This window comes from Pelobates fuscus, chromosome 12, assembly GCF_036172605.1.
Source record: "Pelobates fuscus isolate aPelFus1 chromosome 12, aPelFus1.pri, whole genome shotgun sequence".
Taxonomy (NCBI): Eukaryota; Metazoa; Chordata; class Amphibia; order Anura; family Pelobatidae; genus Pelobates; species Pelobates fuscus.
This window is the reverse complement of record NC_086328.1, coordinates 83,018,472-83,162,650: the sequence shown is the minus strand read 5'-3', so window position 1 is coordinate 83,162,650 and position 144,179 is coordinate 83,018,472. Positions and strand designations below refer to the sequence as shown.

At 41.8% G+C, this 144,179-nt stretch overlaps 1 protein-coding gene across 1 annotated transcript; it reads left to right on the top strand.

Moving 5' to 3' along the window:
• The first annotated feature begins 77,407 nt into the window (after positions 1 to 77,407).
• AHNAK (AHNAK nucleoprotein) lies at positions 77,408 to 131,092 on the top strand. Its single transcript, XM_063438620.1, has 9 exons — positions 77,408 to 77,503; positions 103,027 to 103,105; positions 107,282 to 107,432; positions 110,419 to 110,606; positions 111,318 to 120,198; positions 120,358 to 120,581; positions 120,720 to 121,617; positions 121,786 to 123,317; positions 123,477 to 131,092. Exons 3-9 carry the CDS (start codon positions 107,282 to 107,284, stop codon positions 130,521 to 130,523), a joined length of 18,921 nt encoding a protein of 6,306 aa, XP_063294690.1. The 5' UTR covers positions 77,408 to 77,503; positions 103,027 to 103,105; the 3' UTR covers positions 130,524 to 131,092.
• Positions 131,093 to 144,179: the final 13,087 nt, after the last annotated feature.

Sequence of the window (144,179 nt, the reverse complement as noted above, 5' to 3'; positions counted from 1 at the left end):
TGGCTGGAGTAACTGTGGAAAGGTTGGACTGGGCAGAGTAACTTTATGGAGTTGGCAGAGTAAATGTGTGGAGTGTTTGGAGTGAGGAAAGATAGTAAACATTACATTAACCAATTGATTGATCAAATTTAAAAAGTGCACATGGCAAGCTTGATAGAGTGCATTTCAACTTTTATTTATTTATATAGCACATTTAATTGCAACGTTGTTGCCCAAAGTGCTTCACAGTTACATTAAAACATACATTTATAAAAACATTAGCAGGTGTACAAAAGGCCCTGTCTCTGACATCACTTGTTGCTCCAGCCTGGCACAGGTCAGAGTATTTTGGCGGTTGCCATCTTCAAACGGTCGTATTTTAAAAACTATAAATCCTACAGCGAATAGCTTTATATTGTGAGAATCACAAGACCCAGACCTACATATTGATGCATAGTATGTCTCTGAAATATTAACAATGAAGGCACAGTCGCAGTTTAGAAATTGCCCTTCAAATTTGAGCTGGCTAGAGTGGAGTTTCAATGCATGTCAATGGACGGCGTGAGTTGCAAACAAATGGTCATATTGTGAAAACAATCAGGACTATGGCTTAGCCGTGGACAATTCTAGTGGCAGCAGGGATAGCTGAACATTTTGATATAAGATTTGTGTAGGTGGGCTTGAAAATGAGGGAGTGGTGGCAGTTTAGAAATCATGTCCTTATTTTTCAGCTTTTGCCAGCTCCCACTCTAGCTTTGAACATTTTGCCATTTATTCCTATGGGACCAATTTTGCCTCGAGAACGACGATATTCCGTGAACCATTCGGCAAAACGTTCCACAAAGTAATAGCACACCAATCGGGAACAATCCACACGTTTTGGTATATTTTTGTTAGTGTAAAAACTGTGGGAGGAGTTAGGGTGGTAAATTGGGCTATAATAATAATAATAATATATATGTGAGATAACATTAAGTGGTCTTGCTATGCAAGAACACTTAATAATAATAACTAGAAAAGCTACAATTTCTGGGGAAATTGTGTGAAGTGTTCTTGCCTCCACCAGTAGTGACGGTGAGCTGTCTTCGTGTCGCTCATCTACCATGTCCAAAGTACGTGGTGGGTAATAGCCTTCTTTGTCGGAAGATTGTGGCGGACGGGGTTTGGATTCCAGGTGTTCCGCCTATTTGGTCTGTTCGATGGGCGTCTTGCCCTTGACCTTAGTGGCAGGGGGGCTGGAGCCCTTCCCTTGCTGTTTTGACTTGAAGGCTTGTGGGCCTGAGGTCTCCATCAAGCGGTGTGGGGCAGAGCTCATAACAGAACCTTCTCCACTGAGGCCGCTACTGCGGTGTTTATCATTGCCTAGAAATCTTGGGAAGGTTGAGAGTGTCCATCATGACTCGTTCCCGTCCTGATGGGAGACATTGGTAGTCAGTGGGAGTAGTGTGTGAAGGTCAGCACGTAGGGGTGCAAGACTCCTGGTAGAACTGGGGATCACCCAGGTAATACGGTTTGAATTGCCTGCTTTCGTTTGTCTGAGAGTATGGATACTCGTGCCAAGTGTAGAGGGGTCACCTCTATTAGTTTAATCTGGCTACTGAGAGCCGCGGTGCAGGCACAATTGACTGGTAGTGGTGTAGGTCTGGCTAGCCGGGTTCACCACAAATGTACGCCAGAGCTGTATGCACGGTATTTAACTACACAGGCTTATTATATAGGCGCGTGGGGCCTGTCTCCATAAGGTCTGCAGCCGCAGGACCCATGTCTATTCGGCTGGGTTCATCCCAGGTGGTGTGCCATGGTAACCCAGAGGACACCCATATTATAATTATTAGCACCTTACAAGCATTGCATGCATATCTGGGGGTCACCCCAGGTGGTGTGCCATGAAAAATTACCCAGAGGACACCCACGTTCAATATGTACACAAGGCACAGTAAATATACATATATGTATCCCTGTGAAGGGTACACCGTAATAACCTCAGTTTCCTTAGTGATCCTGCCGTCAAATCGTATCCGGCATCGTACTGTTGCTTTAATGTAAAACTGACAGGCAGTGTTTAAACATCCATATATGTCTGTAGTAATCAATGGTAAAGTTGAGGCGTAGGCCTCCGTGCATATGATCGGGGTTCACCCCGGGTGGTGTGCCGTGGTAACCCAGAGGACACCCACATCAAAGGTAATGGTCTGTCAGTGACCTTGCATGCATATCTGGGGGGTCACCCCAGGTGGTGTGCCATGAAAAAATACCCAGAGGACACCCACATAAATTTGCACCGTCAGGTACCGTAATATAATATGACCCTCTGTAGGGTACAATAATGTAATATAATATGCCCTGTGTAGGGTACAGTAATGCAATATGCCCTTGGAAGGGTACAGTGATATAGTTGATTCTGTATATGTCACAGTAATTGTTTGTATAGTAATAGTGGTATTGTATGGACTGAACCATAATACATTTAAATTGTTTGCATGCTCAACATAATCATCCAGTGTTAGGCACTAAGGGAAAGTGAAATCCATGTGGCAGTCACAGCAGAGAAGAAAATGTTTTATTTCAACCAAGAACGAAATTGCCTTGAGAGGGGGACCCCTGAAGGGGTTAATGCAGATGCAGGGAGCGGTGTTTGGGTGATTCCCGAACCGCCGTGTGAGCAGGGAAGGCGGCCGTCGTGGGTCTCGCGAGCCGCGAGATCCAAGATGGCCGCCGGCCGCGTGTAGCAGTGCTTACTCGCTCACGGCCGCGAGTAAGCAGAAAAATGCGGCGGAAGAACGCAAAACCGCCCCTGGCCACCCTCCACCCGTCCCCACACAGTCCCCTGAGTGTCAGCAGGGCAGGTCCGCGCAGCGAGCGCGGCACGGACAGCCGTGACGCCCGCGGACCGCCCGACCAAAATTAGATAAAGTGGTAGTAACACACTGAATATGGGGAGACAGGGGGACAGGGAAAGGGAGCAAGGAGCAGTAGATGGATAAATATTTAGTTACAAAGTGAAGGTAGAGTAAAAATATATAAATACATCAGAGAGGTAATAATACTCTGACCTGTTGTAGGCTGGAACAGCAAAGAAAGAGGAAGTGATGTCATAGACAGGGCCTTTTATGGGCACCATAACTTTTTTTCTGATTGGTTGTTGTTTCTATGCTGCTGGAGTTTTCAGTAAAGAAAGATATGCAAATATGAAGCCTCCTGTCATGTGGTAAAATTAAATATATTATATTATTTCATATATATATTATGTCTGTAAAATGTATAAAATTGTAGATAGAGTAAAAATAACATTTTTATAGACATCTGGCTCCAGGCTGGCCTCAAGACATTGAAACCAGAAGGACCTGCTTGACCTAGCATCCTGTCTGATCTATCCTGGAATTCCTGGCAGATCAGAAAGATTTCAGAGAAGGCATGTGGATCTACCTGTTCCCCTAGAGCTGGAAATGGATGTCAGGTTAAGATTTATTTAAGTATTCCTATAGAGTGTTCCTTATGTGAATGTTTAACAATTTCTCACAGTTTGTACATTTGCTATCTATTTGACCTGCACAATATACAGATGAAAATACTTAGAATGGGATGGATAGAGTCCCTTTAAAGGGGATTAAAACAACCTGTAAGTTACCTAAAACATAATGTGGAAACTCAAAAACATGCAAGGGAAGGGATGGGGAGTAATCTAAAGATATTTTAAGAAAAACTAATAATAATAATAAAAAGTTGCAGTGGCTCTAGGGAAGGGATTCCTACACAAAGTATTATTTTTTTGCCTTTGTCCAATGCTTTAGGGCTGAGTGCATGGGATGTGATGGGACCCAACTTCACCAAAGCTCAGGTCAAACCTTATGTATGATATCTAATGAGTTGATTGCTATGTAGGACTACCGTAGATTCCTTCACTAATTTGCTTGTTGATTTACCCCAATTCTGTGTAGAAGAAAGAGACAAAATTGTATAACTCTTTCCCACCAAATATCAGAAGGGAGCATAGCTATATCGATTGCACCTTGGAGAGAGGAGCGATTGGAGCCAAAAGGCTGGGTGTGTACTTTTAGTGTTTGGATGTTTGCTCAATAGGGAGCCACAGGAAGATCAAGCCAGACATCCCGGCACAACTTGTATGGGTCAGCCAGGTTACTCTGTTAGAGAAATTTGAGTAGCAAGACATCATTTTTTTGTCTTATCTCCCTCTCAAATGTTACCACTACACATCTTTCAGGTCATTGCTTCTGAATTTAACCCCTTAAGGACCAAACTTCTGGAATAAAAGGGAACCATGACATGTCACACATGTCATGTGTCCTTAAGGGGTTAAATATCCTCTGGCTCCTTGTTATATGTGTGTTTATATGCATATGTCTATTTTCAAGGCTTAAAATTTCAAGTCCAATAGTACTAGCCAGGTCTTAAGTTGCTTTATTTGCCACTGCATGCCTGGGGTGTGCATGACATATTCACCGGGATACGGGGGGGAATTTCTGCTTGCCAGGATTAAATTTTCACTCGCCAGTGGCTCTGCACTTTACTGCATTAAACGGGACCCTAAGCACCAAGACAACTTTTTTTGGTGTATATATGATGTCCCTCTTTTTCTGACAATATAATATATTGCCATTTCTGAATAACTGTAATGTTTTCATTTGTCTGAATTCGCACCTGTAGTGGGTGACAAAATAAAAGCCACTAGAGGCTCTTCCTCCTTAAAACCATAATTCTCAAAGGTCTTCTGGACACCAATCATGTCCAATGCTTAGAAAAGTAGTGGATTCAGTGCTTCTCTGTGAGAAGCATTTGATTGGCATAATGAGGTTATTGCTGTGGATGTCCTGTTTGTTACCAAAGCATTAGACTAGTCAAACGTTATCATAACTGATGATTTCATCATCGTTGGAAGCTATGTAAAGCTATATGTTCACCACATACTCTCAATTCCAAAATAACTTGTTTGGCTCTCTCATTGAGTTCTATGAGATAATTTGCTCTCAGCCTGCTCAGAGCACAACATATGGTAGGGTGACTAAGTGTAGTGAACACTTTTTCAGTGTTAGATATTTGTGTCTATTTAGAATATCTTATTTTCAGAATATCTATATAAAACCAGAGGAATGGTACAAAAAGACAAGTAGTGGGAGGGGAAGGGGGTAAGGTACAGTGTAAAAACATAGTAGGAGTATTTTCACACCATGCAGTTCAGAAATAATCGGATACAAATTGTGCATATCACAGACAAATTGTTTGGTAAACCCAGAGTGTAGGCCCTGCTTTTCATACTGTTTATTTTATGTTCCAGCTTGGAGATTCAGGGACATTGTTTAGGAAATTCCCGATCCACCACTATTTAGAAGTGGATACACAATTACGGGAAAACATACATACAAAACACATCACAGGATTAAAACCACCTGCCTAATATGGTGGATGGATGTCCCTTTTGTGCTGCCCAAAACAGCTCTTTTGTGTTAGCTCTGAACATGTCCTGTGGTATCTGGCACCAACACTTTAGCAGCAGACCCTTTAAGTCCTGCAAGTTGAGAGGTGGGGCCTCCATGGATCAGATTAGTTGTTCCAGCACATCCCAAAGATGCTCAAACAAATTGAGACCTGGGGAATTTTGAGGCCAAGGCAACACCTTGAACTCTTTGTCATGTTCCTCAAACCATTCCTGGGTAATTTCTGCAGTGTGGCAGGGTGATTATCCCGCTGAAACAGGCTACTGCCATCACGGAACACCATTGCCATGAAGTGATTTACGTCTGGGATTTTATGTCTGCAACAATCTCAAGGTAGGTGGCAAATGCCAAAGTAACATCCACATGAATGACAGTACCCAAGTGAGGTGAGAAGTTTTCCATTTAAAAGGTGAGATTTTTTTTCCTTTGCTTCAATCATTTTAACTTGAATTGTGTAAAGGTTTTGAAATATAGTGAGCCTTTAAAAACGCAGTAAACCTTTGAAAAGCCTCTTTACATAGGCACGCATTTGCAAATAGAAAATGGCAGAAATAGAAAAAATAGGAAAAGGTGGGCAGGCCTCTTCTCTCTTTACGGCAGTTTTTAAATGAGAAGATATCTCTCTTTAAACAAGCACTAAAGATCTTTGAGCCCTCTAGAATAAAACATATAAGACTTTAATTTGGGGGATGTGGGCTTGGTTTTTCCAACAACTTTTGAGAGCTTTGTAGTATTTTCTACACAAAGTGTGGCACTTTTGTGAAGTCGATACAAAGAAGTCCTGCACACCCAGAAAAGGAGATGCATTCAGTGATATAGAAAGCTTTGTTTATCAGAACTCTGAATAATTGGGCACAACAGTAGTCAGTGAAGGGACGTTTGCTGTAAACAAGGTTTTTTTGGTACAGAAACCAGTGTGACAGTGCAATTCATATAAATAACAAGTCTTTATTAAATTATCATCTTGTGATTGACCTTGGCAAGCAGAGTGGCAGGGAGGAGAACCGTCTATAAGAATGCCTGGCTAGTTGCATGCTGCGCTCACAGTTTAATCATAGTTATGACTGCTAGCATAGTTTCCTAAGACCATTAAATGGCAGATGATCATATCTCAATGAAGTGGTCTAGTTGCAATGGCCCCTTTAGTTTTAACTCTGCAGTGTAAAACATTGCAGTTTTGTACAAATGACATATTGACAGCCACTGAAGGTGAGTCCCAGTGAGAATGTGGTTGCTTACATCTTGGTATCACTCAAATGTCCACAAATAGTAAAAAACAAACATGCCATTAATCCTGTGCAGCTAATGTCCACTCAGAGTAGAGTCACCCCTTACCTTAATGGAGAATAAAAAACAGTAACAAAAAGGTGATAGCACTCACACAAATGTCGCTGGCCTACAAGAATGACGCATCCTCGTTTTAAACCCTGTCCACCTTAGGAAGCTTGCCGTGTTGTGGTCTATCGTACCCAAGAGTATGTTCTAATTAATCATACTTTTCTGGTGTTTTGACTTTGACTATTCCCTTGATGTCACTATCTTCTGTATTCCTGTCCTTGGCTTATCCCACTGTGTTGTCACCTTATTGTTGACTCTTGACCTAGGCATGCCTCAGAGTATTCTTGCCCTCAATAGGCTTATCACGTTACTTTATAAGTGTTAACCCCAGCCATCCTAATGACCGGTAATAAACTTTTTCAACTATACTTGCTACTAGTCTAGGTTCGAATGGAACATAGCCCAATTTTGACACTCATTCACCCATCAATCCGCCATTCCCTACATACATTATCCACAAGCTCACATGTCGCACAAAAAAGATGTGTGAAACAACATTTAACTTAGTGGACGTAAGTCTTTTTTCACCCTAGATTATTATGTAACTATGTAAAATTCACAAATTACACACAGGCAAACATACACAAATTACTGCCTTAGGATGTTGGGAAATGTGGTCCATAAATATCTGCAGTGTTATGGATAAACATTATTATGATTGACTATATGTTCATAGATATTTGATAACTCTTTCCTATCATTCAGTGTTCATTTTGGCGGCATATTTCAATCTAGTTTTAGTCATGGTCTTTTCATTAAAACGCCATTTTAGTTTTAGTGATATTTTAATCATCTGATTTGTTTTAGTTTTAGTCAACTAAATCTCCAGTAGATTTGAGTTGACTAAAACTTCAGTAGATTTGAGTTGACATGACTAAAATCTAATGGGTTTAGTTAAAGCCCCAGTCTCTCTCTTTTGTCCCTTCCACTGCCCCTTTGTGTCTCTTTGTGTCCTCCCAGACCATCTGGGTGTCTCAACCCCAAGCTCCTGTCTGTCTCTTTTGCGCCTTCCCCAGCCCCTCCATGCATCTCATGTCCCCACGTGTCTCATTCTCCCAGCTGCCCATGTATCTTAATTCCCCCACATGACCAGATCATGTAAGCAAAGGCTTTGTGAAAAAGAGTGTAAGTTTGAATCTGAGGATCTCACCCCCTGGGGACAAATACATTTCTATTCAAGGACCATTTGTCATGTTAATAACCGTTTTATTGCTGAGAAAACAATGTAGAATGTAAAAATATACATTTTCTCATATAATTCTTTAAAGGGACACTGTGAGCAAGATAACCAGTATTTTGGTTGCATTTCCCTCGCTTTATGTCATAAAGTTTAGACGTGGTTGGACAATAATTGAACTTCTATGATATAGAACACTATTACTTTTCTATGGCATCAGTTATCCTATTCCATACTATCATCATAGACATTTTATTCTCCATTTCTTTCACTCTTTACATCTATTACTTTCACTACCATGTTAAAAAAAAATGGCTCATATTTGCCTCTTTAGCAAACACCAAATGCAAAGCATTGTTTTCCTGCTGATTAATTATCATTCTGACACTACAACTCACAATCAATCAGTCTCATCTGGAAATCCTCATGTACAGTTATTAATAAATACAGTGTCCAGCTTATCTCCTCACACCACAATTTTTTTTCACACCTGGCAACATTGCCCCTCCTTACATGAGCTTTCTATATTAGTTTATGATTTGCAAATGCATGTAACAAAATCCTTACTGCAAACAAGCGACTGGTTGACACAGGATAAAGTGCTAACACAATGAAATAAAGTCAATGTAAATAAAGGGTCAGAAGGTTTATACCCAAACATACTTAAAGGGAGCCTGCCAGGGCCGCCACCAGAAATTTTGGGGCCCCTGACAAAGCACAAGGTCTGGGCACCCCGCCCCATCACCCCGGCCCGCCCCACCCCCCCCGGCCCACCCACGAGTCCGCCCACAGGACTCTTACCTAGTCCGCAGACAATGATGCAGGACTGAATGTGGTGTGTATAGTGGAATTAGAATGTGTGTAATGGATGTAGTGTTTGTGTGTATTAGATACTGTTTGTGCAGTGAATGCAGAGTGTGTGTTTGTGTAGCGGATGCAGTGTGTGTAGTGGATGTAGTGTGTTTGTCTAGTGGATGTAGTTTTTGTGTGTACTAGATGCAATGTGTTTAGTGGATGTAGTGTGTGTTTTAGACGCAGTGTCTCTGAATAGTGAATGCAGAATGTTTAAATGTGTGGTGGATGTAGTGTGTGTACTGTGAATACAGGATGTTTGTGTAGTGGATGCTGTGTGTATAGTTAATGCAGAGTGTGTGTCAGTGTAGTGAATGCAGAGTGTGTTTCAGTGTAGTGAATGCAGAGTGTGTGTTAGTGTAATAAATGCAGAGTGTGTGTGTCAGTGTAGTGAATGCAGAGTGTGTGTGTTAGTGTAGTGAATGCAGAGTGTGTGTGTTAGTGTAGTGGATGCAGAGTGTGTGTGTTAGTGTAGTGGATGCAGAGTGTGTGTGTAAGTGTAGTGGATGCAGTGTGTGTGTGTTAGTGTAGTGGATGCAGAGTGTGTGTCGGTGTAGTGAATGCAGAGTGTGTGTCGGTGTAGTGAATGCAGAGTGTGTGTCAGTGTAGTGAATGCAGAGTGTGTCGGTGTAGTGAATGCAGAGTGTGTGTCGGTGTAGTGAATGCAGAGTGTGTCAGTGTAGTGAATGCAGTGTGTCAGTGTAGTGAATACAGTATGTGTGTGTTAGTGTAGTGGATGCAGAGTGTGTGTTAGTGAAGTGAATGCAGTGTGTGTGTGTTAGTGTAGTGGATGCAGTGTGTGTGAGTGTAGTGAATACAGTGTGTTAGTGTAGTGGATGCCGTGTGTGTTAGTGAAGTGAATGGAATGTGTGTGTTAATGTAGTGGATGCAGTGTGTGTGTTAGTGTAGTGAATACAGTGTGTGTGTTAGTGTAGTGGATGCATAGTGTGTGTCAGTGTAGTGGATGCAGAGTGTGTGTCAGTGTAGTGGATGCAGAGTGTGTGTTAGTGTAATGAATGCAGTGTGTGTGTTAGTGTAATGAATGCAGTGTGTGTGTTAGTGTAGTGAATGCAGTGTGTGTTAGTGTAGTGAATGCAGTGTGTGTGTGTGTGTCAGTGCAATGAATGCAGAGTGTGTGTTAGTGTTGTGAATACAGTGTGTGTTAGTGTAATGAATGCAGTGTGTGTGTTAGTGTAATAAATGCAGTGTGTGTGTTAGTGTAATGAATGCAGTGTGTGTGTTAGTGTAATGAATGCAGTGTGTGTTAGTGTTGTGGATGCAGTGTGTGTGTGTTAGTGTAATGAATGCAGTGTGTGTGTTAGTGTTGTGGATGCAGTGTGTGTGTGTTAGTGTTGTGGATGCAGTGTGTGTGTTAGTGTAATTAATGCAGTGGGTGTGTTAGTGTAATGAATGCAGTGTGTGTGTTAGTGTAATGAATGCAGTGTGTGTGTTGTGTAGTGAATGCAGTGTGTGTGTTAGTGTAGTGGATGCATAGTGTGTGTCAGTGTAGTGGATGCAGAGTGTGTGTGTTAGTGTTGTGGATGCAGTGTGTGTGTTAGTGTAATTAATGCAGTGGGTGTGTTAGTGTAATTAATGCAGTGTGTGTGTTAGTGTAATGAATGCAGTGTGTGTGTTAGTGTAGTGAATGCAGTGTGTGTGTTAGTGTAATGAATGCAGTGTGTGTGTTAGTGTAGTGAATGCAGTGTGTGTGTTAGTGTAGTGAATGCAGTGTGTGTTAGTGTAGTGAATGCAGTGTGTGTTAGTGTAGTGAATGCAGTGTGTGTGTGTCAGTGCAATGAATGCAGAGTGTGTGTTAGTGTTGTGAATACAGTGTGTGTTAGTGTAATTAATGCAGTGTGTGTGTTAGTGTAATTAATGCAGTGTGTGTGTTAGTGTAATAAATGCAGTGTGTGTTAGTGTAATTAATGCAGTGTGTGTGTTAGTGTAATGAATACAGTGTGTGTGTTAGTGTAATGAATACAGTGTGTGTGTTAGTGTAGTGAATACAGTGTGTGTGTTAGTGTAATGAATGCAGTGTGTGTGTTAGTGTAATGAATGCAGTGTGTGTGTTAGTGTAATTAATGAAGTGTGTGTGTTAGTGTAATTAATGCAGTGTGTGTTAGTGTAATTAATGCAGTGTGTGTGTTAGTGTAATTAATGCAGTGTGTGTGTTAGTGTAATTAATGTAGTGTGTGTGTTAGTGTAATTAATGCAGTGTGTGTGTGTTAGTGTAATGAATGCAGTGTGTGTGTTAGTGTAATGAATGCAGTGTGTGTGTGTTAGTGTAATGAATGCAGTGTGTGTGTGTTAGTGTAATGAATGCAGTGTGTGTGTTAGTGTAATTAATGCAGTGTGTGTGTGTTAGTGTAATGAATGCAGTGTGTGTGTGTTAGTGTAATTAATGCAGTGTGTGTGTTAGTGTAATTAATGCAGTGTGTGTTAGTGTAATGAATACAGTGTGTGTGTTAGTGTAATTAATGCAGTGTGTGTGTTTGTGTAATAAATGCAGTGTGTGTGTTAGTGTAATAAATGCAGTGTGTGTGTTAGTGTAATTAATGCAGTGTGTGTGTTAGTGTAATGAATACAGTGTGTGTTAGTGTAATGAATACAGTGTGTGTGTTAGTGTAATTAATGCAGTGTGTGTGTTAGTGTAATTAATGCAGTGTGTGTGTTAGTGTAATTAATACAGTGTGTGTGTTAGTGTAATTAATGCAGTGTGTGTGTTAGTGTAATGAATACAGTGTGTGTGTTAGTGTAATTAATGCAGTGTGTGTGTTTGTGTAATAAATGCAGTGTGTGTGTTAGTGTAATAAATGCAGTGTGTGTGTTAGTGTAATAAATGCAGTGTGTGTTAGTGTAATTAATGCAGTGTGTGTGTGTTAGTGTGTTTATTAGTGTATGTATGTAATGTAATGAAAGGTATTCCCCCCTCCCTGTTTCTTACCTTGTTCAGGGAGGGGGGAAGATCCTTTGATCCCTGGTGGTCCGGTCCGGTGGCATTCTGGGCCCCCCGGCTCCCTGTATTTGCAGAGGGGGCCCAGCGGACTGCAGGAGCACTTTCCAGGATTTCCCTGCGTCTAACTCCCGCGAGATGTGGTGTGCGCGCCGCGCGGAGCGTTGCCATGGTAACCCATGGCAACGCTCTACCGACAGCACATCTCGCGGGAGTTAGACGCAGGGAAATGCTGGAAAGTGCTCCTGCAGTCCGCTGGGCCCCCTCTGCAAATACAGGGAGCCGGGGGGGGCCTGCGGCTGCACATATATATAGCGATGATCGCTATATATATGTGCAGAGTGTAATTGTGGGGCCCTGGACTGCCAAAGCAGTCCGGGCCCCCCAGGACCGCCGGGCCCGTGACAACCGTCACGGTTGTCACCCCCTGATGGCGGCCCTGGAGCCTGCCACCATTTACCTGATCCTCCTCTCGCCCTGCTGAGATCTTATTACAAAGGTAGGTGTCCCACTTCTGTAACACCCACCTCCAGTCTGCCCTCGCTCCTCCCACGGTCTTCACTGATTTGACCTGGTTGGGCACACTTTGCCAAGCAGAGCAAACCTCCACCATTACACTGCCATGCTAGTTTTGTTGCCAGTGTATGAACAGAGTGACATCTTTACAATATATTGACTGTCATAAACTCTTTAGTGTAAAGAACACTGAGGATAAATGAAATATCTTAAAATAAGTATTAGAAAGGTACATTTCTCAGTATGTACCATTGGGTAATAAATATAAAAGAAACAAATTGAACCCAATGTGGCTTAGTGGGAAAGGGAATCAAGAAATTAAAAATAAGAAAAAGGCATTCAAAGCCTTTAAATCGGACAAATCAGATGCATCCTATAAAAGATATAAGGAAGCCAATAATGCGTGGAAAAAGGCGATTAGATTCGCTAAGCTACAAAATGAAAAAATGACAGCCAAAGTGAGCAAAACCAACCCCAAAGCATTTTTTAAATACATAAATTCTAAAGAAACAGAAAATGAAATTGTAGTTACACTAAAAACCGGGATGGGGGTGTTAGTTAATGCAGACCAGGAAAAAGCAGAAAATTTTAATAATTTCTCCACCGTATATATTAAGGAAGAACCTGTGGCAATAGATATGCAAATGATTGCTGCAAAAAACTTGCAGACAAATTGCAATTATATGACTCAAGACAAGGTGCTACAGCAACTAAAGAAAGTTAATATAAACGAACCTCCAAGGCCTGACAGTATTCATCCACGAGTACTTAAGGAACTAAGTGTGGAAATAAGAGAACCTCTGTTTTTAATCTTTTAAGATTATTTTCTTTCAGGAAGTGTACCAAAGGATTGGAGAAATGGAGATGTGGTTCCTATATTCAAAAAGGGTACAAAATCCCTGCCTGGAAATTATAGACCTGTATGCTTAACTTTTGTGGCTGGGAAAGTATTTGAAAGGTTATCAAGGGATAATATTCAAGAATTCCTTGAGAAGAACATGGTTATCAACAAAAATCAGCATGGTTTTATTAAGAACAGGCCATGTCAAACTAACTTGATTGCATTCTACGAAGAAGTAAGTGGAAGTATAGATCAGGGTGTTGCAGTGGATGTAAACTATTCAGATTTTGACAAGGCATTTGATACAGTTCCACACAATAGATTAGTGTTCAAACTCAAAGAAATTGATTAAATAGATGGAAATTCTTGTTCTTGGGTAGAACCTTGGCTTAAAAATAGAGTACAGAGAGTTGTCATTAATGGTACATTTTCAAGCTGGACAGAGGTGACAAGTGGTGTCTAAATGGAAGCGAATTAAGGATAACAACACACAAGAAAGATTTGGGAATTGTTATAGACAACAAACTGCAACAATGTGCAATGTCAATCTGCAGTGGCTAAGGCCAGTAAGGTAATGTCATGCATGAAAAAGGGCATTAATCCTCGAGATGAGAATATCATTTTTAATTACTGGTAAGACCACATCTTGAATATGCTGTGCAATTTTGGGGAACCTGTTCTAAAGAAGGATATATTATGTCACTAGAAAAAGTGCAGAGGCGGGCTACAAAATTAATAAAAGGAATGGAACATATTCGCTATGAAGAAAGGTTAACAAATTTAAACCTCTTTAGTTTCTAAAAACATCACCTCAGAGGGGATATGAAAATATTATACAAATATAACCGGGGCCAGTACAAACCATTGTGTGGAAGCCTATTCACAAACAGGACTATACATAGGGCACGAGATCATGCATTTAGACTGGAAGAAAGAAGTTTTAGTCTAAGGCAAAGAAAAGGTTTTTTTTAACCATAAAAACAAAAAGGATGTGGAATTCTATGCCTGAAGAAGTGGTTTCATCAGAGTCCATTCAGATGTTTAAACAGCAACTAGATGCATACTTGCAAAAAACATAATATTCAGTTATATAAGTTTTCAACAGTAAGGTAATAGCTTCTCGATCCAAGGATAAATCTGACTGCCATTCTGGGGTCAAGAGGGATTTTTCCCCCCTAGTTTGTTGTTAATTGGAAGTGCTTCAAACTGGGATTTATTATTAATTAATACTGTTGGATAATCTTTTCCTAACGATTTAATATTTTTGGATAATCTTTTCCTGAATATTTAATATTTTGGATAAACTTTGAAAGTTATATAAATAATATAAAAACATATCAATATATTGATGATAATTAAAAAAAAAATCACTATATACTTAATCATATTAAGAGTTAATTTGAAAATATTAAATCGTTTTAAAAGCTTATCCAACAATATTAAATTGAGGTCTATTAGTGTGAAAATTTCCAGACCACTGTTTTCAATATTCGAGGAATCATTGCTTTCAGTTATTCTACCAGAGGACTGGAGAACAGCATGCGTGTTGCCTGAACTTACATATGAAACCAAGAGGGCTGCATTTACCTGAACATGCATACATTATATGGTGCTGCTGGAGTCAATTAATACAACATACAAAATTCAGTTCACTAACTCACTTACTAAATACCAACTTCACCAGGCCAACACTCGAGGCTTTGCAAAACTCCCTGTCACAAGTGCCTCATTGCAGGGCCCTATTTAACCTTGCACTGCGGGAGCCACAGGAGGAAGGATTCCCTAAGTTAGTGGGTTAATCACATAAAAGCAGGCATTAGATTGCCAAAATGGGGTACATTTGTATTGTGGTAGGCTTAGGCAATGTATGATTACATACTGTAAGTAAACCCCCATTATTTTTGCCTAAGTCGGATGTTTTTAAACAAAACTGCTACATTTTGCGAGCTTTGAAGTTGGTTTTTAGTGAGTGAGCGAGTGCATGCGCTGGATCTTGTATGTTGCCTATACTTAAAAATGGTTCCGGGGGGCGGGGCCTGACCGCCAAGCTGTAGAGACGCGACTTGCATGAGCTCCTCACTACATTGGCAGAAAAGCGATTTTTCGCTGAATTAAAACAGAGCCAAAACCTGCTACAGCCTTATCTACCTCGGAACCGAGCAGCGAGGTACTACTGACGGCAGAAGCTCGACTGGAGCCAACAAGAGGCACACTCGGAGCCATGCGGCCTGCTGACCACCGGGCAGGAGGGGCGGCCAACCTCCCAGCACTGAGAGGCACAGGGGCTTACAAGGTAGAGCAAACACCCCGCTACCCCCCCCCCTCTGGACCGGCGGGGGTAATCCCGGTCCAACCCTGGGGGAACACTCTCACCCACAGCACAGGAGGGACAGAATGACTACGGTTATGGGCACAGCTTCCGACCCAGCCAACATGGCGGATGCTACGAGGCACCCTGATACTGCAGCAGTGTGGGCAGACATCGAGGTCAGGCTGGACAGAGCCTTCGCAACCTTCTGGCACAACCTGGAGGAGAGGATGCAGCTCAATGCCCAACAGCAGCCAAACGAACACTCGCCTCCACCACCGCCAATACACAAGCGATGGATGCCTGTAGTCCAAGCACGGATGAAGGGCCCAAAATGGCCGCGAGGCTGGAAGTCCCCAACGCAACGGCTGAGAGCAGCACACAAAACACAGTCACTCAAAACCAAGCCTGGGACCCACGGAACATCCACAGTTCTTACTGTAGCACCAGCAGCCACTGGGGTGACCCACTGCCCTGGTACAGAGGTGAAACGAATACTCACCCCTCCGGCCCGTAAAAAGCAACATGGCGCCCAAAACAAGACCTGGGGTTGGAGAGCGACCATGCAATGCCCCTGCCCAGCATTACCTCAGGACTACACTCACCTGTTTCCAAGCCTCGGCGTGGGCTGAGCGAGACCTCCTGGGTCTGGGACTGACAACACGTTGCCTACCACAGAGACACCCTACCGACAAGATCCTGTCTTACTACTGAAATGCCCGTCTGTTGCACGGTCCACCAATGTTTCCGATTATTAGAGCTCGCCTAACACAGGTTCCTACAGTCGGTCCATGGGGGGACACAGTGGTTATTCTATCACGTTAACCTAGGGCAAAGCATAGCACACACTCTATCTACACAGCTATAAAAACACTACTACCACAACGCTTAGCCAGACAAGCAAGACATAGTGTCACACAATGCCTGATTTGCCTGGGGTTTCCATACATTTGTCACTTACTCACGTGTATTGCCTTTCACTGACCAGGAAGATTAGCCCACACATTACCACAATACTACACGCCTGAACTCACTAGTTTCTTCACTGTAATGTCTCTTGAATGCCTCATATGTTTAAACCTTACTAACCCTTTAAAAATGTGCACGAATTGTCAAGTCACACAATTGTTTCTAAACGTATGTTGAATCCTTGTCACCAGCTGTTGTGGCAAGGCCGGCTTAAATGTACCATGTATAATCTATGCACAAACAAAAATAAAGAATTAAAAAAAAAAAAAAAATGGTTCCAAATCTCAACTTGGAAATTACAGACCTGTGAGCTTAACATCTGTGGTTTGAAAACTATTTGACGGGGTGTTAAGTTATAATATTTCGGAAATGATTTTGAACAACAATGTCATTAGTACTTTAATCTGAAAGCAACTGGTTTCAATTAAAATTCTTGTTCTTGGATAGAACAGTGACTTAAAGATAGAGTACAGAGTATAGTTGCAAATGGAAAATTTTCGAATTGGACATGAGTAGTAAATGGAATGCCTTGGGATTTTGTCCTGGTTCCACAATTCTTGAATCTGTTTATAAATGATCTTAAAATTGACATTGGAATTTGTGTGTCATTGCTTGTGGATGACTGAAAACTAGATAAGGTAATATTTAGGGCTACCAGATCACCATGTTTTTTTTTTTTGTTTTGTTTTGTTTTTAATTCTTTATTTTCAAAGTGCAGGGTAAAAGTAAGGCAAAGTTGGTGAATAACATAACAGTTGGTGTATGCGTAAATTACAAGATATTCTGCACTTTTTTTTTTTAAGTAGTAGTAGTAAAGATAACAAGAGTGTAAACATTATAATAGTGAAAAGCATAACAGGACATTTGTGTTGAGCTGATATGATTTAGACATGCATTTCTCAGGTAGTTAATAGATATATATCCTTGTTGATGTAATCAGGGTTAATAAAATAGATTCAATGTTGTTTACATAGCTAGAATAACTACGTTAATTTACCACTGGATTGTATGAATTAGGCTACAGCATAGCATATATGATTACTGCAGGAACTAAATAGTAGAAACATGTTTAACTGTGTGAAGGAACAAAAAATATAAAAAAAAAAAGAGATACTCATGAGCTTTGCTTTATAATAGTCCGCAGCCTAATCAGCCGATGCCTGCAGAGAGAGAGACACTGTCCTTGGCAAGCTATAATCTAGTTAAGAGTAGCAGGCCGTCCCAGCGGTTCTGTGCCTCCTCATACTCAGGTGCTGTGTTCCCTGGAGTCCGGCCATGTCTGCTTGCTGGGTAGATCGATGGGGTACTTCCCGTTTTAGGCAGCCGGTGGTGTGAAGTGGGAGCTTGACGGCTGTGCAGGTTTTGCCTGGGGAGAGGTCCCTTGGTGGTTTGTGGTTTAGGCGGATTGCAGCCGGCTGGAATGCCCGCTTGCCGGGCTCCTGGGCTGGTCGTGGGTTCCTCCTACGCCTCCATTTGCGTGATGGTTTGCGGACAAGATTCGGGTAAGTCCCCTCAGCTTTGCGGCGGCGGAGAGCGTGCTTGGTTGAGTTTGTTGTGTGGATGGTGTGTGGCTCGTGCTCACAGAATTTCGCCCAGAACTGAGCACACAGACGGTCAAAAGCCTCCAACAGCGGGTGGACTGGGTGAGTAGGCTGTGTAGGGCTCTGTGAAGCCGCGGGTTCTGGCTTGGTGGCCATTGTAATAGGTAGGCCTCAACCCTCCAGACCTCTGTATAAGAGTAATGCCACATTGACGAGGCCGCTAGATTCCACCAGTGGGGGCCGGGATATCCCCCGCCGTCCCAAAGGGGGGGGGGAACAGGACCTTGGTACAAGCGTGAGTGAAGCCTGGGTAGAGGATCGGCCGTCTCCCCCACCTCAGGTGCGTTAGCCGGCCGCCAAGACGTGGAGCTTGTCAGATGATTTTACAGGCTTGTAGGCCCCAATATGGGTTCAGGCCACAGAAGGTAAAGTGGTGCTTCAAACTTGCCCAGAGAGTCTTCACTCTGTACAGGAGTAGGTAAGTAGGCGTTTGAGTAGTGTCTGTAGGTAGTATCCCATCATTAAAGCACGATTTTTCAGAGTTAATTGATGAGCTCATACTCTGCACGTCTGGCAGCCATGCTGGTCAGGCCCCGCCCCCAGATCACCATGTTTTCAGGGACACGTATCACATATTGTATCGCAGCACATGTAAAGGGTTGCCCTTATTAAAGTTATTTAAGATTATTTAATTAGGCAATGAAGAATCCTGCAGAATATGTATTATACATACTGCAGGGAACAAAGATTATGTTCACTGCTGGTTCCTTCAAAACACGTTTATTAAGGGATAATCTTCCAATGGAAATTACATTGGTCATAAAGTGAAACGCTCCCTCCCGAAGGACAGATCTTGGTAATCTATGCTTTTCGTGTTTTACAACACTTCATCAACACTGCAAACACAGAGTTAAAGAATTTTGCTGCAAGAGGTGGAACTCCACTTCTGGCAACATCATTAGCCAGCCAGGAACTTTGGTATCAGGCTGGCTAAATGATAATTCTGTGCATTTTGGGCGAACTAAGAACAGTCGACCAATGGCAGCACAGCCCCTCCTCTATGCCATACAAGTCTTCCCCTCTGTACGCCTATTGAGGAGGATTGGGAAGCATCGAGAACATGGCTTCAGCTTGAGATTGCAGGTAAGATCATCCTTTATGTGACAGTACCTGCCTTGTACTCCTAACTGTTTCCATAAATACTATTTCACTCTCCCTGACTTTCCCTACCTTTCCTTCTGGACTTACATCGAACGCGCTCTTTCCCCATCCTACCCTCCAGCGGTTCCAGGGAGCCGGAGGAAGCCAATAAAACTTCAGCCAGACATAGCTGCAAATTGTCTGGAACTCCCGCTTGGCCATTATAAGCCTCACCTCCCGGTCAAGTCTCATCCTTGCTTTTTTTTTTTATTCTTTATTTTTGTTTTGCTTAGATAATACATATATGCTTGTAATGCCACAATACCTATTACCAACATTTCAAAAAACATAAAGAGATAATTGTTTGACATACAATAACACTGCACAGTTTTGTTATATAACGAATAGTGAACATGAGGAAAGTGAGAGTCAGGACGAATACTGAAAAAGTTAGATTAAGCTTGGTAACTGACTGCTCTTGCAGGAATATACAAGGATAAAATAAAAAGGTAACGACAGGAGCCATGTAGCTTAGCTAAATCATTTCCCTAGGAAGTCCCTTTTTAAGAAAAGAAAACAAGGCATCTGAGAAGGCACTAACAGGCATGGCTAGACAAGAGCTAATTGGGTAAGAGGAAAGTTGACATCAGCAGACTATATCCCAAATTAGCAAAATAAAACTAATGGTTTATCCCCTGCAACTGTACTAAGATCTCCAGTAACCCTATGCCAGCAGATGGCAGAACACAGTCCATGTTCATGAAGGAGCACTTCAAGCCTTTAAGTCCAGGTGCAAGTCAGCAATACAAATTCGGAAACCGAGAACCGGGCTCTCTGCAGCATCTCAGGCTTGTCACAAGGCTTAGGCTTGCTCTGCTTTGATTGCAGCATCCGTGCCGCTTTTAGCTGAGGTGAGTTCCACCGTTTGCATCACTGCCATAGTGGGGCCTTTACCGTCAGCAATGTGGATGATTCCTGATGGGGTTTTGGAGACTATGTGGGTGGTCCTTTGGGTGCAGTGGAGCATGATAGAGTTTTCTGTCTTCGAACTATTGCCAGAATTTTTCAAAGAGCCTATTCAGCCTGGACAACGACTGTACATCACTGGTGTACATCACTGGTGACATATTGCGTGGGTCGCAGTAGTGTTTGCCAGCTTGGATGGCTCTGACTAGTGTGTTTGTCAGTACTGAAGTGCCTGCCAGGGATGGAACGGGATGACCCCCACTGGTCCAAAGGGGTGGGGGGGGGGATGAAACAGGGTTCTTGCTGGCAAGTAGCTTACCCTGGGCACCTCTGGGCTTGGAGATCAGCAGGCCTCTCTCGCATGGCAAACACTAGGCCGCATCTGCAGCATAGCTGAAGGAAAGCCCTCAGCAGCTCTTTGATCATCAGTAGGCTGGTCAGAATTTTAACATGGTTCCTTATGGATCTAAGCGCTCTTTTGCCAGAATGGGCACGCCGATCAGACATTTCCAACGATATATTGCTTGTGGGGGTTCAAAGTTGTTTTATTAAGTTTTTTTTTTCATTTTTATGTAAGGTGCACTGTATTCCAGGAGATAATTAATTTAGCGAGATGTGATTCAATTATCTCCCAGACACACAGACACGCCAGGGAGGGACTACCTATGTGAACAATGGAGACCACCTTGTCCTATTAAACTTTGTCATTGTCCCAACATCAAGTGTCTTCTGATGTACAGGGGGAATAAGGACTATATCACTAAACATCGCTTTCTTCCAGCTCGAGGAATATTCCAGCGGAGATATCCAGCCAGAGTATAGGAGCTCCGCTACACTTTATTTCTTTATTTGTTTTATTTTATTTCAGTGGGTTTTTAATAGCATTATAGAAAAAATATTACAAGTCAGAACATACAGCTATCTGGTAACCTGGTCATTCACAGGAATATACAGACTACAGGTCAACCATTGAGTCTTAAATAAAGGCAGTCTCACCAAAGACAGAGGAAAGGGAACTTTACAGTAAGAATAGAAATGTGTAATTTTCTGCCCAAAGGGGATATTTTATCAGATTCTGTTGACATATTTTATTTTAAACATTCTGGATTTGTATATTAGGAAGTTGACTTGTCTGGCAGCAACACAGCAATCTTACCTTGTAAGTATACACATACCAGGCCATCACAACATAGCAGCCAAAAATCACAATTTTAGATACTCTTCTAAGCACACCCCATGGGTGCCAAACTACTTACCACAACCCCAATATTTCAAGACCTCATACTGCATTAGCTCATCTCATCAAAATAGACAACTTGGAAACGTTATCTAAGTTCATTATGATTTTAGTTCAATTACTCTGGCCTTAAATTTGAACTTCACTTTAAATTATCACTTTAGTAATTAAAGGACCATTATAGGCACCCAGTCCACTTCAGCTCAATGAAGTGGTCTGGGTGCCACGTCCCTCTAGTTTTAACCCTGCAGCTAAAAACATTCACCCTCTAGTGGCTGTCTCACTGAAAATCACAGTGAGAAGACGCTGGTCATCCATAGGAAAGCATTGAGTAATGCTTTCAAATGGGCTTGAATGCGCGTGCGGCTCTTGCTGTGCATGCGCATTCGGATCTGACGTCGGCAGGGGGTGGAGAGTTCCCCAGCACAGAGGGAGCCCGGTGCTGGAGAAAGGTAAGTGACTGAAGGGGTTTTATCCCCTTCAGCCCAGCAGGAGGGGGCCCTGAGGGTGGGGGGGAAATAATGACCCAATAGTGCCAGGAAATCGAGTTTGTTTTCCTGGCACTATAGTGCTCCTTTAGCACTATTTGAAACAAAACTTATGAGATTAGTCACCTTTCTCTCTTGTGTCTCACAAAAAAGCTTGACATGGATTCTTTAATACTATTAGGCTTATTCAATAAATAATGGGTTGTAGTGATTTGAAATTCGAATTGCTAACTATAGGCCACAATAGCCAAATTTGAAAAGTTTCCAAGCTCATTAAGTCACAGCTTGGCAAATTTCAGCCTGAATTTTGAAATTTGTTTTTAAGTTCAAAACTATTGGCACACCAAGCTGACTCGATACCTCCAAAAATGCTCAAGAACTGCAGAATGCTGTTAGAGAAAGTCTCACTCTGCATCTGACTTTCTCCACTATAAATTTATGCTGAGCTCATACAGCTTGGCTCTTTCCTCTGCAAAAGTAAATTACTTCAATATCCTCATAACCACACTCTCCCACGAACCAAAATGACTATTTCACAAATTTAACTCTCTTCTTCGTCCTATTGTTCCTCCTCCACCTACTAACTTGACCACCTCAGACTTTGCAACTCACTTCACTGACAAGATCTCTACAATCAGGGAAGATATCTCTCATCTTTCTTCTTCCCCTTACTATACTTCCCCTAACTTCACTCCCTCTGCTGTTCTATGTTCATTCACACCCGCTACATTGGAAGAAGTTTCTGCTCTGCTCCAGTCCTCCCGCCCCACCACCATCTCCCTAGATCCAATTCCCTCGCATTTCATCCGTAGTCTGTCTTCTTCTCTTTCTCCACCTCTCACTAAAATTCTCAATCTCTCTCTCTCCTCTGGTATATTTCCATCGCCCTTCAAACATGCAACTGTAACCACAATTCTAAAGAAGCCCAACCTTGACCCCAACACCCCATCCAACTACCGTCCTATCGCGCTACTGCCTTTTGCATCCAAGATCCTTGAAATAATTGTGTATGCAAAATTGACAGACTTCCTCGAGTCCAACTCTCTGCTAGACCCACTTCAGTCTGGTTTCTGCGCTAAGCACTCTGTGGAAACGGCACTGACCAAAGTATCCAATGACCTACTCGCTGCAAAATCTCGTGGTTACTACTCTATCCTAATTCTCCTTGACCTGTCTGCAGCTTTTGACACTGTTGATCATCAACAGCTTATTCTCCGCAATATCGGTCTACAAGATATTGCTCTCTCCTGGTGCTCCTCCTACCTCTCCCAGCGCTCTTTCAGTGTTTCTTTCTCTGGCTCTGCTTCTTCTCCCCAACTCCTCTTTGTTGGTGTCCCCCAAGGTTCAGTCCTTGGTCCCCTACTGTTCTCCATCTATACTGCCTCCCTTGGTAAACTCATTAGCTCCTTTGGCTTCCAATATAATTTCTATGCATACGACACGCAAATCTACCTGTCCTCTCCTGATCTCTCCCCGTCCCTCTTGACTAGTGTCTCTGACTGCCTCTCTGCTTTTTCTAACTGGATGGCTCCACACTTCCTTAAACTAAACTCGACCAAAACTGAAATTCCGGTCTTTCCTCCCCCAAGTGTTGTTACTCCTGTGTCTGTCTCCCTCCAAGTCAACGGTGCTACCATCAGCTCCACCACGCAGGCTCGCTGCCTAGTTGTTCTCTTTGACTTCGACCTCTCCTTCAAGCCTCATGTTCAGTCTATCGCCATAGACTATTTTAGTCATATCAAAAACATTGCACGCATCCGACCCTACTTAACGCCAGATGCGACTAAGGTGCTGGTCCATTCCACTGTCCTTTCTCGCCTTGACTACTGTAAACCGCTTCTCAGTGGTCTTACGTGCTCCCAACTTGCGCCGTTACAGTCCATAATGAATGCGGCAGCAAGGCTCATCTTCCTGTCCGCCTGCACCTCCCACGCCTCACCCTTCTGTCAATCCCATTGGCTTCCTGTAAGATATAAGGCTCAATTTAAAATTCTGGTTCTTGCTTTCAAATCTCTACATAATGCTGCTCCCACCTATCTATCCTCCCTAATACACAAGTATGTCCCGTCTAGGCCCTTATGATCTGCTGAAGACTTACGTCTATCTTCTGTCCGTAATACCACCTCTGATGCTTGCCCTCAAGACTTCTCAAGGGCTGCACTGTTCCTGTGGAACTCGCTTCCCTCCTCCATTAGATGCTCACCCAGTCTCCACTCCTTCAAAAATCATTAAAAACCCACTTCTTTATAAAAGCGTATCAATTAAACTGTTAATAGCTCCCGACTGATTCCTCTCTTGCAACTGCCACTAGTCTAATACTGTCCTTACCTTTTGTGTCACTTTACCCCACTCCCTCTAGCATGTAAGCTCATTGAGCAGGGCCCTCAACCCCTCTGTTCCTGTGTGTCCACCTTGTCTGGTTACAACTACATGTCTGATCGTCCACCCATTGTGAAGCGCTGCGGAATTTGATGACGCTTTATAAATAATAACATAATAATAACATAATAATAAAAGGAAAAATCTGAATCCCCTGCCTCTGGCTGGGGACTTAGATTTTTTAACTTACTTCCCACCTTGCAGCCTGCAGCCAGTGGTGTTGGCTGGCCTCCTCTGATGATGTCAGGAGGAGGGGGCGTGACTTTCACTGCTCTTCTCCCAGGACCGCTGGGGAGTCTGGGAGAAGAGCAGAGGAAGTCAGGCCCCTCCCTCCTGACATCATCAGGGGAGGCCGGCCGACTCCACTGACTGCTGGCTGCTGCTCCTGCAAACCTGCTGGCTCCTTGCTCCTGCTCCTGCCCACCCCTATCTGTCCTAAGATAAGACTCAGAGAGGGGGGAATACACTTTAGTTTTTGCGTTTTTTTTTTTTTTAGCCCCCTCTAAGCTCCTTTCCCCCTCTCAGCTCATGTCCCACCCTCTCAACTCCTGTCCTCTCGCTCAGCCCCTGTGCCTTTGCTCAGCCCTGTCCCCCTTCCTCTGTCCCTTTCCTCAGCCCCTGTCCCCCTTCCACAGCACCTATCCCCTTCCTGAGCCCCTGCTCCCCCTCTCAGCGCCTGTCCCCCGTCTCAGCTCCTGTCCCACCCCCTCAGCTCCTGACCCCATTCCTCAGCCCCATAACATCCCCACTACAGCTCATCTACCCCAATTGAAAACTACATCACCCACAGCACACCTTTCCCAAATTTTAGCCATCAACCTACTTCAGCTCCTATCCCCCCACTACATTTCAATCCAATTACAGCTAACCCCCCCCCCCCCCCTCCCCACTACAAACCCTAGCCCCATCTACAGCCCTGTTCCCTTACTCAGCCCCTGTCTACTGGCTTTAACAGTGTAAAGTTTGTGGGTGTGCCTCAGTATGTCTGTGTGTGCCAGTATGTCTGTCTGTGTGTCAGTATGTCTCTGTATGTGTGTGTCAGTATGTAAGTGTGTGTACCAGTATGTCTGTCTGTGTGTGTCAGTATCTCTGTCTATGTGTGTGCAAGTATGTCTCTGTGTGTGTGCCAGTTTGTCTCTGTGTGTGTCACTAGGCAGCACTGTCCAAAGGAAGCACCTCTAGCAGCCATCTGATGAGTGGCCAATTGAGTTATTCCTAGGCTGTAATGTAAACACTGCATTTTCTCTGAATAGACAGTGTTTACTGCAAAAAGTCTGAAGGGAATGATAATACTCACCAGAACAAATACAATAAGCTGTAGTTGTTCTGGTGACTATAGTGTGCCTTTAATAAAACCTTGTGTGATATGAGATAGGATACATAATAAAAAGCAAACTAAGAACCCAGCATGTATTACAGGATCATGATTCATCCTCACAGGAAGGAAATTATAAAGTAAAAAAAAAATTATCCTCTGGAAAATTAGCATGTTTGAAAGGTAAGTGAAACACTCAGCAGTTGGGCACATTGGCATACAAGAGACAACAAACAGGAAAAGGAAAACAGGAAATCAGGCCTGATTAAAACTTGGAGGAAAATCTGAGTGATATAACCCATGGTACTTATTGGCAAGCACAAAACAGCCTGCATCTAAAGCTGCCCTTATACCTAAATTACAACAACCAATACAACAGCAAACACTGCAAAACTGTTACAAATTCATTAAACGATAAGGACTATGGGGGGGCGGGGCCTGGCAGCCAAGATGGCCGGTTGTGCTCTCTGAGTGGCACATAAACGCGAATCTCATCAAAAATAATAATGCCAACAGCACACGATGCCCAGAGAGTGATGCAGGACCACAAGAGGAACAGACAGATACCCGTCAGGCACCGATGCGCACTGAAACCATCTGTACCGGGCATGAGGCCTACCCTGGAGCGGAGCCTGAAGCCTGGGGGAGGCGGCCGATCTCCTGGCACGGGAGCCGCTCACAAGCGAGAAAATAACACAGCCCTGCTACCCCGCCCCCCCCTCTGGACCGGCGGTGCTCGGTGGTGCAAGGTGGGCTAGCTGAGGGGTGACTCTTACATTTTTTGACTTAAGGCTGCTGAAAAAAAGCCCAACAACACTAGCTTTGACTGCTTACTTAACAACACATACCTGTACTACTCAAGCTGTTCTTAACTTCAAGCCTTTTAGCCTGTTTATAGTTTAAACATACGGCCACAACCAATGTTATGCGGTAGGGTCCGCTTATAACGTAAACACGTTTGACCGATACCTGTGTTACAATGACTCACAAGACCTGGCCTGTAAACCACTTACAATTTAAACGCGATAGTCTGTTTAAATAACTACTATTATATGTATGCAAACCCTGTGTTGTCCATTGATTAGTTTAAACAATGTTTACTGCTTGGCAATTTCTTGGTATTTACTACCTCTCCCTCACTGTAACTTTGCTATGGTGCCTTACTTTTATATAGTGCAGCACCATCTTCAGCCTGAGTTTAACTATTGCCACACGCATGGGTATGTTCATAATATGTCAAGCTGTACTCATCCGTGCCTATGGTTGCTCCGAATGACAACCTAGCCTGTGGAAAAGCATAATGTACAATAAGCGTACCGCTGATATACGAGTGACCTACCCTTAACCTGTAACTAGTTTTCTTTAACACATAAGCGGTACACTGCGTAGCTTGGTTATACTCATTGTTTAATGTTCACCATGTTCCATAATCGGATTCTCATAACAAAAATGTGCAAAGTTTCTTATTACCACACTGTTATACTTGTCTGCATATTAGCCTGCATTTGCTGTTGTGGCAGTGCAAGCATGATTGTTATCTCAATGCACAAATAAAATAAAGATTGACACAAAAAAAAAAAAAGATAAGGACTATGGAAAATACAAATATCTTAATCTAACAATATTCCTTTATTGTCTTTGATAAAATCTTAACAATAGATCTTAATATTAGATTAAGACAATTTGGCAAGTGAAACAGCATACAATGCTTTTAAGCTAGTCTATATATGGTGTGTGTGCGTGTGTGTTGTTTTATTTGCTCATAATACAAACCCATGCACTTTAGTTCCATAGTTTCAGTTAATTTTTTTTTTTAATTTTTTATTGTTTTAACTGTAGCCTATGATTAAGAACCCCGAGTTGAAAAAATACATGTTCTTTCCTTGAAACCCACTGTTCCACCAAAGGAATTTCCATGTTGAAATAATGCTATGGTGTTTGGCATTATTCTATGTGATTATTGTCATAATTGGAAGTCAACTAATTTAATCCTTTGTTGGAGGAGATGATGAACAGCCTTTCTCAACTGCCCAGCGCCATGAAGAAATGTAAAACAGAGAAGATTAGGAGGATTTTTCTTGTCTTTTATAGTCCTTTGACAGCCTGGATGGTAATTTATGTAATTTTGGAAGCCAACAAGTTCCACGTCACTTATTATGATGTTAAGAGTAGTAACACTAACAGCATGTATTTACACCAAAGCACATCTTAAGGCATGTGATGAGTTAGCTATTAACTACAATAGCAGGCCTGTACCACCTTACCTTCTCCTGGTTCTTCTGCTCAGTGTACAGGGGAGATATGAACAACCGACTGGTAGGACCTGCAGGTGCTGTTAGATGAAGGCTTTGAGCTATTGCTACAGATGAAGGAAGCCACTCTAATGAAATTATAGGGTCTCCATTGCTACACCCACTCACAAACGTTTTAAAACATTTTGGGACATTTTCTTTACAGAAAAGCAAACTTGTAGCCGAATAGGTATTTATCTTTAATACTAGCTCTGCAACTACCACTGGGAAATAAATAATCATCTGGACTACTGAAAGAAAGACAAACAAATCACAGGTTTAGCTCTATTGTATCTCTTAGTGGTTGTCAACAGTTGTCAATGTTCACCTTCATAAACATGATTGTAATAGACCCATTAATGTTACAGTGGGTTTACGAGGGACCATGGAACTTGGGAGAAAACTGCTATTTCAATGGGAGGATCCACTGATACAGAATGCTAGAAGTTACATACACAGTGGACAAGTGCCACAAGGCAATATGGAGTCAGTGGCAAGAAATGCGATTGTTGTGTGAACAAGGTGGACATAGTTCAAGGTATTCTTTTTTTTCCAATCCAATAAAAATATTTGCATCACAGCTCCCACCATTCAAAGAACTTGCTCAACATCTTGCAATAATACTTTAGAAAATAAATATTGGTGAGTCATCATTGAGTAAACTTTGACCCTGTACCTCACAGTCAGCAGACACATTCCAGCCAATCAGCAGCAGACCCTCCCACCTCCTGGACAGCATCGATTTTAGATTCATTCGGGACCTGCATTCTTAGTGAGAGGAGGGACAGTGTAGCTGCTGCTGATTTAATAGGGAGATCGATAGCTAGGCTAGTGTATTCAGTGTCCACTACAGTCCTGAAGGACTCATCTGATCTCTGCTCTAAGGACAGCACCCCAAAAAGCCCTTTTTAGGGCTAGAACATCAGTCTGTTTTTTTGTTTTTTTTTCTGTGTAATCTTATTGCAGTTGCCTGCTTGCCAGCGTGTGTGTCAGGCTCACAGCGTATACTGTGCCCACTTGCCCAGTGCCACCACTCATATCTGGTGTCACAATAGCTTGCATTTAAAAAAACAAAAAACTTTTTTGACTGTAATATAATAGCAGTCAGTTTCCTTCACACGTGTGCGTTTCAGGGCCTGCCAGGGCACAGTGTCACACCAGTGCAACTCATATCTGGTGTAACAGAAGTGTACATTTAAAAAAACAAAAAAAACTAGAAGGGGCGGAGCCTAACTGCCAAGCAGGACAGACGTGCTGTGAATCAGCTCCTGCACAAAGCGACAAAACTGGGGATAAATACCCCGAAAACAGACAAGATTCTGAGCCGGAGGGCATACAACGAGTCAAGGGACCCAAGGGGCATCGAATGAACCTGCAAACGAGATTTACACTGCCCGGGAACCCGACCAACAGCACATGGGGCCTACATGCGACTGAGCCAGGGAGAGGCGGCCGATCTCCTGGATGGTAAAGCCGAGTACAGCCCCCTATGCACACTTGCCTCCTTCCCCCCCACCCTCTGGACCGGTGGGGGTCATCCCGGTCCACACGCAACTCAAATAGCAAGCAGCACAAACCTGACCCTGAACTGCAAGGCTGCAGACCCTTACAGAGTGCACCTAAAATGGCGACCGGCGAAGCGACTCACATGGCGCACACACACTCGGCACAAATGCCAAGGAAAGCACCCCTACAGAAGCTAGAGGCGATACTGAACCGCTTCTGGGACACACTCATGAAGCGGCAACAAGCAGCCCGAACCATGACACCTGCACCACCGACGCTGGGTAAAGGACCCGCGGAAGGCGGGGAGTGGAGGGAATGCCCTCGGGCACAACGTCGCCTCAACTACTTGTCCACACGCAATCTAGCCCACCCGGGCTGCAGGCCGAAGGGCAGAAAGCCCCAAAGCACCAGCCACACTGGCGGAGGAACAAGATACGCAAGCGACAGGAAAAGACCAGCTCCCCCGTCACTCCCGCACGTGGAGGAAACCCGGACCCTAGCGGTAACCGAGTTAGTGGCAAGAAAGTGCAGGCCTCCAAGCCAGCCTGGGGCGGGAGGGACACCTCCACAGACACCCGTACAGCGGCGAGAAGCAGAACCCCAGCGCCGGACGTACACTACTTTTGCAAGGAAGGTATCGGGTGAAAGAGACTCTGACAGGGGGCCAGTGAACTCGCTACGAAGGGACACTGAAGAAACGCCATCCCCCCCAATATAGCACCGACCAGCATAAGCTATGCTCTTATAATATTTTTGGTTTATAATATTTTTGTTTTTTTCTCAGCATTAGACTTACCTACTGTTCTCTCTACATATTGTGGGGCTCAAGGTACATTAAGCATAGTGGCCCAATATATCAGTATAACCTTGCAAGTCTCCATATGCCACTTTATCACACTGCTATTGTGTCTTAAGCCTCAGTCCATAACATGTGTAAAAAGCTTGTCAATTTTATTATTTTTTATTAGTCGTAACACAAGACCTGCAAATCACATTAAAAGCATAAGTATACTTATTCATGTTACTCAAAGTAATATGCATACCTAACCTAGCATGTCATAGTATTCTAAATACAAAAATGTGCAAGATATCTCCAAGCCATGTTTCTGTTACATCAAATGAAAATAGAGCTTGTGCAAGCACTGTTGTAATTATTTTGCACAAAAAAAAAAAACTAGAAATTTGACTGTGAAATAATAGCAGTCAGTTTCCTTCACACATGTGCGTTTCAGACCCTGCCAGGGCACAGTGTCACACCAGTGCAACTCATATCTGGTGTAACAGTAGTGTACATTTAAAAAAAAACAACACTTTTTTGACTGTGAAATAATAGCAGACAGTTTCCTTCACGCGTGTGCGTTTCAGGGCCTGCCAGGGCACAGTGTCACACCAGTGCAACTCATATCTGGTGTAACAGTAGTGTACATTTAAAAATTTGTTGTTTTTTTTTTAAGTACTTTATTTTTGCATCCTGCCGGACAAAGTGACATGATAACATTGCGCGGGCTTACGCAGAAGCCACGAAACATATTCAGTGTAAGTACATCCTTGCTAGATGTACAGGAATGCTATAACAAGTCCTCACGAGCATTGATGCCATCTTTGTCACAGTCCGTCAAGGGTTTTTTCCTTTATTTCCTCTTTACATTGTGTAGGTGTAACCATTAGAAAACATTATCAAACATAACATTACGTAACGTAACATAATAGACAGGTTCGTCTTGTCCCTCAACATAGGGACTCAACCGTGTATGTGTTTCCGTGTACCCATCTTGCAACTCGATTTGAGTGTAGATCGTGTTTTGATTTATGTTGTGTGGTTATTCACTATTGCTCAGGATTTTATGAGTAGGACCCTCATGATCTCCCCGTCCCTATTGTACCGGGACGGGAGGACTTAGAGGGGAATAGAAAGAAAAGAAAAGAGAGAGAGGACAAGAGGAAAAATAGGGGGGGGGGGATCATATGCGACGTCTCAGCGCGGCGTGTTGTTGTTTATTATTCTCAATATTTCGTTAAGCAGTTGTTCTAGGGGGGAGTGGGAAGGACATAGTTGTGCCACGGCTCTAGCAATCTGTCAAATTTAGGTGTGGTCCCTCTCAATCTGGCCGTTAGACTATCCATTAGGTGGACCTCTTTTATGTTACCTATTACTCTCTGGGTGGTGGGTAAATCTCCCTGTAACCACGTTTGCGCCATCGATCTCCTAGCTGCTAGCGTTATTTTATGGATTCATTTTTGTTCCTCTCTCGTCCAGTTATCTATGGGTCTGTTCAGGAGGTATGTCCACGGGTTTAGGTCGGGTGCCTTGTGGAATATTCCATTCACTACTTGGTGTATCTTTGCCCAGAATGCTTTAGCTTTGGGACATTCCCACCACATGTGGAGGTATGTACCCCTATGTCCGCAGCCTCTCCAACAGTCATCAGTGGGTGTTTGTCTCATGCGGTGTAATGTGACTGGGGTGGTGTACCACCTAAACATTGTTTTGTAGGATTGCTCCTGTAGTGTTACACATATGGATACCTTATGGTTTGCCTCCCAGATGTCCCTCCATTCCTCTCCCTCCAGTACCTCTCCCAGGTCTCTTTCCCATGCCTCTGTGTATGTCAGTGGACCCCACTCCTTTGATTCTGAGCATATGTGTGTGTACATTGTTGTTATTAAGCCCTACCGCGTAGATTCATTTAGACACATTCTTTCAAAAAATGTCAGGGGGCCTGTCGCTGCCTGTCTCACGTCTGACTGCTGGACATAGTCTCTTAGCTGCATATAACGAAAGAAGTCGGTAGGGGTGAGGTGCGTTCTCTGTTGGAGTTGGTCGAAGGGGACTAATTTCTTATGTTCGTACATATGGCAGATCCTCTGGATCCCTGCTGTCTCTAAGTTAGTGAATTCCCTAGCCGCTAAGCCTGGTGGGAATGCCCTGTTCCTCAGTATAGGGGTCATGGGGGAGTGTTTTGATGTTAGGTTATACCTGTGGGCATAGGTGTCCCAGATGGTCAGGGAGTTCAGTATGGCTGGGCATGTCGTTCTCAGGATAGGCCTATCTTCTCTGCGTACCCACATGTGGTACTGTGGGAGGTCAGTCCATGTCATGAGCGACTCCAGGTCTACCCATCTTCTCACCTCTAGGGGAGCATGCCACATTGCGACCTGTGCCAGTTGCGCTGCTAGGTAGTATGAGTAGAGGTGTGGCAGGCCCAACCCCCCTCTTTGTTTCTGTCTATATAATATATTCCTGGAGATCCTGTGTCTGCGGTTTTGCCATATAAAATCGCCTATTGCTTTTTGAAGGTGTGCCAGGTCGGATTTGAGCAACTTGACAGGCAGCGCCTGAAAGAGAAACAGGATTCTTGGTAATATATTCATCTTTACTGTGTGGATGCGCCCTATCCAGGATATGGGTTTGTCGTGCCATTTTTCCATGTCGTGTATGAGTGTCCGGATCAGGGGGGTGTAATTCAAGAGGTGTAGTTTTTTCGGGTCTTCGGGTAAGCGTACCCCTAGGTATTTTAAATGGTCTCTTACTATCGGAATGTTGTGGGTTTCATGTAGAGTCGTTATGTCCTCTGCCGTCCTGCCGATTGGGAGGGCGCTTGATTTATCCAGATTCGCCTTGTATCCGGAAAAGGCACCGAACTGTGTTAGTAGGCCTCTGAGCGCTGCCATGGATTCTGTGGGTCTCATGAGGGTCAACAGAACGTCATCCGCGTAGGCGGAGGCAAGGAACTCATGTCCCGCCACTTTTATCCCCGTGATCAGAGGGTGTTGTCGCATGGCTTGCATGAGTGGCTCTAGCGATAGTACAAACAAGAGGGGGGAGAGGGGGAAGCCTTGTCTGGTTCCATTCCTCAGAAAAAAGGGTTGGGGCCCAGCTCCTGTAATCTTGACTTGTGCGGAAGCATGGTTGTACATGGCCTTGTTACGTATCTTTCTGGGAAGTTCAGGTGTTTCAGGAGGTTAAACAGGTATGGCCACTCGACTCTGTCGAAGGCCTTCTCAGCATCAAGTTATACTAGTAGTGTAGGTGAGTTGGAGGTCTTTTGGTGCCATATGAGGTCTATGTCCCTCCGGGTGTTCTCAAATAGCTGCCTGTCAGGCACAAATCCCACCTGGTCCGGGTGGATCAGAGTTTTTAGTGCGGGGTTCAGTCGGTCTGCAAGTATCTTCGCCAGTATCTTAACATCGTGATTAATCAGCGATATAGGTCTGTAATTATCAGGGAGTAGTGGGTTCCTGACAGGCTTCTGAAGGAGTATTATGTTGGCTAGGGACATACTGCTTTCTGTGCTACCGCCCTCCATGAGGTCGTTGAATAAACGTGCCAGGCGCGGGGAGAGTTCCTCCCTAAAGGCCTTGTAGTACGCCCCGGCAAATCCATCTGGTCCCGGCGCACTGTTACCTTTCAGGCCTGCTATAGCCCTGTCCACTTCCTCCCTCGTTATCGCTTTGTCAAGGAGCTGTGCTGATGCTGTCGGGAGTTTTGGTAAGTCCAGGTCCTGTAAAAAGTTCTGCATTTGCGTAGTAGCCTCTTCTTGAGACGTTTGAGTTCTCGGCGTGTGGTTGTACAGTTTCGTATAATAGTCGGTGAAGACTTGTGCGACCTCTGCTGGGGTGCTTTTTATTGTCCCATCTCTGTGTTTGATCGTGGTGATCGGGGCACGGTTTTGTCGCGGTCGTAGGGTTCTGGCCAATAGTGTGTCCATTTTGTTTGATTGTTCATAGTATGTTCTCTTCGTCCAATTGAGAGCCTTTATGGTGTCATCCATTAGCAAAGCGGTTATGGATCGTCTGATCCCCTGTACTTGCTCCGTGAGTTGAGGGGTTGGGGCAGTTTTATGTTTTTGCTCCGCTTTCCTCAGCTCTTCCAGAAGTCGTGTCACCTCTTTGGTCTTATGTGCCTTCTTCCTTGTTGCCAGTTTAATGCATGTGCCCCTAATCACCGCCTTGTGGGCCGCCCATATAGTGTTCGGGGCTATGTCATCCGTTTAGTTTTCGTCTAAGTAGTTTTGTATGTCGGCGCGTAGTTCTGCTTTGGTTCCCTCATCGCGCAACAGGTGGGCGCTCATCTTCCAGTTCCATGGCGCCGCCGTGCATAGGTGGTGACGTCAGCATGGTCTGACCACGTAATAGAGCCGATCGTTGTCTCCTTTACTTTTGCCATGCTCGTGTTATTAACGAGGAAGTAATCGATCCTCGAGTAGGTACCATGTGGTGCAGAGTAAAATGTATAGTCGAGTTCTCCGGGGTGTTGGGCCCGCCACACATCAATCAAGCCAGTACTCTGGACAAAGCTGTGAAGTATTCTATCCTGTCCCCCCCTGCCCTGTGACCTCGGCATACCTGCCTTGGCGCTTCTGTCAACTGCTGTGCACGGTGCGACGTTGAAGTCACCCCCCATGAGTATCATACCGTGAGGTAGGGCCTTAATTTTTTCCGTCATTGTCCCCCAGATTGCTGAATCTGGTGTGTTGGGGGCATATACGTTAACTAAATGCACAGGGTGGGAATACAATGTCCCTGTCAGGATGATGTACCTTCCGTCGGTGTCTAGGTCCTTGGACCGTATTTGAATCGGGCACCTGCTGTGCACGAGGATAGCCACCCCGTTATTTTTCCGGTGTGATCTGGCCTCATAGGATGTGGAGTACGTACGGTCCCTGATTTGGAGTGTCGTGTTCTTAGAGATGTGTGTCTCCTGTATGAGTGCTATGTCAGGGTTGAGTCTTTTGATCTCCCTGAGCATTAGGCGTCTCTTTCTAGGGGCGTTTAAGCCCTTGGCATTTATGGAGAGCAGTTTTAAGGCTATTCCCATCTTGGTGTTGGTCGCTCGTTACCGTCTAATGGCCTCCCTCTCCCACTGTCCCTGTTGCTGTAATAACTACTGAGTACTGATTTTGTAGAGTGCTCCTCCGCACCTGAGCCCGTCGTATAGGATAGGGGGGAATGGATAGGGGATAAGACAAGGAGAGAAAAGAGAGAAAAGATTAGATGAAGAGAAATGTAATGGCTGGACTTACTAATCACCAGTCCTGTGTGGGGTGTCGTCCCCGCGTCCATATCCCGTATCACGCCGGGTTCTATATGGAATACGGGTTACAGTGCCGTGGCGGGACGCACCGCGTTTGCCGCTATATGTCGTGTTGATATGTGTGTCGTATGTATGTGTGTGTGCGTCCCAGGGTAGGACAGAGTTGTGTGACTTTGCGGGTTCGTCAGTACGAGGTCTTCCCTCTAAGGGGAGGGGTTAGGATCGTAGCTTCGATGTGGGAGATGGGGGGGGGAGAGAATGTCTGGTGACCAGTATGGGGTGCACTTCTGTGAGGGGGGGAGGGGGAGGGGGCGATGCGTTCAACCACAGGCTCCACTGTGGCCCCGACTACAGTATGTGTACTTGTTCATGGTGAGAGGAAGCGCATGCGTGGGAAATTAAACATTACCATTACATATTCACAATTGAGGTGTGTTGCATACATTACTTCCCATGGACCAGTCCCATCGGTTTAGAGGGCTATTTTTCCTGTACTTTTGGGTTATGGGCCTTGCTGGGGCCGGTTTGCCCGCCTACCGCCTCTATTGTGGCATGGCTGCAATATGCGTACTTGTTTATGTCGAGGGGTAGGCGCATGTATGGGAAAAATAGCCATCACTAATATATATACATAATTGAGGTATATTATATACATTATTTCCATGGACCCGCTCCTTCTGGCTAGGGGGCTACTGTCCCCTGTACCTGTAGGCTATAGGCCTGTCTGAGGCCGGAGCGTTCAACTACAGCTTCTATTGTGGCGGGGCTACAGTACGCATACCTGTTTGTAGTGGGGGTAAGCGCATGTGTGGGAAGATATGCATCACTAATACATGTTATTAGTTAAGGTGTAAGACATACATTACTTTCCCTTGGACTTGCCCCATCTGGCTAGGGGGCTATCATCCCCCGTACATTTAGGTTGTACGCCTTTCTGTGGCGGGACTACAGTGTGTACACTTGTATGTGGTGGGGCTAAGCACATGTGTGGGAAAATATACATCACATATACATATACACGATAGAGGTATGGTACATCCCAAGAACCCACCCCCTCCGGCCACACGGCACTTTTCCCCTGTACCCTCAGGTTATAGGCCTGTCCAAGGCATCAAGTTGTTTCGGCCCTCTCCCCGCACCCCCCTGCGTATATGGCAGCGGTCCTGCTCAGTTATCCCCTGCCTACACTTTAGCCTGTCTACCTTTATGCACCCAGGGTGGCTCGGACGGGCCTGGGTTTGCTCCGTCTGTCATGCAGGTGGTTAGGTCTGGCTCTGTGCTAGTTCAGGCCGGGTGATTACTCATACTGTCGGGCGCAGGTGTGGTGAGGGTTGTGAGGAGCACGGTGGGAGAGCCCTTGAACCCTTAAGGGATGGCTATCGCCGTCTGTGACATCCTAATGTTAGCATGCTGGTGGGAAGGTTCCTGGGCCTGTCTGTTGTGAGCATCGCCTGCGCTTAGTCTGTGCTACGCCTCTTTTGACTGCATCTCGCGTTGTGATCCGGGGCCTGAGAATAGGGTTTGAAGAATGTAGCTATATATATATATATATATATATTTTTTTTTTTTTTTATTATTATTATTTTTTTTATTTGCTTTTTATTTGTTTTTTGTTTGTTTGGGGGATGGGGGGAGAGATGGAGCACTTTTTTGACTGTGAAATAATAGCAGTCAGTTTCCTTCACGCGTGTGCGTTTCAGGGCCTGCCAGGGCACAGTGTCACACCAGTGCAACTCATATCTAGTGTAACAGTAGTGTACATTAAAAAAAAAAAAAAACTAGAAATTTGACTGTGAAATAATAGCAGTAAGTTTCCTTCACACGTGTGTGTTTCAGGGCCTGCCAGGGCACAGTGTCACACCAGTGCAACTCATATCTGGTGTAACAGTAGTGTACATTAAAAAAAAACTAGAAATTTGACTGTGAAATAATAGCAGTCAGTTTCCTTCACGCGTGTGCGTTTCAGGGCCTGCCAGGGCACAGTGTCACACCAGTGCAACTCATATCTGGTGTAACAGTAGTGTACATTTTAAAAAAAATACAATTTTGACTGTAATAGATTGAATAGCAGTTAGTTGTCTGCAAGCGTGAGTGTCAGGCCTACAGCGTCTACTCTGCCAACTTTTTTTTTTGTAATTCTTTATTTTTGTGGTTAATCAGAAACATCATATTACACCGTGTGTGCGATAGGTATTCAGCATTTAGTACATTTCACGGTAAGAACAGCATCACATGCAAAGTCATAAACCAATTTTTATGTTTTATCTAGCATAAATTCCTCTTGGCTGTACAATCGGCTAGGTTGTCGCTTAGCTGGAGGTTGCGGGACAGTGGCTAGCGCACCTTCCAAGTTTAAGGTACGTGAGTGTTGGGTGATCATGGCATTTTCCTAGGGCTGTTAAGAGCCTGGTATGCTCGTGGCCGTGGGCCACTGGGCGGTTGAGCCATCATGCCAGCTGTTAAGCGTGAAGGGGCTTGTTTAGGTAAAAGGAAGATGGCGGAGGGGGGGGGGGAAATGGCTGGGCGAGATGCCTGGCTGTCAGCTGTCGGAGCCAGATATACGGTATGGAAATCTGTACAATTAACTAAGGCATAGTAGAGTCAACAGTAAACTTGTAACAAAATAATACGCTGTCAAGACATAAGTCTGCCGGCGCTGCTTGTTTCAGGTGGGTGAAGCTGGTGCGCCCGGTCTTCTTCCCCTTGGCACAAATGGACTGATATGGGCAATAGTCCATGAAGGTTGGGTTTCCATGTCTGCTGGTAGGCCCAGGGCCTGTAGGAAGGCCGGTGCGTCCGACTTGTGAGTTAGGAGGTGCGTCTTGCCTGCTTTGTTTGCCGTCAGTCGGTGCTGCCCCATTTGTATGTAATGGAGAGCTCGTGGAGCAGTTGTGTGATCTGTCGAAGAGATCTCCTCCATGACAAGGTGTGCCTGGAGATGTCCCGATTAAAATGTTAATTGTGCCCCCTCAAATTGAATCGTGGGTGAGCCTCTTGTGGCTCCCATGAGCACCCCCCGGTCAGAGTCCCGAACAAACTTCACGAGTATATCTCTGGGAGCTTCTTGGGGAGCTTTGGTGGCTTTGGGTAATCGGAAGCAGGAATCTACTCCTATTTGCTTTTCTTGTTTGGGTAGTAACAAAGTGGCTATCAGCCTTCAGCAGTAGTGGGTCAGCTCAGGGTCGGTAACCAATTCTGGCACCCCTCGGATCCTCACGTTCTGTGCCTTCGCCCTGTCTTCCTGATTAGCTAGTTGTGTTGTTAGGGTGTTGCATTGTGTTTGCAGCGACAACAGGGCTGCATCTGTGGCAGTTTGGGCTACCCCTGCGCCCTTGAGGCCCTCTTCCACCTTCACCACCCGGTTTGTGAGTCTGTCAGCTTGGAACAGCTTGGAACATCATTTGTATCTCCTTCACTAGTGCCTTTATGTCGGCTTTTGTGGCAGGGGCAGAGTCACCCAGGTCCGGGGATGTCAGTGTTTTTGCTTGTACCTTTTTTGTTGGTGAGTAAGTGGCTGTTGGGCTCTCGTCTTCCGACGATGGGGAGGTGTAGGTCCCGGTCGGCGCCATCTTGAACGGGTCCGGCCGCGTGGCTGTGCATAAGAAAGCCCCGATATCTCGGGAACTCGAGCTCGGATCAGCTTTGTATTTCTTCGCCTTCTTGCCCATGGTGTAAAGCACTTGGGAGGCTTACGGTGGCTCGGTAAATTTGCTGTTTTCCGCCTGTAGTTAGCGATGTGTTAATTTTCCTCGAGGAGCTGCTGCAGGCTGCGTCCAACTCGCTCGGGCGCTGGCTCCGCCCCCCTACTCTGCCAACTTCTGCCAGTGCACAGTGCCACTCATATCTGTTGTCACAGTAGCTTGCACGCATAGTACCACTAATCGGAAAAAAAATGACAGGCAGAGGAAGGCCACCCCGCAGGGGCCGTCGTGGTGCTGTGATTCCATTTGGCCCTAGAACAATGCCCAGTGTTCAGAGGCCACGTACCCTGAACTCGAAAAGTTCTGAGGACATAGTTGACTGGCTAACACAGGACACCCAATCTTCTACAGCTTCCGCTCGGAACCTTGACGCACCATCCTCCTCCAGCTTAGCTTCGGGCACCTCTCAAGTTACCACTCGCCTGCCTGCCGCCACCACCAACACTAGCACCACAGCCACTTCACTTGATCTGTCAGAGGAGTTATTTACACATCAGTTGGAAGAAATGAGTGATGCGCAACCATTATTGCCAGAGGATGTAGATAACAGGGATATGTCTCAGTCAGGCAGCATTACACACATGGACGTACGGTGTGATGATGATGATGTTGTACCCGCTGCTGCTTCCTTTGCTGAGTTGTCAGATACAAGTGAAGCGGTTGATGATGACGATGCGCCTGTGGATGTCACGTGGGTGCTCGCTAGAAGAGAAGAAGAACAGGGGGAAAGTTCAGATGGGAAGACAGAGAGGAGGAGGAGACGAGTTGGAAGCAAGGGGAGGTCGTCGCAAGGAGCTAGTGGCACAGTCAGACAGCATGCATCGTCACCCGGGGTCAGCCAGACTGCACGCCAATCAACGCATGCTGTTGCCACCACCAGAATGGCGTCATTGCAGAGCTCAGCAGTGTGGCATTGTTTTTGTGTGTCTGCCTCTGACAACAGTGATGCCATTTGCAACCTGTGCCAAAAGAAACTGAGTCGTGGGAAGTCCAACACCCACCTAGGTACAACTGCTTTGCGAAGGCACATGATCGCACATCACAAACACCTATGGGATCAACACATGAGTACAAGCAGCACACAAACTCAAAGCCGCCATCCTCCTCCTGGTCCAGCATCTTCAGCCATGTCAACCACTGCTGTCCTCCTTCCCCCCTCTCAACCATCCGCCACTCCGTCTCTCGCCTTGAGCAGTTCCTGCTCATCTGCCCACAGTCAGGTGTCTGTCAAGGACATGTTTGAGCGTAAGAAGCCAATGTCACAAAGTCACCCCCTTGCCCAGCATCTTACAGCTGGCTTGTCTGAACTCTTAGCCCACCAGCTTTTGCCATACAAGCTGGTGGAGTCTGAGGCGTTCCAAAAATTTGTAGCTATTGGGACACCGCAGTGGAAGGTACCCGGACGAAATTTCTTTGCACAAAAGGCAATCCCTAACCTGTACTCGATTGTGCAAAAGGAAGTAATGGCATGTCTGGCACACAGTGTTGGGGCAAGGGTCCATCTGACCACTGATACCTGGTCTGCAAAGCATGGTCAGGGCAGGTATATCACCTACACTGCGCATTGGGTAAACCTGCTGACGGCTGCCAAGCATGGAATGCGTGGCTCTGCACAGGAGTTGGTGACACCGGCCACGACTTGCAGGCAGGCCTGCTGCCACTTCCTCTACTCCTCCTACTCCATCCTCTTCCATAACCTCCTCGGCTGAGTCCTCTTCTGCTGCTGCGTCTTGCTCCACATCAACGGCACCCCCCCAGCTCCCCAGGTACTATTCCACATCCCGGATACGGCAGTGTCACGCCGTCTTGGGGTTGACTTGCCTGAAAGCAGAGAGTCACACCGGACTAGCACTCCTGTCCGCCCTGAACGCACAGGTGGATCAGTGGCTGACTCCGCACCAACTGGAGATCGGCAAAGTGGTTTGTGACGACGGAAGAAATTTGTTGGCGGCATTGAATTTGGGCAAGTTGACACATGTGCCGTGCATGGCACATGTGTGTAATCTGATCGTGCAACGCTTTGTGCATAAGTACCCAGGCTTACAGGACGTCCTGAAGCAGGCCAAGAAGGTGTGTGGCCATTTCAGGCGTTCCTACACGGCCATGGCGCACTTTTCAGATATCCAGTGGCGAAACAACATGCCAGTGAGGCGCTTGATTTGCGACAGCCTGACACATTGGAATTCAACACTCCTAATGTTCGACCGCCTGCTCCAACAAGAAAAAGCCGTTAATGAATATTTGTATGACCCTCGTATAAAAAGGCTGAAGGAGAACGACCTGTACTGGGTGTCCACGCTACTAGACCCCCGGTATAAGCACAAAGTGCCTGAAATGTTACCGAATTACCGCAAGTCGGAAAGGATACAGAAGTTCCAAAATAAATTAAAAAGTATGCTTTACACAGCGTCTAAGGGTGATGTCACAGCACAACGGCAATCTAACAGGGGAAGAGGTGAAAGTAATCCTCCTCCTCCCACGACTACGCCGGCAAGGACAGGACGCTTTACAGATGTGTTGTTGATGGAGGACATGCAGAGCTTTTTAAGTCCTACACATCGCCACAGCCCTTCGGGGTCCACCCTCAGAGAACGACTTGACCGACAGGTAGCAGACTAACTCACCTTAACTGCAGATATCGACACTCTGAGGAGCGATGAACCCCTTGACTACTGGGTGTGCAGGCTTGACCTGTGGCCTGAGCTATCCCAATTTGCGATAGAACTTCTGGCCTGCCCCACTTCAAGTGTCCTGTCAGAAAGGACCTTCAGTGCAGCATGAGGTATTGTCACTGAGAAGAGAAGTTGCCTAGTTCAAAAAACTCTAGATTACCTCACCTTTATTAAGATGAATGAGGGATGGATCCCGAAGGGACTGACAGTGGGCGATACATTCGACTAAAAAAGGCCTGATGAGGGGGACGTAACAGGGATTAAACTGATAAGAATAGTACTACTTAACACACCACTCCTATCTGGTGGCAAATTAGATTGCACGCGCAGTGCCCCAAATTTGAAGTAGGAGGACCGACCGATCATCTTTTTCCATCTCCCGGTTCCTAAAATCGATGCCATATACACGTCCCCTGATAGGGGACGTAACAGGGATTAAACTGATAAGAATAGTACTACTTAACACACCACTCCTATCTGGTGGCACATTAGATTACACGCGCAGTGCCCTAAATTTGAAGTAGGAGGACCAACCAAGCATCTTTTTCCATCTCCCGGTTCCTAAAATCGATGCCATTTACACGTCCCCTGATAGGGGACGTAACAGGGATTAAACTGATAAGAATAGTACTACTTAACACACCACTCCTATCTGGTGGCACATTAGATTACACGCGCAGTGCCCCAAATTTGAAGTAGGAGGACCAACCAAGCATCTTTTTCCATCTCCCGGTTCCTAAAATCGGTGCCATATACACGTCCCCTGATAGGGGACGTAACAGGGATTAAACTGATAGGAATAGTACTACTTAACACACCTTATAATAATGCAGAGATAGGCAACACAGAGAGAGGAGTCTGAAGAAGAGGAGTCAGAGGAGTAAGGTGGCTTTGAGGAGGTGGAAGACCAAACACAGCAGGCGTCCCAGGGGGCTTGTTGTCACCTTTCAGGGACCGTTGGTGTTGTACGTGGCTGGGTGGAGGAAGAGACCTTCAATGACATCAGTGAGGACAAGGAACGGGACATGGCTAGCTTGGTATCCAACCTTGTGCAAATGGGGAGTTTGCGGTTGTGCAAATGGACTGTTTGTGGTTGTTTGCGGTGCGTTAAACGGGGAGTTTGGTCTGTCACTGTGAAGCGGGCGTAACCCTTACACTACCTGATCGATACAACATCATACCTGATGCACGTTATTCCAAACAATTTAGGAATGTTAGGTGATTTATGCCTTTTATGGATTAAAACCAGACTCTGCATCAACTATGTAATTTTCCATGGGAGTTTTGCCATGGATCCCCCTCCGGCATGCCACAGTCCAGGTGTTAGTCCCCTTGAAACAACTTTTCCATCACTATTGTGGCCAGAAAGAGTTCCTGTGGGTTTTAAAATTCGCCTGCCTATTGAAGTCTAGGGCGGTTCGCCCGTTCGCGAACATTTGCGGAAATTCGCGTTCACCATTTGCGAACGGAAAATTTTATGTTCACGACATCTCTATTGGTGAGCATCACCTGCAAATCTCAATTTGGACTTTTGAAAATCCTGCATGGGCACAGATACTTGAGAAATCATGTTTCCCCAACGATCCCAGAGTTCCAGATGCAAATGAGAACAGACAGGCAGTGTATTTCAGATTTCATTCTGCATTTTTGCAGATACCCGTAGCAATGGACGTTGTTTTAAACACATCTATTTTTAAACGACAGAAAGACTAGTGATTAGAAACCAGCCAGAGACTGCAGTTTTCACCTTGTGGCTCTCATTTGCATGGCTCCAGCTCTTCTCTGAAAGTTAAAATCTTTCTGAACACATATAGCTAAGTGCCAAAAAGATTGTGGTGAGGCCAAACAACTCCCTAAAATTCAATAAGAAAAAAATATTGTTGTGTAATTTACACATACACATCTGACTCCTCAATAGTTGTCCTTGGTAATATCTCATTCTCTTCTTGATCGTTGGACTCTCTGCCTCTCACTATTTTTATCACTGTAGAAGATAAATTCTAAGTTCACTGGCCTAGTATGTGGCTACTTATGTTTACCATAGGCTACCTCTTGCCTCTTATATCTAATCCTCAATTAACAGTCGTGTCATCTTGTTGCATACCCTGTAAAGCTCTAATCTTCTACAGTTGACAAAGATATAACCATAAGGCAATTTTCTATGCTACCTTTGTGTTCCTAAACCCAGTCCCAATTTAGCCTTATTCTGGTCCATTTCTGTACTTATTCACCTATGCTTCCTATTACCTCTATAATTCTGTGTGTCTCTCTTTGACTCCCTACTAGACTTGTGTCTAAAAAAGTTTTGGTTCTTCTGAGGCAGTTCTGTAGAAACAAACATTTCACGCAACAGAATTGAATTCATGTTGGTGTTTGTTTCTGCAGAATTTTCGTAATGAGAAATATTTAGGAAGGCCATTTAAACAGCCAGAACAGCATGAAAAAATGGGACTATAGAACAGCTGGCATGTAAAAATGACTCTTAAAGTACAGCGAAGACCTGGAGTGTATATTCTTCAGTTCTTGCTTTGAATCCTCAGTGGTAAATATGAAATACAAAAGCAAAAATAGAGACCAATAGTGCAAAACCGTTTTAGGAAAGCTGGATCACGAACAACATAGAAGTAGAGAAGTGCCAACTCACAATTTAAAGAGCTATGCCCAGCTCTAGGTAAAACAGCATACAGTGGTATTTAATACTGCCCACATGTAGGATATAACTGGACACTTGGAGGTGTATCCTCAAGACTTCTTACAGCATTCCAGATAAGCGTCAGCATATAAAATACATAAAAGGGGGAAAAACCCAATGGTGCAATAACGTAGGTTAACTGCAACTACAGACAACACTGAGGTCCTAAGAGTGCCAACTTACAATTGGGAGAGCTATAACCAGCTCTGAGTAAAACAGCATACAGTGGTATTTAAACTCCCCACATGTAGGATATCCTTCTAGCGATGCTTGCAGTGCCGGTCTTATGAAAATAAAATCACAAGAGAGGGCCCATAGTGTTTACCGTATAAAAAATAGCAGTAAAAGGTAAAATGAAACGTACTTACAGTGTTCAGAGCAGCCACACTGCTCTATGAACCAGGCGTAGGTGGAATAATCCCCACCAGGGATTTCTTTTTTAGTACTGGATCTTTAAAATGATAAAAAATCAGCCAGGATAAAACAGCCACAAATAAAAGTAAGTGTGCAAAATACTTTTATTGGATTCTTATAAAAACACAACGCGTTTCGCCAAAACAGGCTTTATCAAGTGTCACTTGATAAAGCCTGTTTTGGCGAAAAGCGTTGTGTTTTTATAAGAATCCAATAAAAGTATTTTGCACACTTACTTTTATTTGTTGCTGTTTTATCCTGGACAGCCAGTGTCACTTGATAAAGCCTGTTTTGGCGAAACGCGTTGTGTTTTTATAAGAATCCAATAAAAGTATTTTGCACACTTACTTTTATTTGTTGCTGTTTTATCCTGGCTGATTTTTTTTTATCATTTTAAAGATCCAGTACTACAAAAGAAATTTGCTGTTTTATCCTGGCTGATTTTTTATCAATTTAAAGATCCAGTACTACAAAAGAAATCCCTGGTGGGGATTATTCCACCTACGATTATTCCACCTACGCCCTGGTGGGGATTATTCCACCTACGCCTGGTTCATAGGCAATGAAAGGCGGCCGCCGACTGGGGAGGGAGGAAGACAGGAGAGGACCTGGGAGCTCTGGCTTGCAGCTCCACTGGGTTCTTCTCACGAGGTTGGAGCATTGCTGCAGTTACCATGGCAATGCTCTGATCTCGCAAGAGTGAACTCAAACCCACAGGCAAGAGTTCACTCTCACGGCTAGAACCACCAGGGATGGCTGCACGGTCCCCCCTCCCAGGCAAAATTTAAGAAAATGCTTGCGCTGCGCAGAACAAATACAGGGCCTTATTCTAATGCTAGAGCTCTTCAGCAGAGCTCTTCAGCAGAGCTCTGCGCTGCGCATGGTCTGCCCTGGAAGAGCATTGAACCAACATGCTTACTTTGAGAGGGGTTTGCTTGCCATTGGTGATGACAAAACACCCCCACTTCTAGCCCCACCCCCTTCTCAGTGGGCCACTGTGACAAAAAAAATGCCTGGGATGAATTTTTTTTCCCAGTCCGGCCCTGTTTGACCACTTCAGCCCTGACAAGAACATAGCTTTCCCTCACATCCAGTTTGTGGCTATTCTTCAGTGTGGGTAAAAAAAACAAACGTGCCATATCAGCTTCTCCCAATTATGTCTGAGGAGGTAGCAGGCACTATTAGCCAGGTAGTGTAAAAGAAAGGCATTCGAAAAGAAGGGGAACAACAGCAGCAGGATAAATATAATTGTGATTAATTTATTTTAGAATTTTAGAAATAATTTGAAGGGTATATTGACCAATTGGATCTAAGCTCGCAGATGATAATGCATCAAATATTACTGAAGAGCCAGGTAACCCAAGTTTGGGAGATTGAAGTTGAGTATGGCACAGCCCAGTGGGGAGCCAATGCCAATGGAGGGGTGGAAAGGTTATGGATTACATTTTGAGTTTCTTTTGCAAAATGGGTTAGTGCTTGGTGGATTTAATGCTGTAACATTATCGTGTTTGACATTTAACAGCACAGTCCCTTAAATAAGGATTTTCAATCTCCAAACAGTTGGCAAATAAACAACAACCTTTAATTGTATGCTGGTAAGCTAGATCTTTTTTGGATCAATGACCAGGCTAGACAAAAGGACCCCCCCAAACAGTTAACAAAAATAAAGAATTAAAGGAGGCGGAGCTGAACAGCCACAGCGAGCGGTTGCATGTTTCCAGAGCTCCTAGAGACAAAGGCCCAAACCAGCACTAAATAACCTCCTCTACTGGCACATTTGGGCCGCAGAAGACCCCCAAGCTACTAGCGTTACCATGGGGAAGAAAACAAAGAAAATGAAACCCGACAAACCCCGACTGGGGATGTCCATCGGCGACATGTGGCAGCAGGCAAACGGCGAGCAAGAGGCCAAGATGGCGGCCCTTATGGGAGAATGCTCAGACTTCTCCGACGACCAGTCCACAGATCTGGGCGAGGAGTACCCAGCCGCACAGGCAGCCACACCAAAGACGCCACGGCAGAACAACAACTCTGCCCCTGTAACGACGGCAGTAATGAAGGAGCTCTTAGCGGACCTATAGCGGAACCTCATGGCCGATATGGCCACCATACGCAGAGACATACAGGGCCTGACAGGCCGCCTCGGGGACTTGGAAAGAACCTCCACTGAAGGTACAAAACAAATTGCATCACTTCAAACGGCAGTCCACGACCTACAAAAACAGAACCTTATATACGAACGCCGATTCGCGGCCCAGGAGTACACATGTAGGAGAAACAACCTTAAAATAAGGGGGATCGCAGACACAGTCCCCGATGCAGAGCTGCCACACATGGTCAGGCACCTGCTGGCGGCCTTGATGACACCACGACAGGCCAAATCCGTGGAGATAGAGGGGGTGTTCCGGGTGCCCAAACCGCTGAAAGCACCACTCACAGCCTCGAGAGACCTGGTGGTTCAATTCCATAATGGGAAGGACAAAATGGCGCTGATAGCGGCATCCAGGGACAAGCTGCCATACTACTTCAAGGAAATGGAGGTCAACTTCTATGCCGACCTATCGGGCAGCACTCTTGCTTAGCGCAGGGAATTTCGGCCACTCACATTGATGCTACAGCAGCACAAAATCCGCTACCGCTGGCACCTCTCACGTGCCCTAACCATCTACCACGGGGAGGTATCCCACACAGCCCAGGACGTTAAGGAAGCAGCGGCCATTTTACAGAATATGGGCCTCACTAAAACAGCCCATACACTACCCAAGGCACCTGCACACCTGCACCACTGGAACCCACAGACGGCGGCGGTGTTTGAGCCCAGATCGTCCGCAGCGGAGCCTTACGCCCGGGCCACTACCTAAAGGCAATGGAGCCCATCCTCTACCTCCCACATAACTGACCTGGAACAAAGCAGTTACACTCACCCAGCCGGGACATGAGTTATACCCCAACACCTTTACGACAGACCGGGTCGGTAACTATCTGCCCCAGGCGCATCCCAACCCCCACCTATGTTTGTGAGCGACTTGGGCACCAGAGGTGCTTGCCCTGAGAGAAGACACCTTCGAAGACTGGATGGGAAGGGGGAGCAAAAGCTTCTGCAAAAAACTGAGACCATTAGTCAAGATCACTCCTTGCCCGTACTTTTCATTGTTAACTGTAATGTTAGATCTCAAAAATTTAGCGCTTGCCTAGTATCAGGCCCAACTTCTTGCTTCCCACGTATCGGCTGAATCTAAGACCACGCCACCACTTCATCATACATAGCTGGACGCAGGCACATACAGCACTTACACAGCCCATAGGTAATTTAGGTGACAGTCTACTCTCACGATTCTTTGGACCTCATGCGAACCACTCGACAGACCATGGCTAATTTGTCTTCGACCAATATGCCTATTTCTTTAACAATGTTAAACGTTGCTATGTCCAACACACACCCTCAATGAGAACCCTCACGCATACCATGCAAAGCCTGCATATTAATCTAGGTTGTGGCAACACACAACTTTTCAAATGTCGGAATGTCGACGAAAATGCACAGTATTCCCAATGCCAAGTTGCATATAGATGCTCCTCGGTTGCCCACCGCTAGTGTGGCGCGACAAGCACGATGGATACGTAAAAGTTGACTATGCCCAACACGTACCCTAAGCAAGAACCCCCACGCAAACTATCTTAAGCCTGTATATCACTCTAGGTTTCGACAACACACAGTAGGTACACTGACTGAATAGCGAGTTTACTTGCATACTACCTTAAAACTACAACTATCACGTACCCTAAGCGAAAACCCTCACCACTTAAAGCCTGCATGTTAATCTAGGTTTTGACAACACTCAATTTTTAAAATGTTTGAATACCTTGTTTATTGTCATGCTACTTTTAAAAATGTGCACTGTACTCCTAATGCCAAGTTGTATATCGAGGCCCCATGGTTGCCTACCGCCGTTGTGGCGCGGCACCCCAGATTGTTACATTTTTCATGCACTAACAAAAATAAAGAATTAAAAAAAAAAAAAAAAAGAATTAAATAACTTTTAACAACTGTATAGGTCAGCTAGTGTTGCACTAGGGCTAGCTAAAATATATTTTTTTCTTCCGGACATAACAGGTCTTTAAAGATAGAATTTTCTTTTCTTCAAACAGTTAACTAAAAGAAAATAATAAACTATTAACAACTGTATATTGGTAAAAATAGGCTCACACTAGGATGAATGACAAAATGTCTGCCAAGTGACAATCTCCTATCTCCCACTCAAAGTGTTCTCTAGTGCTCCTGGCACTACCAACTGCTAGATACAGCATTAAGCTAAGACTAGTCTGAATGTAGAATCAACAATGACTCAAGCTATCTCCCACTCCAAACCACTGTATCCTGCTTGGAAGTATAGTTTTTTTTTTTTATTGTGCCTCCCTATTTTTTTAGAGAGCTATAGGTCACTCCACTTGATCTGTAAATAAAATTAACATTTATAGGCTAACCATCAATTATCTTTATTTTGCTACCTTTCGATCGTACAGGAGATATATATATATATATATAGGCCACATGATTGTTTAGACCCTTTGATCCATCATGGCAAACTAAGCAGTTTATTTGCCCCCACCCAAATAACAACAAAACAAATACCGTATATACTCGAGTATAAGCCGACCCGAATATAAGCCGAGGCCCCTAATTTTACCCCCCTAAAAATGGGAAAACTTATTGACTCGAGTATAAGACTAGGGTGGGAAATGCAGCAGCTACTGGTAAATTTCTAAATAAAATTAGATCCTAAAAAAAATATATTAATTGAATATTTATTTACAGTGTGTGTATAATGAATGCAGTGTGCGTGTATGAATGCAGTGTGAGTGTATGAATGCAGTGTGAGTGTATGAATGCAGTGTGTGTATGAGTGCAGCGTGTGTGTATGAGTGCAGCGTGTGTGTATGAATGCAGTGTGTGTGTATGAATGCAGTGTGTGTATGAGTGCAGTGTGTGTATGAGTGCAGTGTGTGTGTGTATGAGTGCAGTGTGTGTGTATGAGTGCAGTGTGTGTGTGTATGAGTGCAGTGTGTGTATGAATGCAGTGTGTATGTATGAGTGCAGTGTGTGTATGAGTGCAGTGTGTGTGTGTATGTGTGTGTGTGTGTGTGTGTTGCAGAGCCTTGGTGGGGGGTGGGCAATTTTTAAAAAAAAATATATATTATTTTTTTTATTATTATTATTTATTATTATTTTTTATTTAAATTCATTATTATTATTTTTTATTATTATTGAATTTAATTATTAGTAATATATATTTTTTTTGTCCCCCCTCCCTGCTTGATATATGGCAGGGAGGGGGGCTCTCCTTCCCTGGTGGTCCAGCATTGGTAGTTCAGTGGGGCGAGAGGGGGGCTGTCAGAGAGCGTTGCTTACCTCTCCTGCAGCTCCTGTCAGCTCCCTCCTCCTCCGCGCCGTCCGGTCAGCTCTTCTGTCAGCTCACACTCTAAGTCTCGCAAGAGCCGCAGCTCTCGCGAGACTTACACTGGGAGCTGACCGAGGTGCTGAACGGACGGCGCGGAGGAGGAGAGAGCTGACAGGAGCTGCAGGAGAGGTAAGTAAACTCTCTGACAGCCCCCACAGCCCCAGTCTGTATTATGGCAATGCAAATTGCCATAATACAGACTACTGACTCGAGTATAAGCCGAGTTGGGGTTTTTCAGCACAAAAAATGTGCTGAAAAACTCGGCTTATACTCGAGTATATACGGTACATCATCCTCTCCACTCCACTCCATTTCTTTTTTTCTTTTTTTCTTTTCTTTTTGGAAAACGAGCATGTCCAGGCTCATGTGAGTTGGTCTCCCTGAGATTCTGACATGTGGCTGTTCAGAAATAAAAAACTCTTCTGATCACCCAATTGACCTGATTTCAGCAGAATTGCAGTTTGTTCAAAACGAAGTCTGCTCCACACCCCTGTGTTTCTGTTTATCAATGCACACCCATGTGTCTTTGCCTGTGTCCTCTACCTATTTCTCATCACTCTATAGACATAGGTGTGGCTGTTCTACTTCAAGCCAGATTATTCTGTGATATTTTGGCATGGTTTATGGAGGGGCGAATGTTTTATTTCATATGCCAAACTAATCTTATTGATTTTTTTGATTGGGTAACTAAAATTATAGATCAGGGTGGTGCAGTAGACATTGCTTACCTAGATTTCAGTAAGGCTTTTGACACTGTTGCACATAGAAGGCTTATCAATAAACTGCAATCTTTGAGTTTGGATTCCAATATTGTTGAATGGGTAAGGCAGTGGCTGAGTGACAGGCAACAGAGGGTTGTAGTCAATGGAGTATATTCGAAGCTTGGGCTTGTCGCCAGTGGGGTACCTCAGGGATCTGTACTTGGACCCATTCTCTTTAATATTTTTATTAGTGATATTGCAGAAGGTCTTGATGGTAAGGTATGTATTTTTGCGGATGATACTAAGATATGTAACAGGGTTGATGTTCCTGGAGGGATAAGCCAAATGGCAAGTGATTTAGGTAAACTAGAAAAATGGTTGTGGCAACTGACATTTAATGTGGATAAGTGCAAGATAATGCATCTTGGATGTAAAAACCCAAGGGCAGAGTACAGAATATTTGATAGAGTCCTAACCTCAACATCTGAGGAAAGGGATTTAGGGGTGATTATTTCTGAGGACTTAAAGGTAGGCAGACAATGTAATAGAGCAGCAGGAAATGCTAGCAGAATGCTTGGTTGTATAGGGAGAGGTATTAGCAGTAGAAAGAGGGAAGTGCTCATGCCATTGTACAGAACACTGGTGAGACCTCACATGGAGTATTGTACGCAGTACTGGAGACCATATCTTCAGAAGGATATTGATACCTTAGAGAGAGTTCAAAGAAGGGCTACTAAACTGGTTCATGGATTGCAGGATAAAACTTACCAGGAAAGGTTAAAGGATCTTAACATGTATAGCTTGGAGGAAAGACGAGACAGGGGGATATGATAGAAACATTTAAATACATAAAGGGAATCAACACAGTAAAGGAGGAGACTATATTTAAAAGAAGAAAAACTACCACAACAAGAGGACATAGTCTTAAATTCGAGGGACAAAGGTTTAAAAATAATATCAGGAAGTATTACTTTATTGAGAGGGTAGTGGATGCATGGAATAGCCTTCCAACTGAAGTGGTAGAGGTTAACACAGTAAATGAGTTTAAGCATGTGTGGGATAGGCATAAGGCTATCCTAATTATTAGATAAGGCCAGGGACTAATGAAAGTATTTAGAAAACTGGGCAGACTAGATGGGCCGAATGGTTCTTATCTGCCGTCACATTCTATGTTTCTATGTTTCTATATAGTCACCTTCCTATTACAAAAAACATGACTAAAACAGAACAAAGAATATGCCAGTGCTAAAAGAAGCACAACCAGGCCTCCTGTAAAAATTCAATGCCACATTACATCCAAGACTATGTGGGGTGAGTTGCAGTAGTGTAATTACCAGGAAAACGAACGGTGTGGCTGCCCAGGTGCAAAAATTGGGGAGGCACCCATAAAATAGTAAAGAAGGTGCCACAAGGTGGCCTGTTACAGGGAGCCAAGGAGGTAGCTGGCTGGCCACCTTAGGGTGCCCTGAAGTGGGAGCTTTAGGCAGATCAGGTACCTGCTTACCTAGATGGCAGGGGCCTACTCTGCCAGAATATACTGGGGAGAGAAGAGGCAGGAGGCAGGCAGCGGGAGGGAGCGCTGATGTTCTTCCAGTTCCTCACTGCTCCCTGGCTCAACCAGTTTGATGTAGAGAGACGGAATATGATGTCACTCCGGTCACAGCACAACTAAAGAGAGCAAGGGAGCAGTGCGGAACTGGAAGAGTCACTGGACCTCAGGAAAAAGATCCACACTTAATCCTAGGGAGAAGATCCCCACTGGACCCCAGGGAGTAAATCCCCACTGGACCCCAGGGAGTAAATCCCCACTGGACCACAGGGAGTAAATCCGCACTGGACCACATGGAGTAAATCCCAACTAAACCCCCAGCAGAAGATCCCCACTGGACTCCAGGGAGAAGCAAACCACTGCACCCCAGGGATAGGATCTACACAGGTCTTCAGGGAGAATTACACCATTGCTTTCATATACAGGGAGTGCAGAATTATTAGGCAAGTTGTATTTTTGAGGATTAATTTTATTATTGAACAACAACCATTTTCTCAATGAACCCAAAAAACTCATTAATATCAAAGCTGAATATTTTTGGAAGTAGTTTTTAGTTTGTTTTTAGTTTTAGCTATGTTAGGGGATATCTGTGTGTGCAGGTGACTATTACTGTGCATAATTATTAGGCAACTTAACAAAAAACAAATATATACCCATTTCAATTATTTATTTTTACCAGTGAAACCAATATAACATCTCAACATTCACAAATATACATTTCTGACATTCAAAAACAAAACAAAAACAAATCAGTGACCAATATAGCCACCTTTCTTTGCAAGGACACTCAAAAGCCTGCCATCCATGGATTCTGTCAGTGTTTTGATCTGTTCACCATCAACATTGCGTGCAGAAGCAACCACAGCCTCCCAGACACTGTTCAGAGAGGTGTACTGTTTTCCCTCCTTGTAAATCTCACATTTGATGATGGACCACAGGTTCTCAATGGGGTTCAGATCAGGTGAACAAGGAGGCCATGTCATTAGATTTTCTTCTTTTATACCCTTTCTTGCCAGCCACGCTGTGGAGTACTTGGACGCGTGTGATGGAGCATTGTCCTGCATGAAAATCATGTTTTTCTTGAAGGATGCAGACTTCTTTCTGTACCACTGCTTGAAGAAGGTGTCTTCCAGAAACTGGCAGTAGGACTGGGAGTTGAGCTTGACTCCATCCTCAACCCGAAAAGGCCCCACAAGCTCATCTTTGATGATACCAGCCCAAACCAGTACTCCACCTCCACCTTGCTGGCGTCTAAGTCGGACTGGAGCTCTCTGCCCTTTACCAATCCAGCCACGGGCCCATCCATCTGGCCCATCAAGACTCACTCTCATTTCATCAGTCCATAAAACCTTAGAAAAATCTGTCTTGAGATATTTCTTGGCCCAGTCTTGACGTTTCAGCTTGTGTGTCTTGTTCAGTGGTGGTCGTCTTTCAGCCTTTCTTACCTTGGCCATGTCTCTGAGTATTGCACACCTTGTGCTTTTGGGCACAAAAAAAAATGTAATGCTCTTTATCAAAAACATTGATAGTAGGTACATGTGATGACTAAGCCTTACAACCAGAGGGACAGGGTGGATGGGAGTGGGTGGTAGTACTGTGGGGCGCAAAATATTAATTAATAATAAGCAATATTGGCAAATCATACCGAAATGTACATTCGAACATCGAATAGGAACAGAACCCTCTGGAGGTAGATGATGAGAAACTGGAAAGACCAGATACAGCCTGAGGAAATAAAGACAAAGGGGATTAGTTGCAGCAAATGCTTTGAATAAACAGGAGGATGTCACCAAGAGAAGGGACAATGGGAAAGCAGGCTAGATTTTCAACTAAAATGTATAATGAAAGGAAGCCATTCATTGGTACTAAAATCTCCCCCCCTACATATACACTAGAGATTAAGGCAGTGTGCAGGTAACTTGCCTGGTTTCACTTATTTCTATATTGGGCAGGAAACTGTAGCTCTTGCAGCCTCCTGAGAGTGATGGGAGTTTATGCTCAGGGCTAATGCATATTTTAACATACAATGAAGACAGTACACAACAGTGTGACTGAATACATAACACATAACCTATAGTGACAGCAGGGGAATGAACAGGTAAGCAAGGACAAGAGACATTACAATTATAACTGTTGTGGACACACATGTTCCTTCAGGTCTGCAGTGGTATTCTAAAGCGGAATACCATATTTCTGTATTAGCATACCAGTAATGGACATTATTCAGTGGTTTAGTCTTGTTAGCTGACCACTGGATGGACAGACCTGCGTTAGATAATTATGTAAATAAAAAATGCTCTTGTTATACTTACATGAGATCAACATATGCTCAGTAAGGAGTCCTGGAGATCTGAAAGGATTTGGTTGACACTTAAAGTTCTTTTTTCACATCCTCAGCTAAACTGCCATCACAACCACAATAAAAATATATGGACATCACACTAGCAGTCCATGTCAGTCACGATTAGACACAGTGGTTACTGCTGTCTAGCATATATAATGGATGTTCCCTCATCCAAGCTATATGAAGTGCACGCAGATCACAAACTGTGCATTGTCTTTAGAAATGACTTGGAATGTTTACACAAACCATAAGGTCACAACCATGAAGCATCTTGTACGACGATAAAAAAAGAAATAACAAAATCACCACATATAAATTAAAGCATAAAATTGAGGTCCCTTTAGAAAACAGATAATATCAGGGTGTCATCAATGAAAGGGGTTGCTACCTTGAGAATAATGCAATTTATGCTCAGACTGAGCATATAGGTAAAGTATATGGGTGACTGCATTACCTACAGACAGTTATCTTATCATGCCATTTCAAATCATCGCAATTTGTAATAACACATCACTGACCATCCACCATTATAATGAGGTTATAATAAACACTAAACGTGAGGCATATCCAGAGACAAAGATTGTCCGTCAGCCATCACTTGACTAATGGAGCAGACCTCTTCTCATGCGATGTACAAAAGATGTCCATGTCATTTGTGGTATCTTCTGCACACCTTCTCTTTTGTACCACATGAGCGAGAGGGTACCAAGTGCTGTGACTCCATTTGCCAGATTCTAAAGATGGAGCAGAAACATGTCAAGGAATGATAGATACAAATACGTTGTATATCTCCTTTCGCCATCTTCATCCTGGGTGCCACCGGGCAAGCTGACATGCCACCTTGCAAGGCCAAGAAAATGCAAAAACTCTATAAAAAGTGACAACAAATAGACTTACTAGAAATGATACCTTTGTTAACTCTAGATTTAAAAAAAAAAAAAGTAAGTGTTATAGGGCAGTGATAACTTTTAGATCAGGGTGTAAACATGGGTTCCACCATGCCTTTCCCATTGTAGGGTACGTCTCAGTTGATGCTCCAGTCAATTAATGCAATCCAAATTTGCAGAAAGCAGCAGAAGCCTTCTTGCAACATAACCACTACAATTGGTTGAAGTGTGTACAGTACTCTGGGGGCCTTTAATATGATTAAGTATTTTTCAGCCTAATTTACTATGTTGCTAGCTTATGAGGGAGAAATTACCAGGCTGATCACTAAGCAGTAAAGATTTATGGCAGACTGCTTTTCTAAACTCCTACATTGTCCTTAAGTAATCAGTGCTGTTTACATTGTTGCAACATTGTTTCTCTGAATGTGCTTTTGTTGAACACCCCCAGAGTTTCAGCCATGCTCTAGCTAACTGGTTTAGCGTTCCTATTTAACGCTCCAAGTACAGTACTTTTTTTCTCACTGGTTGCCAGTTTTTGACCAAAATGTGTACCCTCATTAGACATTTTGGCCAAACCGCTTTATCCCGAAAATAAAATTGTGTTAGTTGATTCAGTATTCGTCCATGTAGCGTTTTGGTTTGGACTTATTTTGTCCATGTAGTCGTTTTGATAAAACGGATTTGGATGAACCAAACAGCACAAAAATTGGCCAATCAGTGTACTGCAAAATAAATACAATGTAAATATTATGTATATATTTTTAGTATACAATTATTGGGTGCTGCATTCAGCTCTTTAAATCTCTGTGGCTGAACTTTCAGGTCCAGCCACTGTCCCGTTGATGTAAATTTTTTATGTCGCAGGGTCCTCCGATAGAGGAAGAACCTGAAGGGTATGAGAAGAAACCGACCGGGTTTCTATGCAGGACCCCTGCATCGCGATTGCCAGCTGGAGAGGGTGATCAGCACTTGGCTATGTAGGCTGCATAACACTGATCTGTGTGCGGGACTGCGGCTGCAGGGGGCATTTAAAACATATCATGGCATGATTTGTGATTTAGCAGCTGAGAGGAAGATAATCCCTCTCATGCTGCAATTGTAAAGTGCAGAGTGCTCAGGGGGTGCTTTGGACTATAAGGATTCCCCTACGCTAACATTAGCAAGGAAATCCCTCTGTGATCTCAGCATTTTCTCACAGTGCAGAAGTTTACCAAATATCCTGTGATGTGTACTTTATGTAAATATATACTTTTGTGTGGCAATTTTGTTTTCTGTCATTGCTATTAAACTTAAAAGACAAACATACCAAATACCAAATTTATAGTTGTTCCACATTAAATCTGTGTTTTATTGAGGCTTTGAAGGGTCATTACAAAAACAAGTAAATCAAGGGGCAGACTTAAAGGGACTCTCGAGTGCCAGGAAAACATATCTGATAGACCGCCACTGGAGGAGGACTTAACCCTGCAATGTAATTATTGCAGTTTATTAAAAATGCAATAATTACACTTGCAGGGTTAAGGGTGATGGGAGTTGGCACACAGACCACTCCAATGGGCAGACGTGGTCTGGGTGCCTGAAGTGTCTCTTTAACAATGCCACAATAAGGCTTCTGGTGTGGAGGTAGGCCCAATATGTCAGGCAAGGGGTCAGCCGCCATCTTAAGAGTTCAGTGCGGGTGAGATGTAGTCAGTGGTTACTTCCACCCACAGAGGAGTGAGACAGCCAGGCAGGCCCTCAGACTCAGGAAAGCTTATGGCATCGGCAGTAATGATGACCGGGAGGCAGTGAGGCTTGATACCAGCGGGAGACGCAGGCGGGGAGCCTCTCCACAGCACACGAAAGGGAGGATGCTGATCCAGGAGGCCCACACAACGCGCCAACGGCCTAGCAGAACAGGCGTCGGCTGACAGCGGAAGACCCTGCAGACTGAGGCCTAGACACCTCTACCAGGCACTGAAAGGCCCCTACACAACGACACAGACTCTCGGCACACTGCACTATATTGCCTTGTTGACCCCTCTCTATCTGGACACTCATGTGTACTCTGGACTGGCTGTAGGCTGGGTGTAGGGATTTAAAAGGAGTCATCCTTCTACCCTGAGCTTCTGGACACAGCATACACCATACTAATTTTGTTATGTTTTATTATGTTAAGACGACTAATTAATTTTTGCTTCAGGTGCAAGATAGGCATTTACCCTACAGCCCCAGTTTGAACTGCATCGCATGAAGCTTTCTTCAATACCACAGGGATACACTTACTCAAGCGCGCAGGATATATCATAGGTATCACTATGTGTGTCGTGCCACTAGCCTAGTCCAGTCAGTTTAGATATATAACGCACAACTTGTTCATAGGTCCTTTCCCACAGCTGTTGCCTACTGTCTTATTCTACACTGCATCTTACTTGATGTTACATGCCTCCTACGAGCATTACAGCTGGCGCAACCCCAGAGGTCAACACACTAATCCTGCTTCACCAGCATGTAATCCACACACTAATAGTTAAACAACACCAACCGCGCTGTACCTAGCCTGTAACCAATTAGTCACGACACAAGCGACTGTAGCCGTGTCCTGCCTAGCTTATTACTCAACTTTAAACAACACTTAAATAGTCTTACTATGATTAATGTTTTGTCTATTTTCTATGAATCACACATGTTTAGCCGTTACTTCGCATTTAAAAGTAGCTAACTCGTGAACACTCTTGATTACCTGCATACGAACTATAAAATTGTGCAAGAACTAACATACTCCTGATTGTTATAAATGTTTGAAAAAGCATGTGGATTGCTGTCGGGGTACCCCATGCATGTTGTTCTCTCATATGCACTACAAAAATAAAGAATTAAAAAAAAAAAAAATAGCCAAGATGTAAAATACTCAAATTCAGCTCTGCTTCCAGTTTGACTACAGTTTATAATTTAGAAATTTGCTTTGAATGCCATACTATTTTCACGTTAGTGAGAATGTTTTGAAAACTCAATAGCAAAATGTTGGCAACAGCAGCAGATTTTGGGAAAAAGAAATCCCAACTCATATATAATTACATCTTGGTAACGTTATCCCAAAATTTGCAATTTGGTTTTCATTTTCCTGCAATTTGATGTTTAGTTGATACACCCCATGCCACATAATACATGAGGGATTGTGTCACCTTTTATATGTAGTATTACCATATAATATAGATTGAATTGTCATCACCCACCCCTTCCCTCCCCCCAATTCATCATCAGACAATGTTAATTCATCATCAGACAATGTTTGAAACTCACAGATTAACCTCACTCTCTGATCAGACAAATCCTTTATTCTATTCAAATTTACTAAACTACAATTAAATATTTGCTTTTAGGCTGTTTATAGTTGTCAAAAGAATCTTAGTCTTAGATTCAAATACAATATCCGCACCTTTGTTGACTGGTCAAAGAAACAGTCTCTAAACAGTCTATTCACACAGAGGAGTTCAATGTGATTACTGGAGACACTTAGACACTTATAGCATTACGCAATAATTAATTCTGATTTTTTTTTTCTTTCATAAAGGCAGATGCACATCTGAAAAAAAGGAAAATATCTTGCAAACCCTCCAACCACCATAACCACTACAGTCTAGGAGTACCTTGGTGACCTACAAGGTTCCAGTTTCAGGATAAAAAGACATGTGAGTTTTGAGGTTTAATTTAATTTTTCACACCTCACAAACAGATAATTGTTACTTAGAGGGATAAGTAAATATAATATTTAAAATCCTTGAAAGTGACAGCTCTCCTTTAAGGCAGCATCAGTTCTTGGTCTGTCCTTCACTAGAGTAGAAAATGTTTTAGTATGTTGACTCTGCGTACGGTCAGTGTATAAACGTGGCAACCTATTTCCCACAAAGTTTGTGTCCATATGTATGTTGTGGCTAATGATTTTTACTTGGAAACTGAAATGAAATGACCACACAAAAGGACAAGGCTGTAGTGTAGATTGGAAGATCAGGGGATTTAAACAAGCATTTCAGGATCAGTAATAGTGGAATGCCCAAGGGTCAGAGAAGATGGCAGTAAGGAACAAGGCTAAATTGCATAATGGTTGGTAAATGCGGAATCAATCAGGAATAAGGACAGGTGATATTACTTGCGAAAAAAAAATGATTGGTTGACTGGACACAGCTTTCAAATGGGAAGAGAAGAGTGAAGAAGGGCTAATGTCTTCTTAGTGTAAAAAAGTGTAATTTTTTAAAATCAGGTTTTACAGTATCACATGACTGCGCATACGTATTCTCACAGATGCAGCTGCCTAAGGTAATAATTCCTGCATGAAGCAAAATTCAGGCAGTACAGTAATATTAGAACACACCTCTACTATTACATTTATATTATAACAATTATAGAGAGTTCTGATGTTTTAGGGAAACTATAGGCATACAGACCATGCCATCTCAATGTAAAATCCAGCACAAAGCCATGAATGTTTTCATAGACAAACATTGGAAGAGCTCAGTGATTTTTAATGTGGCAATGGATCCCACTTTTGCCAAAAAACAGTTTGCAAAATGTCTGCACTACTAGATCTGACCTGACCAACTATAAGTGCTATTATTGTTAAGTGGAAAGCATTTATGGTTAGAACACTGTTAATGTCTTTGAACTGGAAAACCCAGACTAGTAAGTTTCTCACTAGTAAGTTTCCCTGAGCAAGATACCAAACGAAATGTATATCTGCCTACCACAAACCCTCATAGATTGTAAGCTCTTTTGAGCATGGCCTTCGTCAAATATCCACTCCCTAGAATTGTAAAGTGCTACATAAATTCTACTATTAATAATAAAGGGGAAACAACAGCCCAGCACAAACTCTCAGACCACGAACACTGAGAGTTGGGGGTTCCAAGTGCTAAAGTGTGTAGTGCATTACTCATGTTTCTTTCAATGCCAAGTGTTGGCCAGTGTAGTGTAAATGGAATTTCTACATGCTTCACTATGAAGAATCTGGGTATAGCAGGTGCCTGGAGAATGCTACCTACCGGAAAGCATAGTGTCTACTGTAACAATTGGCAGAGGAGGGTATTTTTAGGCCCCTTAGTTCCAGTGTAATCTTAATGCTACAGGATACATAGATAGTTGGGTGCTTTTAACTTTGTGGAAACAATTTATGGAAGGTCCTCTCCTGTTCCAGCATGACTGTGCGCAAAGTGAGGTCCATAAAGACATGGATTGACAAGTATGGTGTAGAGGAACATGAGTGGCCTGCACGAAGTGCTGTCCTTAATCCACTGAAAACCTTTGGGAGAAAGTGAAATGCCAGTTGTGATCCAGACCTTTTCTTGTAACAATAGTGCCTCAGCTCACAAATGCTCTATTGGGTAGATAGGCATTAATTCCCACAAACCCAATCCAAAATCTTGAGGCAATCATTCCCTGAAGAGTGGTGGCTGTGATAGCCACAAAGGGTGACCCATATCCATATTAACGGCCATGGTTTCGGAATAGGATGCTCAGCAGGCTCATATAGGTTTGATGGTCAAGTGTCCACATACCTTTGGCCATATGGGGAATGTATTTGTGGGGTGTGAAAAAATTCACACTTTATTCTAAAAATGGATGCCTCGATCTTAGCTCTTTGAGAATAATTCTTAGAAGATCTGTCCTTTGCATCATGCAGCTAGCAAAGATATTTTTTTTTTAATTAAATGTTTTATTCAAGAGGCATTACGCCTTTTAATAATAATATATAATACTGTATAGGTACGCTGTTGTGAATACACAGGTACTCTGCAGTGAAATAAGAATTGTCAAGCTATTATACCAATGTATACCAGCATTCTTTTTTTTTTTTACAAGGACATGCAACATAATGATATTAACATATTCTTATTGACAAAAAAATGTAAAAGTCAATGCAATTACCGGTACTCTTAAAAATATAATAATACAGATTAATGAGGACTGGGCATGCAATGCAGTGTAATTATACTAAATGAAACCACATTATGAATGTATATAGAGTTGTTTATAAACAGTTGAAGTGTTAGTATTTCCTGTGTATATATAACTCCACGTGTGGAGTCCCCTTGCCTGACATAATTTATGTTTAATGCCATTTTGTAAAGCCTCCAACCTTTCTCAGAAGCTGCACTTACTAGTGGAAATCTCCCTCTTAATAGCAGTTTCCCTCTGAACTTTCTTTAAAAATCTGCTGAAATGTCCCAACATGACCCCAAGCCATTAAAGGATGACTGCGGTCAGAGTGCCCCTTATTACACAGGCTTGTAGACAAACCTTAACAAAATAAACAAAATTAATATTTACAGCAAGCACATTTATCACTACAAACCAGCTATGAATTAATCATCAGTAACAAGAAGAAGAAAAAACAACTTATATATGTTAAGTGAAAAGGCAGGTCCTATGTAAAGGAAAGACACAGTCAGGATTATTGACTAAACTGAGAATGGAATTCAAGGTGAATTTCAAATTTAAGGCCAAAGTAGCCGTACTGGAAGCATGGTTGACTTGGAGAATTCTTTCTACTTGGGCTACTGATATCTTCAAGTTGAAATTCACTGTCAATTCTAGATAATGCACATTATTATTAATAACCCTGTTAAACTGAGTTTTGTGAATATTGCAAATTGTACTACAAAATAGTCAAATTATATATATTTTTCAGCTCACTGAGTTATTATTCCAGTTGGGCTATTTTAACCTATAATTTGCATTTCGCTGGTCTGCTTCTGACACTTCCAGGTTTATCCAATAACCGTGTTTGAGTTACTGTAACATGTGTCATGTTTAAAGAAAAAAGATCATGGACTATTATTATTTTCTAATTACATTTCATTACTCTTTTCCAATTCCCTTTGACTTATCAGGCTCACTAAAACTCACATTGCTCAATCAAAGTAGGAATAAGGTTGCCCCAGTGCTCTAGGTAGGATTCCAGAATGAGGCCTTCAAGAGCCACGGGCTCTGTTTTGAGCATGGTGGCTGAGTATTGTAAGTGTGTGGAGGATACCGAGCGCTGTATGTTGGGGGGAGAGGGTAAGTGTGCCTGTATGTGTTGTTCTTTTGTTGGTTCAATGAAGGACCCTTCATAGCTAGCATCAAAGCTCCAGGCCTGACAGGAGCTCACTGGGCCAAAGTCACCCTACGCGAAATCTGGCTCTGTGCTCAGTTATAATCTGCAACAAATACTGCTACCCAGTTTATCTTTCTTACCTATTCCTCCTCTCACACCTCAACCCTCTGCCTTTCCTTACATTGGAACACTATGCCCTTCAAGATCCAATTAAAATTACTGACAGTAAAATATAAACCCTCAGCAATTCCACCACTCGTTACGTTTCCACTCTAATTCCTTTTCTTCCTCACTCTTCTCTGCAACCAAACTTCCCCTGTTCTCTGTTAGCATCCATTTTTCTAAAGCTTACCTACAGGCCTTTTTTGGGGCAGCAAGAGTTACATTGCCCTGAAAGATTGTCCTTTAGAGCACAGTTTTTAAATTCTTGTCTTTAGAAGTAGGCTTACAGGACTTCTTGCAGGTGGCTCCCTTCCTGTGGACTAGCCTGCCTACCGCAATCAGACTCTCCTCTAGTCTTCAATCGTTTAAGAAGTGCCTTAAAACCCATCTCTTTAGGAAAGCTTATGGCCTCCCAGAGTAACCTCTACCTTACATACCTGTCTCTTGCTCTCTCCTAAAATAAAGCATTCCACTCTCTCCTCCAGCTGTGCTTCACTCCCACCTTACTTGATTGCCATTTCCTGTCCTTATGTGTTTTATACCCCGCCTCCTATAGACTTTAAGCTCGTTTGAGCAGGCTCCTCTTCAACCGATCGTTCCTTGTAATTGTCCTATTTATAGTTAAATCCCCCCTCTCATAATATTGTAAAGTGCTATGGAATCTGTTGGCGCTATATAAATGGCGATGATAATAATATACATCCATTAGCTAACCCCTGAGAGCTTCTGGTAGGGAGGAGGTGTGGAGAAGGCCTGTAGGACCCCAGGTAAAGAGTCAAAGTGTTAATAAACAGATTGACTTTTGACATTGGGGGACATGATGGTACTCATGGGCACCATAACCACTACATAATGCTGCATTGGTTATGGTGCTTGGGTGTTTCTTTAATAATGCTTTTACAGTTTATTTCACTTCTGCTTTTCAACTCTACAGCTCTTGAACTCACTTACTTTTTTGTATCACAAGACTAAATAGGTAACCGTGATATCTCTGGCAAACTTCCCTCCCCTCAGACACATTGTTCTTCCTTTTGATTTCTTTTCCCCCAACTTCCTCATATATTGTTTGCTTGTTTGAGCAGGACCAACATCAACTGCTGTTTTTGTTTATTTAATATGTTCATCAATTAATTGCTGTTTTTATATCACCATTGTAAATTGCAGAGTGCGATGAAATATAATATAATAAATATATAAATAAGTAAATAATAAAATATAAGAACTACAAGTTAAAGGCTGAATGGGATGGATGCAGGTCCCTTTTCAGCCTATGCAACTATGTAACATATCTGGTTAATTCCTTGCACTCTGCAACAAACATATACACAAAGAAAACAAACAAAGATTTAGTGCTGCATTTGGGCACACCAACTTCAGCAAGTAGGCTTGTCTACTATGATAAGGCACCCCAGATGGAATGAGGCCTGGTCAAACATCCTCTGTTTCCAAGAAGGACAGAGTGCAGCAGAAACCATTTTTACATAACAATGCTGTAAAGTCAGTTCAAGTGAGAGTCTGTGATGAATTCAACAAAGACAAAAGGGGCATTACCAAAACCAATAAACAAAGTGAACAAATACATGGGTAGATATCCCAGACAGGGTGGGACTTTCACAATTTAAGACCTGTGGTACACCAAACTGGGTTAATCTTTTAATGTACCATTATTATTAGTATTCATGACCAGGTTAAACATTTGTTGTACTGTGTGCTTGGCACATTACAAGATGGCTGCCTTGTTGGTACAAGATGGCTGCCTGGTTGGTACAATATGCATCAGCATTGGCATGCAAGATCACTGGTCATAACTCTTTCACAAGCCAGTCCTTATTCTGTATTGTGACTTGGGCAAGTTGGATGTTGCAAAAATGAGGATGGACTATTTGGCTTTTTACCTTTTCACAGCCAGAGCAAGGGCTCCTCACTCCTGATGTTACATTAATATAGAATTGTGCATGTTTCAAATCAAGACAAAACACCCTAATTGCCTTATTAGTATATGTCAATAGCCTTTATGTTAAAAAGCAACACGTGTTGTATATATTTAGGTCAATATAGCATAATGTGACAATAACCCTCCCATATTTAATCACTCAGGACTGCTTCTGTCACAGGAGCAGGCTCGCAAAGGCAGGTTTAACTTGCAAATCTGTACAGATCTGTTTGTGCTGAGCCTCGGGGTTTTAGAAACCTGTAATTGCCAGGGTGAGAAAAAAAAAAAAAAACATGCATGAGCTCACATGTCACAGTTACAAAACACAATGAAGCTTTTGTAGACTATGATGAAAGGGTTAACTCAACCCCAACTCCAGAGGTGTCAAATTGTCTGCAACAGAAAAATCTGCATCTTTATATATGCTTTTGTGCATTCCTTAATTTCCTTCAGGCCATGGCTGTCCAACTCTGGCCCTCCGGCTCCCATACATTTTAAAAATAAATCAAAGAATTATGTGAATTTCAGTACCTGTTACAGCAGTCAGAAAATCATGCTTAGATAATCTGAGCAGGGAACTCTTTGTGATGTCATCAGAATCTGTCCAAAATGGGTCCCAATGGATCCATTTGGCCAAAGCGACACCTACGTTTTTCCACCCTACCCAGAATGAATTGTTGCCCTAGGGCTAAAATACCACCCCACCCCTTTATGCATTACCACAAGTTGGGGGTGGGAGGGTTACACAAGGGGGGACATTGGGCCTAAACATAATGGGGAGTGCGATGGGAGGGCAGCAACTTCGACTTGGAACCTGGCAGCAAAATATCATGGGTTGTCCCAAAATGTCACTTACTGCTAAGTATAATGTGTTTTATTGTAAAGCGTAGAAAGGTATGCTGGTGTTATCTAAATAATAGTATTCTAGCTAGTGAACACAAAATCAGGCCATGTTCACAGAAGATGCTTATAATTGTTCATTCATGTGGAACAATTATCTTATTTTCCTTTACTCTTCCTCTTATTCTCTCCTGCAAATTTTGAGTAGGCTGTCTTAATTCCTCTTAAATCTGTACTGGTAAATAGCAGCTGAAATCACACTAAGAGGTCAGGATTTGCCTGAAATGTATTAACCACTGCTCAATGTTTCAGTTATAAATATGAAATGGAGAGATTGATAGATGTGTCTTCGAAAAAATTTGGATCGGTGCTCCAGAACAGTCCAATATGCCTATTTCTATGCTGAAACCATCTATAAACTGTAGCTGAAAATATAACAAAAATGACACTTAGAATTACTTAAAGGAACACTATAGTCACCAAAACAACTTTAGCTTAATGAAGCAGTTTTGGTGTATGGATCATGCCCCTGCAGTCTTACTGTTCAATTTTTTGCCATTTGGGAGTTAAATCACTTTGTTTATAAACCCTAGTCACTCCTCCCTGCATGTGACTTGCACAGCCTTCCTAAACTCTTCCTGTAAAGAGTCATCTAATGTTTATCCTTCCTTTATTGCAAGTTCTGTTTAACTTAGATTTTCGTATCTCCTGTTATGTTAATAGCTTGCTAGAGCCTCCTGTATGTGATTAATGTTCAATTTATAGAGCAAGAGATAAAATAGTTTAAGATAAATTACATCTGATTGAAAGTTAAACCATTTTTTTTGTGCAGGCTGTGTCAATCAGAGCCAGGTTTGTGTGGCAAGGGTTACATAAACAGAAACTCCTAAATGGCAGAGAATTGAGCAGTGAAACCTGAGAGGCCTGATCTATACACTGAAACTGCTTCATTAAGCTAAAGTTGTTTAGGTGACTATAGTGTTCCTTTAATGTTTGAATTATATAAAATAGACAGATTGACAGAGACAGAGACACAAATAGACAAGAAGACCGATATATAGGGATATAGGGTGATAGATTTCGAGATAGACAGCTTGATAGATTTATACTGCTAGATTGTTCTTTTTTTATCTTTTCTCTCTGTCAATATAACTTTGTATGCCAATTTCATGTCAAATATTCCCATTCTGTAATTGTAAAGTGTTGCAGAAAATGTTGATGCTATATAAATCCTAATAATAATTATATACTGAGAGACCGACAGCAGGTAAGCAGGGAGGTATACAGGCGGGGAGACTGATAGAATGTCAGACAGGCAGATCCACTAGGACGCCTTATGGGCTGGCTCTTTGCACTGCTTTTACTTTTTGTATACACAGCCAGATAGGCTGATACAAAGACAGATAGATAGAAGGATAGACAGAACACTGCTAGATTAACAGATAGGCAGACAGACTGATGGAAAAACAGACGGGCATATATATTGATATACATTTGTAGTGGCATTCTATATGACATTAAATGGCACACCCAGCTCGATTAATTTGTACAGTAAAAGGCACCTTCTTACTTTCTCAATAACTTGCTGTGGTCAAAGTAGATTGCACAAAACATTAAGCTGATGGTATGAAAAGATATAGAGAATAAATGCCAAACTGCATCGTAAAATGTTCAGACCGTACTTTTTATTCAGTATTTTGGTGTGCAAATGATGTCCAGTAGAACTTACATCAAAATCCATTTTTAAAAAGATCAGTGATGCAAACAGGGATTTCTTTGATTGCTTACTATGTTTAAAGGATCACTCTAATTACCAGAAACAGTACAGGCCAATGTTTAAAAGAACCATAATGTGCTTATTCAGACACCCAAGAAGTTACTCGAGATAGCAAAACTTGGATGGTTAGGTGGATGGTTAGGTGCTCCAGAAGCAATACCTCTAGCATATATTGAAACTGCAGGTGCACATCCTGGTTGGATCAGTTGAGCCTTCCATTATGCTGAGATAACATAAATGAGTTATATACATCTTGGTAATAATATAATTAGAGTGTCAGAACACACTTGTAAAATAAATTAACATCAACAATATCTTTCATCATATCTGTATAAATAAATATATGCCTCCGCTCTGTACGCAGATCTCCATGTGCTACAAAATACTTGCAGACCAGACCCCCCTCAAAAATTCTAGACTGGCACTCTGCTGGGCAGAGGACCTGGAAAGCAAGATTTCCCCGAACCAATGGGAATTCATGATAAATGCCCCTCAAAACCTGGTTAAATCGGCCATGCTCATTGAGCAGAACCGAAAAATTCATCCACAGGCCTCCCGCTTGTGCTGGAGATGTCTACAAAAAGAGGGAGACCGACGTGTTACACGTGTGGTGGCAATGCACACCAATCACAAACCTCTGGAGGAAGGTACATAAACTACTCCTAGAGGTAACAAACCAAGTGTGGCCCCTATTGCCTATAACGTTTCAGCTTCTGTATTTGCCAGGCCCTGTTCCCAAGCATACAACAAAAACCTTGTATTCCATGTCTTACTGTCGGCACAGAGGCTGATAGCGACCGTATGGAAAACACAAATAACTCCAACGATATCAGCACTAAAGAAAGAGTTAGACAAACAATGCATATATGAACAGGGCTTGAGAAGCATCTGGCCACCGTCCAAACCTCTGCTTGAAACTTAGAACATGTGGACCACATAGAGATCGGCAACTCAAACGTGTCTGTACCTTGCTCGTGTATTAAATGAGAATAGATATGTAGCCTAAACGTATATGCAAATTGCACATGTCGACAATTTTGTACCACCTAATATCTGGCTGTATTCTCGCACCCAATCCGGGTATACGAGAGTGATGCCGAACGGCTTCCTGGTATATAGAATGTGAAAAAAGGTCTCCTGTACTATTGTAAACTATTACCTGCAAAAATGCCTTGTGATGCTTATGCATTTGATGCCATGCAACTGAAGTGCACTTTTACCCCCTCTCCCCCTTCTGTTTCTGTACCCCTTCCCATGTCTTATTGTAAAACAACAAAAAAATGTAAATATTATATATATATATATATATATGTATCTTTCATGATGAAATCTTGTTATACCATTATTATTTAACATTTTAGAAAATAGAAAATGAATGTATTTATTAGAAATGTTAATGTTACCATACCCTATCCATAATAGCGTTGGGATTGGGGTTGAGGTTGCTAGTGGCAAAATTTTGAGCAATACTGAATCAAGGAAACATTGTCCTAATGGGTCTAGCAATCCTTCAAACCATCATGAACACCTTTGCTAGACTGATTTTTGCTCTCTGCTCTGCCATTGCCTCTATAGCCTCTGTAGTTCTTCTAGAATAAAAACTAAAAAAAAACCTGACTCAAGTCATCATAGCCCTTACTAAGACGTTTTGCATCTCATCTTCTCTTTTTTTATCACTCACACGTGTTTACTGCAAGACTTTCCCCATGCTGCACCAAACCTCTGAAATTCCTTACCTGGTCTGTTTTATACACATTTAAACAATCTCTTAAAACCCACCATTTCCAAAAAGAATACTTTCTACCCCTTTAATAATCCGGCACATTGATTCCCAAAAGTGATCAAATCCCTCATCCGTCATGCCCTTAGCCTTTGAAAAAAAATCTAAGTGGTTATGGTGTATGGAGTCTGTGGGCGCCAGTTCCCACACAACTTCTAAACAGTTACTCACCTGTAGAAAGATTACATAGCCTGAAGTCCGGTCTCAAATGACGGTATGTCAGAGATCTGCTTCCACCTCGTGCCACAACTATTTATACCATGGACGCTTCCAGGCTATCACTGCCCGCTACTCCTGGAATGGCATGAATCGTAATCATCATTTATTCAGAACCATAAAATTATTCAAATTGTTTTTTTTCACATCAACTTGAACGCAATACCCCCATAATGACAAAGCTAAAAAAAATATTTTAACACCACTGAAAATATATTAAACAGAAACATCACATTCACCCTTAACTCAATGCTTAGTTGAAGCACATTTGGCAACGGTTACAGTCACAAGACGTTTTGGTTATGATGCAACAAGTTTTGGACACCTGGATTTGGGTAGTTTCTGCTATTTATCTCTACAGATCCTCCCAAGCTCTATCAGGTTGGAGGGGCACTGTCAGTGTACGGCCATTTTCAGTCTCTCCAGAGCTGTTCGACTGAGTCTTGAGGCTTTCTCCAGAATGGAACATATTTTTGAAGATAAAAACTGGCAGAAGTAAATTACTTAATTTACTTATAAAGCTGCACTGTACACTGCTGTGAAAGTTTTCTAACTTCATTGGAGGAATCTGCAATATAATCCTTTCAACCAGAGCAATAAATGCCAATGTACAGTCTCAGGAAAGTTGCTACTGTTACAGAATGGAAGAAATGACTCCCACCATGTAGGCTTGGCCCTGATCCTAAGTTACAGGAGTAACAAGAAGTTTGAACGAACTTGCAGATCTACAAGTGTCCCATAGAATGGAGATCCCTCTAGTTTTCATATAAGTACAAAGGACAAAAAATTGGGACAGGGATATATTGTAACATAAAAATAGAATATATTTATTATTTATTTAGGCAATGTTTAACCAAGAAGAGTACATTGAAATTTCTCTTGTTTTCCAGCATGTCCTGGTATGGGCATTGGGCAAACCATACAATAAACACTTCAATAAAATAAAAATAAACTCTATTTTTATCTGCTGCATTGAAGTATGGTTTCCAAGTGCAAATTGGGCCGAGGGCTGTTTTTATTATTATTTATTTATGCTGCACCAACATATTCAACAGAAAAGTATAATAGCTTGACAAAAATAGAGCTTATGGTCCTATAAATTCGGTGGTAGGAGCAGTCAGTACTGCTATTTTTAAAATGCAAGATCATGTATGGAAAAAAATATTTAATCACATCAGAGTTTGTTCTTTTATAGTTTTCTAGGCCCAATTAGTTCTATAGTTCTAGCTTTAGTCACATGACACAAAAAAGGAGTATAATTTATGTTGCATTGTCATTATCTTTGTTTGGCATTTTAAGCGGCTGAGTGCATGTTAGGAGAAAAGCACTTTTAAGAAAAATTAATACATTGTGTAGACTAACTTAGAGTAATGGGAAAATAATACGTATTGTAAAAAACAAAAACAAAAAAAAAGCATTCTATGGAATAGGAAACTATGAGATCATTAATTTAAAAAAATCCATAAAACACAATTAATTTCCAGGCTCTATAAAACCTATAAAGGAGATCATTCATGGCTCATAAATGCCTACTAGAGTATGAAAAGTCTGCATTTTAAAATGTATTCCAAAAGTCTGACCAGTTTCTGGCAGTCTAGATTCCTGTGTCATTAATGTAGCTCAGTGGAACTAAACTCAAGAGGCAGCAATTGTCCAGAGCACATGCCATGTAAAGAATTCTCATTGAGCTGCATTGGAAAGTCTGTGATTGGACAGCCACAGAAAGCCTGTGCAAGGTTAGAAGGGAAGCGTTTGTAAAGGCTGCAGACAAGAGAACTGCAGGTTTTACAAGCGGTTTTTAGATATATCCCCAATGAAAAAAATGCATAATTAACATAGGCGTGCGCACGGGGTGTGCCTAGGCACACCCTAATCCCCGCGGCACGCCTGTGAGTCCTGCAGGAACGCGTGGGAACAACGTTCCCACGCGTTCCTGCAGGCACTCTGCCACCCCCAAATGCCCTCCTCATTCCCCCTGTAATGGGGGGGAGGGCAAGAGGTAATGGAGCCCCCCCACTGGTGTCCATCTCAGCCGCGGCGAGGGAGCTGTGTGCTGTCTGCTTCCTCTCGCCGCGCGCCATTTGCTGATGCCGGAGCCGGAATATGACGTCATATTCCGGCTCCCAGCTACAGCAGACAGCCCGCGCGGTGAGAGGAAGCAGACAGCACACAGCTCCCTCGCCGCGACTGAGATGGAGACCGGCACCCGACCCACTGGACCCCAGGGACAAGTCCACGCCAGCACTCCAGGTAGGGAGGCTGGGTGGACAATTTTTTATTAAAAAAAATAATAATTTGTGAGTGTCTGTGTGTGTGTGTGTCTAAGTATGTGTGTGTGTGTGTCTAAGTATGTGTGTGTGTGTGTCTAAGTATGTCTGTGTGTGTATCTAAGTATGTCTGTGTGTGTATCTAAGTATGTCTGTGTGTGTGTGTGTCTAAGTATGTCTGTGTGTGTATCTAAGTATGTCTGTGTGTGTGTGTGTCTAAGTATGTCTGTGTGTGTATCTAAGTATGTCTGTGAGTGTGTGTGTGTCTAAGTATGTGTGTGTCTGAGTATGTGAGTGTGTGTCTGTGTGAGTGTGTGTGTCTGTGAATGTATGTGTGTGTGTCTGTAAGTGTATGTGTGTGTGTCTGTGAGTGTATCTGTGTGTGTCTGTGTGTCAGTGTGTGTGTGCACGTATATATACACGAGTGTATATTATTTTTTTTGGGGGGGTGGGAATCTTGGGAGAGTTCTTACACTTTATTCCCCAGGACTTGACCCCTGCCGGCAGGAGAGATCTCCGGATCTCCCCTGTAGGCTCATGCAGAGCCGGCACTATTTGAGTGCCGGCTCTGCTCTAAGCCTCCATGGGCCAGCGGGGAGATCAAAAATCTAACTCACCGGCCCACAGCAGCATAGAGGGAGGCAGGAGAGGACCCGGGGAGCTCTAGACAGAAGCTTCGCCAGGTTCCTCTCGCGAGATCTGAGCATTGCCGTGGCAACGCTCAGATCTCGCGAGAGTGAACTCTAGCCCCGCAGGCTAGAGTATACTCTACACTGGACCACCAGGGATGGCACATGGCAGCAAGGATCTCCCCTCCCTATCATAAGGTAAGAAGGGAGGGGGGATATTTACTACAGCACACACACAGCGCACATACAGCACCCTCACACACACAGCACACATACAGCACCGTCACACACACAACACTCTCACACACAGTACACTAACAGCACCCTCACACACACAGCACCTCACACAAACAGCACACTCACAAATACATGACACAAACAGCACCCTCACACACACAGCACCCACCCACACACACACATATCACACATCAGACAAACAGCACCCTCACACAGCACACTAACAGGACCCTAACACACCCTCACACACAGCACACTACCAGCACCCTCACACACAAACCGCACCCTCACACACAACACACTAACAACACCCTCACCCACATAGCACACTACCAGCACCCTCACACAGCGCACTAACAGCACACACACACACACAAACAGCAGTGTGTGTGTGTGTGTATGTATGTGTATATATATATATATATATATATATATATATATATATATAAAACAAAAAAAAAATATATATATATATATATATATATACATACATGCGGTGTGTGTTTGTGCTTTAGGGTGCACACCCTAATGCAATAGGCTGCGCACGCCTATGATAATTAAATGCAGGTAAGTTTTCGTTTGGGGTTATATCTGCTAAACATTGATTTTATTTATTTTGTATTTGGACAGTGGAGTGCTCCTTTAAATCAAAGTGGACTATTCATAGTCCTGTCGTTTAACACTTATCCCAATGCTGTACTTCTTTTTTAAACTTTCCTATAGGTGGATAACACCCAAAAATCATCTCTTTCCTGGTCTTTGTAATGTTTCATATTTCACACTATCAACTTCCTCACAGATGTTCCACTACTATCTAAAACACATATCTCTAGAATGAAACAAATTAGCTTCCCTCCTCTCCGCATCCACCTCTTTACTCAAACTGTCAATCACAATGTAACAGGTTTACTTTTTACACCTCTGCTTCCTCCACCTAAAACATTAAGCTCAATCTATTAATTTTGTACGAACACATCAACCTTAATTCCCTCCCACATCATCTCACATAAATGACTCAGTTCTACTCAAATAATTAGCCTCACTCATAGTTCCTGTTCTACTGCTCACTCTTCAAACTGGCTTCCAATCTCCATCAAGCTCGCAGGCCAGCTAGTTTAGCACATTGTATAAAAGGGCTGTAAATGCTAGATCTGAGCTCATGAGCAGAGTTTTATACCTATGCCTATTGTATTGGTTTGTCTATACGATACTGTATACATTGGCACTTTATAAATACCAATAATAATACAGTGGAACTTCGGCACTCAAACTTAATTCGTTGCCGAAGGCTGTTCGAGTCCCGAAGGGTTCGAGAACTGAATCAACATTTCCCATAAGAATTAATGTAAAATTGATTAATCCATTCCAGACCCCCAAAATTACAGCTATTTACATTTATATGTATGCATTAAAAATGCAGAGATTACTCTAATAATAAGCACCTTACATTTATTTGAGTGGCTCCTGCCTTTCAACTTGCTAAAAATGTAATGTTGGCCATTATTACAATTATTTATAATAATTGTCTGACTTAAAAATGAGACATGGCTCTTTGTTGTATGTTCGGGTACCGAAGATCGTTCGCGTTATAAGACATTTTTTACTCTAAATTTTTGTTCGACTTCCGAATTGTTTGAGAACTGGACCGTTCGAGTTCCGAGGTTCCATTGTAATCAAAAATAAAATATAAATTTTATCTGCCGTAATTACCAAGTTCAATCACCACTCAGCTATCTCTAATAGGTCTACCCTTATTGCTATATAATTCCCAATGTGGCCCTCTGTTCTTCTAATGGTTTAAGATGGAATCTCTTTTGTCTGAAACCATTGTTCCCATTTAAATGAATATCTCCAAGTTATTCCATTATTGGGATTCAATAAGCAGGAACTTCAATGCTTTTTTTCCCACAACAATTTCAAATGTTACCTCAACACTCATCTCTCTAAACATTCTGGCCATTCATCAAATTAATATAAGCCCTTGTATAACCAGGATACTGATATTATACAATAATAAATGGACAAACCACAGATCCCCATCTTGATTAGAACATCTTCCATGATGATTTGCCAGCCTTCCTAAAAGCATTTATCTAGTTTCCACCATGACACTATGCAGAGCACCCTTCTCTGCACCTTGTGTTTCGCATCTTCCATTTCATTTAATTATTATTTTGTTTTTCTTGTGCCAAAATATACCGTAGTGTTGTTGGTAAACTGACCTTACAGGTCATAGTGGCAAAACAAGTTTGGAAATAGGAACAGGGCCTTGCTCAAATGAGTTTACCATTTGTTACAGCTCTCAGAACCATGGCCTACATCAAATTTAGTTATTGTATCAAGCACTCTGCAGTTTGTTGGTGCTTTATAAATAATATATATGTTTTTGTAATTCTTTATTTTTGTTGTGCTTGTTGTGTACAGGCATCCTGTATTGCCACGACAGCGAATGCAAGTGTTTCAGCATACATAATATAACATTAACATGGCAAATACTTTACATGCACCTTTTTTGTATTGATGTTAAGAAACTTTGAAAAAAACATAAAGTTAAGTATTAGTTAGCATTAGAGTAAAACCGGTTAGCTCAATCTAGGTTGAGAGTAGCACACGGACCAGCTTATATACCAAAGGTTGTGCGTCTCTAGGGTATTATGTGGAGCGGTTTCAGGGGCTTACTCAGTAGCAGTATATAGTCAACCTGCCTAATATCTTGAGTGTAGGCGCGTTGGGCACGGAAGGTATATAGGGTTTCCCTGCGACCGCTATTTGAAAAGTAGTCATTCAACTTTGCTAAATTATCTAACTTATAACTAAAACGACTGCCCGTCTCGGAGGATTATCAGCGAGGTTTAATGTTATTTTGGGGCAGTGAATGCTATGGGCCTCCTGCATTCGGTTAGTGCGGGACAGCAGCGTGTGCAGTTAAGGCATAAGAGGCAGAGCACCCCTGTAAACATAATACTAAGAGCTGAGGTCGAAGTTAGGAGTGGGGGGGTAAACAGAGAGGGGTACATATACCCCTGAGCCAGCGGGTAGGGGTGTGGTGAGACATGTCTCCAGGGACAGCTATCTGCGTGCGCATTCTGCATGCTTAATTATTAGATCAACAGGGAAACAGTGCAGCACCATGAGACAGTGCAATATATAAAACATTAACTTGGGTAAAAAACATTGCAGCATGCAGTGCGTGGCTGTGTAAGAGAGTCAGGTCTTCTCCGTGGCGGCTGCTTCGTTCCGTCGGGTAGCCGGTATGAAGGGGCGAATAGTAGCCGGGTCCCATGTTGGTGGCTGTGGCTTAGGTGGTGGTGGATGCGACCCTGTCTCCGCAGGGGGTAGTCCCAGTTGTTGTAGGACGGAGCCCATATCAGATATGTCGGCAACTTTAAGAGTCCCAGTCTCGTGAGGTATCATGAGGCTCCGTTGTGCTCCCCATCTGTAGGGTCTTTTGTGCTGTATCAGCACTGTGGTAAGTGGTCTCAGGGACCTTCGCCACGTCATCGTGGCCCTGGATATGTCCGAGTAGAACAATAAAGAGTGTCCCTCAAATTGATAAGGAGTGGTGTTGCGGACCGCTGATAGGAAGGCCTGCTTGTCTGGGCCATGTTGAAAACGCACAATTACATCCCTGCTGTGTTGTTGGGAGTTCGCTTGCGGTTGCGGTAATCTGTAGCATCCCTCCAGTAACATGGCTTTAGCTTGTTTTGGCGCGAATAGGCTGGATATTAGCCTTCTGAATAGATGGGGGATTTCTGCAGTTGTAACACTGTCGGCCAGGCCCCTTACTTTAACATTATTCCAGCGCCTGCGATCCTCCATCGCTGCAACTTGATGCTGGATTTGGACTAATTCGTTCCTGATCTTAGTCAGCTCACCTTCTAGGCTGGTAATGCGGGTATCGTGTGCCGCTGTGCTGATTTCTGTGTCTTGTAATCTCACCGACACCCCATGTATTTCCTCTTTGAAGGAGTTGATGTCTGCCGCAATATGTCGGCGTAGGTCTTCCAGGAGGGCTTTTAGCCGGTCCTCCGTGACAGGCGGATTGCTTAGTGCCGTGGGCTTGCTTGTATTCCGCGCCTCCGCCATCATGTCCAGGTTGGATAGTGAGTCTTCACTGGACGATCTGGACGGTGCGTCGGAGAGCGGCGCCATGACAGGTCTCAGGGACGCTTGCGGCCTCCACAAGAGTTCGCCGATATCGGTATAAATAATATATTTAACCCCTTCATGACAGATGGTCTGTCAGAACTCTCATAATCTGTACCTAATCCCCATGTCCTGAAGGGGTTTGCAAAATACAAAATTATTATTGATTATTAAGTGATTATTTAAAAAAAAGTGCATGTTTATCTTGTAGGTTTTATAAAGTAAAACAGAAAGTTTTGTTTTTTTTGCCATGTATCAGATAACTAAGCCACATTTCCACTTCACACCACAACAACTGCAACTGCGGAGAGCCAAACTTATCTTTTAATGTATATATGAAAGTATGTGGCTTTTATAGATGTGTGTAATACACTTCCTGATATAAATATAGTAAGCCTGCAAATAATGTGCTCACACATCTAAGAGTAAACCCACAGAAAGAAGCCTTTGAGGTGGGCATGGTGTATATCTGTACATACACATAGCTCAAGATATACACGTAGTCTGTACACACACAGCCTTGATATGAATGTGCATACACAGGCAGCATACTGCTTGCCCTGGGCAGGGCAAGCTCTGCCTCCTCTACAGGATTGGGAGACAGACACACCCAGCTGGGCTCATTCTGCCTGTATAGCAACCCAACCCTGTTAGAAGAGAATCACTTAGCTCTCTGCTTCTACAAGGCAGTACAGAGCCCGCTGGCTCCCTGCACCCACTGTGCCAGAATAGGACCACACAGGTAAACACCTAATGTGAAACTCAGAATTCTCTCTAAACTCTCCTTGTATGCTGTCTGTAATAGCAGTAGGAATGCATTGGACTTTAGTTATGTTTTTCCAAAGGTGTCTTTATTAGTTCTGGCTGGAAGAAAAACTTTGTTTCTGACTCATGCATGTTGTCCTGGCTGTACAAAGGTGTGGCTTTATATTCTTTCTATGTATGTCATGCAGCGCTTTGGTTATGTATATGTGAGGTTATAAGAGTATATTCTGTATTTAATATACAGCGTTGGTATTTTATTTTTGGTTTGTAGATTATCTTTGATATATTCACTCGTGGAAAGTTTATGAAAGAATGTGATCCCTGAATTCTTCCAGTTTATATATAGATATTTTGTAACACCACTACTGTGTGTGCTCTTCACTTGATACTTGTCTTGCATAAAAATCATGTGAGCTAGGTATTCCTTGAGTGATATGTATATACAACTTTCTTCCAGTGTATTTTATTAATGTGTATATAGTTAGCTTGTCTGCAGACTATTCCTTGTGGAATTCGTTGATTGTACTTCGTTCCATATATAATTCGACATAAATATATACTGTATGTGCAAATTATCTATTTCCCCCTCAACTACGTCGTCTAGTAATTTTTGCACTCTATTATGTATATGTGTAAAGATTATATATTGCGATCCTGCTCTGTAAATTGGTATTCCATGCATTGTATGTAAACACAGTTTCACTCTATTGTATGTATACATTCTCTCACTCCCTCTATTGTGTGTGTATGTGTGTGTGTGTGTGTGTGTACCAACTTTCGCTCTTTGCATTATTGCTGATGTTTGGTTTAGATGAGAAGATTCTCCCTGGCTATTACAATACTGGGGTCTGAGTTACGGGCACCACACCCTCCACTACTGGAGTTTTACTTTATTTCTTTCCTTATTTATTTTGGGGGTGGGTGGGGTGTTACTGAATTGAAGTATATGGCAATATGCACCATCTACTATTTTATATGTAAACGTTCGATCTGATCTCTTAGTGAATGGCTTGTATTATTATTATTTTTTAATGAATCGTTAAATTGATTTTTATGTTCATGAGTAGCTTGCATGTATGTGGAGTAAAGTTCTGTATACGTATGCTAGGACAAGCTAAACCTGTTGTTGTTGTTGTTGTCGTCGTCACATGGTTGGTCATGAAGGGGTTAATAAAATGCTTGAAATTGTATTTAGAGAGTGTGTGCAGTTGTGTTAAAGGAGACTCTGTACTTTGGGCGTCATTAACAGTTCAATGCATAGATTTGATAATAAGAGTAATGTGTATAGGTACACATATTTGTTTTAATGTATTTACACGTGCTTGTTATTGCGGATTATGGAATATAAAGTTTGTGTGTGTGTGCTCCTGCTGTCTGTGATTTGCAGTTTATTATTCAGAAAGTGTGTGCAAAATAATAGTTTATTAATGTAGATAATGTAGTGTTCTGTGGAGCTTAGTGTATGCTCTGGGAGGGGCTCACACGTTGCTTCTGATTGGTAGAACTTTCCTCACCAAATTCTGGGTCTGAATGAGAGGAGAGCAGTGATCATGAGGGTGTGGTGGCTATTTTGTCAAAATGTCTAATATGAGCTGCAGGAGCTCAGAAGTTTTTCACTTGAGCCTGGAGGATTTCTCAACTAGTTTTGTAACAGGTTTAGAGACCAGGAGGAGATTTAACTTGAGATGTAAACCTGTTCTGCTAGACAAGAAATCCCAAGAAGGCTTGGTTTATGAAGATAAACTGAGTAGAGCTTCTTAAATGTGAAATGTACCTTGTCCAGCACAGGGAAATGTTTGGGAGTAGACCAGATTTGGTTTAATCTTGGAAGTGGAGTTTGGAAAATGTCTCAGTATGGAATGTGGAGGTTTTTGTTTTGTTAATCAAACCCACAAAGGTCATAAATGACACTTAATGTAGGGCATGCTGGTATGGATAGAAGGTTAAGATCACCAACATTCTAAAAGAAATCCTCAACCTAGTCCTAGTGCAAGTACTATGGAATCTTGGTACATATGGGACTATGGCAAACTGTGTTGAGTATATTTTTGGTGCAAATAAGTTATTTTCCTATAACTTCATACGTGCTCAGGTTCTCTGGTTATGTGTTGCTCTGCTCTGTGTATTATTGCTCTGTATATTACTGTGCTCTGGGTGTGTCTGGAAGTCCTGGCCTCTATCCAGAATCCTTCAGGAATGTTGGTTTGGGAGCAGAATGACTAACAGCGGTTCCTGCTCAGAGAGAGGGGGGGGGGGGGGAACACAGGGGGAACTAGGAGGAGGGGCAGCAGGAATTTACTAAGGGAAAGCACTCTACACCAGAGCACGTGTTTGCAATATACAAAATTATGTGCACTCCAAACCAGAGAAGAACTCACAGAATGCCTATAAACATGGAGATTTAGTCACATGGTATGGGCCATACAGTACCAGTGCTCCATATTTCCAAGTCTCGGCTACAATTGTAATTACTATGTAGGTTATTCTACTTACCTGAGACATTTAGACGCATGATTTAAATACCTATAGAGACCTTACTGAAATGTAAGGTTTTTGTTGGAGATAATTGATGAGGAACCCTAGGTGAACCTCGAAGTTAACACAGTAAATAGAAAATGATAACTGATTGACAAGTGGTTGCTAAATTGTATTGTAATCCTTCAATGACACTTAAAATGTCTTCTGGCCATCAGACAATGTTATCAAGATGTTGATTGCTCTGGGTGGAGGGGCAACTTAACAAAGCTATCACTTCTCATCTCTTTCATGTGCAGGAATTCAGGACTTGTTTCTACTACCTGTGATAAGTTGATCTCTTACCTCCCCCTTTTAAACTTCAATAGAAATTGAGAACAGAACTGCAGGACAAGTTTTCACACATCACAATAACCCAACCCTTTTCTTTTTTCGGAGTGGAAGGCACTCCTAAAATTGACAAGGTTTCTGATATATGACTTTAGCGGCCATACACTAGAAAACACATGGAAATATATTGCACAGGGGCAAGTGCATGTGTGATTTGTACTAAGATTGGCTTCCATTAGAGGTGGTTTGTAGCCATAACACATCTTCATTTCTGACCTTTTCAACTTCGGGATTGACGCACTAGATAAACCGGTCATTTCTCGCCTGTTTATAAACCAAATCTTATGTTTCTATGTAGTTAATAAACTATTGTAAACCCTACCAATGGAGCATGATATATAATACTTTGTATAGAGACATGAGCCTTAACAAAACAGTCCTTTATTTGCCGAATAAGAGTATATTGGGCTACACAAAGAGTATATACAAAGTTTTATCCGTAAATAACTATTTGAATGCATTATCAGATTTACCTCTACTCTTCAAAGGATTAACTGTTTGCATGCTTTAAGCGCCCACAACCACCACCAAATGGTGACCAGAGGAATAGATAGGTAAAGATCCACGTTGAAAAGCTATGGGTAGCAAAATGTTTAATTGACTTTAATAAGAATTAACATGGAGGATCTGTTAATGCTAGGATCTTATAAAACCCTACTGAGTGACAGATTTATAAGAACATCCCCTGCCTTCAAAATGTTTTGAAAAAAGCTAAATATTCATAGTTTCCAGAGGGGGCTCTGGTAACTAAATAGAAAAATCAAGATCCTCTGCAGAGTGGTTTTAGGTACACAGAAAGGAGTGGTTTGCAGAATACCTCTTTTATGTAGATTAAACGTGACTTGCCAGTTTTCGTGTATGGAATCAAAACATTTTTTAAAGGCTTCAAGCCAAAAAGGCCACACCAGATCTGTAATTGAAACCTTACAGGGTTATTAACTAAACTCTGCATTTTAACAAATAAAATCAGAATGGCAAAATTAAGGCTAAAATAGCTCATATCGAAAAATTCTCCAGCTCCCCTATACTTACAGCTTGGCTATTTTACCTATGTTTGCTAGTCAGATCTAATTTGTTTTTAATTCTGAGGTTAGAGACTAAATCCTGCTAATAATGCCCAATATCAGAGTATCTCCTTGCATCCAGCTGTGGACGACTTCAAAATCCCATTAGTGTCAGTCCATCATTTTGGCAGTGACGGTATAGTCCACATTAGCCGGGGAGCCTATGGTTTCCAAATCCCTGTTAATTTGCCCTGCAGCCCTTATAGATCAAGGCTGGTATGGAAACAATTGCAGCATTCTGAGAAAACGATGAAGGCCTCCCGAGGAATGTGAGTGTTAATATGAAGGCAGAATGCGATCATCCTGGAGAGCGAGCCCAGTGACGTGTAATTTCTACATCCCTTAATCAGATAATCCTACAGAGGAGGAAGAAGGGGGAGAATTAGGGTGTGGTTCTTCAATTTCTGTTCTGAACTTGAGTAAGTGTGTAATTTGGAGACTGTATAATACACTCACAATGAATACATGAATAATGTGGCACAAAAGGGACTTTCACAGCTGCACAAATGTGTGGAAATAGATTACTTTTTTTGCAACCATGATTTTGATTTGTGCAATTTGCGTAATAAAGGGGGAGTATTGTATTTTTTTTTTTAGATATACTATATCTAAAATATAGAGGGAAGAGTTATTAGTAACTCCTATTTTATAAATAGTTTTGTATCTAAGCATATAACGCACAACATTATCTCAAACTTAATGAACTGTGTTAGGGGTGTATGACTCAAATAATGACAAAGTGATTTTCTTTTCTTGAGCCTTTAGAACAGGCTTCCTCATACTCCGGCCCTCCAGATGTTGCTGAACTGCAACTCCCATGATTCTATGAATGAAATAGGCTGAGAATCATGGGAAATGTAGTTCAGCAACATCTGGAGGGCTGGAGTTTGGGGAAGCCTGCTTTAGAATATTAATGCAAGTATGTATTTTCTAATAATCAGAGCTAGCGAGGTATAAAATGTAATAAGTTATTCAAAGCAGAGGTCGAGGATCTAATGACATCCAAACATAACCTAAACCTGATTAGGAGGAGTTTTGGTTCCCCTAAATGTGTTTTTGTCTAGACATTGTGAGTAAGTGGTTGTGGTACAGTATTTCTAGTACTTGTTGCACAGTAGTTGTGTTACAGTAGCGCTGGTTAGATTATAAACAGGACAACTGAACCTTTCTTTCCGTAGTCAATATAAGTATTACAATTGAGTTGGGTAAAAAATATCTAAACCCTGCAACACACCCGAATACCATTAAATTCACCCTATTTTGATACAATATTGTGAGAAATACAAATCATCTGATTGGTACAAACCTATAGGGTTAAGCTCTGAAGTATGGCATCTTTTAAAATTGGCCTATTTTTACTATACAAAAAAAGCAAGAGAAGCTGTATGCCACATTATCAAAATAAAAATGTGAGACCACAAATCTCATTGCATATATATATATATATATATATATATTAGACATATACAGAGATTATATAAAAAAAAAAAAAAAAAAAAAAAAGTATAATGGTAAGATCCCTTCCCATCCCAGGTAGTGGTTGGTCAACGTGTGCCTATCTTTCTCAAATAGCTAATCATTTGTTATGGTCTTGTTTGTAAATTTACACACAATAAGTGACTGAATAAATAAACTACTTAGTCATATAATATTTATGGCAGAAGTCTGGGTTATCTGTAGTGTCTTATCTTCTATGTCCACAATAGGTCATTCAATAAAAGGTGGATTAAGAATGCAATATAGGAATTGAGATAACGTTACCATATCTCTAATATTATGCTCATGAGGTATGGACACTGTAAGTCTGCATTACCATGGAAAGCAGTTTGACAACTATGTAAACAATTAATAACGCCATTAATAACGGGCTTATGTATGTGATGTTATTGTCTTTTCAAATGTGCAAATGTCTAGCCACAAGAATTTAAAAAGTAAACTCCAGCTGCCACTTCATGTCCAGCTACACGACTTCCATACAAATAAAAAGCAAAACGCACACGCACACACACACACCAGAAAGTTAAATGTACAATTCTAACATACACACACACCCCCCCCCCCCCCCCCATTTTAGCTGCAGTGGAAACTGTATGCAATATGCCCTGCACTAAGGTTGTATATGGTACCTTAATTTTGCTGTAGGATTTGTAAAATTGGTTTCCTCGCAGAGGTGGTTTGGATGTGAATGGCAGACCTTCCAAGAACACGCAGCAGCTTTCCTGAGAAGGAAACACAATTGTAGAGAGATAGTACATTTTAGATCATAGATAAGAATAGACATCTAATATGCATACTTCTTAACTGCCATCAAAGTATTTCTGCGTTTGAAGAACCCCAGGCAAGCCAGAACGTGGAGCTGTGTGAATAGGTTGAATCTATTGCCTCAGTCTATAAAATATCAGGTGTATGTGTGTGTGTGCAGCATGCATACTATGACTAAAAGTGCTGTAGAAGTGACTCGGCCATCCTGTAACTCTCCAGCTGTTGTACTGTTGCAGGTCACATGATCAGCGTTATATAGCAGCTGGAGAGTTACTGCTTGCTTGTCCCTCATTATGAAACACAAAGGAATCTCTAAGACTCTTGTAAGTAACAATCTGCCCATTCACACCAGAATTATGGACTGGAATTCTAAAACCTGAGACTCCAGATCTGCGACTTACACACACCCCATATATGAAGGCAGATTTTCCAGTGTGTCCATTAAAATGCAAATGGATTTTTCTACAATACACAGTGAGGTGAGGTGAAATTATTTGGAGCTAGGAAGCTCAAAACCACTATTTTGTTGAGATCATGCTAGCTGAGAGCCATACACGACCTCAGGGGTAGGAGACCTTTGGCACGCCAAATGTTGTGGACTACATCTCCTATGATGCTTTGCCAACATTATGGCTGTAAGGGTATTATGGGAGATGTAGTTCAGAGCATCTGGAGTTCCAAAGGTTGCCTACCCCTGCACTACCTGTTGGACACCTCAAACATGCAGAATACCCCACCAACTTTCCTAAAACTATATGGTGCCCCTAGCAGGTTTTAATAATGGTATAGAGTTTGAAACCACCTTTGCATGAAATTATTGATTTAATACACGCAGCAAATGATAGAACACGTATCCATGACACAAAAAAGACTGAGTCATACAGCACGGTTCTTTGTGTGTGGTAAAACAAGACTAATCAAAATGGCTTCTGTCCTGGAGTTACTGTTGGTTATACAGCTTCAGAACCACAATACAGACTTCCTGCCACAACACTGGCAAGTTTTAATGACAAAAAAAAAAATCAAGGTGTGCCTGTTTAAAGCAAACAAATACTCGGTGTATGTTATAACCCAGTTTTTATGGTAGAATAGTAGTATAGAAAGACGTACACTCTGTCCAGCCTCCTCCGGCAGCAGGCCAAACACAGTCAAGGGTATCCCTTGCACTTTAAGGGTTTAGAGCAGATATCAGCTTATCATGTTGCACATGTTTATGAATTACCCAACGCAACATGCTTCTAATTCTGGTCGGAATGATTTACAGAAACAATTGGCAGTGACCGTTTGCATAGCAAAGGGTACGAAGGGAAGGCACAATCTGTGTGAGTAGGTGGGAAAGTGCACATGCTTAACAGCCAACATAGATGGGTAAGGGGAGGGGAAAGAGCATTTGTCCATGTTGGGTGGCTGCTGGACTTGAACAATTGGAGAGAAATGTTAAAACAAACAAGTAGCTGTACCTTCATCATACAGTGTTAATATACTGGTGCTATGTTATTACAGTAATTATTTCCCTAAACCCAGCCTTTATAAATACACAGTGTTAAATCTTTATGGTATTATTATTATTATTATTATTATTATTATTATTATTGCCATTTATATAGCGCCAACAGATTCCGTAGCGCTTTACAATATTTTGAGAGGGGGGGATGTAACAATAAATAAGACAATTACAAGAAACCTTACAGGAACAATAGGTTGAAGAGAACCCTGCTCAAATGAGCTTACAGTCTATAGGAGGTGGGGTATTAGAAACATTAGGATAGATTAGAAACATTAGGTGAGACATTACAGTGATTACATGTATTTAAAGAGCCGGTACATATGTTGCAGAGTACCACCTGTTTAATATCCCTTAATAAAACAGTCAGGGGGTTTACTCACTAAACACCAAAGTGTAGTGAAATAAAACTGAACTGCAGAATTTTACAAAGTGCTGATTTGGAAACATCTCCAATTCTGCTACAGTCATAGCATGGCTTAGTCTAAAATTGACCAAAGCGATAATACAAAGTGAATTTCAAATTTAAGGCCAGAGTAGCCAAACTGTAAGCATAGCTGACGTAGAAAATGTTAATGCTTAGCTATTTTAAACTTAAACGCACTTTGAATTAACGTTTGTTTCTCATTTTGGTGATTAACCCTGTAAATGTTGCAATTTAGTTCTAAATTCCTTTAAACCACTATCATAAATTAAAGGGCCCCTATAGTGCCAGGAAAACAAAGCTGATTTCCTGGCACTATGGGGTCAATGCTTTCCTATGGGGAAAATCTGATGCTGGAGGTCCTCATTCAGAGCGTCCAGCATCAGATAACGGACCAAAAGTCTGTTTGGATTCCGGAAGCCCACTAGTGATAGACAGCCACAGAGGGCAGACTCAGAGTGTTTTCTGGAACTGCAATGTTTTACATTGCCGCACTAGGTGCAAAAGGGACACAGCACCCAGACTACTTCAATGAGCTGAAGTGGTCTGGGTGCCTACAGTGTTAAAGGTGCCTACCTTTAACTAGTAAATTTAAAATATAAAGGAAAAATAAAGTGCTAGGAAAACAAAAGTTGTATAGTGCCCTGCTTCCTTACGCAACTCCCCCCCTTTTGGTGCTGAAGGGGGTTAAAAATTCCTTTATCACTTACGTGATTCCACCGCCGATGTCCCTAGGCGCTGGGTCAGGTTCCTCCTCTGCCATCATCATTGTATGATGTTTGATCCTATGGGGTTTGGGGTGAAACTGGATGTCCTCATGATTACATGCAGCATCAGTTAGGCAACCAAGTCTCCTAACCACCCAGAAGGTGGAGTTAACTCTGCAAGGTAATTATAGCAGTTTATCAAAAACTGCATTAATTACAATTGCAAGGTTAAGGGGACAGGGAACCTGCACCCAGACCACTTCAATGAGCTGAAGTGGTCTGGGTGCCCATAGTGTTCCTTTAAAAGGGATAGTTCTCCAATTCAACTTTGTTTCACGCTCTGTTATTTTGGACTAACATTTTTAACTTAATTGGTCAGCCCTTGGTTTAGGGAATAGTCATTATTGCATTATTCAGTTACAAAACTTTAAACCAGATTTGCAAACTTTAGATTTAAAATATGCCTTCTGGGTACAGAGGATGCAGGATAATTTTTCCAGATCCACCTATATTTTGCAATTTTGTCTTTCAATTCACAGTAGTTCAGTTTTAGTGAATAAACCCCTTTATGATTCATTTGTAAGACCTAGCTTATTTTATGCGGAGTAGAGAATGAGTGGACCTGGAAATGTGTGTACAACAGGAGTGCTGATAAATGAGCATGATAAGCTATCTATATCGCTCTGTATCACTGTTGAGTGTATTTATATTGGACTTTTACAAATATTAACACACCTTCCTGACACCCTGCTGACCCACACCCTCAATGTGTGCTCTGTACAGACACATCCACCAGTACCCTGAATGCATATGTGCTGCACATTGTGTCTAGGCATGTCTTAAAATAGTATTAATATGCACTGTGCTACAGGCTTTATGCAGAGCTGTGTGTATCCATTTTAAGAACAGTGTGTTGCTTATAAATAGTTGGCTAGGAATGAGTTGTGCGATGTGGTTCTAGCCAAGAAGCTAAGGAGTATCAGTTTTGGAGTGGTGGGATGTAAAGACGGTATTTAATAAAAATCACACAACTGCATATACTCATCACAAAATGGATGCTCGGAAAAACTTATAGTTAAGCTTCCATTGCCGTTTAATGAACAAAACAGACTGCTTAGGTGCACAGTGTGCGCCAAATGTTTGACTTGATTTTCCAGATAATTTTTTTTGGACAGAAACTAAGGAGAAACATAATCCATTAGCTAATGCGTCACCAATGGATACCCCTTTATGAGTGTAGATATGCAAATAACGACAATACATCCCGTTTTGGTTACTTGCCTTTTTTTTTTTCCTTTACCAATTCCTTTCATTTCTCAGTAGCAATGCAAGATCCTAATGAATTGAATCTATAGAGACACCATGGTTCATATCCGTATTTGACAGGGATTTTGCCGTTTTTAACAGTTAGCCTTGGTTATAGATCCCTCACTTAGAAATCTTCAAATACTAATGGGAGACATGAGCCTTTGGGAGACATGAGCCTTTAATGGATGTTACATTTGTGTCTTTCAAATGCAGCGAATGTCAACACTTGCATGGCGTAAATAGGTTGTTTTTTTTGTGCATTTGGACAGGGCCCGCAGTGCCTACAAACTGCAGTCCTCGGTTATTTATGGGGATTTGGGGGGCATTGCAGTGTGGCACCCCTATCTTATAGCATTCTTTACCTCTGAGACAACTCATTTTTGTTTTAACAACCTAAACTTGTTTATGACAATGTTTTTTTTTCCTCTCTTGGAATGCCTAGAAGGCTGTTGGGAGTGCATTAGTGTAAATCTGTTACACAGGGGAGTGAAGGAATTCCCAGTCTATATCCAGAGGTACAGCACACTCACAAGGATGACCCTGGGTTAAAATTTGCTACTTCCCCCTCCTCTATCACCACACCCTTTTCTGAAATTCTAACTATCTCCATTCCCAGGAATCAGGGAGGTGATCTGTTTGTTGTCTTTTTTCGGGAGTGAATTCTCTGTTATTTAACCTTTTTTCTTTCTTTTTTCTCTCTCTTGCTTGAAACCATACCCAGCTGATTTCAGTGTTTGCTAAATGTGATACAACTAAATAAATATGTGTATTCTCACCCAAATTAACTCATACCTGGGAAGTTTGGAGATGGAATCGTAGACCTTGTGAATATTTGGGCTTTTCTTGTAGGTTGCCTTTAAAATATATGTCCCTTGGCTCTCAGTTAAGTAATGCAACTAAGGTTCAAAGAAGACTTTAACTGTCACTTATGGTCAGATAATTCCTATAAATAGCTGATTTAGTAAAATTATCCAATTCGGCTACAATCCCACTCACGTTTAATTTTGCATTTAGAGTTTAGTAACTAGCCCTACCCTTATCAAACCCTGAAAAGGTGAGGGAAATCAGGACTCGCCTGAATCTTTAATTATTTCATTCTGTATCGAAAAATATGTTTCACACCTTGTCCAAAGTCTTTTTTTTTTTCTTTTTCTTCTTTACAAGTATCTGTGATTGAGTTTTGTTTGAAGTTGAAAATAAAGCAGTTCTTCTTTTAGTGACTGCACGGATAAACCAGTTCTTTATTTTACTGACTTGCACAAATTGAGTTTTATGTAAATCATATCAATTTTTTTAAATTATACAATAATTTAAAAAGCATGTTATCGGAACATCTGTAGAACCTATATCAAAAAAGACTGCAACTGTGCATGTTATTTATTGGTAAATTCAAGCAGGGTGTGAATTGTCAGATTCAATTTCTAGGACAATATGGCTGAGCTGAAAAGAGATTTTTGTTTCTTTCTCTCTTCGATCTGCCTGCCAAAGCTTACAAGTTGACATTTAGTTTGCGTTTCTGACAAATCACATTTTAGCTGATAACACTTTTGAAGGGTTCCTCTTTAATGCAATTCTTACGATGATCACCCAGTTCTTCATTTGCTGGGGATCAGTGTGTGTGATTCCGCAAGGCCCTACTGGCACAGCATGCATGGGTGTGGTTGCAGGAAGAGAGATTTTAATAAGTTCCTTTCTCTGTTCCCACAAACTGGCTTTAGTGACTGCAGACCGCAGATGAAGCGAAACCTCCCGTCATCTTTGTAGTCTGACAACCACAATTCCCAATATCCTAATAAAATCGATTATCTGAGTCTTCAGGGCTATTCCCTGTACCTTGAATTGTGTCGCATTAAAATTCAAATGACAAAAAAATTGTCAAGCGGTTACTATTATGGAGCCGGATAACATTTCTAGATGACCTATTTTTGTTTTTGTTCTTTACTTAACCTAATTTTTTTTTTTCCAGTGGGATTTCAATTTGATATAAGTCACAGTTTAGTGAATAACCCCTCTTATAGCAAGGAGAATAACACTGCATGCTAGCAGAGGGGGACATCTCCCATCATGCATCAGGGGAGTAGTATTTGAACACAGCTGGAGTTGTTTGAAAATACCAAAGAGTGTCTTAGCAACTGCAGTTTTGTGTGTGCGTGTATGAGTGTATATTTGGTTGTGCGTATAGGTTGTGTACCAGGGATTTTCTTGTGTGCATGTTACAACATTGAGCACTAAATCCCTGTTTATCTCCCCCAGAGTGCATATATTGTAAAGGGGACATTTTGTGTCTGCACTGGAACATTTCATACACATCTGGAAAACATTTTGCTTGGGGTCACACAGCAGGAACCTCCCCCTCCTTATATGTGCTCCAGGGGTCAGGAAGCGCCCCCCCCATCTCCCTGCTCCTATCATATTTAACCCATATGTACACAGACATTATTCCAAAATACTTGTGTTTGTTAGCTGTGTAATTGTGTCCGAGAATGGTATATGCATATGTGTGTGTCTATCTAAATGTATGTAATACAATTGTAGTTTGCTACTCTTTTTGTAGTGAATCTATTGTTTGCTTATTTTGTATCTCTAGGTGTGTCAAGCATCAGCTCTTTATTTATTTGTATTTCTTGTGTTGCTACAAAGTGTTACCAAGTTACATGGGGACATTTAAACAAAATTTTGTTGCAAAAACATGCTGTAAGAGGTATAAATCCCCCCCCTCCATGCCTAAACATCAGAGTTCATTTTCTGATCATTAAAAGGGATACAGTGCTTGTACAAAGCAGTGAAGTATGCAATACAATACTCAGACCTCAAGCATTAAATGAGTTAAAAAAAAAAAAAAGTTAAGATGCAATATTCGCCTTGCACACACCTTTCGCTAGTAGCTAATGAAGCCAAAGAGAAGATCTTGTAGTAGATTTTACACCAAACAGTTAACTAAATCAATCACAGCAAACCCACACATTATTTTTTTCAGAGAAAACCAGAACCACATAATTCAGACAGTTGTCATATTATCTGTAACCATGGGACCCACTAGAAAACTGTAACCATAACAGAGAACACTGACGCAGGCAAGTTACAATGTAGTATTTCCCCTACATGAAAACAGATTTAGATTTTGTGTTACTCGCTCTACGAGGGGGATAGCCCAGCACCGGGATTTAACCCCACCAATGCCTTGATTTCAGGATTATTCTACCTGATATTTTAACTTGGAGTTGCGGCATCGTCTGTGGGTGGGTTCTATATCACATCCACATATCTTTTGTTACATTAGATTTGTGGAGCCGTGTTTGTGGACACTTTCACTCCATTCCTACTTGCCATAGACTGGCCTTTGACTCCCCAGCTTTCTATATAGAGCAACTCCGGTGAAGCATGGCCATCATGTGGTTGTCCCACCTGCATAGAGTTTTTGTGCTACTACTATTTTTGCTGAGCAGACATAAAAGTGCAATCCCTATTCCAGACACTGCAATTTCCCATTGTTAATTAGTGTTGTAATTACAGCTCCCCAGACTGCTAGTTTATTTAACCCTCTGGCTGCCAGCCCATAATCCATGGCTTTGTGATGCACATGCCCTAGCCTGCCCTCATAATGCCCTAATGAACGATGTGGTTTCCAGGGTTGGGTCAGAACTTTGCTCTCTTTGCCTTACAGCTGCCCCACCTATCTATCTCCTTGGTATCACCTCAGGAATGTAGTTCTCCTGGTTGTGGATTAAACATACATGAGTGAGAATTGTCTGCTTTGGGTCTTAGCTGCAAGGATCCAATGTGACCTCTCATTGTATTCCATGATCCAACTCAAAAATATACCTCCCAAGTGTCTCTAATTAGGATGGACAAGTCCCTATTTTGGACCCAAATCCTCTTTTGTCTCCTAATGTCCCTCTTTTCTAAGAGTGACATGTTGTTGGGCCTTAACAATCTCACAGTAATATGTATTTAAACTACAATAAATGCATTTAGTCTATGTAAATAAGATACATTGTTCTTTTTTAGTAACATACATTATTAGTAAATCTCCTTAAATTTCTCAGAACAGTCCGCCCCTGACCACACCCTTAAAATTAAGGTGTCCTATTTTGTCCATGTGAAATGTAAGGAGGTAAGCAAACATAGGACTAAGAAAATGACACAGAACTCTATAAAAGTATAAAACGTTATTTGCACATTGTCCTGTCAACTGTGTAGAACCATTAAAGGACCACTATAGGCACCCAGACCACTTCAGCGCATTGAAGTGGTCTGGGTGCCAGGCCCAGGGGGTTTTAACCCTGCAACTGTAAACATAGCAGTTTCAGAGAAACTGCTTTGTTTACTTTGAGGGTTAATCCAGCCTCTAGTGGCTGTCTCCCTGACAGCCACTAGAGGCCGCTTCTGCAATTCTCAGTGTGAAATCACACTGAGATGACGCTGGACATCAATAGGAAAGCATTGAGTAATGCTATCCTATGGTTGGTTTGAATGCGCATTTGGAGCTGACATAGGGGGAGGAGAGGTCACCAGAGCCGAGGGAGCACGGTGCTGGATTAAGGTAAGTGGCTGAAGGGGTTTTAACACCTTTAGCCCAGTGGGAGGGGGCCCTGAAGGAAGGGGGACCTAATAACCCTATAACCCTAACGAGTTTGTTTTCCTGGCAGTATAGAGCTCATTTAATCTGTATATAACTCCATGAATTCATAAACCTATTAAAGGGACACTGTAGGCACCCAGACCACTTCAGACTAGACAGCCACTAGTGGGCTTCCTAGATTGAAACGGTCCTTTGGTCCGTTAACTGATGGTGTACGTCCTCACGTTCTGCATGAGGACATCCAGCTTAATTTCCCCCCCCCCTAGGAAAGTAATGATTCAATGCTAATGTGCCCGCGGCATTTGCTATGCATGCACACTAGCTCCCGCTTGTTGTGGGGGACGTCGGAGTGGGCAAAGCGTCGACCCAGCGCCGGGGGATATCGGCACTGGTATCATATATGTAAATAAAGGGGCTTTAGCCTTTTTTTTTTTTACCCGGTTGAGTAGGCATCCATGTTTAGAAGTAATTTAGGTTAGGAACATCCTAAATACTGTCCAAGTCTTCCACATACAATCACCAGAAAGAGCTCTAGGTTCATAGTTGCATTGAAAAAGTCATCACACAATTTGCCATTTTCCTTTTAGTACATTTGGTTGGAGTTAAAGCAGTTTTGCATTCTATAAGCTGTATGACTAATGGGACTAGACTGCTATAGGATATTCCATATTTTATGTGCAAAGACCTCAAAGTGTGTATGTGTGTGCGTACTCTATAAATTGAAGGAAACAATTTGTGTATTTAACACTCCTTAGGGACACCCATATATCTGTGCATGGGTCACAGGCCAATTCATTGTGAAATTTTCCTAAAAGTATATGTCACAAGCTGGTCTTTCTGTTTGACACTAGTTCACCGAAATCCCTCCCCTGTTTATTTGTGACAGTGTCTGACTGAGGGAGCCCCTCTTCACCGTGCTTGACTCCTAATGTCTCTTGGACATATAATCCCTGGTGCCCCTGTGCCCTGACACATGTGACAAAGATGAAAATAGCGTCAAAACATTCCATGTAAACATTCCATCTCTCATATTACCTGGAATTCTGCTCCAACATTCAAACAAGACTCTTGCACAACCCGAGACTCTTACAGTTTTTTGTTTTTTTTCCCCTCTTTCCCTCTCTCCTGCGGTCAAGGCTCTAGCTGCAGATTTTCACAATAAAAATAGCTTTATCTGTTTCAATTACACAGAAAGTAGACATAATTTAAAAATGTTGTTTGTTTTGCGCAATATGAAATGGCATTGGTATCACAAGTGATTGTACAAAATTAGAAGGCTAGTGTTTTGTTCAGCCTGCAGAAAAAAAATGTAAAATATCTTCCGACGTATGTTCTAGAAATGAACGTTGCAAAGTTCTCATACCAAGATTCAACTTGTAAGACTGCAAACTTGTTTGAGCAGGGTTCGTGTCGCCTCACATGTATGATATAAATACTCGTATTTTTTATTTGCCCACTGTACAGAGTGTTGGCACTTTATAAAATAATATTAGGGTATACAAGTTGATAAAACATTTAAAACATTAACCCTTAGGTAGTCTTGCACAGAGGTTGCAAGCGATGTATTAACTTTGAATAGCTAATTGTAAAATACCTCTTTAAAAGGACTCTAAGATGGAGTTGACTATATATATATTTATTGCCATATAGGAATATTGCATTCATAACAAAATAAAACTTAAAGCTTGAAAGATGCATATCTGTGAATTTCCATTATTTACTGCACATCTGTAACTTCTATAAGGCTAGGGAGTGGCTGGGTTTTCATAGACAATCCTTGTTCTTGCTTTGTGTCAAATCACAGTGCTGTGCATATATCACATAATTAACTGGGATATTCATCTCGGGGATTGTAAGTAGATTCATTCATTTAAAAAAACAAAAAAAAAACTAAATTAGTTTTCTATTTCAACTAACCTAGGTATTAATTAGGTTCATTTGTATGTTTTTTTGTTTTGTTTGTTTTTTGATCAGTTAATCATCTTGTACCCTTACATGTACATAGAAGCTGAAGATCTTACATTGAAACTATAAGCTTGTAACTATTATTTTACAAATGGTATATGGCTTGTGTGGTCAGAAAGGACAGTAGCTTCCTTTCTGAAGTCACTGGGTGGCGTGGGCGAATAGATGCAATGATTTTTGCACATCACTGCATTAGTAATTAATAAGATGAAGGAAAACACCAAGTAGCATAGGTTTTGCTGCTTAAATCAACTTTAGCATCCTCTTAAACTGTACGTGTGCGTGTATATATATATCTATAGATACACACACACACATATACACACACACACACACACGTTAATCATTTTACTAAAGTCTTAGTTTGGTGGGACAGAACCAATAATGAGCCCTCTGCGCCTCCTTTCTATGCTACCTACTGTCCCTCTTTTTAGGATCTCCATATTATTGGTGTGTCTGAGTGTATAACAGAGCTCCACAGCAATAATACTCACAGTAATGTGCCTTTAAACTACAATACATTTTTTTTTAGAATTAATCTTGTTATAAATTACATTTTAGTTACATAAAGTGCTAATAGTAAGTCACCAAAATTTTCTCAGAACATCCCCGCCCTGGGCCACACCCCCACCAACGTCCCTCTTTTTCCATTTGGAATGCTGGATGCACAGATCTATTTTATATTAGTTATAGTTATATTGAAGACGAAAAAAAAAAAAAAAAAAGAAAACACAATGTTTGCTGTAGCCCAACCTTGTAAAATAAGGCATTGGTGAGCAGTTCTGTAAATAAAGTCATTAGGTATATATTTTAGATTTTAAAGCTATGGAATGGACAGGTAGGAGTAACAGGTGTTGCTTCTTAAAAAAATATATGTATCAAAGATGATATCTGGGTTATAAACTGCAGGTGATAAAGCCAAGGAAAAGTAAAAATGATGAAGGTGGCAAAGAAAAGCAGTTCAGTTTATTCTGGGGCTATTTATAAAATTGCCATGATGCTAAGCAAGGTTATCCGTCAACGTCCTTGCCCAGGCATAGGAAACCTTCGGCACTCCAGATGTTTTGGACTACGCCTCCCATGATGCTTTGCCAGCATTATGGGTGTAAGAGCATTATGGGAGATGTAGTCCAAAACATCTGGAGTGCCAAAGGCTGCCTATCCCTGTCCTAGCCATTATTGCAGTCCCTATTCTTATTACTGGGAGAGCTATTAAAACTCTATTAAACAGGGTGGGGCAAAATTCAGAGTAGGGTTTGAGGAGTCATTAACATATTTATTAATGAACCAATTTCAATGATTTTACATACAACGAATACTTAACATATGGAGATTAGTTTGAATTAGGGATCGACCGATTATCGGTTTTACCGATATAATCGGCCGATATTCGGTATTTTCGGCAATATCGGTATCGGCCAATAGGGATACCGATATTGCCGATAATACCTCCCAGGACCGCCAGGCTCATTACAAGCCCGGCGGTCCTGGGGGGGGGGCGGGCAGCAAGTGTTTACTCACCTCCCAGCAGCTCCTCCAGCTCCCCAGTGTAAATCTCGCGAGACCCGCGGCCAGCTCTGACGGCCGCGGGTCTCGCGAGATTTACACTGGGGAGCTGGAGGAGCTGCTGGGAGGTGAGTAAACGCTTGCTGCCCACCCCACTTCCCTCCCCCAGCTAAGCCAATGCCACTGGACCACCAGGGATTAACATATCCCCCCTCCCTGGCAAGGCAACAAGCAGGGAGGGGGGACAACAAAAAATAAATAATAATAATTAAATATATAAAAAATAAATAAATAATTTAATATAAAAATTAAAAAAAAAGTTTTAATAAAAAATGCCCCCTCACACACACACTATTATTATACACATACACTACACAAACACACTGTGTATATAATTCAGTGTGTTTGTGTAGTGTGTGTATATATAATGCAGTGTGTGTATATATAATGCACACTACACAAACACACTGCATTATACACACACACACACACTATACAAACACACACTGCATTATACACACACACACACTATACAAACACACACTGCATTATACACACACACACACACTATACAAACACACACTGCATTATATACACACACTACATTACAAACACACACTGCATTATATACACACACACTATACAAACACACACTGCATTATATACACACACTACATTATATACACACTGCATTATAAACACACACTATACAAACACACACTGCATTATATACACAAACTATACAAACACACACTGCATTATATACACACACTACATTATATACACACACACACTATACAAACACACACTGCATTATATACACACACACTATACAAACACACACTGCATTATATACACACACTATACAAACACACACACTGCATTATATACACACACACTATACAAACACACACACTGCATTATATACACACACTATACAAACACACACACTGCATTATATACACACACACTATACAAACACACACACTGCATTATATACACACACTATACAAACACACACACTGCATTATATACACACACACTATACAAACACACACACTGCATTATATACACACACACACTATACAAACACACACTGCATTATATACACACACTATACAAACACACACTGCATTATATACACACACACACTATACAAACACACACACTGCATTATATACACACACACTATACAAACACACACACTGCATTATATACACACACTGCATCCACTACACACACACTGCATCCACTACACACACACTGCACAAACACTGCATCCACTACACACACATACACAGCTCCCCTGTCTAAACACACTGCATCCACTACACGTGGCATGTATATTTTGTGCATTTACCTTTAGAAATAGTTTTTTATTTTCCAAAATGGTAAATGTACAGAATATCGGCAAATTATATCGGCTATCGGCCTGAAAGTTCACAGGATATCGGTATCGGTATCGGCTCTAAAAAATCAATATCGGTCGATCCCTAGTTTGAATAGATACGGAAGATGACATATTTTAGATGAGCTCCATTTGTTGCCTCGCAAAGTTGAGCTGTTTCAATTGCATTGTTCATAACACTAGTTAATGTTTGACGCTGTACCGCTCAAATGCTTTTACTCCTTGTTCCTTTGTGAAAATTTACAAATCCCCCAAAAATATATACCTGCAACAAACAAATTTAACTACTAACAAATAAGTTATTTATCTGTCAAATTCTACTCTGAATTTTGGCCCAACCTGTACAAAGTACTTGGCTAGGTAGGCCGAGATCCTTTTTGCAATCTAAAGGTTGGCCAAGGTGCTCCTTAGGTTCAGAGTTTCATGAAGAAAGGGACTGTCACTCATTTTCAGACTGGGACGTTTATAAGACTTAATGGCTGCATCGTTCTTGCATCAGAAATGATGCAAACCAAGAGGAGCAAGCTTTAAAATAGTTTGAGTAATTTTTCATAAGGGGGTGAAAAATTGTGATTGAAAACCCCTTCCACCTGAAGTCTGTGGATAATAAATACAATGTTAAACAAAAATCTGCACACCAGTCAAGCCATAAGACTTGCTTTTCCCATAGAAATCCCATAACTGCAGCGATGTTACAACCGCAAAGGATTCTGGGTGGGCATATGCAAATTAGTTTAACAAAGAATCACATTTTTGCCTCATTCCATTTTAAACATGGATTCCTTTTAATCTGTGTTTGCTGTAGTAGAGTAGAGTGTAGAGTGCTCCATTTATTACTATATATATATATATATATATAATGTGCCTATACATATAACATTTAGAAACCTAGAAAGTGCTGACTTTTATGAATACAGATTTTTCTTTTCTCCTACTATTTGACTTTTTTTGCAGAATGTTTGGATCTAGTCTTTGAACTATTTGAAACCTATGCTTTAGGGGATATAAAAAATTTGAAGGGGGTGGAGGTGACGACAATGGAACAGACAGCAATCCATAATGTTTTAGTTGAGGCTCGCTAAGGGATTGGCCTCTGCTAATGCCATGGCAATGCTGCATATGTAAAAATATTGATTTTATAAGTGCATTCTGGTAAAAATTCAGTGGAACTTTCTCTGGGGTTGGAAAACTGCTCGAGGGTTTTGGAATTATTGCTTTCGTACAGGGGAATATAAAGAAGATTTTTAATCTGAGAATTTATTTTCCCTTTTATTAGAGTATGGAGGGGGAAGGAGTTTATCAGCTACAGATGTTAGAGACGTGTTAGATTCGCTCACTTCTTTTTTTCTCTTCTCTTCTCTTCTCTTCTCTCCCTCTCTCTCTCTGTCTTTGTAATTGGAGAGGTATATGTGGCATTATACACGGATAAACCAGCTCTGCTGGATCTCACAGCCTCCCCTGCAAGTCTCTGCTTGGCCTCCCTACATACTTGCACCTCAAAGCCTCTCTGTTCACAGAACACAACAATTCTGCATTGTTTGTTAAACTTTCTCATCTTCATGCTATTTTTTTTCAAAACATTTTTTTTTAGCGCCATCATGATTTTTAGTCTGACTTCTGACTTGTAATTCTCTTGCCAAAACAATTATTCCCAACAACCATATGTCTCACACTTTGCAAAATGTATCTGTGGAGTTGGCTTTAGGCATTCAATCGCCCTGTACAAAACGTGGAAGTGTGCCCCACCGGATATGTTCATTTTATCGCTGATACATGTGTCTAAGATTGTTTATGCTATAAAGGGGCTTTTTTTTTTTTTTTTGTAAATCTTTCTTTTATTAAGGCATATATGAGGGATACAAAACAAAGAGAGGGAAATGCATAGGTAGTACATAAATAACATTGAAAACATAGTTAGGTACATTTCCAGGAATGTAATGCCTTGATTTTATATTTTGTGAGTCGCTTAGTGGAAACGAGCTTTGAGAAAGCTAGGGTAGGATGCAATACCGTAAGTAAGAGCTTTCCATTAGAGATTATCATGTGGGGCATCTTTAGGTAAGTAATTTAAGTTAAGGCTGAACCGTGCAGGCCAAGATAGCAGCGATGCAGACTATATCAGCGGTGTTAGGGCAGCTATACTGTTTGGTAACGCTAACAGATGTCAGGCCGGTCAATACAGTGTACAGTGTATAATTTATAATTTAGTGTCTCGAGTAGCTAGGTCATGGTATGTCGTTCAACGTCAGCCTATGTCAGCCAGACTGGGGTCGAGTGCATAAATAATTATCAACGGCAGATTAACAGGTTGGTTCGCCTTCAAGGTGGCAGCTCGAGTAGCCTATAGTTATGTTAACATATGATGATATTTAACAGTGGGATGCATGTGGGCTATGGGCCTAACCAATAACAATAGACAATAGACAACATTAAAATACAGCTTTTCAGTACTGGCTAAAGGGTGTTCATGAATGACTGGACACATTGAGGAGACATATATTAAGTAGTTTAGGCAGAAAACAGTGTGCACGTCAAATACTTAGATGAAAAATGTCCCGCCTGTTACTGTATGTTGCCCAGAGGAGTTTGCTTGCCGTGCTCTGGTGTGTACAGGTTCCACCTGCTGAAACCTGAGTTTAGTGTGGCCAGGCAGTCCGGCAGTCCGAAGCAGTCCACAGACATGTGCCTGTCGGCGGTATCCGGGGTTTGCGGCCCATGACACGGGTAAGCGAGTGGGAAGTCCGGCTGGTGGTGGCCAGTGTGTCCGGTGATACTCTTAGTGCTCTTCTGCAACTCCCCCCGGGTATGCTGTTGTGTCTCAGTTGCTTGGTTTGAAGATTTCCCGGCATTGTGGCAGTACCACTGCCATGGGTCACCGGCCTTCGGCCTGAGGCCTTAGCAGGCGCTCGTGCCCTGTCGCCATTGATCCCATCAGCAGGATCGTGGGCCCCGGGGTCCGCCGGATCGCGGTCTTTTCCCAGGGAGTATGGCAGGCTGTAGAGGAGTTCCTCTCGGTGAGCGCCCAGCCCAGAAGAAGGGCGTGCGGTCCCACGGGTAGCTCCGTCCACGGGAGTAGAGCGATGTGCAGGGTCTTGGTTTCGGTATGTCACCGGACTCAGGGGCCGCTGTATGTTGTGGGTCACCATATGTCGGCAGCCTTGTGCTCCATGCCAGGACCTGTCTGCTGTCTGCCCCGGGGTCTGCGGTTCTGTCTCCGCACACGTGGCCGCCACCATCTTGACCGCGGGTCTCAGGCCTGCTTGGTGGTCGAGTGATGTCTCCGAGTGTGGTCGTGGGACATGGACCGGGATCACCCCCCCGGTCCGGTGGGGGGGGGAAAACAGGACCGGGCCAGCTGATTTACCACTGGCATGTTCGGCTCCTTCGGGCGGGATAGCGAAGCGGCGGCCGTCCGCCTCGCTCACTGCCAGGTCGGGTCCCGCTGGGTACTGCAGGGATCCCACCTCCGGGGGACTGGAACTTCAAGAGCGAGCCTCTCCCCGGCTCCGGTACCCCGCATACGTTGCGGGTCAGGGTTGTTGGTCGCTGGGTGCTTTATAAATTGCAGATTATAGCGTATATGGGGCTTATTGTGCAGGAGCTGTTCTTCCCTGCGACCGCTCGGCTTGGTGGCCCGGCCCCGCCCCTATAAAGGGGCTTTTTTAAAAGAAATTACAAAATATGGTTTGTGTGGTATTGGTGCATGTAACACTTTGTGTGTGTTCGACCGTTGTACACATATGAATGTTTCTTTGTGTAACACAATTCTGCATTGTATGAACAGCTTCGGTGTGCCCTACCAGTTAATGTATGTCCGTGCTGCACAACTGTGTATGTTTCAGTGTACTGTTGTATGAGTTTTTTTTAATCACAAGGTATGTAGGTGTTCCTGTGTTTGCAAGTGCAATTAGTTCATGAGCCCCCATGTGATGTAATGTGCAGTTGTGAACTGCAGTTCCATTGATGTTAAGTGAGCTTTAGTTGAACATTCTACAAACTGACTGCAGTTCATAAGAACTGTAAAGGCCAACCTCACCAGATGTTTGCTATTTGCAATTCCCATGGATGACCACCAACGTTTATGGGTTGGCTGAGAATCATGAGTATTGTATATCACATTTTATAGACCCCCTAGTTAATATGTCCTATATTCTCTGTTATCTATCCCACTCCCAGTTAACTCTCCATTCCTCACCCCTTAATTATTTCTCTCTAGCCTTCTGTCCCCCAGTTATTGTTCCCTGGCCCTCCCCCTATTTCTCGGTCTCCTACCATAGTTGTTGTAATGTTACTGAGCATTGATTGCCCAGATACGTTTTATGCATTCCCTGTAAGCCTTAGAACTTCACATGACTGGTGGAAGTGCTATCTGTGGAGGGTGGGACGTCATGATGTAAAATCAAGTCTCTGCCTTCTCACTATACTACTGCATTTTGCAGAGAGTACTATGGCTTAAAGGAAGGCAAAGCCTGGCTCTGGGCACTCATCGCAAGTCCCATAGGCTGCTGGAAAGGTGGGCATTTGGGCCACTAATGTCCTTCTTACGGGTTCGTCGTGGTGATTTTTGATCTCCATGGCCAGCCTATTGCAACAGCGCACCAACACTGTTTGTTTTTTGAGCCAGGAAATTATTTGTTGCTTACTTTTGGTTCTTGTTTGCATGGCAGTGTAAATGTTAGTGTACATAAATTGGCAATCAGAGAAAAGGAAGCATATTATGGATTGGTGGAATGGATGAAGGATAGAATCACAGGGGGAGATCTTTGGGATAATTATGTTGCTCCAACAGATGGTTGGTACAGGGAGAAGTGTTTGGGTATTTTTGCATGGTACAAACGGAGGTGTCTCATGAATAGTTCCCTTTAAAAATGTCCAAGGGACTGATAGAACACAACTGGAAATAGCTCAGTGGGCTAATGCATCAGCAGAATCTGTTCTAACCCTTGGGTCGCAGGTTCAAATCCCGGCAGGGTTGACTCAGCCCTTCATCCTTCCGAGGTAGATAAAATGAGTACATTAAATTGGGTGATGGTAACAACCCCTGGATGTTGGGCTAAGGTAACATCCCAAGGACCTACTTGGCAACCAGAGTAATTTGAATGTACCTTTCCTGGTTAAATACTTTATTAAATCTGTCTCCCCAGAGGTGTTGCACAAGTCATAGCATGGAAAAATGTATGCCTTGTTTAACTTCATTGCATTGATTGGTAGTAAGCTGTAGATGGAACCACATCAACCATTTTGTGGATTAAAGCTTTTTTGGGGAAGCTGTTGGAGGCATTACACACTACACATATGATTTAGCAAGAATTGCAACAAGAAATAAATCAAATCAATCTATAAAAAAACAAGTAAATACAAAATCAACTCAATCATTTCTGAGGATGGGGCAGTTTAGACAGTCGGCTTTGTGCATCATAGATGGAAGGACACTATTATATAAATCAGGATTGCAATGTGCTTGGCTAATTTGGGGCGTATGGTTTCGGATTGTGTGGCTTGTCATGGGAGAGGGAGTCTGTAAAAGCCATTCTTTGTATAATATTTACACAGGGAGGTTTGTTTAATGTCACATGGGTTTTATAGACATTCACGTGTTTTATTAATGTGCACACCCTGCTAAATCTGTCGGCCATTCTGCTTTTACATTGAGGCTTGCACCTACTATGGCATTAAACATACACATTTTGATGAAACATCTTTGGCAGGCATATGTAACCTTCGACACTGCAGGAGTTGTGGACTACATCTCCCATAATGCTCTTAAGTGCCAAAGATTGCCTACTGCTGATCAAGGGGTACCACAGCCTTTCAGTTGTAGCAACTAATTAGTTCTGTTTTTAAATATGATAGAAAAATAATTTAAAGGTCTAATTTGTAACCCACTTTTTTAATTTCCCATCAGCCTGAAGTCCTCATGCGAACGTCCGTGCAGTGAGAGCCAGCCAGATCTTATTGAAGAGAACTGAAAGACCGTCTTCAAGGTTAGGCATCTTTATCCAACAGACACTAAGGATTGTTTAATTTTGTTACAATAGAAATTTGTAGTGTGAATTACTGAATGATTAATGTGGCGTCTACAATATCAAGAACTGGATGAGTGCCACGTCATAATACTAAACTGTACAGTCAGCCAGTACATTCTGATCAGTTTAAAAGATAACATAAGTGCTATGGTGCAGAGACCATGACTACCCACATTCCTGAAGTAATGCTTAATAATATAGTTAATGGAGAGCTTGATACATTTAAAATGGAATGTGAAGCAAGATGCAAAACATAAGATCCAGTGCGTGGGAATTGCATAGGCATTTATTTCACCTATATAGTACCCATATTGGTCACCATGTATAAAGGAATAATGTAAGTTAAAAAATAAAACCAAAAAACACAATGTGACGTGTAGTTTGAAAAGGAGTGTGCAATCACTCAAAATGGCAGCATGGGAGAAGGGAATTGGATACCATCCTTAATATTTAAGCTAGGCGACATAGAGAAGGACTACAAACCTGTGTGCCCATTTGTGTGCACTTGGCCTTCTCCAGGCTTCATTGCTTTTTTTGTTCTGTTTTATAGATTTTATAACATACACGAGAAGCTGATTAAATTCAAATATCATTTGAATAATCACCACATAGCTGTACATATAATAAATTATTAATTGCACACTATTACTTAAATTAATGTATATGAATCAATACCTCCCATTTGTCCCTATTTAGGAGGGAGAGTACCTGTTTTGGGCCCAAATCCCTCTATCTCCATTTTCTATCCTAATGTCCCTCTTTTCTAGGAACTCCATGTTGTTGTTGTGTCTATACTTTGAGTGTATAACAGAGCTCCACAGCAATAATGCTCCCAGTAATGTGTCTCTAATCTACAATAAATCTGTTTAAAAGTCAGTCTGTGTAAATGGGGTACATTGTTCTTCTTCTAAGTTATGTTTTAGTTGCATACATTTTTAGGAAGTCACCCAAAATTTCTCAGAACAGCCTTTACCCTGACCATACTGCCACTCCCACTCCTAAAATTAAAGTGTTCCTTTTTGTCCATTTGAAATGTTGGGAGGGATGTCAATCAAGTTTCAACATTCATAATTTTGATAGAAGCGCTAGGTTACGTTCCTTGCCTGCTACTCTTGCTGCATGGACCTACAAGTCTCAAAACAGTCTGCCAGAGGAGGCCTGCATTAAATTGAATTCTGTTCCCCCAGTAGTTGGACATTCTATCTATATCACACCAAAGCACTGATCAAAGTTCAAGTTATACACAACAGCTTGCTTGAAAGATGTAACAAGGACCTTTGACAGAAGTATGGTACTCATTTTCCAGCATTCTCATCATGACAAATGGTGGGAAATTTGGAAACCGAGTGCAGCTTATCCTTAAAGGAACACTATAGGATCAGGAACACAAACGTGTTCCTGACCCTAAAGTGTTAAAAACAATATTTATCCCCATTGCCCCCTACCAAAATATAGTAAAATCTTACCTTTTATTTCCAGTCTGTGGGTGCTGGCTCTGCCCCTGATCTGCCTTCTTGACTGACATCATCAGAAGTGCTTTCCCATAGGAAAGCATTGCATTGGCTGAGATTGCTGCATAATGTGCAGCACTGCCCCAGGAAGTACCTCTAGTAGCGGCAACTGGAGGCGTCCCTATTCTGTAATGTAAACACTGCCTTTTCTCTGAAAAGACGGTGTTTACGGCAAAAGGTCTGCAGGGACTGACTATACGCACCAGAACAAAAGCAATAAGCGGTAGCTGTACTGGTGACTATAGTGTCCCATTAAGATGTTTCCTATTTTTGTTCCCAATTTTCTGCTAATCCTCAACACAGCTAATCCTATATTTTAACTATATAGGATGATAATGTAGATCTCATATATTTGGTGTTGGTATTAAGTGTCCCAATCTCTGTGGGCAATGAAGAAGGCTGGTGGTCTGTAAAATTCACACTTTTTTATAGATCTGTAATGATCAGATGGCACCTTAACTGATTTTGCATGTCATTTAACTGGCTCCAAATTCTGGAGCAGTCAGAATTTGTATTAAAAATTCACCCTTAGCAATGACGTCTCATGCCAGCTACTTTACAAACTGCCCAGGTATGCTTGATATGCATGATTTACTCTGGTCTACCTAGTGTCCTCCATTTTGTATCTCTTTCTGGTCTGCATATGCAGTTCTACCATGTAATGTTTGAAGCATCCTATTACAAAATACATGAAGCTACATTGCCCCCTGCTGGCACTAATTTATAACTGCATTGGTGGGTTTTACTCTAAATGGTTCTCTTAATATAGACGGACAGGAGATTCACCAGAATCTAATTTGTTTAAAATTCTATATGAACACAAAATACATTTCATATTTTAGGACAAAATCACTGTAAATGTAGCTAGATTAGAGAATGTTACCAGTTCAGCTATTTTGACTTAAAAAAGGGAGGCCAGACTTAAAGGATCACAGATTATTTTCCTAGACAAATTCAGGCTTGATTAGAAGACTTTAGCAGCTGTATGGTTTGTGCGTAGAACAGGGGCTATTAGGCATTTGGAGTGTCGGTAATGCATTTGTTTTTCAATGGAACATGTTTTTGGATGATCTCTCCATGAAATAAGGATATCCTTTACTGCAAAAAATTTTAGAATTTTTTTTTATAAAAGATTGTAGATTGACTTAAGATAACGGGAAGACATTCCAGTTGAATATTAAATTAGGTAGCATACATTTATTTTATCGGGGAACCTGCCCATTTCTCAAGCAAACTTGATTTAGCTTTATTATTTTATTATTTATAGAGCGCCTGCAAAATCCTTAGCGCTGTACAATGGGCATTAGATGGGGTTCGTGTTTTCTAAAAATTGGCTCCTCTTCACGCCGCGACTTATGTCACAGGCTCCCTTGTGCAGGCCAATCAAATGTTTCCCGAAGCATTTGATTGGACCATTCTCACTGGCTCTGAGTGCATGCTCAGAGCCAGTGAGGGGAGACATGGAAGAATATAGGGAAGAGCAAACTTTCTTTTGCAGGCGAGCTACCTGCAATTAGAGAAGTTGACGTCTGTCGACAATGCGTACATCTGGTGACATACATATTTTTTGCATAGAATTGACATTTGTCATCGTGAAGCTTAAGTCATACGTGCGAGAGTGCAAATAGCCCCTGGCGCAAAACTGTAAAAAATCTCTGTATATGCTATGTCTTAAGCAGAAATGCTACACATATGGACTCCTACTACCATGACCACTCCTAAAAGCCGAATTAGTCATGGTGGTTGGGGAAAACCGTTAAGGCTTTATTTTCAATAACTGAAGTTTTAGTCACACCTGGTTTAACCTGTATGAAGTTACAGCAATTTAGAATAAATAGCAGTAGTTAAATTTGATAACGAATGATTATGAGCATAAACGGGTATTGAATTTTAACTTCTTGTATGTCACATTAGTGGGATTTTATTTATTATTATTATTATTATTATTTATAAAGCGCCAACAAGTTCTGCAGCGCTGTACAATGGGTTGAATAACAGACCCGTATTTGTAACCAGACGAGTTGGACACACAGGAACAGAGGGGTTGAGGGCCCTGCTCAATGAGCTCATATGCTAGAGGGCTTGGGTTATAGTGACACAAAAGGTAATGGTAGGGTAGAAAAGTACTTTGCTAGGATAGTATTCACTGAGGGTTTAGTGTTGTTTTGATGACGGTTGCAGGAGAGGAATCAGGGTGCGGGGAGAGAAAGCTGTTCACAGTTTAATTGATATGCTTTCCTATAGAAGTAGGTTTTCAAAGACTTTTTGAAGGAGTGGAGACTGGGTGAAAGTCTAACAGAGAGGGGAAGGGCGTTCCATAGGAACGGTACAGCCCTAGAGAAATCTTTAAGACGAGCATCGGAGGTAGGAGTACGAACAGAGGTTAGATGTAGGTCTCCGGCAGAGCGTAGGGGCCGAGACGGGACATAGTTGTGTGTGAGGATACATACGTCGGAGCAGCATTGTGTAGAGATTTGTTAGAAAATGTATTTCACACCATCTGGTTGCCATAGTGGCGAGCTTGCATTTAATAAACATAGGTACTTTCTTCAGTTTCAAGAACTGTCAACTATAGTAGAAATTATGCGTAGAATGTCTAAATTCTGTTTTACCCATTTTTTAGATGGAAGAAGAAGATACTCGGGAAATTTTGCTCCCAAACTGGCAGGGGAGTGGGTCCATGGGGATTACCCTGGATCAGAATGACGATGGAGTGTTTGTGAAACAGCTTGTGCAGGATTCTCCAGCTGCAAAAACTGGAGTAATGAAAGAAGGCAAGTACAAGCGAATGAATGCAACTTTGTTTAAGGATTTCAAATAATATAATGTTTATTTAAGCCTGTTTACACACTAACCATAAAGCCACATCTAATCGAACATTGACTGCTTCAATAAACCTTCATTAGTATAATTACTTTTTTTTTTTTAAATTAGTATTTAAAAAAAAAACAAAAACACTTTTTTTTAACTGTTTTGTAATTGTTTTCTATCCACATCTTTAAAATCTTGTTTGTTACACACTTTGTCAGCTATGACAATGAATGCATACTGAATACAAGAAAAAAGGTGCAATATAAATGTAAAGTGCATTAAAGTGTCAGTGTAATACACAATGCTTAAAGGACCACTCTAGGCACCCAGACCACTTCAGCTTAATGAAGTGGTCTGGGTGCCAGGTACAGCTAGGGTTAACCCATTTTTTTTATAAACATAGCAGTTTCAGAGAAACTGCTATGTTTATTAATGGGTTAAGCCTTCCCCCAAATCCTCTAGTGGCTGTCTCATTGACAGCCGCTAGAGGCGCTTGCGTGATTCTCACTGTGAAAATCACAGTGAGAGCACGCAAGCGTCCATAGGAAAGCATTGTAAATGCTTTCCTATGCGACCGGCTGAATGCGCGCGCAGCTCTTGCCGCGCGTGCGCATTCAGCCGACGGGGCGGAAAGGAGGAGGATCGAGGCAGAGATCTCCCCACCCAGCGCTGGAAAAAGGTACGTTTTACCCCTTTTTCCCTTTCCAGAGCCGGGCGGGAGGGGGACCCTGAGGCACCCTCAGGGCACTATAGTAACACGAGTATGTTTTCCTGGCACTATAGTGGTCCTTTAAGTAGATTGTGTAAATTATGTGCAAAATAGCATAGGTGTATTAAGTGATACAATATTGAAATAACTTACAAGAGAAATATCGCGGCTAGCACTTACGGTCTCTGCAACAAACAGCACAGAAAATCAAGATCAGTCCTGTCGTGGTTTCATACCTATGGTTATCCGAGAATGCGTTCTCGATCTTGAATTTCTGTGCTGTTTGTTGCAGAGACCGTAAGTGCTAGCCGCGGTTCTCACCCTAAGAGTACTACAAAGGACTTATGGACTAAGATGTGGGACTATAGAGCGTTAACTTCAGCTTAATGAGGTTGTTTAGGTGAGCACTATAGTTCCTTGCAGCCTTTCTCATGTAAACACTGTATTTTCTGAGAAAATACAGTGTTTACATTGAAAGCTAGGAACACCTCCAGTTGCAGTCACTCAGAGTGAACCAGAGGGACTTCTGAGTTGATGGAGGCATAATATGCCTCCATCCACTCAGATCTGCTGTGCACGAGCATCCTGTGATTCAGTATCTCCTCCCACTGCATGCAGACACTGAACTTTCCTCATAGAGATTCATTGATTCAATTAATCTCTATGAGGAGATGCTGATTGGCCAGGGCTGTGTTTGAATCATGCTGGCTCTGCCCCTGATCTGCCTCCTTGTCAGTCTCAGCCAATCCTATGGGAAAGCACTGTGATTGGATCAGGCTATCACATGTCAGCAGACTGCTTGTTTTTCCTGAGTATAACAGCATGCAGATTTACAGCTTCTGGCTTGAATACAGTAAGATTTTTACTATATTTATGGAAGCATGAGGGGCCCAGGGGGGCTAGATGGTCATGTTAACACTATATGGTCAGGAATACATGTAGTTGCACTGGTGACTATAGTGTCCCTTTAATGCACTTTACATTTTTAAAGGTAAAGCGTTCCTTTTTTTCTTGTATTCATTTTATGTGGTGTGTTTAGAGCTTTTGCACTAGTAAGTTGCTGCTTTACCTTTTTTAGATTTTTTCACTTATATTATCTCACTATTTTGAATTGTTAGCATCTTTTTGCTTGTTTTTTTTTTGTATATAATGAATGTATACTGCTTTAAGTTCAACATAGCTAAATGTATTGGCAGATTTATTACCATTATCACCTTTTCCCTTATCCTTAGCTGAGGCTGACAAACAGCCCCGGCCTTAGGCCTTAAGGCGCATTGTGTGAAAAATTTTCAAGGCGCCCCTACCTAGTCACACTCGCTCATCCATGTATAGTTTGTATAGGGGCTTTATTCAATTAATAATTCTAAAAGAAACAAATATGCATCCCCTCTTACCTGTTGTTACCAGGCGGATCTCAGGTGACCCAGGGTGCTGCTAATCTGATCTGCACATCTGCCCCCGTGTCTAGTATTTGTTATGGGTGTATTGACTGTGTGTGATATTTGCGGTGGGTATTTAATTTAGATTTTAAAAAATGCATGTAGTCCCATGTGTGAATGCATTTTTGCAGTGTCACATGCACATAAACACATATGCTGTCAAATACAGCCACGTACACACAGTCACAGGCAAGTGGTCACTTGCACATACAATCAAACACACAGTTACAGCCACATATAGTCACACACACAGTCCCAGGCAGACTGTCACACACACAGTCCCAGGCAAACTGTCACACACACACAGTCCCAGGCAGACTGTCACACACACAGTCCCAGGCAGACTGTCACACACACTCGGTAACAGACAGAGAGTCACATACAGACAGTCACACACACACAGTTGCTTGCAGTCATACACACACACACATAGTTACAGGCAGACAATCACATGCACACCGTTATAGGCAAACGAACACACACACAGTCACAGGCAGACAGTCACACATGCACACTTACAGACAGTTACCTTTTTTTCTATTATAGTCACTGGCTGTGTTAGGAGTGAAGGCATTGCAGTCTCTGTAGTCTATTAGTTGGGGAAGCAGAGACTCCTTCTTGCTTCCCCTCGGTGTGCAGCAGTAACAGGGCAGCGTGCTCATGCTGCATTTAGCTCTACCCCCTCCGCCCATTTAGCCCTGCCTCCACCCCCGCCACCTTATTTTTGGCTCTGCCTCTTTACTAGCGGCCCCTACACCCCCAAGGCCGCCCTGCTGACTCGTCTTCTTTTTATATGTTCAGGTGACCAGATTGTTGGAGCCACTGTCTACTTTGACAACATGTCATCAGAAGACATTCAGAGGTTGTTGGCCAATGTAGGCCATCATACTGTGGGCCTCAAACTCCAGAGGAAAGGGGACCGATCTCCTCAGCCTGGAATGTCCTGGTCCCACGATGTCTTCAGTCTGAAAAGTCCGGATGTTGTTCTGGTGAGTGGTTTTCATTAGTTTAGATTATTGCACAATACTAGTCTTGCTGCGTAGATTAAAAAACAAAACAAAACACAGTGTGCCATTTCTTAATATTAATTATTCTTTAATTATTTGCTGCATGGTAATATCACAAAGAGAGCACATGTAGTCATTTGTAAAAAAAAAAAAAAATGTTTATCTATCTAGTGATATATTTAAAAATTAATGTATAAATATCTCCAGCAAAGGAATGGTAAGATTGGTTGTCATTGCCTGGGGTGTGCTGTGCTAGTGTTGAGACAAGAAGACAAGAAGCTGGAAATTGCCAAGGACTGAATAGCAGTTTGAAAAATATGCAGAAGGTTAACTGGGTCGGGGATAAGGAAGGAGTTGTTGGTTTGGGAAATTATTTTAGGGATATCATGATGAGAAATTTAGCTAGGTAAAACATATATTCCTTTTGTTAAGCCCTTTTTTGGGTTGTTCTTCCACCGGAGCAATTTAGAATCTGATAACACCCTTTTCTGCTATGCATTAAAATGAACAGACGTCTAATTAGAACATGCTCTATGCAAACTGTAGTATGAAACAAGGAAAAATTACCAAAAATAAGTTTTGATAAAAGAAGGGTAACCATGACTATAAAATACAAGCACATCCAGGTTTACAGCCACGAGTTGTGGTAAAGCTAACCATTCTCTTCTTTTTTTTTTTTTTTCTTTTTTTCAGAGTGGTGATGATGAGGAATACAGACGAATTTACACAAAAAAGATAAAGCCACGCCTGAAGTCCGATGAAAGTCTGGAACCAGAAACACAGACTAGGACAATCACAGTTACCAGGAAAGTGACTGCTTACACAGTAGATGTAACTGGATCTAAAGATTCTAAGGAAGTTGACATCAGCAGTCCAGAGTATAAGATTAAGATTCCCAGACATGACATAACAGAGTTCTCAAAATCCAGTGTGGATACTGGTGAGGGCAAAACGGTGATTAAAATCCCAGGTACTGATGTATCTGGCAAAACCTTTCAAGTGGGAGAAGAACAGCATTTTGTAACAACCAGGACTGAACTCTCCCTCCCAGGAGACACGGTTAGTGTTCAAAGTAAAAATGTCCGTTATTATGAACAAAGCGGAGGAGCGTCTGATATTCCCAGCATCCATACTGATTCTTCTGTTCGGGTGACAAGTAGGTCTTCAGGAGTCACTGACTTTCCAGATGTAAGTATTTCTGGACCAAAGTTTCAGAGTTATGAGCGGAAAATAGATTTCAAGACATCCAGGTTTGAAATGGAGAAAGATTTCAATCAGAGAAGTCCTAATCTTGCCGGAGCTTCCTCTATAGATATAGATCTGAAAGGTCTGACTGTGAAAGGAAAAGATATTGACAGTACCATGAAGTCTACATTGGATATTAATGCTCCCAGCTTAAGTCCTGGTTTTGAGGCTTCCAAAACTGGATTTCAGTCAAGTGTAACTATTAAAGGGCCTCAATTTGATGTAAAGAAACCACAAGGATTTAAAGTGGATAGCGCTGATCGCCAACAAACTCAGTTTGGGATTGCTTTGCCAACGGTTTCTGGGGATATGACCACAAATAATGAAGTGACTTTGACTCAAGGAGGGTTCGAGCTCTCTGCACAACAGGCAGAAATAAGGGGTGCCTCATATGAAGGGGAAATTAAAGCTGCAAAAAATGATTGGACTGTGCCTACTGTGGATGTGAAAGCTCTTGAAAGAGACAGTGTAGTTTCTGGTGGGAAAATACAACTTCCTCCATTTAGGATGCCAACATTTGGAAAGAAAGATGCTGTAGAAAGTGGTGTAAATCGTCAGGCATCTCTTGATTCCCCTGCCAGTGCAATATCTCCTGATATTCATCTAGGAAGTTCACAATTAGAGGGTAAGATTCATGGTCCTGGTGTTAATGTTAAAGCTTCTACTTTTGGCATTTCCAGTCATAAATGGGAAACATCTGATGTTGATGGAAATGCAAACATTGGTATTGATGTATCTGGTCCTAAAATGGACATTAAGGAATTAGAAGGAAATTTAAAAGGTCCCACTTTTGAAACCTCAAAAATCAATGTGGACCTGCCCAAAGTGTCAGTGCCAAATGTAGATATCCAGCTGCAAGGTGATAAAGTAGAATTCAAAGGTTCACATGTGGCTCCTAAGTCAGATTTTGAGGTTGAATGTCAAGCGGGAACAATAAAAGGTCCCACATTTAAAATACCATCAATGAATGCTGATTTACCAAATGTTTCCATAAACAATGTTGATCTAAAAGGCCCTGAAGGAAAGGTGACAATGTCCAAGTTTGCACTGTCTTGTCCTGAGATGGAAGGTTCACTTATTTCTGATAGCATTTCAAAAGGAGATGTTAATGTGTCTGGTACAAGAATAGGTATACCATCAGTAAATGTGCCTCAGATGTCTATGTCTGATTTTGATGTGAACCTAAAAGGTCCTAGTTTGAAAGGGGATGTTGATGTTTCTGGTCCTAAAGTGTCAGGTTCTATCAGAGATCCCATACTTGATATAAAGGGTCCTGAGTTTAACACCGGAATCCCAGATGTTGATCTCAAAGAACCCATCAAACAAATACAATTACCGAAGTTTAAAATGCCAAAGTTTGGTATATCAGAACCAAAAGTAGACGCTCCAGAAATGGAGGTTACAATTCCAAAAGGTGAAATTGATATTACTGGTCCCAGGATTGCTGTTGATTCCACTGATATTAATCTTAAAGGTCCAAAATGGAAGGGAGAAGCAGGAATTTCAGATCCCAAGCTTAAAGGGGATTTGGAAGGGCCCAAAGCTGATATCAAAGGTGCTGTTGTTGATGTTAACATTCCACATGTCAGTATTGATGGGGAATTGAAAAGCTCTAAATTCAAGATGCCAACAAAGGATCTGCCTAAAGTGTCCATGCCCATTATTGATTTAAATGTAAAAGGCCCTAAACTGGAAAGGGATTTAGAAGGTCCTACAGTTAACATTAAGGATCCACGCATAGATTTTGAAGCACCAGATGTTGGTTTGAAAGATCCAGAAGGAAAATTTAAACTGCCCAAATTCAAAGTACCTACATTTGGGATAAGGGGTACAAATGTTAAAGGTGATGTGGATGTTAAACTTCCAAAAGGTAAAATAGATATATCTGGTCCAGAGGTAGATATGGAGTCTTCTGAATTAGATCTTGAGGGGAAAGTTAAAGGCTCTAGATTTAAGATGCCATCTATGCATCCCCCTAAAGTGTCTATGCCTGATTTAGATCTAAATCTAAAAGGATCTAAGATAGAGGGGGAGTTGACAGGTCCTAAAGTTGACATCCAGAAGCCAGATGTCAAACTTGGCTCACCCAGTGTAGATATTGATGTTAATCTAAAAGGTCCAAAACTGGAAGGGGATTTCAAAGGTCCAAATCTTGACCTCAGGGCTCCAGAAGTTGATTTCAAAGTGCCAGATGTTGATCTTAAAGGTCCAGAAGGAAAATTTAAAATGCCTAAATTTGGGGTGTCTGGGACACATGTAGAAGGTGAAGTAGATGTTAAACTACCAAAAGGGAGCCTAGATATATCTAGTTCCAAGGTAGATGTTGAAGCTCCAAATGTGGATATAGAAGGTTCCAAAGGGAAGGTAAAAGGTCATAAATGTAATGTGCCATCTATGAATGTCAGTTTACCTACAGCTACCATGCCTGATTTCGATTTAAATTTCAGAGGGCCAAAAATTAAAGGAGAAACTCATCTTTCAGGCCCTAAACTTGAAAGTGAATTAAAAGGATCACAGATTGATGTTGAGGTGCCAGACATTACCCTTGATGGAAAAGTGAAAGGTTACAAATATAAGATACCTTCTGTGAATGCCAATTTACCACAAGTATCAATGCCAGATGTAGATCTAAACCTCAAGGGTGCTGACTGGAAAAAGAATGTTGATGTATCTGTCCCAAAAGTAGATCTACAAGGCCCCAAGCTTGATCTAAAAAGTACAGATATCAATTTAAAAATGCCTGAGGCGAATCTGGAAGGTACTGAAGGAAAAATAACAATTCCCAAATTTAAAATGCCTAAATTTGGTGTCTCTGGGACGCAAATTGAGGCTCCAGATATGGATGTTAAAATACAAAGAGGTGACCTTAAAATATCTGGTCCTAAGGTAGACATGGAATCTCCAGAGATTGATATTGAGAGGAAAACAAAGGATTCAAAATTTAAGATGCCTTCAATGCATCCACCAAAAATGTCAATGCCCGATGTTGATCTACATTTTAAGGGTCCCACGTGGAAGAGAGAACTAGATATTTCTGGTCCTAAAGTAGAAGGAAGTTTAAAAAGTCCAGATATAGAGGTTAAAACAACAGAAGTAGATATTGAAGGCACAGATGGGAAAATCAAAGGACCCAAATTCAACATACCATCTATGAATTTTAATTTGCCAAAAATGTCAAAGCCAGATGTTGATTTAAACCTGAAAGGACCAAAATGGAAAGGTGAAGCTGACATATCTGGTCCAAAGGTTGATATTAAGGGACCAGAGGTTGATCTTAATGCTCCAGATGTAGATATAGATGGAAAAGTGAAGGGTCCCACATTACAGATGCCATCAATTCCTAAAGTATCCATGCCTGATATTGATTTGAATTTAAAAGGCCCTAAAGTAGAAGGGGATTTTAAAGGTCCTAAAGTTGACATTAAGGGGCCAGAAGTTGATCTTGATGTGCCAAATGTAGATATTGAAGGCAAAGGGAAATTTAGAATGCCCAAGTTCAGGTTACCCAAGTTTGGTATGTCTAGTACAAAGGTTGAGGGATCAGACATGGATATAAATGTGCCAAAATGTGAGCTTGATGTCTCTGGTCCAAAAGTAGATGTTGAGTTACCAGATATTGACATTGAGGGCCCAGAAGGGAAAGTGAAAGGTCCCAAATTCAAGATGCCATCAATGCAATCAATGCATCTTCCTAATGTGTCCATGCCTGATATGGATTGGAATCTAAAAGGTCCTAAAGTAGAAGGGGATTTGAAAGGTCCTAAAGTTGACATTAAGGGGCCAGAGGTTGATCTTGATGTGCCAGATGTAGATATTGATGGAAAAGTGAAGGGTCCCAAATTCAAGATGCCTAAAGTGTCCATGCCTGATATTGATTGGAATCTGAAAGGTCCTAAAGTAGAAGGTGATTTGAAAGGTCCTAAAGTTGACATTAAGGGGCCAGAGGTTGATCTTGATGTGCCAGATGTAGATATTGATGGAAAAGTGAAGGGTCCCAAATTCAAGATGCCTAAAGTGTCCATGCCTGATATTGATTTGAATCTGAAAGGCCCTAAAGTAGAAGGAGATTTGAAAGGTCCTAAAGTTGACATTAAGGGGCCAGAGGTTGATTTTGATGCTCCAGATGTAGATATCGATGGAAAGGTGAAGGGTCCCAAATTCAAGATGCCAACGATGCCATCAATGCATTTTCCTAAAGTGTCCATGCCTGATATGGATTGGAATCTGAAAGGTCCTAAAGTAGAAGGGGATTTGAAAGGTCCTAAAGTTGACATTAAGGGGCCAGAGGTTGATCTTGATGTGCCAGATGTAGATATTGATGGAAAAGTGAAGGGTCCCAAATTCAAGATGCCTAAAGTGTCCATGCCTGATATTGATTTGAGTCTGAAAGGCCCTAAAGTAGAAGGGGATTTGAAAGGTCCTAAAGTTGACATTAAGGGGCCAGAAGTTGATCTTGATGCTCCAGATGTAGATATTGATGGAAAAGTGAAGGGTCTCAAATTCAAGATGCCTAAAGTGTCCATGCCTGATATGGATTGGAATCTGAAAGGCCCTAAAGTAGAAGGTGATTTGAAAGGTCCTAAAGTTGACATTAAGGGGCCAGAGGTTGATCTTGATGTGCCAGATGTAGATATTGATGGAAAAGTGAAGGGTCCCAAATTCAAGATGCCTAAAGTGTCCATGCCTGATATTGATTTGAGTCTGAAAGGCCCTAAAGTAGAAGGTGATTTGAAAGGTCCTAAAGTTGACATTAAGGGGCCGGAGGTTGATCTTGATGTGCCAGATGTAGATATTGATGGAAAAGTGAAGGGTCACAAATTCAAGATGCCTAAAGTGTCCATGCCTGATATGGATTGGAATCTAAAAGGCCCTAAAGTGGAAGGGGATTTGAAAGGTCCTAAAGTTGACATTAAGAGGCCAGAGGTTGATCTTGATGTGCCAGATGTAGATATTGATGGAAAAGTGAAGGGTCACAAATTCAAGATGCCTAAAGTGTCCATGCCTGATATTGATTTGAGTCTGAAAGGCCCTAAAGTAGAAGGTGATTTGAAAGGTCCTAAAGTTGACATTAAGGGGCCAGAGGTTGATCTTGATGCGCCAGATGTAGATATTGAAGGCAAAGGGAAATTTAGAATGCCCAAGTTCAGGTTACCCAAGTTTGGTATGTCTAGTACAAAGGTTGAGGGATCAGACATTGATATAAATGTGCCAAAATGTGAGCTTGATGTCTCAGGTCCAAAAGTAGATGTTGAGTTACCAGATATTGACATTGAGGGCCCAGAAGGGAAAGTGAAAGGTCCCAAATTTAAGATGCCATCAATGCCAACAATGCATGTCCCTAAAGTGTCCATGCCTGATATGGATTGGAATCTAAAAGGCCCAAAAGCAGAAGGGGATTTGAAAGGTCCTAAAGTTGACATTAAGGGGCCAGAGGTTGATCTTGATGTGCCAGATGTAGATATTGATGGAAAAGTGAAGGGTCCCAAATTCAAGATGCCTAAAGTGTCCATGCCTGATATTGATTTGAGTCTGAAAGGCCCTAAAGTAGAAGGTGATTTGAAAGGTCCTAAAGTTGACATTAAGGGGCCAGAGGTTGATCTTAATGCTCCAAATGTAGATATTGATGGAAAAGTGAAAGGTCCTAAATTCAAGATGCCATCAATGCAATCAATGCATCTTCCTAAAGTGTCCATGCCTGATATGGATTGGAATCTAAAAGGCCCTAAAGTAGAAGGGGATTTGAAAGGTCCTAAAGTTGACATCAAGGGGCCAGAGGTTGATCTTGATGTGCCTGATGTAGATATTGATGGAAAAGTGAAGGGTCCCAAATTCAAGATGCCTAAAGTGTCCATGCCTGATATTGATTTGAGTCTGAAAGGCCCTAAAGTAGAAGGTAATTTGAAAGGTCCTAAAGTTGACATCAAGGAACCGGAGGTTGATCTTGATGTGCCAGATGTAGATATTGATGGAAAAGTGAAGGGTCCCAAATTCAAGATGCCTAAAGTGTCCATGCCTGATATGGATTGGAATCTAAAAGGCCCTAAAGTGGAAGGGGATTTGAAAGGTCCTAAAGTAGACATTAAGAGGCCAGAGGTTGATCTTGATGTGCCAGATGTAGATATTGATGGAAAAGTGAAGGGTCACAAATTCAAGATGCCTAAAGTGTCCATGCCTGATATTGATTTGAGTCTGAAAAACCCTAAAGTAGAAGGTGATTTGAAAGGTCCTAAAGTTGACATTAAGGGGCCAGAGGTTGATCTTGATGCTCCAGATGTAGATATTGATGGAAAAGTGAAAGGTCCTAAATTCAAGATGCCATCAATGCAAGCAATGCATCTTCCTAAAGTGTCCATGCCTGATATGGATTGGAATCTAAAAGGCCCTAAAGTAGAAGGGGATTTGAAAGGTCCTAAAGTTGACATTAAGGGGCCAGAAGTTGATCTTGATGCGCCAGATGTAGATATTGAAGGCAAAGGGAAATTTAGAATGCCCAAGTTCAGGTTACCCAAGTTTGGTATGTCTAGTACAAAGGTTGAGGGATCTGACATTGATATAAATGTGCCAAAATGTGAGCTTGATGTCTCTGGTCCAAAAGTAGATGTTGAGTTACCAGATATTGACATTGAGGGCCCAGAAGGGAAAGTGAAAGGTCCCAAATTCAAGATGCCATCAATGCCATCAGTGCATGTTCCTAAAGTGTCCATGCCTGATATGGATTGGAATCTAAAAGGCCCTAAAGTAGAAGGGGATTTGAAAGGTCCTAAAGTTGACATTAAGGGGCCAGAGGTTGATCTTGATGTGCCAGATGTAGATATTGATGGAAAAGTGAAGGGTCCCAAATTCAAGATGCCTAAAGTGTCCATGCCTGATATGGATTGGAATCTAAAAGGCCCTAAAGTAGAAGGGGATTTGAAAGGTCCTAAAGTTGACATTAAGGGGCCAGAGGTTGATCTTGATGTGCCAGATGTAGATATTGATGGAAAAGTAAAGGGTCCCAAATTCAAGATGCCTAAAGTGTCCATGCCTGATATTGATTTGAGTCTGAAAGGCCCTAAAGTAGAATGTGATTTGAAAGGTCCTAAAGTTGACATTAAGGGGCCGGAGGTTGATCTTGATGCTCCAGATGTAGATATTGATGGAAAAGTGAAAGGTCCTAAATTCAAGATGCCATCGATGCCATCGATGCCATCAATGCAATCAATGCATCTTCCTAAAGTGTCCATGCCTGATATGGATTGGAATCTAAAAGGCCCTAAAGTAGAAGGGGATTTGAAAGGTCCTAAAGTTGACATTAAGGGGCCAGAGGTTGATCTTGATGTGCCAGATGTAGATATTGATGGAAAAGTGAAGGGTCCCAAATTCAAGATGCCATCGATGCCATCAATGCAATCAATGCATCTTCCTAAAGTGTCCATGCCTGATATTGATTTGAGTCTGAAAAGCCCTAAAGTAGAAGGGGATTTGAAAGGTCCTAAAGTTGACATTAAGGGGCCAGAGGTTGATCTTGATGCTCCAGATGTAGATATTGATGGAAAAGTGAAAGGTCCTAAATTCAAGATGCCATCGATGCCATCAATGCAATCAATGCATCTTCCTAAAGTGTCCATGCCTGATATGGATTGGAATCTAAAAGGCCCTAAAGTAGAAGGGGATTTGAAAGGTCCTAAAGTTGACATTAAGGGGCCAGAGGTTGATCTTGATGTGCCAGATGTAGATATTGATGGAAAAGTGAAGGGTCCCAAATTCAAGATGCCTAAAGTGTCCATGCCTGATATTGATTTGAGTCTGAAAAGCCCTAAAGTAGAAGGGGATTTGAAAGGTCCTAAAGTTGACATTAAGGGGCAAGAGGTTGATCTTGATGTGCCAGATGTAGATATTGATGGAAAAGTGAAGGGTCCCAAATTCAAGATGCCTAAAGTGTCCATGCCTGATATTGATTTGAGTCTGAAAGGCCCTAAAGTAGAAGGGGATTTGAAAGGTCCTAAAGTTGACATTAAGGGGCCAGAAGTTGATCTTGATGCGCCAGATGTAGATATTGAAGGCAAAGGGAAATTTAGAATGCCCAAGTTCAGGTTACCCAAGTTTGGTATGTCTAGTACAAAGGTTGAGGGATCAGACATTGATATAAATGTGCCAAAATGTGAGCTTGATGTCTCTGGTCCAAAAGTAGATGTTGAGTTACCAGATATTGACATTGAGGGCCCAGAAGGGAAAGTGAAAGGTCCCAAATTCAAGATGCCATCAATGCCATCAATGAATGTTCCTAAAGTGTCCATGCCTGATATGGATTGGAATCTAAAAGGCCCTAAAGTAGAAGGGGATTTGAAAGGTCCTAAAGTTGACATTAAGGGGCCAGAGGTTGATCTTGATGTGCCAGATGTAGATATTGATGGAAAAGTGAAGGGTCCCAAATTTAAGATGCCTAATGTGTCCATGCCTGATATTGATTGGAATCTAAAAGGCCCTAAAGTAGAAGGTGATTTGAAAGGTCCTAAAGTTGACATTAAGGGGCCGGAGGTTGATCTTGACGCTCCAGATGTAGATATTGATGGAAAAGTGAAAGGTCCTAAATTCAAGATGCCATCAATGCAATCAATGCATCTTCCTAAAGTGTCCATGCCTGATATGGATTGGAATCTAAAAGGCCCTAAAGTAGAAGGGGATTTGAAAGGTCCTAAAGTTGACATTAAGGGGCCAGAGGTTGATATTGATGTGCCAGATGTAGATATTGATGGAAAAGTGAAGGGTCCCAAATTCAAGATGCCTAAAGTGTCCATGCCTGATATTGATTTGAATCTGAAAGGCCCTAAAGTAGAAGGGGATTTGAAAGGTCCTAAAGTTGACATTAAGGGGCCAGAATTTGATCTTGATGCGCCAGATGTAGATATTGAAGGCAAAGGGAAATTTAGAATGCCCAAGTTCAGGTTACCCAAGTTTGGTATGTCTAGTACAAAGGTTGAGGGATCAGACATTGATATAAATGTGCCAAAATGTGAGCTTGATGTCTCTGGTCCAAAAGTAGAGGTTGAGTTACCAGATATTGACATTGAGGGCCCAGAAGGGAAAGTGAAAGGTCCCAAATTCAAGATGCCATCAATGCCAACAATGCATGTTCCTAAAGTGTCCATGCCTGATATTGATTTAAGTTTGAAAGGCCCTAAAATGGAAGGTGATTTGAAAGGTGCTAAAGTTGACATTAAGGGGCCAGAGGTTGATCTTGATGCTCCAGATGTAGATATTGATGGAAAAGTGAAGGGTCCCAAATTCAAGATGCCTAAAGTGTCCATGCCTGATATTGATTTGAATCTGAAAGGCCCTAAAGTAGAAGGGGATTTGAAAGGTCCTAAAGTTGACATTAAGGGGCCGGAGGTTGATCTAGATGCGCCAGTTGTAGACATTGGGGAAGGCAAGGGGAGATTTAAAATGCCCAGGTTTAATTTATCCAAGTTTCGCATGTCTGGTCCAAAAGCTGAGGGACCAGACATTGATGTAAACTTGCCAAAAGGCGAGCTTAATGTTTCAGGTCCAAAAGTAGATGTTGAGGTGCCAGATGTGGATATTGAATGTCCAGAAGGGAAAGTGAAAGGTCCCAAATTCAAGATGCCATCAATGCAGCTGCATAAAATGTCCATGCCTGATGTTGATTTGAATCTGAAAGGTCCAAAACTGGAAGGAGATTTGAAAGGTCCTAAAGTTGACATCAAGGGGCCAGAGGTTGATCTTGAAGCTCCAGATATAGATATTGAAGGCAAGGGGAAATTTAGAATGCCCAAGTTCAGGTTACCCAAATTTGGTATGTCTAGTACAAAGGTTGAGGGATCGGACATTGATATAAATGTGCCAAAATGTGAGCTTGATGTCTCTGGTCCAAAAGTAGATGTTGAGTTACCAGATATTGACATTGAGGGCCCAGAAGGGAAAGTGAAAGGTCCCAAATTCAAGATGCCATCAATGCAATCAATGCATCTTCCTAAAGTGTCCATGCCTGATATGGATTGGAATCTAAAAGGTCCTAAAGTAGAAGGGGATTTGAAAGGTCCTAAAGTTGACATTAAGGGGCCAGAGGTTGATCTTGATGTGCCAGATGTAGATATTGATGGAAAAGTGAAGGGTCCCAAATTCAAGATGCCTAAAGTGTCCATGCCTGATATTGATTGGAATCTGAAAGGCCCTAAAGTAGAAGGTGATTTGAAAGGTCCTAAAGTTGACATTAAGGGGCCAGAGGTTGATCTTGATGTGCCAGATGTAGATATTGATGGAAAAGTGAAGGGTCCGAAATTCAAGATGCCTAAAGTGTCCATGCCTGATATTGATTTTAATCTGAAAGGCCCTAAAGTAGAAGGGGATTTGAAAGGTCCTAAAGTTGACATTAAGGGGCCAGAGGTTGATTTTGATGCTCCAGATGTAGATATCGATGGAAAGGTGAAGGGTCCCAAATTCAAGATGCCAACGATGCCATCAATGCATTTTCCTAAAGTGTCCATGCCTGATATGGATTGGAATCTGAAAGGCCCTAAAGTAGAAGGGGATTTGAAAGGTCCTAAAGTTGACATTAAGGGGCCAGAGGTTGATCTTGATGTGCCAGATGTAGATATTGATGGAAAAGTGAAGGGTCCCAAATTCAAGATGCCTAAAGTGTCCATGCCTGATATTGATTTGAATCTGAAAGGCCCTAAAGTAGAAGGGGATTTGAAAGGTCCTAAAGTTGACATTAAGGGGCCAGAGGTTGATTTTGATGCTCCAGATGTAGATATAGATGGAAAGGTGAAGGGTCCCAAATTCAAGATGCCAACGATGCCATCAATGCATTTTCCTACAGTGTCCATGCCTGATATGGATTGGAATCTGAAAGGCCCTAAAGTAGAAGGGGATTTGAAAGGTCCTAAAGTTGACATTAAGGGGCCAGAGGTTGATCTTGATGTGCCAGATGTAGATATAGATGGAAAAGTGAAGGGTCCCAAATTCAAGATGCCTAAATTGTCCATGCCTGATATTGATTTGAATCTGAAAGGCCCTAAAGTAGAAGGGGATTTGAAAGGTCCTAAAGTTGACATTAAGGGGCCAGAGGTTGATTTTGATGCTCCAGATGTAGATATAGATGGAAAGGTGAAGGGTCCCAAATTCAAGATGCCAACGATGCCAACAATGCATTTTCCTAAAGTGTCCATGCCTGATATGGATTGGAATCTGAAAGGCCCTAAAGTAGAAGGGGATTTGAAAGGTCCTAAAGTTGACATTAAGGGGCCAGCGGTTGATCTTGATGTGCCAGATGTAGATATTGATGGAAAAGTGAAGGGTCCCAAATTCAAGATGCCTAAAGTGTCCATGCCTGATATTGATTTGAATCTGAAAGGCCCTAAAGTAGAAGGGGATTTGAAAGGTCCTAAAGTTGACATTAAGGGGCCAGAGGTTGATTTTGATGCTCCAGATGTAGATATAGATGGAAAAGTGAAGGGTCCCAAATTCAAGATGCCTAAAATGTCCATGCCTGATATGGATTGGAATCTAAAAGGCCCTAAAGTAGAAGGGGATTTGAAAGGTCCTAAAGTTGACATTAAGGGGCCAGAGGTTGATTTTGATGCTCCAGATGTAGATATAGATGGAAAGGTGAAGGGTCCCAAATTCAAGATGCCAACGATGCCATCAATGCATTTTCCTACAGTGTCCATGCCTGATATGGATTGGAATCTGAAAGGCCCTAAAGTAGAAGGGGATTTGAAAGGTCCTAAAGTTGACATTAAGGGGCCAGAGGTTGATCTTGATGTGCCAGATGTAGATATTGATGGAAAAGTGAAGGGTCCCAAATTCAAGATGCCTAAATTGTCCATGCCTGATATTGATTTGAATCTGAAAGGCCCTAAAGTAGAAGGGGATTTGAAAGGTCCTAAAGTTGACATTAAGGGGCCAGAGGTTGATTTTGATGCTCCAGATGTAGATATAGATGGAAAGGTGAAGGGTCCCAAATTCAAGATGCCAACGATGCCAACAATGCATTTTCCTAAAGTGTCCATGCCTGATATGGATTGGAATCTGAAAGGCCCTAAAGTAGAAGGGGATTTGAAAGGTCCTAAAGTTGACATTAAGGGGCCAGCGGTTGATCTTGATGTGCCAGATGTAGATATTGATGGAAAAGTGAAGGGTCCCAAATTCAAGATGCCTAAAGTGTCCATGCCTGATATGGATTTGAATCTGAAAGGCCCTAAAGTAGAAGGGGATTTGAAAGGTCCTAAAGTTGACATTAAGGGGCCAGAGGTTGATTTTGATGCTCCAGATGTAGATATAGATGGAAAAGTGAAGGGTCACAAATTCAAGATGCCAACAATGCCATCAATGCATCTTCCTACAGTATCCATGCCTGATATGGATTGGAATCTGAAAGGCCGTAAAGTAGAAGGGGATTTGAAAGGTCCTAAAGTTGACATTAAGGGGCCAGAGGTTGATTTTGATGCTCCAGATGTAGATATAGATGGAAAGGTGAAGGGTCCCAAATTCAAGATGCCAACAATGCCATCAATGCCTAAAGTGTCCATGCCTGATATAGATTTAAATCTGAAAGGCCCTAATTGGAAAGGGGATGTAGATATGTGTCTCCCCAAAGTAGAAGGAGAATTTAAAAAGCCAGAAATTGAAATGAAAGGTCCACAAATGGACCTTGAACCACCAGATGTTGATTTGGAAGTGGCCGAAGGAAAAATAAAAATGCCTAAATTTAAAATGCCAAAGTTTGGATATTCAGGATCCAAAATGGAAGGTTCAGATGTGGCAGTGAATCTTTCAAAAGGTGATCTTGATATTTCTGGTACAAATATAGACATTGAAACTCCAGATTTAGACATTGATGGACCAGAAGGTAAAATAAAGGGGCCTAAATTGAAGATGCCCTCAGTGAATGTAAATTTGAATAAAATGTCCATGCCTGACATAGACTTAAATCTGAAAGGTCCAAATTGGAAGGGTGGAGCTGATCTATCAATTCCAAAAGTTGAAGGAGATTTAAAAGGTCCCAAAATTGATATGAAAAGCCCAAATTTGGATCTAGAAGTGCCACAAATTGATGTTGAAGGTCCAGAAGGAAAACTGAAAATGCCTAAATTTAAGTTGCCCAAGTTTGGTTTCTCTAGCCCAAAATTGGACGGTACAGATGTAGACATTAAACTTCCACAAGGAGATATTGATATCTCAGGACCTACTGTAGACCTGAAAACACCAGAGTTGGACATAGAGGGCCCTGAAGGTAAATTGAAAGGATCCAAATTCAAATTACCATCAGTGAATGTAAACCAACCTAAAGTATCTATGCTAGACAGTGATATGAATTTTAAAAGTCCCAAGCTGAAAGTTGACTTGAGTACACCTGAAGTAAATTTAGAAGGGGATTTAAAAACACCTGAATTTGATGTGAAAAGCCCTGATATTGAAATTCCAAGTCCTAGTCTTTCAGTTGATTTGCCAGAAGGAAAATTAAAAGGCTCCAGATTTAAGTTACCCTCATGGGGTTTTTCAAAACCCACCATTTCCATGCCAGATGCTGACCTGCATCTTAAAGGACCTAAAGTTAAGGGTGACTTTGATGCATCACTTTCAAAGGGTGGTAGCCTCAAAAGTCCTGATTTGGATATTAGTGGCCCAAAGGTAGGCATCGATGTTCCAGAAGCAAAGGTTAAAAAATCCAGATTTAAGATGCCCAAGTTCAACTTCTCAGGTTCTAAGGCACAGACATCAACTGCAGATGTGAAACTTCCTAAAGCAGACATTGATGTCAGTGGACCTGATGTGAATATTCCTTCCCTAGAAGCAAAAGGGAAAAGTCCTAAATTCAAAATGCCCTCATTAAGCATAACAAGTCCAAAGGTTTCTGTGCCTGATGTTGAATTAAATGTAAAAGGGCCAAAGTTAAAGGGAGACATGGATGTTACAGTTCCGAATATTGAAGGAGAATTAAAAGGGCCAAAGGTTGATGTAATTGCACCAAGTGTACATATAGAGACTCCCGATACTGATTTAGAAGGCCCTGATGTGAAAGGGAAAATAAAGATGCCAAAATTCAGCCTACCAAAATTTGGAATTTCTGCTTCCAAATTTGAAACTCCAGATATTGATGTAAAATTGCCACAAGGAGAAATTGATGCATCTGGTCCTAAACTAGATGTTGAGGTACCAGATATAGATATTGAATGTCCAGAAGGGAAAGTGAAGGGTCCCAAATTCAAGATGCCTAAAGTGTCCATGCCTGATATTGATTTTAATCTGAAAGGCCCTAAAGTAGAAGGGGATTGGAAAGGTCCTAAAGTTGACATTAAGGGGCCAGAGGTTGATTTTGATGCTCCAGATGTAGATATAGATGGAAAGGTGAAGGGTCCCAAATTCAAGATGCCAACGATGCCATCAATGCATCTTCCTACAGTGTCCATGCCTGATATGGATTGGAATCTGAAAGGCCCTAAAGTAGAAGGGGATTTGAAAGGTCCTAAAGTTGACATTAAGGGGCCAGCGGTTGATCTTGATGTGCCAGATGTAGATATTGATGGAAAAGTGAAGGGTCCCAAATTCAAGATGCCTAAAGTGTCCATGCCTGATATTGATTTGAATCTGAAAGGCCCTAAAGTAGAAGGGGATTTGAAAGGTCCTAAAGTTGACATTAAGGGGCCAGAGGTTGATTTTGATGCTCCAGATGTAGATATTGATGGAAAAGTGAAGGGTCCCAAATTCAAGATGCCTAAAGTGTCCATGCCTGATATGGATTGGAATCTGAAAGGCCCTAAAGTAGAAGGGGATTTAAAAGGTCCTAAAGTTGACATTAAGGGGCCAGAAGTTGATCTTGATGCTCCAGATGTAGATATTGATGGAAAAGTGAAGGGTCTCAAATTCAAGATGCCTAAAGTGTCCATGCCTGATATGGATTGGAATCTAAAAGGCCCTAAAGTAGAAGGGGATTTGAAAGGTCCTAAAGTTGACATTAAGGGGACAGAAGTTGATCTTGATGCTCCAGATGTAGATATTGATGGAAAAGTGAAGGGTCCCAAATTCAAGATGCCTAAAGTGTCCATGCCTGATATGGATTGGAATCTAAAAGGCCCTAAAGTAGAAGGGGATTTGAAAGGTCCTAAAGTTGACATTAAGGGGCCAGAGGTTAACCTTGGTGCTCCAGATGTAGATCTAGATGGAAAAGTGAAGGGTTCTAAATTCAACATGCCATCAATTAATTTCCCTAAAGTGTCCATGCCTGACATTGACCTTAACCTAAAGGGTCCTAAATTGGAAGGGGACATAAAATGTCCCAAAGTTGACATCAAGGGGCCAGAAGTTGATCTTGAAGCTCCAGATGTAGATATTGAAGGCAAGGGGAAATTTAAAATGCCCAAATTCAATTTACCTAATTTTGGTATATCAGGCACAAAGCTTGAGGGACCAGACATTGATGTAAACTTGCCAAAAGTTGATCTTGATATATCTGGTCCAAAAGTAGATGTTGAAGTACCAGATATAGACATTGGATGTCCAGAAGGGAAAGTGAAAGGTCCCAAATTTAAGATGCCCTCAATAAATGCCAATTTACCAAAAATGTCCATGCCAGATATTCACCTAAAAGGTCCTAAAGTGGAAGGAGATTTGAAAGGCCCCAAAGTTGACATCAAGGGACCGGAGTTTGATATTAATGCTCCAGATGTAGATATAGATGGAAAAGTGAAGGGTTCGAAATTCAAGATGCCACCAATGGATCTGCCTAAAGTATCCATGCCTGATATTGATTTGAATTTGAAAGGCCCTAAGGTGGAAGGAGATTTGAAAGCTCCTAAAGTTGACATCAAGGGGCCCGAGGTTGACCTTGGTGCTTCAGAGATAGATATAGATGGCAAAATGAAAGGTCCTTCATTTCAGATGTCTTCAATAAATCTTCCTAAAGTGTCAGTGCCTGATTTTGATTTGAACTTGAAAGGTCCCAACTGGAAAGGTGATGTTTCTAGTCCTAAGATAGAAGGTGATCTATCTGGTCCCAAGGTTGACATCAAGGGCCCAGGATTTGATGTAGATGGGCCAGAAGTAAAAATGCCTAAATTTAAAATGTCCAAGTTTGGTTTCTCAGAACCAAAAGTGGAAGGTCCAGAGTTAGATGTCAAACTTTCCAAAGGTGACCTTGATATTACTGGTCCTAAGGTAGATCTAGAATCCCCAGAAGTGAACATCAGTGGTCCAGAGGGAAAAGTAAAAGGTTCCAAATTCAAGATACCTTCCAAAAACGTGAACCTACCAGGCATGGACATTAATCTTAAGGGACCCAAAGTTAGGGGAGATGCCTATCTTTCAGGTCCAAACTTAGGAGATATAGACTTGAAAGGAAATGTAGATATTGACATCAAGAAACCTGATATGAATATTGAGACTCCAGATATTAGCTTGAAAACTCAAGACATGGAAATTGAGGGCCAAGGCGGTAATCTGAAAATGCCCAAAGTGAAAAAATCTAAGTTTGGCTTTGGCATGAAATCCCCTAAAGCAGAGGTAAAAACACAGTCATTGGATGTCACTACTCCTGATGTGGAATTAGATGCAGAGGTTCCTGACATAGACATTGGAAGTAAGGGGAAGAGAAGTAAATTTAAAATGCCTAAAATACATATGAGTGGCCCTAAAATAAAGGGAAAAAAAGGTGGGTTTGATGTTAGCACATCAGATGTAGACAGTGACCTAAATCTGAATGCCCCTGATTTGGATGTCAACCTTTCAGGTGGCGCTGCAGATCTTGGTGCAAAGGCACCAAAAACCCGCAAACCCCTTTTTGGAAAAATGTATTTCCCTGATGTAGAATTTGATCTAAAATCTCCAAAGTTAAAAGGAGATGCATCCCTTCAAAGTCCTAAAGCGGATTTAAAGACTCCAGATCTAGAAATTGAGGGTGACCTAAAAACACCAGAGGGTGATCTGTCTTCTTGTGGAGTTGAGATTGAAGGTCATGATATAAAAGTAAAGAAACCCAAATTTAAACTACCAACGTTCAGTTTATCAGGCTCGAAGGTGCCGGAAGCTGATCTCATCCTCTCTAGCCCAAAACTTACAGGAGATGTGAATGCTCCTAGTATGGATGTTACCCTCAGTACCACAGATGTTAATCTTAAAGCACCCAGTGTTTCAGTAGACAGTTCAATGTCAGGGATTTCAGTTCCAAACGTAGATGTGAACTTGAAAGGGCCGAAAGAAAATGTAGACTTTGAAGCCCCTAGTGTTGATATTTTAGGATCAAGTGGCAAAGGAAAAATTCCCAAGTTTGGTGTTCCTACATTTGGGATCTCTGGCTCCTCTGTGGGTAGAACTGATGGTAAACTTGAACTATCTGGGAATTTAAAAGCTCCAACTGTTGAAATACCTACTGTTGATTTATCTGTTCCGAAAGTTTCCGGTTCTGACTTTGATATGAATTTAAGGGGACCAAAGATTAAAAGTGAAATGGACATTTCTAGTGGTTTCAAAGGAGAGAAATATGATGTTGGGATTCCAGGAATTAGTGTGAGAGGTTTAGATGCTAATGTTAATGTGCCCAAAGTTGAACTGTCTGGTCCAAGTTTGCATGGTCCTGACAATTTACTTAGTGGCAGTGTTTCTCTTTCTGGGCCAAAGGTGGAACGACCTGATGCCAAAATGGAAATTCCAAATGTACGTGTGAAAGGACAGGATAGTGATTTTACCATTAATGTTCCAAAAGGAGATGCAATGGGAAATGTTGACGGATTTAAATTTGGTGTGGAGAAACCTTCTACAGATTTACAAGGTGTACAAGTGAAAAGCGATCTCTCTGGCAATGTAATGGGTGGAGTGCAATTTAAAGGGTCGGAAGGTTTAAGGATAGCAGGACCAAACATAACATCAGGCCTTTCTGGAGTAGGAGTAAATGTCAGTAGCACACAGAGATACATTGGAGACCCTGTTGGAATAGTTACTTTTCCCAGACTTATGATGCCTAAATTTACAAGTTCTGGACCTGAACTCACTGGGAGGGAGGTAGGAGTTGATGTTGATTTTCCAAAGGCCAATGTAAGCTTAGGGACATCTAGTCAAGCTGATTTAGAACTAGGAGAAGGTGACATTAAAATCAAAAAGTCAAAGATAAAAATGCCAAAGTTCAACTTCTCAAAAGCAAAGGGTAAAAATGATTCCAGTCTCACAGATGTTTCCATAACTGGGTCAAAGGGTGATTTGAAAAGCTCAAAGGCTAGTTTGGGATCGGCTGAAGGTGCTGTAGGGTCTTCTGGGTTAGAGGTAGAAAGTGGAGTTAGTGTGCCCCCTGCAAAGTATGAATTTTCATTGTTTACCAGCAGTAAGTCAAGACATAGGTCTTCCTCCCTTAGTGAAGAGATGGATGGTTCTACTCAGTCGTCACCAAGTGGAACTCTAGAGGCAGAAGGTGGTGTGTCTGTAGAGGGTGGCAAAAAGAAGGGCAAGCATTCAAAGATCAAGTTTGGCACTTTTGGTGGTATAGGATCTAAGTCAAAGGGTTCTTATGAGGTCACGTTAAGTGATGATGAAAACGTTCAGGGGAGTGGGGCATCTCTGTCCTCCCGTAAATCTAGAGTGTCCTCCTCCTCAAGCAATGACAGTGCCACAAAGGCAGGTTTGCGGTTGCCCAAGGTAGAGCTGACTGTTGCCAAAAAGAAAGAGTAGATTGTTCCCCTTTTTTATGATCCCGAGCATGTAAATACATATATATAATTGTGTGTTTGTACATACATTTTTGCAACATTTATATGATTCTAAGGTTCTTGGCAGAAAAGTAGAGATACAGTACTTTGAGAGGAAACGATATATATATATATATATATATATATATATCAATCTTCAACTGTCAAATTCCATGCACACCTTAACCCCTTCCCTGCCAGTGAGACTTAAAAATGTATTTCTGGCATGGTAGTGGCTTAATTATCTATTTTGATATAATGGTTGTACATGGAAATATATTTTTCCATATATTTTTGTTAACTTGCTTACAGCTTTATTTTTTCTCTTGTGGGGCTTTACAAATGCAACTTGGTTTATTAAAGATACTGTAAAGTGCATTGAACCAGTGGGAAGTTGGCATTAAGGGGGATTCTTATGGCAAATATGATTGTAACTCAGCAGCTGTAGTTATTGTAAAACAACTGTACCAGTTTGAAACTTTGTGTAAATATTTTTTTTTCCGATTATTAAACATCCACCTCCCACTATTCAGATTTTTGAAATAAAATATATATATTGTTTATATATATATATATATATATATATATATATATTTCTAACCCTTTGCTTCTTGCGTTATGTCTTATTTGCATTTTCCCCTCTTTGACACTTTTAGTTTTCCTTGTAACATAGACATAACCTGAAAGACGTGAAACTGCAAATCAGAATGTTGACCATGAAGTAATCGCATATGTGTACATGTGTATATAAAAAATGTTTTTTTTGAATTTATATGAATTTATAATGATGTCACCAGACAACACCTTTTAATTCTGCAAATAAATATTCCGTAATGCAAGGAATGTCTGGTCAACTAATAGAGCCAAGCTAGTAACCGGTTCAATCCCAAATATCATAGAATTTGGTCTATTTTTTTTTTTAAAATCTGGTACTAGTGACTACAAAAAAAAAAAATTGAAAAAAATAAGTTGTGACATTTTTTTTATATATTCCTTTCCTCCTAAAAAGTAAACTTCTAGATCTACTTTGCTGTACCTCTTCCACTATCCCCCTTGGTTCAGTGCATTTCTTATATGTACAATAAGATTTTCTTATCATTGTCATAATCAAACTGTGCTTGTTTATTTGTTTTTGTTTTGTTTTTTTATTATAGTTTTTTTGTGGGGAAGATAATAAACTGTGCTTCTATTTCTGGTAAAAAAAAATAAAATAAAAATAAAAACAAGAAAAACAATGGTTTTAACTTCAAAATCTGTAAGCACTTTAATGGCAATTCATTAAGGAGTGTGTGATGGTGGATTGTTTTAAACAAAATAAAGCTTCTAACCTTTACAACAGTGTCTGTGTCATTTTTATGTTGTCATTCAGACCGGGCAATATTACCATTGACCTAATGAAGAGAACTTCAAATGTGCATGTTGGGGATGGTTTGCAAAAAATCCAAATTCATTGTCAACATCATCACCAAGAAGATAAGACAAATTAAGGGCTTCTTTTATTGTTGAGTAAGCACAAGTTGACAAAAGGCGGAGTTTCTGCCACCAACTTTGTCAATTCCCGTGGCTGTAGGAAAAGGTTTCTTTACGTGCATCACAAGTTGGTCTGGGATGCAAGGGGTGCCCTAGCACCCTCCCAGAGTATGTATTCAAATAGTTTATAAACAGGTTTATAACTTACCTGCGTTCCTCCCTGAACCCACCATCTCCTTTTCAGTTGCTGAATGAAGGAGATTTCGGTACCCTAGAGGCAGCAATGAGAACACTGTGGAATCCAAGTATGCTGTCAAATCGAACAGTTTGACGACTTACTCTGGAAGGGTGCTAGTGCTCTTCTGGCACCATTACCACTACAGTGGTCTGTAATGGCTGTGGTGCTTAAAGTGTTTTTATAAAAAACAAGTTGGGTGAGCACCTGTAAAGATAATCCACATGAGTTGTAGACATCTGCCTCCAAAGGTTATGTGCCTAGGGCACTGCATTCTGTGCACCCATCAGCTCACCCCTTTGCAATGTGTAATAGATATTTTAAAATTGTATAAAGTATATTCATTAGTTTTCACTTTCCATTAAACTTACTGTCACGAGCGTGGGCTATAGGCCCAGCCGAGACAGTGGGGAGAGTGCGGAAGTGGCAGGGTAAATGACACCAGACCCCTGGTTACCTGTTGCTAGTCCCAGCAACCACTCAATTAACCCCTGCAATCCCTTCTACACTAACTCCCTAGTACACACTTTACTGCCACCACCAAGACTTTAAACCCGGGCGTCTTAGGTTACCCCACACACAGGAGAATTATAGAATCACAGTTCTACTTTTACTGATCAAACACATATAATTAACCCTTTTTGGTAACGTGTTTACCTGAGCTTTCCTCTGGGGAGTGAAGCTCATAGAGAACAGAGACACAAGCTGATTAAGTAAACATTTAATCTGACAAAAAAGATTCACAGTGCTGAGTACAAAATACAGAAATAGATGACATACAGATAACAAATTGCAAAACAGTACATAAAATAAAATAGGAGAAAACACAAGAAATTCCTTACATATATTTACCCCATATAGAATTCTTGTGGGAGTCTTAGATGGTATAGGTCTCCTAGAAGTTGCTGACCAAAAAAAAATGAACTCCCTGGATAGTCCAGCACCCTCATTATATACATAAACTAGTTGTTTCTCAGTGGGCAGACCCCTGGGAGGGGGATCAGAGGGGGTTGGTCTGGCAGTTTATTGCCCACTCTATGCAATTCCTTGTGTCCAGCTGGCTATCTAGATGTTTTATGGTCTAGGCCTGGTGCAAGATCAAAGATCACAATAAATGTCATCCCAAGGTTTACAAAAAACAACTCAACATATATCAACACACATCAAACACCAACTCATGCTTTTGGCATGCTTTTGGCATGGCACTTACATTAGTGCAAGATTTACTGGTTAGAAATAACAAAACAAAAAAAAACAAACAAAAGTGCTCCAAATGGAAAAACGTCTAACATAAAACATTTCTGATAAAAAAAGAAAATTAAATTAAAAAAAGTTGAATGAGTAAGGGCTGCCTATAGTCCAAAACACACCTGGCAGTCTTTTGGCGTTCACCCATTATTTCCTGAATTACATCTGCATTTATGAATGGGCAAACTTTGCTTATTGGAGTGCTCTGTGTGTTTTTAGATTTCTGGAACACTATGTATGAAATTACAAAAACCAAACACTCTGAAAATTAAACAATTTTTTTCCCAAGCAGGCTTTGTCAGTCACAGCTAGGAGAGGTGTGGTTAGTGATGCATAAACAGAAACAAAAGTGATTTAACTCCTAAATGGAAAATAATTAAGCAGTGAGACTGCAAGAGCATGATCTATACACAAACACGTTGGTGACGACAAATTTGTTTTTGTGAAAAATAATATGCAATTTAGAAATCCACACCTCTTTATCCTACAACAGGATGGCTCCATATTAGCCTCCTGTCAATCATTGATATAAGCTCTGTCATATGCATCTGGCAGTCCGCACACAGAGAAGAGGAGCTATTAAACAATGCTATTTCCACTTTTCATTAACAATGTTTACTCTGGATTTGCCTTCTGTGAGCACATTATATCATTTACTTCATCTTAAATATAAATGTAAAAGAAAATGGAGAACTGATAGCTATCCTAACTATAGTGACTCCTCCCTCCCCCCGGTGAATAAAGGGTTAAAAAGCCTTTATTTACGAAACCCAGTGGCGTACATACCGGGGTCGCAGGGGTCGCGGCTGCGACCGGGCCCGGCCCACCAGGGGGCCCGGCCGCCCTGCGACCCAGGTATGTACTCACTGGGCCAGCCTCTTCTCCTGGGGGGCCCAGGAGCCGGCCACCTCCGGGCCCCCCGAGGCTGGCCCTGCTTACACCCGGCGGGCAGTCAGGCTGGCGGGCGCGCGAGGGAGCACTCTCCCCTGAGTGCTCCCTCTTCAGCTCCCTCGCGCACCGCACTGAAACCGGAGCCGGAAGATGACGTCATCTTCCGGCTCCGGCATCAGTACGCGGCGCGCGAGGGAGCTGAAGAGGGAGCACTCAGGGGAGAGTGCTCCCTCGCGCGCCCGCCAGCCTGACTGCCCGCCGGGTGACACCACTGGACCCCAGGGAATCCCCTCAGCTCTCCCACAGGTAAGGAGGCTGGGGGGATTAAATAGAAAAAAAAACGTGTGTGTGTGAGAGTGTATGTTAGTGAGTGTATGTTAGTGAGTGTATGTTAGTGAGTGTATGTTAGTGAGTGTGTGTTAGTGAGTGTGTGTTAGTGTGAGTGTATGTTAGTGAGTGTGTGTTAGTGTGAGTGTGTGTTAGTGTGAGTGTGTGTTAGTGTGAGTGTATGTTAGTGAGTGTGTGTTAGTGAGTGTGTGTTAGTGAGTGTGTGTTATTGAGTGTGTGTTAGTGTGAGTGTGTGTTAGTGTGAGTGTGTGTTAGTGTGAGTGTATGTTAGTGTGAGTGTATGTTAGTGTGAGTGTATGTTAGTGTGAGTGTATGTTAGTGAGTGTATGTTAGTTAGTGTGTTAGTGAGTGTGTGTTAGTGAGTGTATGTTAGTGAGTGTATGTTAGTGAGTGTATGTTAGTGAGTGTGTGTTAGTGAGTGTGTGTTAGTGTGTGAGTGTGTTAGTGTATGTTCGTTAGTGTGAGTGTGTGTTAGTGTGAGTGTATGTTAGTGTGAGTGTATGTTAGTGTGAGTGTATGTTAGTGTGAGTGTGTGTGTGAGTGTGTTAGTGTGAGTGTGTGTTAGTGTGTGTGTGAGAGTGTATGTTAGTGAGTGTGTGTGAGTGTGTGTTAGTGTGTGTGTGAGTGTATGTTAGTGAGTGTGTGTGTGTGTGTGAGTGTGTTAGAGTGTGTGTGTGTAAGTGTTAGAGTGTTTGTCTTAGTGTTAGAGTGTGTGTGTGTGTTAGTATTAGAGTGTGTGTTGGAGTGTGCGTGTTAGTGTTAGAGTGTGTGTCTGTTAGTGAATGTGTATGTATGTTTGTCACTGAGTGTGTGTCTGTCAGTTAATGTGTGCGTGTGTGTCTTAAGCACTTACCTTTCTCCAGCGCCGGACTCCCTTGGCGCTGGGGATCTCTCCGCCCCGATCCGCCTCTCAGCTCCGAATGCGCATGCGTGGCAAGAGCCACGCGCGCATTCAAACCGCCCATAGGAAAGCATTACTCAATGCTTTCCTATGGACGTTCAGCGTCTTCTCACTGTGATTTTCACAGTGAGAAACGCAGAAAATCCTCTAGCGGCTGTCAATGAGACAGCCTCTAGAGGCTGGATTAACCCTCAGTGAAACATAGCAGTTTCTCTGAAACTGCTATGTTTTCAGCTGCAGGGTTAAAACTAGAGAGACCTGGCACCCAGACCACTTCATTGAGCTGATGTGATCTGGGTGTCTGTAGTGGTCCTTTAAGTGTATGTGTTTATGCATGCACTGGCGTACATAACGTGGTCGCAGGGGTCGCAGCCCTGCGACCAGGTGCCCGCCGCCATGTGTTGCGGCCCCAGCCCGCGCAGAGTAAGCGCGCGGGGGGGGGGGCCCACGGATAAGTTTTCGCACCGGGGCCCCATGGGTTGTGTGTACGCCACTGACGAAACCATATCCCTGCGCCGATGTCCCTCGGTGTTGGATCACGGCTCTGCCTCCTCCTTTTACCTGGTTGTCCTCATGCAGAGTGTGAGGACGTCCAGCGTCAGATACCAGACCAAAGGTCCCTTTTGATCCAGGAAGCGCCCCGAGGCAGACTTAGAGCTGCAATGTAAACCTTGCAGTTTCTCTGGAACTAGGGACACTGCACCCAGACCACTTCAATAAGTTGAAGTGGTCTAGGTACCTATAGTGTCCCTTTAAAGTGCCCCACTCTCTACATCAGAAAACATTTTAACTCTGTTCTATTTATAAATTCAGTCACAAAGCTGATTCATAACATTTGTCATAAGGGTACAACTGAATTCTGGAAAATAAATGTAGTTTGCAATAGTGTTTATGTTACATTTATCAAATATATTTAAACAGGAAGAGCATTATAGTGCTGGAATAAAAGCTTTATGAGACTAAAACTGGTATAATTTGCACAATGTTGGAGATCAAAAAACTGTTTTGGGAAGTAGGTGGGTTTAGTCACATATTTGCACATATTGTTCATGAATTAAACTTCTTTGGGCAGCCTCTGTCTGTCATTTATGATTGCAGTTGATGAGCAGCTCTGAAAAATAAACGTTTTATTTTCTTTTGTCAATCTGCTTTATTGTGGTATCAAGATTGCAATAACACTTCTGTAAAATAAACCATTTGTTTTAAATATAGGTAGATGACACCAGATTAAACAATAAACAAAATAAAGGTAGCTTCAAATTTATGCTCCGTAAACCTGACTATACAATTCAAAATAAAAGCAGAGTGATAAAGAAATCAGTGCCTAAATATTAAAGGAGCACTATAGGGTCTGGAACACAAACCTGTATTCCTGACCCTATAGGATTAAAACCACCATCTAGCCACCCTGGTCCCCTCATGCCTCTAAAAATAAAGTAAAGTCTTACTTGTATTCAAGTCTGCAGCTGCATAGTTTGTCCCTGTTTCCTTTAGACCTGCCCACTGCCTGCTGACATCATCAGAAGGGGTAGAAAATTGATGGAAGTGCACTCCACCCCTTGCCAAGGAATCCAGGGTGCTTCACTGGATATGTCCCAGTACCAAAATGGACCAAATATAATAGTAAAAATGGAAAATGAATCCAGGCACTCCAAATGAATTCCAAGAAAAAGGCAATTTATTGGAACCAGCAGCTACAAAGCGACGTTTCAACCCCTAAGGGTCTTTATCAAGCTGATAAAGACCCTTAGGGGTTGAAACGTCGCTTTGTAGCTGCTGGTTCCGATAAATTGCCTTTTTCTTGGAATTCATTTGGAGTGCCTGGATTCATTTTCTATTTTTACTATCATCAGAAGGGGTGACCTGAGCCAATCACAATGCTTCCCCAAAGGATTGGCTGTGACTGACAAAGAGGCAGATCAGGGGCAGAGCCAGCACAATTCAAACACAGCCCTGGCCAATCAGCATCTCCTCAAAGAGCTGAATTGAATCAATGAATCTCTATGAGGAAAGTTCAGTGTCTGCATGCAGAGGGAGGAGATATTGGATGTTTGGATGCATTTTAGGCAACCATGACCCAGGAAGGATCTCTAACAGCCATCTGAGGAGTGGCCAGTGAAGTTATCACTAGGCTGTAATGTAAACAGTGCATTTTCTCTGAAAAGACAGTGTTTACATCAAAAAGCCTGAAGGTAATGATTCTATACACCAGAACAAATGCAATAAGCTGTAGTTGTTCTGGTGACTACAGTGTCCCTTTAAGCATAGAGGGAGATTTCAGAAGCCGAAATATTCAGGCAAAGAATGTTGCCATGGGATTTGAGAAAAAAGAATTGCAATATAGAACATTTAAAGACTGATCTGGGCACAGTAATACAAAGATTAACGCCGTTACGGCGTTCCATGCCGTCGCGCTTTAAATGGGCTTTAAAGCCGTTGCGGCGGCATGGAACGCCGTAACGGTTTAAGCCCCCAGGAGCCAGCAACTACTCACCTCCGCCGCGATCCTCTTCTGGGAGGCTGCCTGACAGCCCAGGCAGCCCCCCTCCGGCAAATGAGGCCCCCGGGGGCCATGTGATCGCTCTCAAAGAGCGATCACATGGCCCCCTATAGCTGGCTATGGATCTGCCAGCAGGGGGACTGTTTGAAATATCAGACAGTCCCCCTGCTGGTAGGAGGTGTAAAAAAATAAAAATAAACATGTTTAAAAATAAATTAAATATATTTTAATATATATATATATAATATGTATATATATTATATATATAATATATATACATATTATATATATGTAACGTCATGCAAAGTGTATTTTAATATTAATATAAGTATATAAATTAATATTAAAATACACTTAGAATGACGTTACATATATATAATATGTATATATATTATATATATAATAGATGTACATATATATTATATATAAATACGTATAATTAAAATAATAAATAAATAAAATAATAAAATAAATAAATAAAATATTGAAACAAAATGTAATATAAATTATATATGCATATGTAATTTCATTCTAACTGTATTTTGTTATTAATATATATATCGGTAACAAAATACACTTAGAATGACATTCTATATATATCTATGTATAAAATACAAATAACCGCAAATATATATATATATATATATATATATATATAGATAAATACATATAATTACATAAAAGATTACATTAGTATACACGTAGAATTTAAATACCTATAAATGCATATATATTAAAATTCTACGTGTATATTTAAATAATCTTTTAACGTAATTATGTGATTTGATCAATTAAAATTTGATTGACATGCCTGACAACACAGGGAGAAAGTGCAGAGAATTTAATTCGCAAGCACTATATTTGACCCTGTAACTCTCCAAGACACCATAAAATCTGTACATAGGGGGTACTGTTTTACTCGGGAGACTTCACTGAACTCAAATATTAGTGTTTCAAACTGGTAAATTGTATTACAACAATGATATTTTAAGTAAAAGTGAAGTTTTTCGCATTTTTTACAAGCGAACGGCACTTTTATGGTCTATATTATTGTTGTAATATGTTTTACGGTTTTAAAACACTAATATTTGTGTTTAGTGAAGTCTCCCGAGAATAACAGTACCCCCCATGTACAGGTTTTATGGTGTTTTGGAAAGTTAGAGAGTCACATATAAGGCTTGCATTTCATTTTTTTCACATTGAAATTTGCCAGATTGGTTATGTTGCCTTTGAGAGCGTATGGTAGCCCAGGAATGAGAATTACCCCCATGATGGCATACCATTTGCAAAAGTAGACAACCCGAGGTATTGCAAGTGGGGTATGTCCAGTCTTTCTTAGTAGCCACTTAGTCACAAACACTGGCCAAATATTAGTTTTTTGCTTTTTTCACACAAAAACAAATATGAACGCTAATTTTGGCCAGTGTTTGTGACTAAGTGGCTACTAAAAAAGACTAAACATACCCCACTTTCAATACCTTGGCTTGTCTAATTTTTCAAATGGTATGCCATTATGGGGGTAATTCTCTTTCCTGGGCTACCACACCGTCTCAAAGGTAACATTACTAATCTGGAAAATTTCAATTTGAAAATGGAACGTTCTATATTTGACCCTGTAACTTTCCAAAACACCATAAAACCTGTTAATGGGGGGTACTGTTGTACTCGTGAGACATCGCTGATTACAAATATGTGCATTTTTTTGCAGTAAAACGTAACAGTATTATGACATTCACAGCTAAAATGGCAGACGGAAATACAAATGTAAAAAAAAATCTTATTTTCTCACCTTTTTTTTTATTTTATTCATAATAAATTATGTTCCATATATGAATAGTTAATGATAGATTAAAGCCCTGTTTCTCCTGAACAAAATGATATATAATAAGTGTGGGTGCATATAATTTGAAAGAGGGGAACTACGGGTGAACAGACATATAGCGCAAATTCCAGTTTTTGTTTACATTTTGTTTTGATCAGAACGTGCACTATTGACTCCGTCCTGAAGGGGTTAAAGGAAACAAAATGGCTCAAAGAAATATAACAAACAGAAACAACCCTACTATAATTGGTGTGTCTACCAGCTTCAGATAGAGAAAAGTCAGCCTACTGCAGAGAAAATATGTGTAAATGTAGCCAGAATCCCAGACTTCCAGGCCAAGCGTAAAAGAACGATGAGATGATTACTCCACTGGCCCCAGGTTATAACTTGAGTCTGCACTCGTAGCCCACTGATCCGGCTGCTCCTGGCGCCAAAACTGGTGTCCCAAGGGTTCTGGTATGGCACATAGTGATACCGGAGAAACTGACGGAAGCCAAGCACAGAGAGATGGACACAGGTTTCTTCAGGAAGGAAGAGATTCTTTATTGGATCACCGATCGGGACTCAGAGGGACTAGCGTCACCAAAATACAGCAAAGTCTGAGTACTGAATACATAGAGTACATTCCTTATATAGCACTGTAGCTCCTCCCACAATTAACTACACCCACACATACCCTTAACCTATTTAATGAATAGAGTCTAAACTCATCCATCCGGTCTAACCACGTGGCTCATCTGATACAAAGGAGAGGGACGCGTAATTCCAGTTCTTACATTCCTGCACCTGGTCAGTACAGTGATGACAGTATCTTAGCTACGTGTGATTAACTAACTGATACTACAAACACATATACATACATATGCCTTGTGGCAATCTTAGCCTGCTAAACTTGTATTTTACTGGAATTACATCACATTCCCCCCTTTGATGCCTCTGATATTTCACAATTACTTGAGGCATCACTTAACCTTGGTTTGCATATACCTCAGGTTACCATGAACCAGACCAGACTTATCTTATGATGTGAATCTTCAACATTCATCTTCTTGCATTGGTTCTCCCTGATCTAGAGCCTTATACTTATATATCGCCATTATCTGTGCAGCAGCCTTCCTCTCTGCTATACTTCCTATCAGGCTTTGCACAGACCTAACTACTAAGGGTATAAGACACGGTAGGAGTAGACACAACAGTAAAATCAGTAGGACTCCACCTACCACTGCCTTAAGCCCTCCAAACCACTCATACCAGCTACCAAACCAACTACTTGGATTGTACCCTTTCCATACCTGAGTAGGCACATGCGCTAGTTTAACCATATGGCTAGTAAGCTCAGCTATTGCTTGCCCTTCGTCATCTATTTGAAGACAGCAATTACTTAGGTTAAACTTCCCACATACACCTCCCTCTACTGCCAAAAGGTAATCCAAGGCTAATCTATTTTGGTAGACTGCTGTCCTCATCCTGGTGTTATGCTTCGCTAGAAGATTGAGCGCTTGTGATGTCTCATTTGTGATAATCTCAACCACCGCCTGTAATCTTATAATACGGTTGAGCATATAAATAGGGGTTCTATAACCAAAGGTACCATCCTCAGCCCACGTGGCTGGCCCATAGTAATCTATAATACGCTGGGGAGGCCATTCATCATCTTCCCAGGCGCCTATCTCTATGGGTCCCCTTTTCTTCCTATGATTCACATCATACACTTTAACACCTAAAGTCTCACCTGTTTCAATCGGTAACAAGAAGAAGGATGGTTTGAGCATACCCAACACACATGCCCCTTCCCAGTCCTGTGGCAGCTCCGAATAGGCTTTCTTACCACAGATCCAGTACAAATTTGCTGGGGCTCTCCAAGTAGATGTGATGGATAGATCAAACCACACATCCTTTAAATTGGCATATCTAGCAAACGGGTTAGATGGTTCTGAGACATTTGAAGCCGACCACCAAGTTGTATTCTTTGTATCATCATCATAAGCTTTTTGCCCTAGACAAGTTAATTCTCCTACAGAAGTATTATACATTATTCCTTTCCTTGCTATGCAAACATAACCTATGATGGAGGTCTTTAATCTCCACTCAGATTTACCTCTAACACTCATATGATAATCGGCTTGTGTAGATATTAATTGGTCAACTGCCTCAGAACCGGACATTACCTCCTTTGCTTCCCAAGGCCATTGGTCTCCCATGTTAGTACCTCCACACACATAGCAGTTGGTAACATTAAGACTACCGGCAATACTTTCAGCTAAATCGATGAACAGGTTTTTAGCATTATGGGGGATCTTATTATCTATACTCATCTCTTCGTAAAAGGAATGGTATACTTGATGAGTCTGGGAGGATACCGTATCAGTCTCTATTCCTATAAACAATAATGTCCCAGGATCTAAACCCGTCCCGTATATTTGAAACCCAAATAAATTTCCATACTTATCTAAGAACTTGTCGGGGTTATTAATGAGTATATGGACTGGGTTGCATTCCATAGACTTACAATAAGGGCTAGTCGGCAACTTAGTCACTATCATGTCTTTGTCTACTGTCTGTCCCCAAGTTGCCCACCCCACACAAGACCAATATGGGCAAAAGTTATAATCTCTATTTGGGCATCTAGGACTTACATATTTATTTTTGCTACTGGGACAAATATATTTATCGTTAGACCCATACGTCCTCTCCCATCTAAGATCCCCACATACATTCCACGGCTTTCTACCACTCGATATCGCTTTACACGCATCAAATAGCAGAACACCCGAAGAATGTACGGATTCTAACACCGTTTTATTAATTAGGGTCCCCTGAGGATCTCCATTCCTGAGAGTCAACCAAATTGTACGAGGCTGATACTCCGGACTGAAGCACTTAGGTTCTCCTACTCCTAAATGGCACACACTATAATCTATATTTAAGTATCTACATCTCGATACATCTCCTTTACATTCGTATTGTGAATGCCAAATTAGGGTTTGGGAAATATGGTTACCTGTTCTCGTAGTCTTAATGCATACCTCACAGCTAGGAGTGTCGGTACCTCTACCTTCCTGAATATAAAAACACATATAAATAAACACTATCAAAAGCACATCTTTCGCCGTCATCCTCAGTCTTCGTCCGTGCGATGGCGCCTCAGCTTCCAGGATGTGAGGGGCTGCAGGGAATGGAGTTCTGCTCATCTTCACAGGTGTCCCTTCGAGACTTTCCTGGCTTATACACTATGTGATGGTAAGCGGACAGGCTTTATTATGGCCTTCTCACTCACACCTGTAACAATAAAATTTGTAATCCACAATAATTCCTCGTTACTCCGACTGAGTAGTGCGTTTTAACCGGATCTTGCAGGGATTCTCTGGATCTGCTGTAACTTGCCAAGAATCGACTGCTGCTGGTTTAACCCTGGAGTGATGTATCCACGGAGTCACTTCTGCTACTTTTATTGCTGTAGGGGTAGACAAGAGAACAACATAAGGACCTCTCCACTTGGGCCCTAACGGTACATTATTCCACTCTTTAATCCACACTTGATCTCCTGGATGATAACTATGAACAGGGGGATAAATATTCACAGGTAATCTATCTTGTACCCATTTCTGTACCTCCTCCATAGTCTTACCCAACTCTACAACCTGCTGCCGGGTAATTCCTTCTCCCAACTGACTCAAGTCCCCCCTTAAGTTACCAAGTACGGGAGGTGGTCGCCCATACATGATTTCAAAAGGAGAGAGGCCCATCCTTCTGGTAGGGGTACTGCGGATTCGCAATAAAGCTATGGGTAAGAGAACGTTCCACTTAAGTTGGGTTTCCTGACACATTTTAGCCAACTGGTTCTTTATAGTTCTATTCATTCTCTCTACCTTACCAGAACTCTGGGGTCTATATGCAGTATGAAGCCTCCACTTTATACCAAGCATATGAGTCAGTTGTTGTAGGCACTGGTGAACAAAAGCTGGACCATTGTCCGATCCTATAGAACAGGGTAGTCCATATCGGGGTATTATTTCTCGTAGCAGGAATCTCACAACTTCTCCTGCTTTCTCTGTACGAGTAGGACATGCTTCTACCCAGCCTGAATAGGTGCACACAATTACCAGCAGGTAACGATGTCCACCCGATTTAGGCATCACTGTAAAGTCTATTTGTAGATCGGACATGGGGAGTCCCCCCATAAACTGAACTCCTGGTGGCTTTACTGGTCCTTGTCTTGCATTA

Bases quoted from the DNA above. Each gene is read 5' to 3' on its own strand.
- AHNAK (XM_063438620.1), top strand. From the start codon at position 107,282: ATGGAAGAAGAAGATACTCGGGAAATTTTGCTCCCAAACTGGCAGGGG. The intron at 107,433-110,418 runs GCAAGTACAAGC...TTATATGTTCAG, and splicing joins AACTGGAGTAATGAAAGAAG to GTGACCAGATTGTTGGAGCC. The intron at 110,607-111,317 runs GTGAGTGGTTTT...TCTTTTTTTCAG, and splicing joins AAAGTCCGGATGTTGTTCTG to AGTGGTGATGATGAGGAATA.